General features: G+C 37.9%; 8 protein-coding genes across 16 annotated transcripts in view; 2 read left to right on the plus strand and 6 right to left on the minus strand.

Moving 5' to 3' along the window:
* The window catches only part of zfand5b (zinc finger, AN1-type domain 5b), a 9,700-nt gene extending 7,189 nt beyond the window's left edge, over window positions 1-2,511 (minus strand). The window contains exon 1 of the mRNA XM_039677195.2: window positions 2,356-2,511. The gene's annotated coding sequence lies outside the window, so the exon portion shown is untranslated. The remainder of the gene's footprint in view (window positions 1-2,355) is intronic.
* A 3,039-nt stretch (window positions 2,512-5,550) lies between these two features.
* On the minus strand, window positions 5,551-77,404 carry erbin (erbb2 interacting protein). Of its 2 annotated transcripts, XM_039675623.2 has the most exons (26): window positions 76,981-77,404; window positions 45,123-45,330; window positions 43,179-43,296; window positions 39,556-39,634; window positions 39,313-39,402; window positions 38,558-38,614; window positions 34,803-34,866; window positions 34,528-34,602; window positions 32,174-32,318; window positions 30,076-30,148; window positions 28,464-28,593; window positions 27,015-27,130; window positions 26,438-26,507; window positions 24,972-25,071; window positions 21,200-21,321; window positions 19,021-19,194; window positions 18,724-18,900; window positions 17,142-17,259; window positions 16,819-17,002; window positions 14,806-16,273; window positions 12,948-13,046; window positions 11,227-11,283; window positions 9,426-9,599; window positions 8,350-8,442; window positions 8,152-8,226; window positions 5,551-8,066 (listed from the first exon to the last, which is right to left on the minus strand). In XM_039675623.2, the coding sequence occupies exons 2-26, from the start codon at window positions 45,309-45,311 to the stop codon at window positions 7,959-7,961; spliced, it is 4,155 nt and encodes a 1,384-aa protein (XP_039531557.1). In that variant the 5' UTR covers window positions 45,312-45,330; window positions 76,981-77,404; the 3' UTR covers window positions 5,551-7,958. The 2 variants fall into 2 exon arrangements, with proteins under 2 accessions (XP_039531557.1, XP_039531558.1); XM_039675624.2 differs by lacking the exon at window positions 12,948-13,046.
* A 1,561-nt stretch (window positions 77,405-78,965) lies between these two features.
* nln (neurolysin (metallopeptidase M3 family)) lies at window positions 78,966-96,358 on the minus strand. Its single transcript, XM_039675611.2, has 13 exons — window positions 96,203-96,358; window positions 95,423-95,679; window positions 95,186-95,334; window positions 88,119-88,223; window positions 87,693-87,795; window positions 86,978-87,138; window positions 86,668-86,803; window positions 85,696-86,062; window positions 83,665-83,866; window positions 83,339-83,525; window positions 82,207-82,335; window positions 80,149-80,285; window positions 78,966-79,582 (listed from the first exon to the last, which is right to left on the minus strand). The coding sequence occupies exons 1-13, from the start codon at window positions 96,241-96,243 to the stop codon at window positions 79,427-79,429; spliced, it is 2,130 nt and encodes a 709-aa protein (XP_039531545.1). The 5' UTR covers window positions 96,244-96,358; the 3' UTR covers window positions 78,966-79,426.
* Window positions 96,359-98,026: 1,668 nt separating this feature from the next.
* sgtb (small glutamine rich tetratricopeptide repeat co-chaperone beta) lies at window positions 98,027-108,600 on the plus strand. Of its 2 annotated transcripts, XM_039676968.2 has the most exons (12): window positions 98,027-98,118; window positions 99,309-99,424; window positions 100,418-100,521; window positions 100,634-100,709; window positions 100,904-101,003; window positions 101,095-101,199; window positions 102,514-102,652; window positions 102,819-102,881; window positions 103,501-103,538; window positions 106,397-106,480; window positions 106,678-106,798; window positions 108,464-108,600. In XM_039676968.2, the coding sequence occupies exons 1-11, from the start codon at window positions 98,027-98,029 to the stop codon at window positions 106,787-106,789; spliced, it is 1,029 nt and encodes a 342-aa protein (XP_039532902.2). In that variant the 3' UTR covers window positions 106,790-106,798; window positions 108,464-108,600. The 2 variants fall into 2 exon arrangements, with proteins under 2 accessions (XP_039532902.2, XP_088982211.1); XM_089126085.1 differs by lacking the exon at window positions 106,397-106,480 and having other exon boundaries at window positions 98,036-98,118.
* Window positions 108,601-109,327: 727 nt separating this feature from the next.
* On the minus strand, window positions 109,328-120,895 carry trappc13 (trafficking protein particle complex subunit 13). 2 transcript variants are annotated; one of them, XM_039676965.2, is made up of 13 exons: window positions 120,743-120,895; window positions 119,221-119,289; window positions 118,003-118,102; window positions 116,970-117,054; window positions 116,754-116,881; window positions 115,029-115,101; window positions 114,715-114,759; window positions 114,331-114,348; window positions 111,593-111,726; window positions 111,168-111,366; window positions 110,939-111,039; window positions 110,715-110,862; window positions 109,328-109,641 (listed from the first exon to the last, which is right to left on the minus strand). In XM_039676965.2, exons 1-13 carry the CDS (start codon window positions 120,822-120,824, stop codon window positions 109,534-109,536), a joined length of 1,290 nt encoding a protein of 429 aa, XP_039532899.2. In that variant the 5' UTR covers window positions 120,825-120,895; the 3' UTR covers window positions 109,328-109,533. The 2 variants fall into 2 exon arrangements, with proteins under 2 accessions (XP_039532899.2, XP_039532900.2); XM_039676966.2 differs by lacking the exon at window positions 114,331-114,348.
* Window positions 120,896-122,891: 1,996 nt separating this feature from the next.
* pum3 (pumilio RNA-binding family member 3) lies at window positions 122,892-135,688 on the plus strand. 3 transcript variants are annotated; one of them, XM_039677732.2, is made up of 18 exons: window positions 122,892-123,041; window positions 123,249-123,331; window positions 123,501-123,680; window positions 123,796-123,934; window positions 124,521-124,596; window positions 124,679-124,772; window positions 124,868-124,934; window positions 125,560-125,734; window positions 129,820-129,923; window positions 130,489-130,567; window positions 130,646-130,744; window positions 130,840-130,893; window positions 131,805-131,885; window positions 132,349-132,491; window positions 132,624-132,846; window positions 134,404-134,491; window positions 134,692-134,782; window positions 135,441-135,688. In XM_039677732.2, exons 2-18 carry the CDS (start codon window positions 123,262-123,264, stop codon window positions 135,565-135,567), a joined length of 1,890 nt encoding a protein of 629 aa, XP_039533666.2. In that variant the 5' UTR covers window positions 122,892-123,041; window positions 123,249-123,261; the 3' UTR covers window positions 135,568-135,688. The 3 variants fall into 3 exon arrangements, with proteins under 3 accessions (XP_039533666.2, XP_039533667.2, XP_088982556.1); XM_039677733.2 differs by having other exon boundaries at window positions 122,898-122,964; XM_089126430.1 differs by having other exon boundaries at window positions 122,951-123,045.
* A 1,777-nt stretch (window positions 135,689-137,465) lies between these two features.
* On the minus strand, window positions 137,466-140,528 carry kcnv2a (potassium channel, subfamily V, member 2a). The gene is made up of 2 exons (XM_039676364.2): window positions 139,096-140,528; window positions 137,466-137,798 (listed from the first exon to the last, which is right to left on the minus strand). The coding sequence occupies exons 1-2, from the start codon at window positions 140,401-140,403 to the stop codon at window positions 137,556-137,558; spliced, it is 1,551 nt and encodes a 516-aa protein (XP_039532298.2). The 5' UTR covers window positions 140,404-140,528; the 3' UTR covers window positions 137,466-137,555.
* Window positions 140,529-142,945: 2,417 nt separating this feature from the next.
* Window positions 142,946-144,179, minus strand: part of vldlr (very low density lipoprotein receptor) — a 25,829-nt gene continuing 24,595 nt past the window's right edge. For all 4 annotated transcript variants that reach the window (XM_039676358.2, XM_039676357.2, XM_039676356.2 and 1 more), the window contains one exon: window positions 142,946-143,784. In XM_039676358.2, coding sequence (XP_039532292.1) covers window positions 143,749-143,784 — 36 coding nt within the window. In that variant the 3' untranslated portion in view covers window positions 142,946-143,748. The remainder of the gene's footprint in view (window positions 143,785-144,179) is intronic.

Consider the following 144,179-nt stretch of genomic DNA (forward strand, 5'->3'; position numbering starts at 1 on the left):
ATTAAAGTATTAATCAAAAGATATTTTGCCATACCACTTACATAAATTATGTAAATAAGCATCTTAGTGCTGCACAGAAGTTACTGACAAGTTGATGTGATGTTGCAACATAAGCAACGTACAAATAAAACTTACAGTACATAAAAAACTTAATGTGATGTACTGTGTGTTTTTAATGCGCTGCTTGAGATGTGCATCACCGATTCATTGTATTTGTCCTATTGTTTGTTATTTGCATGTTTTCTTATTTTTTTTTTTTTTAAAACAGACAAAATAATATCATGATAAAGATATCATGAATCTTCTTTTTAAGATTTATCATATCTCCGACCTCCGGTCCAGTGTCACATTGCACACACCAATCCATTTATATTAATAGTAAACTTTTCAAATAGTTGCAGCTGTATCAAATAATCCTCAATACCAGCTGCCCCGGCATCAACTAATGCGATGTCGGTCTCGTGAGCACCATACTAGCTTAGATGAAGTGCGTGCGTTGATGGGTAAATGCTGAACATTGTGTGAGATGTAAATATATCTGTAGGTGGAACAGCTGGAACATTCTGTTCAAGCAGAGGCCGATCACAGCAGCAAACCCAATCCCCATCCAAGCGGAAACATGTAGCACAGATGCTTTCAAACAATCAACCTGAAATCTGTTAGGAGTGGCATGTCTGCGATGGGCCCCGTGGTTTCAGAGGGCCTCTTGTCTGAAGTAAACAAGATTGCAGCATTTCACCTCCACGTTCTGGCGTCAGAGGTTTTCCCCTGAAAACCCACCACATGGCCCGCATCACGTGTGTGTGTGAGTGAGTCTGCTGCCCTTCGCACTCGCTCACATGGACCGCTGGATTAGTTTTCATCCGTCACAAGGGTGCAATGTGACATGTCCTGAACAGCCTCCACCAGTGTGTCCCGACTAAATATACCCCCCCCCCCCCCCCCCCCCATTGTCCTACCTGCCTCCATTACGTCACACACACATCTCTATTAGGAGCTGGTTTGCATAGCACCCTCCTCCCTACACATGGCCTCATATATTCTGATAAAGCCAAAAATGGCAAAGCCTTGGGGATGTTTTTTCTTCAGCCGATTCCCATGTTCAGCTATCCCTGTCTGGATGACAGCAACTACACAGCATACAGAGCAAAACAAAGACTTGAAAGATAAACCAAGTCAAATAGTTGAACAAAAGCATAACCATGAAGCTAAAGACACCATGAATGGAGAAAGACAGCAAAAAACAGATGCTCACGTGTCTCAATGCACCAAGATACGAAGCATTTAAATGACACGTACAGCTTATACCAAGTCTAATAGTGTACTTTACACTAGTCATATAGTCATATAGTATGCGTACTTTTATATATTATATAGAGAGATATATCAGAGTTTGAGGCCTCGTGAAATCCACTGAGTCATGCTAACACTAGCATCACGGCTAACACACACACACAGAGGCACATAAAGCGCAAAAAACACTCAACACAACAGCTGCTGCCCTCAAAATGTGTGCTGTGTTCAGTCTGAGGGGTTTGTGTTGATGAATGAGTGAAGATGGATGATAATGTAGCCGTTTATCTACTTTATCTCTGGGTCACGGTGAATTTGCTTTGTGTTCTCCTTTGTTTCAAACACTCTTCCTGTTTGAGCCAAACCATAAACCTCTATAATAATACAAAACAACAATTCACAACCAGAACGACCAATTCACATAAAATCAGTCAAAATATTGATTAACAAACGGCTGGGAAATTATTTTCCAAGACGTTTATTCATTCACTTAGCGATAAAGATAACACTAACTAGCTGGGCTTTAAGTTTCCTGTATAACATCTCGATCGACAAGCAAAACGACACCAAATAAAACCGAAAACACTATAATAGACAGTAAAATAGTCGATTAATGATAATACTACACAAACAGCCAATTAACTGCACGACAATAAACATTTGAAGAGAAATACATGCAAACGATGTATTTTTTAATCTCTGGTATCTTGAAGGCCAAAAACAGTTTAAACGCGAAGCAAACAACGCGTTATGAATAAAACACGCGTGTTTAAGCATAAATCTGCTGTTTTCGTATCATATTTCAGCTTTTAGGTCGAAAGGAACAACAGGCTAATTTTCCTAGCTAACATGCTATCATCAGCTAACAGCAATATTTGGTTAAACTCGCCAAGTTAATCATTTTAGACTAACCGCTAGCACATTAAATGACATTGCACAAACGAATAACTAAGACATTAGGCTTATTAGCTGGTTATTTCACCAAAACGAATCATATTTTCCTGTAGCGTTAGCATGAGCTTTTAAAATGTTGTAATGTGGGGGGGAAAGTGTTTTACTTGCCTTATATGAGTAAAACGAGAAGCTCCCGGAATAAAGAGACTATATATTAAACCCTTCGCGTTGGTCTGTGCCGCTAGTCCGCTGACGTGTGTGTTTCGGTGTAACGTTATGTGTGTTTTTCTGGCTGCTGTTTGTTGGTTTTCTTTAATAGTGTGAGTGACGTCACTGTGACTGACACCTCCATGGGGCGGGGCCAAATGCGCCAGTCACAACAAGTTTACTGTACAAAAACAACCTTCTGCTCTGAAGCAATAGCTCCAGTGCAGTGGCCAGGGGTTGCACTGCCCTGTCATCATTGTCAAATACTGGTGTTTGTTGTTCCTTACAGTTTGTGGGGGTTTGATGGTTTGAGACAAACACTGTTTTTCAAATGATTTCAAAAATGGAGTAACGTTACTGTGATAGTACAGGTAATACATTTTGCCACAATTTTAACCCAAACGCCAGTTTGCATATATTAGTCATCACTGTCATTCATATTAGGCTACTTGGCACTGGATGCAACATTATGTTTTTAGTAAAATGTGTTCAAAAGTTAAGGGCGTATCAAAAGGTCGGACTATCGAGATCCAAAACATTTTTAACACATTTTAAGCAGAGGCTTTATGTGGTCCATTGGAGAAGGTTATTTTTACACAAGCTTGTATCAGATGTCAGCGCACTGTGATCTGCTGACCCGCAGAACAGCCAGAGCCGAGCTCGCTCTGGAGGACACGTTGATCCAATCACAACACGTCTCCATCATGGCCAAGCAGACGCAAGATGAAGATACTGGGACACACAAATACCGGCTGCCTCAAAACATAGTGAGTTTCCTATAGACACGTTCAAAAACTTTTCTTCTTAAAAAACAAGCTTTATGTATGTGAAAATGTGTAGAAATGTATATAAAACCTATATGTAAACCTTAATGTATACAGTACATTGTATACTAAAATAATGATAAGATGAGAACCAGTTGGCTTGAAATTTTGTCAACAGGAAAACAATGAAACTGGATGTCTTCAACCCTGGGTCTGTTGTGAAAGCACTCTCGTATTTTGCCCCGGGTTATATAGAGCTGGAATATGATACGAGACCAACTCGCACTCCACGTGGAAGAACGGCGTCGCTTCTTTGAGTGATTTCAAAGAAAAGGAATGAAGCTAATAAAGGTGGTGAAGGATTGATTATATCCTTACGTTTGACGGCGATTGCATTTTCTTGAAGTGCAGCATCGTTGATGCATTTTCAGTAAACAATGTACTGAGTTATACCTGATAAAAGCTGATAATACCTGATAATTATAAGACTAAAGTAATATGATCAATATTACTTTAGTCTTCTAATTTTACTTCACATCAAAGATGATAGGTGTTAACAAAGATAGGTCTCATTTACAGTCTTTGTTAACACCTATCATCTTTGATTAAAGAATGAGATTATGGACTTAAATATTGTAAAACATGCCATTTTATTGTTAATGAATAATATAGTGGTGAGGTAAACATCACACCCGATAATGCATTCATACTTTGGCCCAAAATGACCGGATTCAATGAGATCATCTTTCTGAAAAAAAAATTCTGTCACCTTCCAATCATTTTTGACTTTCTAAATTCTGCAAAACACACACAATAATTTTAAATCCCCCTGAGGTGAAAAAGGTTTTTAATGTTGTTTATGTCTATGTGGTGTTTTTAATATGAACTTACGCATGGTTTGTCTTAAAGCATAAGTCAACAGCAGGGCCGTGCAGAGACCTCTGTAGGGGCAGGTGCTCAAAGTATAAAATGGGGCACATGGAAACAAGGCTTTATAGGGCTGTGCTCAAAATATCAATACAGTAATATATCAATACAGATGATTCTGCATCGATACAGCAGCAAATGCATGATGCAGTTTTGAAAAAGAACCAGAACAGAAAAGACAAATTTAAAGTTTAAAATTAAAAAAAATAATTGATGTGCTCTATATATAACTCTGGGATTAGAAACTGAAGCATCTTAAGTTGTTCCAACCTGATGGCTTTTTCTTCTCTGTTATACAGAATAATAAAGAACAGCTGTTATAGTGAACTGTGTAGGACAAAATCAACGTGGCCCATGTTTCGTGAAGTACAGTATAGTTTTATTTAATGGCATATCAGCATCTGTGGCTATTTTCATGGCAAAAACTGATTTACAAAAATACAAGAGTTACATTTTATACAATGAAAATAAAAAACAAAGCAAACAGAAACAGCAATTAATACTTTACAAGATTTTTAACATTAATGTGATGCCTGTTCTGGTAAATTCTTACTTAAGTCCTTAAGTGAGTTTGCTGCCTTTGCTGTTGATGTTGTTACTGCTGCTGCTGATACTGCTGGAGTTGATCTGAGACTGTAGACATTAAAATAAACAGAAATATAGGGTATTAGCTGAATAAACCATTTTTATGTGACCATGTCAAGATGTAAAGATTGCTGACAGTGTTTGGAACTGGCTCACTAGTTCACTGACCTGCTAAAGCTACAGATTCTACCCAGGCTGCTAAAGTATATAATACAATAATAGTATATAATAGTAACGTTACTAGGGCAGATGTTCACAGAGGCTTCTGCACACAAAACATAAGATACTAACTGGTAAGACTATGTGATAACTTACCAGAGTTGTGATAATCATTTTTATGTGAAAATATTTTTTTAATAAATACTGTAATAATAATAATAATAGTTTAAAATAAAAAAAATAGTTTTTAGTCAAATAACACCCCTCCACGCCCGTGAAACTTTTCTCCCTCAAACAGCAAGCTAACGTTACTTCTACAGCCTACACACAGCAATACAAACAACATATCTCTGCATGCTCTCTTCACGTCGTTCTAGTAAAATAATAATAATAAGTAAACAAACATCAAAATCACTTCGCTGAGAATAGAACACCACTTACCAGCAGCCGCAAGACTTGAAGATATCCTCTGGGAATGTGCGATTGCGCGTAGCCGCGCGAAATTATAAAATGCGCGTGCAGCGTGAGGAATCAGGTGAAAGGTCATCATGTGGGTCATTTTATTTAGGGCTAAATTATTATTCATTCATTTTACTACTAGTTAGATGGGGCAGGCATCCACAAAAGTGCCTTTAAATACAACCCCCCCCCCCCCCCCCCCCCCCGCACGTGCCTGGTCAACAGCATAACAGAACAAAAAAAAAGACAACAAACATACACCTTGAAAGAGCATTAGTTGATTTATTCTTTCCACAGGACACCATGGAAAGTAAATTTATTTACAAAATCTGGAATGTTGAATAAATGCATACCAATCATCTTAACAGTAGCTGCTTGCGGAGAAACCTTTGACGTAGCTATACATTAAAAGGGCTGCTTCTGTGATGCAAGTTATTGCTGGTTTTAAAAAACGTAATCACTAATGCCAAGAACAAATCATAAACCTTTTAAAAAAGTATTTACATGTTGATTAGTAATCTCTAAAGTCAAAGTAAAGTGGACTAAATAAATAAAATTAAAAGTGGGACAGTAAAAAGAACAACAGTTTTTTCTTAGTCACTGTTCGTTATTACGTTTTTACAATGTCTTCGCAGACAAAATAAAAAAAAGTGACAGTCGAGTGATCTACGCTAGGCTGATTCGTGACAAAACAGAAGTAACAGTGTCCACAAAACAATGTGTCGAGTGAAACATTCACAGCAAAGATGAGGGGCGCAGTTTTATCGACTAACGATGTTCTTTAAACTGTACGATTAATAATTTTTTACTCCAAAAAAGTAATCAAATGTAGCAAATTAATTTACAATCCATAGGCAATTTTGACCCAAAGCTTAACATGCTAAATTAAAATTATCGCTATTATAGCGAATCAATCGAGTTTCTGTAAAAAGGGCAACGTGCTCTTTCACATCAAATTGTGGATTTGTCACATTATCAGTATGTTAATTTGATTACTTGGATTCAATTAGCGCTCCAGTCTACTGAAGAATACAGCGAAGAACGATCAAAATGAGGAATTTCATGCAAATAATTCACGCAGTACTACAATCGACAGTGGGTCGTTCTCCTCCGATGCAGGCAGGGCAAAAAAAAAAAATCATGGCCTTTCAATGCAACTACAAATACAAACATTACGATTAACGTAGCTTTTCGAATCTCTTTGCTATTGAAGATTTTGATGTATCCACATACAATGCAATGATAATCTTCATGGGGTGTTTGGAAACAGCAGTGCAATCGCTAATGTGACGAGACATCCATTCGCACACTGTTCAGACTTTACGAACATTTTTTATTCGATTTTTTACAAAAAAATCTGAAACGCCATTTCCTATGTATTCGTTTTTAAAAGATTTACAATATAAAACGCGGTATCAATCGAGGAATACTAAATGGGTTCTTTATTTATATAAAAACGCAACTGACTGCATCTTGCGAATGGAATAAACGACTTTCTATTGCTCTTACGCCCACTGTGCCATACGCCAGCCTAATAAGGCCACTGAATATGCGGCGTGGATCTGTACGAGTATTGCTCTGGGTCGAACGCATTTTGTGACAGTTCAGGGTCTATGGCACTTGACATGTCGTTTTCTCGAAGCCCCCCATAGCAAACGTCCACGACTGCAACTAGTCAAACGTTAGAATGTTTTCGTAAGAGAATAAAATATCACATCTACAATCTTCTTCACAGAATAAAAAACGTTTTTGACGAACTCCAAATTGAACTAAGGAAAAAAATAAATGTTTGAGCGCGAATGCTTCGGATGACTTCGGTGGCATTGGAATCGGGTGGCTGTGTTGTAGAAGTCAGAGGAAAGAAGTTCACGTGCCAGCAGTTTCATGCCGCCCAGCCACAGAGTCCCAATATGCTTTGGTTAAGGTACTTAAACCACTTTCTGTTTCTGTCTATTAGCAAGGCTGCTCTCTTTCGAAATCCTTATGGAAGTACTTCATCGCGTTCCTGTCCATGTTTCACGTGCAGGGAGCATTTCAACACATCCTTCCAGGCGGCATCCGGGCTTCCACTTCTGTCCGGTGGAAGTTTGCAGGAAGAAACTCTTGTTTCACTGGAGGAGACTTCCAGAAGGAGAAAGCTGAGAAGAGTTTCTAGCATTGAGGTGGATGAAGCAAGTTTTCTTCACACGGGTAATCTGACCACGAGGCCAACAGATTTCACATCCAGTTCAGTTTAGCTCAGCCCAGTTCTACATTCATTACCACAGTTAGCACGTAGCATTGTCTTCCAACTTAATCTCACACAGGTCATAAAAGTGGTTTTAAAATCTTTAAAATGATAAAAAACAAACGAGTGAGATTTGATCGAGAGCCCTGCCCTCAAGCGGTCAGCTCATGTCCCATAAGAACTCAATCCAGGTGATGTCTTATAAAAAGAAAAACAAAAACTATCTTTACAAAAAGCACAGGGTTTCATATCAGTTGGACTGCACCAACAGGCTTTCCCACAGTGAAGGCGCATGCTCCCAGACTCTTCCACCTGATGCAGTGGTTTCGCCCCTATCCACCGATGGTCAAAGCTTGTCCCGTTTACATCAGCTCAGATTAACTACCTACAGCACTGGCTCCTCTCGGTACAAAAATAAGACAGTGCACATTCAGTTTCGTCAGTTATGCGGCCATCTCTCGAACGATGATCAAGTCGACGGTGCTGGGGAACGTCTTCAGGAGGGAAACGGCGTGTCCGTGATCGATGTTAACAAAGCTGTATCCGTTTGCCTGCAAAGTGGATGTTAATTGACGTTAGTGAATTACTAAGGTATGGATAAGACAAAATATGTGAAAAGTAGGTAGTAGAAATTACCTGGATGATCTTGTCCCCCGGTTGAAGGAGTTTTGAAGCCGGTCCCTCCGACTGAACCCTCGTCACGAAGATCCCCTGTTGGTCATTTATGATTTAAGAGTTCATAATTCATTGGAATCATACATTGAAATCAAAGCTCCAGAAATGGATGTGCACACCTATTTCTAAAGAAAAGGCAAGAGAAAGAGAAATACTGACGTAGTCGTCTGGGTGGAAGGGATTCCCGCGGCCACCCACTCCTCCTGATATACTGAAACCCAGCTCAGGGTTCTTCTCGATCTTCACATGGAGCTGAGAACGCAAGACAAACCACAACGCTTGAGTTCACATCACACTGATGCCTAAATATCAGTCTGGCTATTAGCTAGCATTATCCAATATCCCACACAGTGTAGGTGACATCAGCATTTTAAATTTTAATGATAGACCATAAAACCAAGAATGTTTATAAAAGCATAGACGGTTCATTTTGATTTTCTATTGGCACTCTGTCTACACCAGACGCGAGAGACGGGACGCGACAAAAGCAAATAGTGCCCGTTTATACCTGGTATTAAGATGTGTTTTGGTGGACTAAGTGGACGACGCTAAATACAAGTGTAATATACACTTGTAATACAAGGGTCTAAAACGTAGAGTTTGTGCACTTTAGAAATGCATTCGACCGGATTGCTTTCATAGTGTAGGCATCCAATGGGTCGAATGTGTCTGAAGAGCCACTAAAGACCGTTTACTCTTCGCATGCTGACCTAATGCATAAATATTATGGGAAGCGCTCTAGCCAGATGGGAGTTAAACTTCGTTGGCTGGAGACACAAGTTTGATTTGAAGATGAAAAACGTATTCCTGATTTCTAACACACACTCACAGTGTCCGGCTGTTCTTGAGCTGTCAGAGCAGACACTAAAGCTGCTGCTTCTCCATGTTTTTTCTGTCGTCTCTGGTCGCGTTCATGTGTAAATTGCACAAGCTTATTTCGTCCATTAAATTAAAAGATCTGAAAAAGCCCTTACATTTACCCCACAGACCCTCCCCTTGAAGAAATCAGGACAGAAGTTGACGGGAATGTCTCTCTTGTGATCCAATCGAGCAAAACTAATCTTAATACCAGGTGTAAGCAGAGCCTATAAACCCATTATAATCGGTGATGCTGTCTACACTGGTGCCACGACTGCTGCGTCCAGTGGAGACACGGTGTTAGGCAGATGGTCTATAGCTGTGTCAACATTTCAAATGCAGGGCACATATTGATATTTCTGTGAGACTGGTCCCACCTCCTGCTGCAGGGTCTCTTGTGGGACCCGTGGAGCACCCGGGGGCTGCTGGGACACCTTGAGCATCAGGTAGTCGATGAGCTGCTCTCGTGAGGGGTGGCGTGCCATCGGGGGTTGACCGCAGCTCATGGGAGGTCTCACAGGAGCACACATTTGGCCATTCATCAAAGGCACCTGAGAGACAAATGGACACACCAAACCATTAAAAGGTGCACATAGTATTTCTGCCAGTTAAATCACTACACACTGTCAACTAATGGCAATCTCTCTCCTCAAGGCTAAAACAAGTCAGTGCAGTGATCTTTGCTTTTAACTCTCAGGTTTTGGGGGCTGGACAGGACCAGACAGAAGCTACTTTCAGAGATACAGAAGATTTATGATCTTCTATGTTGAGATTTCTGTGATGAGGAACAGGCCACCTTAACAATTCTTTTGAAATTTCATTGACTAGACAGAAATCAGTGAAAACACACTAACTCTATTCAGTGATAACTTTTTTTTATAAAAAACAAACAACAAAAAAACCCCCTTGAAAATCGAGTTAAGGAAATTATTAGGCGTTTTCTATAGAAAAACAAAAAACAAAGGATGGCCCTTTAACCCTAAAACCATATTCTGGACAAATGTGGGCAAAATTTTAAGTTTTGATTAATTTTTAAAAAAATACTTCCTTTGATCTGAGCGGTACAAGACTTGGCTAAGTTTGCCTCCGGAACACACACATTTTTTTTTACTCAATTCTACAATGTTAAGTGGGTGAAAAAAACCTCCTTAATCTTGTTTTAGGTCAAAAATGGGCACCCATAGAAATGAATGGGAAAAACTGTCATTTAAAACGCATAATTTACATAGAAAATATGGTACTATTTGAAGTAAAAAAAAAAAAAAAAAAACCTATCGAAGACAGTGATATAACATTTATAATAAATAAAAATTAGGATCACACCCGAGTCCTCTGTGCCCACATTTGTCCACAATTACAGGATTAAGGGCTATAAAGTGAATACAGTTAGGGGGCTAAGTGTTTGTCTAAATGCCTACTTATATGATGTGATGCATTTCCCAGACACCAGGTGGCAGAAAGTTCCCAGAAATCATTTCAATGAACCATGAATCTGGTTAGAAGAACAAGAAATCCATGTAGACTGATGAAGCGTCACACTTTTAGACCTTTAATTCGAATCAATTCACCTCACTAAATGGTTTATTTCCCGAGAGACCAAGACTATCACAATAAAACGAATTGCATCTTTGTTTTCAAGGACACTTTCACACAATGTCCAAAAGTCAATCACCAAGCACAAACAAAACAAATTAAATGGTCTAAATATTTTCCAGGTGGTCAGAAATTCTACAACTAAATCACGCATCTTTTACATACATATAAATCTCAACTTCAGATCATTTTTAATAATAATTTTATCCTTCCATGTGTTTATTGCAGTCATTAGTGAGAACATCCACAGCTAGAAAGATCAGCTTTCGAACATGTCAGGCTTCTTTAAAGCAGTGCTTGTTAATTAGAGCTAATTAATCACTGCTGGAGTCAGGCGTGCCCACTGGGTCCATATCTCAATGCAGTTCATTAGCACATTACACACAACCACAGATGAGGACGTATAGGATTCAGTCATAAGGAGAAGTTTAAATGATATTCCTGAACATCACTGCATATTGTTCTTCATGAGCGCATAGAGCAAAATATCTGAACGTTATCGCATTTGATAAAGCAAGCAACATTTATACAATTCAAGTGTCCAAATACTTTTTGTGTCATTAATTTATTGTGTAAAGCACTTACTTTTCTTAGAGTGTCGATATGGTAGCCCGGTTGTCCATGAGGACTGAAGACATCGTCCTACAGAGAAACAGCACAAAATGTCTCAAACTTTGCAACGAGAAAAGGTTTACTGTATTTGACGATGCTTGTTTAACCATCATGGGATGTATTTTGAGTAATTTTAACTACAGTGAATGACTATAGTATTAAAACATACAGCTAAATAAGAACTAGGCTGGATGTCACTAGTGACTGGGAACTGCAGCCATTTCCCATGAATGTGGAATTCCCAGTAAATTTGATTCATAAGCCTGTGTTGCTTAAGCTCTTGTTATGCGTCACAGTATCCAGGGCTCAGTATCCAGTGTATATGGATCAGGTTCGTCCTCCTCTGAATCACTATCTGTAAGTATTATTAATAATGTTTGCTGTTATGTTTTCTGTAGCATGCACAATATAGTTATATTGTGTTGTGTACACTCCGCGCAGCTTCTAATCGGGGTAAAGTTAGTTTTGTTTTTGATATTCACCAGACATTCATTGAAAAATGGCAATTACCTCCTAAACGACTTAGCCAAATATGACTTCGCTCTATATAATAAGCACTGCCCCTCAAAAGCCCCCGCAATGTGAGTTTCGCCGGGAAAGCTTGCTCTTGACGTAGACGCGAGTAAGCGACAGTGCGGAAAGTGTATATATACACAACACTATATACAATTTTCAACATTTGACAAGCTATAATCCTGGTTATGGGCGTTCCGTTGCCGACAGTCTCTGCCTACGGTTTACCAATAACAACTGACTGGGTCATTTGACCAATCGCTGCAGATTCACGTCACTCAAAGGAGGTGTTTGGGAAAATGAATCGTTGAACGAATCATTTGGGAGTCGTTGAGCAAATCGGGTAAAAATAAATGCATATTATAAGACAAATAAAGTGTTTTAATCCTTGCATGCACGTTAAACTGTTTTTGGGAACTCCCAAAACAAAAATAGGAACATTTCAAATCCTATGATAGGGGCTCTTTAAAACCGACTTTATGGGGCTTTCAGCTAAACTGATCAAAACAACAGAGCTTTCTTGAGGTCAGATTGTGCTTTTAAGCACACAGAGAAATAAAGAGTGTTTGTTTCCAGGACTTTAGTGTATATGGTTTAGTGGTTAGGAATGTTCTTAATCTCGTATTACTTAGACAACCCAAAGAAACTGAGCATATTGTGCAAACCAGTCGACGCTGGATATAAGCTGAGAAAGGTGAACTTGGGGTGGGGGTCTTAAGCTCCATAAGGGGCATTCTCATCAATGCTTGCGGCTTAGAGACGTTTGTTGGCTACTCAAAAGCCAGCTTTTCCCCCCAGAAATGCGCAGAATTGTGTGGAAAAGAGCAGATTGGGCAATCTTCTTTTGTAACTCATGGAAGAAAGTTAGTCATACAGGTTTGGAACAACATGATGATTACAGAATCTCAATTTTTGGGTAATTTAACCTTTTAACTGACTTTCCAAACCCTATTCCTAGACGCCTCCCTTATCTGACCCATTTATTTCAGGTCTTCCTGTCTCAACTAACAAGGTGATAATTTAAAGCTGTGTTTGTTTTCATATGCTTCAGCAAGGTGGTTGGGAAACATTCAGGTTAAGTGTTTACAGAAACTGCAAGGTGATAAATGCCTCTAAAAAAAGTCACACAGCAAGCGGAGAGAATGACCCCTTGGGTAAGGTTACAGTGAGGCGGTACTTACGCTGGGCCCATGAGCTCCGATCTGCCACCGGTCTACAGCGCTACAGGCCAGAGAGCTCTGACTGCCAATGAGAGTGGCCAAAGACCGAGATAGAGAGCTCTGATGACATGACACATGCACACAAACACACATGCAATTAATGAGGACTTCAGTGAGCATGCATTGACCATGAGTACACTTTGAAACATGCATGGGTTAGAGTTGGTTAATGTGTTAATGTCCATACACAAACATGCAGAGAAATACTGGGTAATGAGCATTTTTATGAGAGAAAATAAACATATAGCATATGTATATAAATAGCACATGCACGCAGTTAATGCTGAATAATGATGCAGCGTGGAAATTCAGACTTGAGGTTCAGAAACTAGACTGAGCGTGCCCTGCAAAACTTGCTTCTATGCTGCCAGGGTGTTGCTATATGATTGCTAAGGTGGTCTAACGATGTGTCTAAGTATGAATACTTGCAACTAATTAGGTGAAAAAACAGATTGATTTCCGTTACTTTATCCACTACAGTAAAAGACCTGGGTGTTATACTAGACCGCAACTTGTCTTTCAAAAAAATATATTTCATATGTTACAAGAACAACCTTTTTCCACCTTAAAAACATTGCTAAGCTACGTAACATGCTATCCATTTCTGACAGAAAGATAGTTCAGGCATTCATGACCTCGAGACTAGGTTACTGTAATGCTTTATTAGCTGGTTGTCCTGCATCCTCAACAAACAAGCTACAATTAGTGCAAAATGCAGCTGCTAGAATTCTAGGTCAAGAAAATATGATCATATAACACCAATTTTTTCATCTCTACACTGGTTACCTATTAAGTTCCGTATCTGACCTATAAAGCCTTAAAGTGTGTATTTAATGGACATTCTATTGCCCTACAATCCATTATATTCTTTAAGATCAGTAAATTCGAGGCTTCTGGTCATTCCTAGGATATCTAAGTCCACTAAAGTAGGGAGGACGTTCTCACATTTAGCTCCTAAACTCTGGAATAGCCTTCCTGATTTTGTTCGAGGCTCAGACTCGCTGTCCCAGTTAAAAGACGCACCTCTTTAGCCAAGCATTCACATAATGCTTACCTTTTATACCACTGTTGAATCAGATTGAATGCAGTCATATTATAAACAGCAGCTTTGCTAATTATTTCCCATACTTTTCTGCAGTTATCCCAGGACGTTAGTCCTGAGGTAAATAGCGTTCGTTAGCTCCAGCTTGTATCCAGCCTCTAACGGAGACTTCAGATTAATACATGATTAAGTTAACTAACTGTTTTTTTATGTACATTTCTGAAATGCACTTTCTGTAAAGCTGCTTTGAAACAATGTGTATTGTGAAAAGCGCTATACAAATAAATTTGAATTAATTCATAGTGTTACTAAGTGACACTTTACTATTTCATGAGGCCACTGGGTTTATGGATTTATGAAGGACAGTGAAGTTCATTCCATATCAAATGTGGTACCCTATGCAATTTCAGATGCACATAGCTATGTTATTGCCTACACAATGGGCTAGCAATCCCTGCTCCAACCTACTAGCTATTTTCTAGCAAACCTAAACACCTTGATTAGTTGGTTCAGGTATGTTTGATTAGGGTTAGAGTTAAACTCTGCAGGACAGTGGTCCTCTGGGACTGGAATTGCACAAGACAGAACCTTCAAGTCCAATCGATTACAAAAGTAGCAGCACACTTCAACAAGACGTGCAATCTGAAGTATCATTCATGTCTGGAATATAACTGGTAATGGATGAAGCTTTTGGCTTTGAACAAACCGTTAATTCTAAGTATTAGCAACAGCTATGCTTGCCTTTGTATACACTATTAGTTTTCGTATCAAGCATACCTTCTCCATCTTCTTGGCCTCGATGTGTCTCATGACCTGATCCCTCCAGTCGGCTGGGACCCTGCCACCACCTCCAACCGGCCCGTCCAGTAGCGAGTGCTCGGACTTCACCCTCATGCTGGGCCTCTTACTGGGGCTGCCATGCTGGTAGTTGAAGTCGCTGACGGACATGGTCCTCTCTGGAAGCTCGTGCGGTGGGGGCCGGGCGCTCTGTGGCCGGGGAGCGTTGGGTCCGTCGATGCTGTAGGTGCGGGCTGACAAGGGTCTGTGGAGAGCCTGGCTCATCTGCAGGGGCCCACGGCCCACCGTGTGAATGTCCCGATACGTCATGTACTCTCCTTCCAATCCTGGCATGCGACGTGGGTCCGACATGCACATGGAGGTGCCAGAGGATCCACTGCCTTGCCTCTGCAAGGTCCCTCGCTGGCCAACAGAGGGCAGCATCCTTTCCTTGGCCCACATGTCCGGGGTCTTGGGCGGGCCGCGCTGTTGGGGCTGGGGGTAAGGAGGGGCGTTGTTGCGGTTTGAGTAGTTGGTGTTGGCAAGGGAGTGCTGTGGCGGTAAGTAGGTCTGTTCCGGGGGGACGGGGGTACGTTGGCTCCACAGGTTGTCTTTGGGGACTGTGCTGCTGGCATACTGGACGTTATACTGGGGCGGGGGGCCCGTTGGGTAGCGGGCGCTGCTAACCGGAGGTTTGGAGCTCAACAGCAAGTCGGAGGACGACGCCGAGGATCCAGGGTAAATCTGCAAAGTTTGATCATTGAGTAAGGATGCAGATTTGGAGCGGACAATGCTCTGGCCTTGAGCGGCAGGTACAGATGTTCTGGTTGCACATGCCACTTCATACGGGGGGATTTCTCCCTCGAAGGAGAACAGCTTCATCCCTCCAGCCTCCATGTTTGCGATGCTTTGAGATTTCACCACTGGGGCCGGTGGACATTTCCTCTCTGGTGACAGCTCCTCTGTGCTGCGAGAAAGACTCATATCACTTAATGCCGTTACACCTGTCGAGGCGGTCCTCGTAGACTCGTAGCGCAAATTAGCGGGAATTTGATCCGTTCGGCCATTGAAACTCTCCCCAGAATGGGTTTTCTGGAGTCGATTGCCGTTCTCAAGATTCTCGAGTGACAGCATGGCATTGTTGTAGCTTGACATGGACTCCTTGGCTGAGGGACTCTTGGTTCTTTCCAGGTCCTCATACGACACCATGTTGTCAGGTGGGAGTTTGGCCACGTTCATGTTGATCTGATCCCACTTGCTGTACTGCTCTGTCACACCATTTTTGATGCCCTTTTCAATGAGGGCAAGCCTCTCCTCCATGGAGAGACTGTAGTCGGCCATCTGGTCTGACTTGCTTTCGTAGCTTTGCTGGTTCTTCAGGATGGTCTGTAAGGACGTCTCAGAGCCGTTGCAGTTCTGGAGTAAAGGAGTCATCTGCTTCAGCTGGTTGAGGTTTTCATCCTCTTGTCTGCGTTTGAGGAAATCAAATCAAGTTAGGGAAAGACTCTAGCTCTGTTCCCAAACCTAGTGAGCTGCCTTTCTGTCTACTACCTAAATGGACAGCTGCCTTCTAAGTAGGAACACATATTGTGATTCTTTTCCCCAGATACTTGGTTGACATTGATCTAGTCTAGCTTTTTATAAATGAATATCATTTTTACAGTCCTCAACTAATGACAAAGCAAGTTTATGCATGCAACACTTTTATTTCTGCCTTCATTTAATACATCTTTCTAATGACAAACAATGTTTCGACCCCTTTTCAACTTTAGTTAATAATAAAAAAGAACTAATGACACAACTCAGATTTAAACTTGGGTTGAATCTTTTTGTTTGGAAAGTTCATGTAAACCTGTGACCAGATCATATATGTAAAAAAAAAAACAAAAAAACTGGTGACTTGAGAAGCCGGGGCATTACATTGTAGTAATTTTCCATTGAGAAATATTTAGTTAAACGCTGAGGTTCATTGTCATGTTTTTGACTCGGGGTGTATTCAATGTGTGTTCGTACCTGTTCTTGGGGATGAGAGGCATCTTCGACTCCCTCTCTGGGGTGCAGAGGGAGTTGTCCTGACTGCTGTCTGTGGTCAAGGACACTGAATCAGACATGCGTGACGGAGAAGAGCAGTTGCTGTTGTTCTGGTTACTGTTGGCCACCGTCTCATCCAGCAAAGAGTCAGCATCCTTCCCATCATCTACATCACCAGATAAAAAAAAAAACATCATATGCATTTGTAAGTTCAATTACACACCTTATTTTGAGGAACAATTACCCACGTTAATGGGAGAATCAATTGATATTAATGAAAGTGACGAGAGTAAGTATATCTTTACCTTTTTTGTCCTTGCTGAGGGCCACTACTTTGGGCTGGTTAATGGAGATTTCGATGAGTGGAGGTCTCATTTCGGCTATCTTCATTTCCTCCTCCTCTGATGACAGCTCCTCTGAGTCCTGACCACAACCACATCACACCAAATGCTTAAATTCAAATTTATACTCCAACTTTCTTCCTGCTTCTACAGTGATAAACGGACGCCATTTTCATATTCATTTGTTTAAATGATCCCTATGATAGAGCATCTATTGACAAATCTCACATAATACAATGAGCAAATGTATCCTGACAAGAACTTTACACCCATTCATAGTAAGAGAATAATTTACATTTATCTTTATGGATTTAACAGACGCTTTTATCCAAAGCGACTTAAAAAAGAGGAACAAAAGCAATTCGTCAAGGAGCCAACAATATTCGCAGTATACACTGCCAGGTTTATTTGACAACCAGATTTAGAAACAAGCTAGAGAAGAGGAGAAATGTGTGTGTGTGTGTGTGTGTATGTGTGTGAATTGGTTTAAAGGTGTGGGTTAGTTAAGTGCTTGTGGAAGAGGTGCGTCTTCAGCTGATTCTTGAAAGTTGTGAAGGTCTCAGCAGGACACGTGGATATATGAGCATGGCTAATGTGTGAACGTGCATGTAGCATACAGTGATAAGACAGATTTTGCAGTTTTATCTTTACAAGCCACATTTGCTGATCTACTATATTACCATCACTACAATTTGTTTAAATTTTAAAGGTCATGAATCACCTTTTCCTCATCCTAATGCCATATCAAATCCATGTAAGTTTCTTCCATGGACCACAAAAGGACTTAAGTAGTTTTAACAGTACATAATGAACATGTATGGAAACTATATATATTCATATATTTAAACATTTATTATTTAAAGCCTTATTAGCATCAATGGCTATATTCATGTCAAAATCAACAGTATTTAAATTTTTTAAAAATTATTATGATTACAATATCATTTCAATACATTGTTTACAATAGTTAAATTTTGTATTAAAATAAGCAATATACAAAAAACGTACATATATAACAATAACAACAATACTATACACACCATCTTTTAATTTAGTGCATGATAAAAATTCTAACATTATTCCAGGAGAAACCTTTTTAAAAATGTCCATTAAAATATTTTCTGTATAATATGATTTAAAGACTTTCTATTAAAATATCGTATATACAACCTGGTCAATATCTATTCTCAAAATAACGATAATTAACTCCTTGATTTAGTACTAGATTTATATAGTTTGAAGAAGAAAAAAAGCCTGCTATACATGTATTATAAAAGTAGTCCATATACACACATATGAATGACCTGATTGTAATGCTAACTTAAATCGAATGGCAACTTTTCGAATGGCCAGTTTTTCAGTGCACGAGTCACATGAACTACTTTTATGCTACTTTTAATGTTTGACAGCCTGGTACAGATTCACTCACCATCATAGAGGTGTGAAACTACACAAGAAAGAGTCAATGATTTAAAAAAACGAATAATAATTTGCTTCAATAACCATATTCATAACATTTCCAATTTTTGACACTTCGATATAATACCTCAAGGGTGTCATCATGGTTCATCATGGCTCTCGTGTTGTCTGAAGTCTTGAGAGGGATCCTTTCAACGCTGTGGTAGTCTATTGAATCTATTGGTTCGTAACTGTGATGACTGTTCATCATTGTTTTAGGCTCCATTTCAACAGCTTTGCCATTGGTGCAGGGGCTTTCAATCACCTGACACACAAGGAATTTAGGGTTATTCCAACATCGGCACCAAGATTAATTTTCAATGTAATAATTACGTGGACCCCTCCCACAGTAGGACATGCAACTGGTAGCGTTTTAAAATCAAACCTTCACTCCAACGTCCTGCACTCCGATATGGTTCCTCTCACTGGCCCTGGTCTCTTTTCTTGCCTCGTCACTGGACTCGTCCTCTTTGAGTCTGTGAGCCACGGACTGAGCTGTTTTCACCATGTTCTTCAGTTCATCTGGGTACGGTGTTGGGTAACGCTTCAGATTGCCCTCCTGTAAAGACAAAGACACAGCTAAGTTACTCGAGGAATCTATCAGAGCGAACTTCATAGGATCTGTAAAAAAAAAGATTAGATGGGGTCTAAAATCAGATTTATTATATAATAATTTAATTTCATATTATATATAATGATGCTTTATATTAAACATTTGTTTACAACATTGTAAGAGAAAACACAGGTCAGTTCTTACAGGTGTCGCTGAACCCGTGGCCAAACCACTGATTCCATTTAATTGGAGAAGGTGTTGGTGAGCTTTTTACAACACTTTCAGGGTCACACTGGCGCTCTGAGAGCTGATAGTGAAGCTACGTTAGACAGCTTGGGAGCCTGTATGTGTTCCTGGCACAGAGTATAAGCCAGACAGGCATATTGAGTCATCAGGGGTGCAAGACCGGGCGCGAGAGGGAGGGAACCAGATACCGAGTGTGTAATATCAGCGAGATGAGGGGTGGAAGGGAAAAATAAGGTTGACGTTGTACGCTCTAGGGCCCCTGAGACAGTGAAGACTTCCATTTCACTTTCTGACAGGACAGGAGTCATGTCAGGGTTAGAGTTTTAATGAGTTTCCACTGCAATGCAGCGAAGCGCAGGCTGTGACATGCTGACGAAACCAGGTGAGGCTGTTCCACTCAAACCGTTTTACCTCAAGCTGCCAAAACATCAAGAAATAATCAGACCAAAAATGACAATTCTGTCACCATTTACTCATTCCCATGTCGTTTCAAACCTGCACGACTGACTTCCTTCTGCTGCACACAAAAGAAGAGATTTGTTTGTTTGTTGCTATTGCCATTCCAGCATCTAGAGCTATTTTATGGCCAGATCAATGTAGTGAAAATAAATAGTAGTTATAAAAAAACAACTGACATCAACTCACATCATTATAACAAAAATGTATATATAAAGAAGATTTTTCATTTTAATGTTTGTAATTTAGTTATTTAGCGCATTTTTTTAAATTAATAATATTAACTTTTTTTCCTCAATAAATCAGTTGTATGTTTGGGCATGTTTGAGAGAATTCGGGTACGTTGGGTATGGGTGTGTTTGAGAGAATTCAACATGTTGAATTGGCTCTTTGAAAATGAAATCTATAGTTTGGCTAGATATGTAGAAAAGGCGTGGAAACTTAGGGAAAGGAATTTATATCCTGACCTAAATTGACGGGGTCTTGTTTTGTTTTGTTTGTTTATATTGGGAAAATGATGGTATAGTATCTTTTATGATGGTCATCCTCCTATGTACTTTGTATGATGGTCATCTTGTTTTTGTATTATGTTTGTTTTATGTCATTAGTGTCTTTTAAGCCTATTTGTGCTGGGCATGTAAGTGCAAGACACTTTAATAAATAAAAAAAATAAAATTAAAAATGTATTTAATAAAAATGGTCTGAATCAGTTTTTAGAATTATTTATATACTACTATATTTATAGTAATTTATTTTATATTATTTTAATTCATATTTTGAATTTACTATGTACTTATTCATTTTTAATATTATTTTTAAACATTTATTTTAGTTTTTCAATAAATATTAATTTTAGTTGCTAAGGTAATATTTCTAATATTCATTGAAGTTTTCCACCAAATATTTATGTTTTATAAACGTAAACTGTTAATAGTTCATAGTTTAAGTCTTCGTACTTTGTATGTGCTTTTGTACATTTTATTCTATTTAGGCTTCAGTTTCAGTTCTGACTGCAAGCAGGTTGCCACAGTACATTTTGAGAATCAATTGTCTTCTTTTTCTTTCCTTATCAAAATGTGCCAGGTAGCTCCACCCACACTGGTCCAAAATCCCACTCAACATAGCTGTATATTAAACATCAAACATGCTCCGATTAGCTCATTGTGAAAGCAGAAAAGTGATTTAAGTGTGCCTGGTTAGAACACAACAGAATAACAAGGGGATTAGATGGGTGACATGAAGCGAGAGAGAAGGGCGAGACATGCACAAAGCGAACAGAAGATGGACAGAGCAGGCGCTGGGAACTGACCCGCGGGGGCGTCTCTCGCTCATCCTTGTCCTCGTCACACTCGAAGGCCACTTGCGCTCGCTGCTTGCGCTGCTCCTCCCAAAGAGACGGGTTAAAGCTCTCGCTGTCCGAGTTGGGCACATCTGTGAAAGAGAGGCCAAGAAACCATTAACAAAAAATCAAAACATGCCATCAGTGCAGGATGGAAAGCTTAAGAATCTCAAAGCAAATCCTGTACTGAGTTTGTTTTGATTCAGTTTGTCTCTGACAGTTCAGTTATTCCTGATCCAGCAAGACCAAATCATTAAAATTGACTAATGCAGTGTCTCTCTGCTATGTGGATTAACAAACAGCAAAATTCTGAATGAAACAGCCTGAGCTTGGTGGGCGGCACGGACTCGGTTCACACACATCAACTCTCATTTGTGTTGTGTGCCCATTTAACAAGACATCTGGGTTGAGGAGAGCACTATGTCGTGTAGGCGCTCAGACTTCAGGCTGTTTCTAAAGCTCAATCACGCTTCCAAACTGAAGCGGACCCCGGAGAACGTCAGTCAGAGCCAGTGTGTTCGCGCTCTGAGGAGTTTAGAGTAGAGTTGCTAGGAAACAGGTTAAGACTCATTAATCTCTTTCCCCAGGAATCCAGAGTCTCAGAGAGGAAAAACAGTGACATGAGCAAGTTCTGGCTGCAGGTAGCAGCAGACATTTGATGCTCAGTCAGGTCTCTAAAACTATATGAAAGACTTCACAGACCTGACTGAGATTCAAATGTCTGCTGCTACCTGCATTTGCTTCTCGTCCATTCAGACCTTTTATAGCTCACACTCTAAAATGAATGCTTAATGTTTGTAAAAGGGGTTATAACAGTGGCCTTTTGTCACCAAGGGCTCTGGCGGAGCGTTAACCAGTCACACAACCTCTAGGTCTAGGACATCTCAGGTATCGCACATTGTACATGTCATTCTGTACTTGCATTGTCAAGTTCAAGGCGGCAGTCGAAAATAGTGAATCTATGCGCTATTCACACAAACATTCACTTCACGAATGAACAAAATGGCGTCCATGACATGTTGAGATGTCCATGACGACACGAAGCGGAGTAAAAAAAATATGTATTAGTGCAACTTTCATGAAGTAAAAATCACTAAAAGCCTTCCTTCAGCTAGAAAAAAACTAGTCCCTGACTGTGAACAGCAACAATGTTCCAATGTGTAATATAAATAGAGGTCATAGCCGTGCTTTATCATGAATAAAGTACAGCTATTGACCAATCAGAATCAAGGATTGGAACTAACCGTTTTATAATGCATATATATATACACACAGTACACACACACTACAGTTTAAACATTTGGAGTCAGTCAGATTTTTTGCCTCCAGTCATTAGAATGATTTCTGAAGGATTGTATGACACTGAAGAGTGGAGAAATGATGCTGAAAATTCAGCTTTGATCACAGGAATATATTTTAAAATTTATTCAAAAAGGAAAGTTATTTTAAATTGTAATAATACGATTCAAAAGTTTGGGATGTACAGAACCAAAAAAAAAAAAGTGAATATCATGGAAAAGTAATTTTTTCGTAATTTAATTCCAACTCAAATATATTCTAGATTCATTACATGCAAAATATTTCAAACTTTTTTTGTTTTAGTTTAGATGATTACAGCTAACAGCTCATGAAAATGAGTATCCATTTTTTTTCATGAAAAAAAGTCCTGAGAAGAAAAAAAAAAAGGTTAATTTATGCACTCCATACTTTAGCACGGATGCATCAGCGTGCACTGCTGAGGTGTTACTGAAGCCCAGGTTGCTGTGATAGCAGCCTTCAGCTCGTCTGTACTGTTGAGTCGGGTGTTTCTCATCTCTCTCTTGACAATTTGCCATTGATTCTCTACAGGGTTCAGGCCAGGTGAGTTGGGTGGCCAATCAAGCACAGTAATATCATAGCGAGCAAACAATTTAGTAGTAGTTTTGGCACTGTGGGCAGGTGCTAAATCCTGCTGGAAAAGGAAACCGGCATTTCCATAAAGCTTATCAGCAGACGGAAGCATGAAGTACTCTAAAACCTCCTGATAGTTGGCTCCGTTGAATTTGGACTTGATAAACGCCAACGCCAGCAGATATGGCACCCCAAATCATCACTCACTGTGGAAACTATTCAGCTTCAGTCCACTCCTTGTGAAGCTCTCGCAAGATCTTGAATCGGCTTTGCTTGACAATCTTCTCAAGGCGGTGGTCATCCCTGTTGCTTGTGCAACTTTTCCTACCACACTTCTTCCTTCCAGTCAACTTTTCATGAATATACTTCGATACAGTGCTCTGTGAACAGCCAGCCCTTTCAGCGATGACCTTCTGTGGCTTACACTCCTTGTGGAGGGTGTCAACAGCTGCTTTTAAGAATGTCGAGGAAGATCAGATATTTATTTTAATTTTATCATTAATTTGTGTTTACATCGCTCAATAGAGCGCTTAACCAGCTACAGAGAAACTGGTACCCAGGCAACAGACAAGTGACCAATCCTGAGTTGCGTTGTCATGAATACTCCCAGCACTGTTAGTCATCCGTGCTGAGAACGGGTTGTGATCGTGCCGTACTGTGCCATACCAAGATTAAGTGGAAACAAAACTAGAACTGTTTCGTACCAGGCCCGACGGTGAAAAAAGCAGCTAAGGATCATCTTCTGAACAACTGTCGAGTCAGCGGTTTTCCCAATGATTGTGGTTGCATGTACAAGAACTAGATATACCTGTTATTTATACTGTATGCTTAAGAAATTTTACATTCGACAAAACTCAGGTAGCAAAACATATATAATTTTTTTAATTATTAGGTGTTCAAGCACGAAGTGCTGAAAACCTATTGTATTTGCTAGAAAGAAAAAAAAATCCCCTAAAACGCATCGTGCAGCCCAAACCGTAAGGGCTGGAGCTGTGAAACTCTGTCAGATGGTAGGGCCTCGAATTGTGGAGAAGCTATCAGAGTATGACCCCGATTGGCCCATAGGTGGCGCTACAGCAACCAAAAGTACTAAATTGCTCATAACTCCTAGACCGTTTGACTTAGATCGGATCATAGGTGGCGCTATAATCGCCAAAAAGGTCTTAAAACCATGCATTTCCAATGTTAAATTGACTGTATTGATTGTAAATGGTGTTTTACATCTATTATGTCCGTGGATAAATGCATGTTAAATAAAATTGAATGCCTTTCGATGCTTTTGTGCTTAAAGGCCTGAACTGCTTGAACACCGATAAATGCTGCTTGCAGCTTTAATTATTATTATTTTTTTAGGGGTTAAACGACTTTTTTGTGATGTCGACATTTATGTGATGAAAGTCGAGTGGATGTCGACTAGTCCCTGATGAGGTCATTGATGAACAAACAAGCCCGAATCTTGTTCTGAGACTGAAATCTGCACAGATTTGGCATACAACACAGTGCTCCAACATAACATATTATTTTTATCAGTTCTTTTGGGTCGTTAAATTTGTCAACGATTTCTGTTCTGTTTAACTCATATATGGATAAAATAGCACAGTAAAGATTACATTTATATGAATGCATTAGTGTGAGAGAGAGCGATTGTGTGTCAATTGCACCTGGCAGCTTCTCTCTACTAATAGTGCAGCTGCGGGTTTTAGTTACTTAGAAGTATAATTATATAATCCATATACACACTTACTGTAATATTTATACAATGCATATACAATACACAAGGCATACATTCAGTCAAGAAAACTCTTGTGACAGGAGGGTGACAGCTGCAGGTTATGCATGACTAGATACTCACAGTCCTCGCTTCGGGTCTGTTGAGGGAACATGTAGTTAGTCAGTACGGTCTTTTGTGTCTCTGGATCCTCCTCTTTCTGCAGGGGAATGAGAGGCTTTGACTGGAAAAAGAGAAAAATTAAAACAAAAGGTTAGTAAAATTCGGTTGGATGCCTTGGAAAATCACGAGTCTTGCCTGCTCTCATTACAATTCAAGCCATGCAGCACTGGCTTTAAACTCAGCTCATCTTTAATCACATGCAGCTTTATAAAACCCCACATCAAAATCAATAAAAGAACAGCGTGCCACCTTCGTCCCAGCGCAATCTTCATTAGCTGTCGATATTCCAGCTGAGCTGTATGGCTGAAACCCTTGCAGAGAGGTTGATTCACAGAGGATCTTGGCAGTCTCATGCCATATGGGCCACACTGATAAGATGCGCTACCAGTGTTTTAATACTTCATATAGCATAATTCACTTTCCTATTACAACAATCTCTGTCTCAGCTTCCAATTCTTTAGGCATTCAACTGACCCAGTGTTGGTGAGCATTAAAGAAAGTCATACAGGCTTAGAATTGACTTAGAATTTTTGGATGAACTATTCCTTTAATTTATATCATATATTAAGATAAACTATGTGCTATGTTGAACTTCAGAGGTAGGAAGACGGCATGAGTGGGAGTGGAGGTGATTGTTATATTGAATAACCATTAGTCACAGGCTTGATGGCCACTTGTGACAATCACTCAGATCACCCACACACACACTCTGAGCTCCTCCGACGGGAACATAGAATCACCAACAGCACAGACCCTGCTAAAAGACAAGCTTTTCAAGACTATTCTGGGAAGTGACTGTGAAAGAGATTATAGTAATTTATGTAAATGTATTAAACGGCTCTGAAATAATCAAATGCAATCAAATATTTATGTATACAGAGCAAGAAAGCTAAAATATACTCCTTTCCCAGGCAATATACTATGTTGTCTTACAAAAATGCGATTTTCTCAGCTTTTTGCTCCAAATGTTGCTTTTTTAATGAAACGTTCCCATATTCAAGTGTTGATAAAGAAAGAATGCATGAAGCTAGGGTTTATGTTTGTTTAAAATCAGAGGCTCTGTTCTTTTTATTTATTTATATATTGATATATTGTGTGTTCAGATATTCATTCAGCAAAATATTCTGGGCATTAAACTTTTGTGAAAATGATCAAAAACGCTTGCGGTGACTGACAACTTAAAAAAACCCCCCTGGTGTTAAAGTTAAAATGATTTGAAAACAAGCTTTGTAATATTAACATTAACATTTTCAGTTTACATCCTGATCCCCTTTTCTAGCGATGCGATAGCTCATATCTAATATCACACGGAAACAGTTTCACAATATGGCAGAAATTCTCAAAGTGAGCATCGATAGCGGTCAGTTGATCATTATTGCAACAAACAACCCTCTGCTGACTGTTTTGTATATCTGAGCTTTGCCCACCTGGTTTTCAGAAAGCCACATTGCGGTCATCTGGTTGAGTTTAGTGAAGCTGTACGGAAGGTTCCTCAACCTGTGAAGAAAGAAAAACAAAACAAAAACTAGATTACTGCACAATGCATAAGAAATAAGTTAGTATGCTGATGAAACAAAAAAATGGGACATCATTCATTGGCACAACAGTAAATTGAAAAAGGCCCGACTGGTAAAATATGCATCAAGGCTGATAAATATAGCAGAGAGAGAAGAATTTCCAGCCTGTTGAATCCCAGCCAAATATGTCTACATAGATCTCTTAGAGAAATGTTGAAGCAATGGCTCTCACAGACACCAGCTGCGTGCTGAGGTTGGAAATGTTCCTCATTGAGAGATTTTGTACATGAGGAGTCTCAACTGCCCATCAATTTGGTTTGACATCACTTACAAAGAAAAATTCTTATCCCAGGGTCAAAACATTATTAAATGTAATAATATGCCAACTTAAAAACTGCTAGTCATTTTGGATATAAGCTAAATGATGCAGAAACCAGCAGGTGACTTTTTGCATATTGTGTGATGTGATGCATATTGGGTGACGTACTTGTTGTCGCTGAGATTGATGACCTTGAGTTTCTGCATGTCGCCCATCTCCTCCGGCAGACACTCCAGCTTGTTGGAGTGCAGGAAGAGAACAGTGATGTTCTTCAAGCTGCCCATCTGTCAGAAGCACAAGCATACACATGAAGGGTTAACTGAGTCACTCAAGCAAGCGATGTCTGCCGTGGCTCACAGAGGACGCTTTGATCAGAATGCAGGATCAATGCGGTAGAGACCTCTTCAAATACTCAGTTACAGGAAGCCAGCATATTCGCTTAACTGATAACAGCAGTGAGAGTTTGTTTGTTCGGTTGGTTCATTCAAACAAACCGATTCACTATCATTAATAAATATCATTAAATGTTGTTTCTCCACAAATATCTTTTGAAAGATTTTCATTGGCAAAATAAATGTTTAGTTAAATTACTCTTACCACTAGTTGCATTAAAAAGTGTGTTAAATGTTGCATGGTTATGATTCCAGCATATTTTCACTGACAAAGTTCTTGGCGAATTAGTTGAATTCATTAATAAGAATCTGTTTACACTTTAAAAAATTATGATCAATAATGTATGACAACATATTTTTACATGGATTTACCTCTTCAAAATAAGTCAAGCAATTTTCAACTTGTAAGTTATACAAGATTTAACAAATTTTTAAGTCAGTTTAATGCAATTTAAGTTTAAATGACTTGCACAACCAGGGTGATTGTACTTTATAGGGGTCATCGGATGCTAAATTCACTTTTACATGGTTTTTGCATATAAACGTGTCTTTGCAGTGTGTGGACACAACCACCCTAACCCAACAATGAAAAAAAACATTCACTCCTTTTTTTAATCCCCAAAAAATCCTAAACACTCTTAATAATCAAGCCATTTGGATTTTCTGAGCAATATGATGTGATATTTCTCATGCTCGGACCCACGACCGCAACTGTCCCGTATTAGTATATTTTAGTGATGCACCGATGTGAAAATAAACTATATTAATATTGCTGTTATGGCCGATACGATATTTACCGATGTCGATATCTCTGTATAGAAAACACATAGCGAGGAGCAAGTTGAGCCCTAAACTGTTTTTGAGGAGGTAAAAGGGTGTTGTTTACACAGCCATTGAGGAATTTTAACCAAAGTATGTTACAATATTTGCATAAAGACCCTACATAATCATAACAACTTACGGGAAATGGGCATCCGATGACCCCTTTTTACAGTGCAGAAGAACAATATGTTTTATAAAATTTGACATTATTAACTGACAAAAACAAATCAAAGCCACTGCAACCAATTGTAAAGTTATCGATATTAAAACTAATAATTAGTTCATTCAAAACTAAGTCCCATACTGCACTATTTTTCATTTCACTATAAAAAATATATCATATTATGGAAGTGAAATGGAATTTCGTGTTGTCTTGAATAAAGTATGCCAGGACTGGACTGACCTCTGGAGGCATCTGTGCGAGCAGGTTGTGGTCGGCAGCAAACGTACGCAGATTTACACACTGACCGATGGAGGACGGCAGCGCCTCGATCTCATTGAAGCTACAGTCCAGCTCATCCAGGGTCGTGAGTCTACAGAAAAAAGACCCACATATAATCAAGCTCAACAGTTCCCTATAAAAAGAAATATTGTGTCATCTTTTAATACAGCAAGGAATATCAGACTCTACTGGCCTCTGTTCAGATGGTTCACAAACTTCTCTGATCAACGACCTTGAATCTTTTTGTTCATTAAAAGTCTGACGTCAAACATTGCATTTTTTTGGCATGACTACCATGCAGGTGTGCTGAATAAATCACAAAACCATAGAAAACACGGCTGAATAAGTGGATTTTGAAGCTCATTTTCATTTCAGCAAAAAGGGTTTTCGCTGTGAAACAAACAGTTGAACGTTTCTCCAACCCTGTAAGAAGTGTTGAGGAGAAACTAACTAAAAGGTTTGAATGACTAAACCAGTGGATCTCAATCCTGGTCCTGAAGTAGCCCAGAGAAGGCAATGAATCAGCTGTATGTGGTCAAGAGACTGTTAATTCTGTACTAAATAAATATTTTTATGACCCCCTTAATAGAAATTATTGAAAGAACTGGTTGAAAGTGTAAGCATGGCAAAAATGATGCCAAAATGCAGCATTAAAAAAAGTGTGTGAGAGGCAGAGGAAGAGACATTGATAATCACATACAACTGATCATAACTTTACATTAACCAATCCCATTAGAAATCATATTTAAGAGCAATTTTTGTGAAGTTTCTTCACGAATCTAAAATTATCTCTGAGATTATAGGCTTTCATATTCTAAAAAAAATACAAAAAGTACTAAAAAAAAAAAACATACTGTAAAACCTCCCCATTTCAAAAACGAAATCAAATAAAACAAAGTCCACAAAACTACCAGTTCAGAGGAAATGTACGTTACATCAGTATGATGGGAAAAGACCGCTGAGACTAATGGACAGTTAATCGTGCTTAATCAGTATGCTTTACAATCAGGCTGGGATTAAAAAGAGAATCCTTGCAATCACGTACTCATAATCCCTCTTGGCATATTTTCTTAACCCCGGACTAGGAAATCTAATCTGACATAAGGGATAACCAGCATGTTTGGAAACAAGCTCAAAATAAGAGGTGGCGAGAATGAGGTACAACATTTGGCTCCTTTTTTGATGGATAACAGTCTGTTTCTCACACACACACACACACACACACACTAAAGCAATCCCGCTCTGAGAGCCCATATGTGTACTTCCTTCAATCACAGACCCGTTACAATGCATTCTGTCTGTTTCATTCAGTGGCTTATGGGTCTGATCATTTATAAGGCTCACTTTCAAACAAAATATCATTTTTATTATTTCCTTGACTATAATATAACACGGGCAAGAGTGCAACCCACCATGAGATATTTTACTATATTTAAACCCTTTCTGCAGATTTCCCCCACCATCAGCACAGAAAACATGAAACAAAGCTCAGAGTTTACTCGTGTTAAGGAGAACTGGGACATGGTTTAAGCGCAGTTCATCAGGTTGCTGTGTATAAATGGCGCTCACTTACCCGCCTACAGTGTCAGGCAGGTACATGAGCTGGTTATCATCCACCTTCAGAGTGGTTAGTCTTTTCAGTGAGCCTGTGGGACGGACAGAGAGAGAGAGAGAGAGAGAGAGATTGTATTGTATTGCAATTGGCAATTTATACATCTAGACAGAAATTGGCCATTGCATATCCACTTCATTTTAGACAATGAGATCATCAATCTTGCCTATTTTAAAGAAAACAGTTATTAGAAGAAATTTAATCAGACTGAACACTCAAATATTCAGCACTTTCCTCCATATGGTACAAAAGCGTCCGAAACCCTTTTCTCACAAAATATGGTCAGTAAAAGGGGGCATTTAGCTGTCAGAAAATTGACCGTCAAAGAATTGTAAAATATTTATTATGTGTGATGTCTTAGTACAGGTTCAAAAGCTTGATTTGTGCAACTATCATATAATGATAAAAATCTATCCAGTGTTTCTGTTTTAATCTCCTCATCTCCTCATAGCCGCTCGTTTTTGTGATGTCACACGGTCGGACGCCCCTCCCATGATTGTTGATTGACAGCAGTGTTTCAACACAGACCCGCTCTGAGCGAGCTGTCATCATAGTCCGCCATTGTTGATAAGCTGGAGCAGAATGGCGTCTAAGCAATTGTGGTGTTCTGTTCTTGGGTGTAATAACGAACACAGTCATTTTGATGTTCCTAAATCTGAACCGCTGAAGACACAGTCGCTGAGTTTTGTTTTCAATGGGAATATTCCCCACAAGCAACGTCAATGTTTTCATGTTTGCGCGATTCGCGAATCATTTCTCACCAGACTGCTTTATAAACGAGGACCAGTATGAAGCTGGTTTTGCAAAGAAGCTGCTCCTGAAAAAATCATCTGTACCAACTATTCATGTCCCTGCTGCACCTCCAGAAGAAGTGAGCGTGAAATTGTATATTTTATATTAATCTTTGCAAATCACTTGCACTCTCCATGATGAATGCGGCTAAGGTTTACACTCAGGGTAGAGTTACATTATGGCATGTTTTCTACACGACGTTCTCAATATAATTCATAATACCACGTTTATAATAAACAACGCATTATGGTTATTGTGTTATTACAAACTGAGTACATTTACATCAGTAAACACATAGCATTCGTACATCTCACGAAGTTACTTTACCCTGTCAGTACATACAAAAATAGATCAAAGTGACATTGTTAACCAACCATTTAGAAACGTCCTGTTCAAGCCTTAATTGTCGAACTTCTTTGCGGCCGCCATCTTGCTCCGGGTCCGACTCCGGTTCAAACTTATACGATTGAGGCTCCCGCTGCCATTCTTTCTCCAAAACATACCCCATATCAACGGTTGTCAAGGCAACAAGCCACATGCATCTTGTCAAAATGCCCACAGAACGGAGGGGTGGAGTGACTGAAGCTCATTATCATTTAAAGGCATATGCACTGAAACGGCGTGCTGAAAACAGAGCTGTTTTAGACCAGGTAAAATTTGTGTTTTCTTACAATACTAATGAGAATTTTTAATTAAAGTATATTACAAACATTTAATTTAGACCCTAAAGAATGAAATTAACTTGTATGAAAATGGCCCCTTTAAAACTAGCTAAGTCCAATGCTAAACTTGGTCTATGGGAGATAATAGTTAAATCTAACCTTTTTTTTCTTTGAGCCTTTAAGTCTGTACCAGATTGTTGAAAAGTGCCATTTAATTAAAAGCCCTTGCACTGTAAGACAAGACCTTGTCTTTTTGTTTATGTCGAGCACCTCTATCCAGCACTAAAGCAGATTTCATTAAGTGTTAAGATGGGAGGTATTACTTCCCAGCGAGCCTCAGGGGCGGTGTGACTTGGCCACTTCAACATGCCGCTCATTAGTAGCTGTCCGACTAGGTCATTCATTAGGTAATGAGATTGCATTACTGTTCTACCCATAATCCTCCAATTCACTTACACATCTAACCTGTTCATTTATTACAAAGCAGATTAGAGTTAAGGCTGTTAAAGGACATGCTTCACATCCTGAACTGATTTTGACTCGTTTGTGACACCGCAAAAACTAATTATTGAGTTCATTTCTGCACTTTAGCATGTGGATCTTACCTATAGACCCTGGCAGCTGCGTCAATGCGTTGTTGGACAGCAGCAGATCCTGCAGGTTTTCACAGCCGGATATCTGCTCGTCAACCATCTCCAAATTGTTTTTGGACACGTCCAGGTAGCAGAGTTGCTTCAGTGCCCCGATCATCTGCACACACACACACACATAAAACACCTCTCTTCATTACTGAAATAAATGACCACTCAATTACACAAACTTTTCTCAGAAGTCAAAGGCAACAGCCACTCTGCGAGAAGAGCTCCAAAAAAATGTTGAGGCAAAAATTCATTGACCTCAAATCTCAATTTTTATCAAATATGGTGGGTGAAATCAGATTAATAGCCTATGTGTATCTCACTATATAGAGAGTAGATGGTTCCCGAGAAGGAAAAGAGGACAGTGAGGAAGCAAAAACTGATTATTTGAAGAGTTTAAGGAATACAGCTGAGAAAGAGGTCAAGATAGATGACTGACGCCAAGCGTGAACTGGTTAAATCCATTTCTCAAGCATGAGGGCAGATTGTGGGCCTGTCCTCCTGCTCCCAAACACACTTCATCTTTCTGTAGCTCCTTTCCAAAAAACACAAGTGTGAAAGCACTCAGAAATCCATCTAACCTAGAATAAAATTGTCACCAACAATGCTGTTACCACAAATTGTGTCTGTCCAGATAAGGGTAACAGAGCTAGGGCTCTGTTTTCTAGCGCAGGTCCAGAAGAAAAATAATGCTTTTAGGCCATTGTATTGATAGCAAACCTAGAGAGACAAGTCAGTTTTGATTTGATGATGACTTAAAGTGAGCATCAACAGAGCATGAATTATATGGCACAGGACACAGGAATCTTGAACTTCAGATGCACTTGGGTGACGACCGATTAGAAGCGAACTGCCTAAACTGCAATCAGCGCCTGTATATGACTTTGTGCCAAACCCTGCTGTTGATTAATCACCGCGACCATGAGCTGCTCTCCTGGGTGTGGCCTAAGAAGCTTAATCAAAAGCACTAATAACCAGAGAGAAAATTAATTCTGCAAAAAGAGAAACATATGGTGGTTCAGCCTTGCACAAGGTCAGTAAGCTGGTCTCTCGGGTCAGAGAGGGAGAGAGGTCAGGGTGCCGCCCTCATATCCGGACCAATTTTAGGTCAGACTTGTTCAAAAGGATGTCCAGAAAACTCCTGCAAAACTCATCAGACTAATGCGAATCCTGCCAGCGAGGCCCTCAGTTTGGTCTCAGCGGCAAGCTAATGCCTAAACCACGACCCATTTAAAAGGATCTGGCAGTCTGAAGAGTGAAGATAGTTTTCCTGAAGGAATGTTTGAAGGAGATTTTCACCAGCTTGTCTCAACTCTACCCAATGCACCTGCGACAAACACCAGTTATGCAGGAGACATGAACATTCACATTTCACGTTAAATATGAATTCAACTATTTACATAGGAATGATTAAACGAATGATTTACATAGGAATGATTTGCTTTTGTTTCATGAATAGTGCCGAAAAGAGCAATTTAGCGCTTTACATAAAACATGAACGAAACGTTTTTTTTTCTGTGTAAACGAAAGGTTTACACAGAAAATTGAAAGTTATGTTCTGATCTATTATTCTCTCTAACAGTTATATTTTTCAATGAATCATTAGCTGCGTTTACATGGACCCTTATAATCGGATTGACGGCTCAATCGTACTACAAAACCTTCAGGTAAACACCAAAATCGATCCGATTGAGCTTGGTCCGACTGAAGTTTCGATCGGATTGAAAGGGGTGGTGGTTATGTGGAATATTCGTGCAGTGCGCATGTCAAAAAATCAATTCCGATTTGAATCTTGTGACATATAAACGCGCACATTAACCTGATCACTTAATTTATCATTCATGTAAACACCTTGATTGCATTCATCAATTGTATTGATTTCATTCCGATTGTGTCCATGTAAACGTAGCTTAATGACATTACAAATTAAAGCTATTACAGGTGTTTTTCACTGCATAGTTTTCAATTAAAAAAATCTTACAGTTTTTATCAATTTTAGGAAAAACATTTGGTAATCTGAGGTGGGGTGCCAGATTTTTTACAGGTTTAAATGGGGGAAAGTTTGAGAACCACTGGTTTAACAAATGATTTTCCACACAAAACATGATCAACAATTTACGCTAGAATACATTTTACACATGATTTACACAAAAATGTAACCCTTTTAGCATTATGCACATTCAACTCATGAATGTTTCATGAATGAGGCCAAATCAGTTTATATTTAAATAAAAACAAACATTTTGTTTTATATGTCAAGGTGAACATGGTAAAAAGACAAAGAAAAAGGCAAGAAAACACCAAATGAATGCAAGACTCACCCCTGGTAAAAACGTCAGCTTATTTCCATCCACCCACAGCTCTCTGATTCCTGTAAGCTGCTCCAATACTTCAGGCTAGACAGAAAGAACAAAAAACTCAATATCTCATTCTCAGCAAGAGGAAATCTGCCACTAATTCCAATGCCATTAAAGGAGAAAAATGCATATTAGGTGCAATCTAAAAGAGAGAAGCACTCAATGAGCGCATCTGCATCTGCCACCTGGCTGCACTGAGAGCTGGAAGGGAACCTGACACACAGGCAGGTGCTACTCACCACTTCAGTGAACTCGTTACTCCCCAGATCCAAGCGCTCCAGCTGTGTGAGCTTATGCATGCTCCTGCAGACACACACACACACAGACAGTATTACTTACATTATTAACCATGGATTAAGCACACTTGGTCCATAAACATATCTGAGCGATTATCAGTTTTGCAGGACTGGCTGAACTGTAGATGGAGAGCATGAAGAAACACTTCAGATAGGCTGGTAACAACCACAACTCTTCTTTTTAAAGACTCCCCGCAGAACATAAATGACAAAGACATTTAGTGAACAGGTAGTTAGTGCTAATCAATTTTTCATTAGCAGTTTCAGAACAGAGACTTCAATCCCCAGTTTCACATAAAATCAGAAGCAATATAAACTGAATCAAAATAACACTCAAACATATTCTCCATGATCCTACCTAGAGAATTTAAAGGCTTAGTTCACCCAAAAACGAAAATGTTGTCATTAATGACTCATCCTCATGTCGTCCCAAGCCCGTAAGACCTCCGTTCATCTTCAAAACACAAGTTAAGATATTTTAGATATAGTCCGAGAGCCTTCTGTCCCTCCATTGAAAATGAATGTGTGACATCAGTGGGTTAGTTAGAATGTTTTGAAGCATCGAAAATAAATTTTGGTCTACAAATAACACAAACTACGACTTTGTTAACTAACCCACTGATGTCACATGGACTACTTTGATGATGTCTTTATTTCCTTTCTGGGCAAGGACAGTATATACCGTACATATATTTTCAATGGAGGGACAGAAAGCTCTGACCAAAATCTAAAATATCTTAAACTGTGTTTCGAAAATGAACAGAGGTCTTATGGACTTGGGACGACATGAGGGTGAGTCATTATTAATGACATCATTTTTGGATAAACTAAGCCTTTAAGGATGTTCCACAGTCATAAATGACAATATATTTCAAGGCATGTATGTATTTTCCCTCTACTGTAACAAACTACATGCATTATTTATCTAAATAAAAATCTTTTTTTTCATTTACAGATTTTCCACAAATCTAGGTAATCATAAGTCCCCAAAAAAAGTCAATAAAAAGTGTCTTTTTTGCCACTTATATTGATAGAGATAGTAGAGACAGAGAACGGAAATGGGAACAGGATTTGGAAATGACATCAGCCGAACGAATTTCTTTAACATTTAGCATGATAAGGTCAATATATCATTTCACTTCAGGAAAAAAGGCTTTCAGTCACATGACAGTGATGAGGAAGTGAATGCTCTGGTAAAAATGAAATACAGTATATTACTTTCTTATTGGAAGCACACTTGTTAACTTTATTTCTCTTTACAAAATCAAAACTATTATCTCTATGTTCTTTAAGATATTTTGTTATCACCTTGAATGCTTTACATATCATTTGGGTATCAGGGAATGATGAAAATCTGCCATTAGACTTCGAATGCCAATCTTTACAACACATTTCTCCAGGTTCGTTCTCCTGTTCTAAACTTCCCATGCGATATGAATATCTGCATCCAACCCTAAAATAACATCAAATACTAGGGTAGGTGTGCTTTAGGGCAGGGTGTAAACCTCTGCTGACGTGGACAACAGATCAACAGCCCACAGGCATATTGTAACCGTGGAAAAAGTTAAACAACATAAAACTCAAAATGATTTATGGCACAAGGAATTGTATAATAAATGGTTATAAACTGAAGGCAGACTTGTAGGAAATTCTGTGTTGAAAGACACACTGGTAGTTGGCCGACTGTAAGAGGAATTCATTCATCCGGGGTTTGGAGGCGTGCAACCAGTCAATCAGCCAAAAAAACTCACTGACCCCCCAGAATGCTGAGCAATCCACAGCTCATTAGAACACACACACTGCTTAAACAACAGAGCCATAAAGATATCAGGTCAAAGTGTAATAATGGCAAGTAGTAGTATAATTTATTGTCCTCGAAAGGAAACTTGTTTTGGACTACATGTTGCTGCATATACATACAAATATAAAATATAAAAATATTAAAACAAAACATTTTGTCTTTCAAATGAGTAAGAGATGCATGTGCAGGACAGCTTTACGTCTGTCTTTGATTATTTGATTACTAGTGTCTTCCTGGTACACTTCCTGATCCAAAACAGTCCATGCATTTTAACTCTAGTGATTTGTAACTTGTTTGGTTTGAAAGTGACTTCTTTGTGACTTGTGCTTCATACATCACTACACTATTGACAATAGACCTTTTTTGCCGGCAAAATTTCACCAAAATTTTGCTAGTGTGACTGCGAGAGAATGAAAATCATAGATTTGATCACTTAGAAAAGTATTAGCACACCTTTTCCACAATGAGCAGCTTCAGTTAAGGGATCATTCATAATTGTGATGCTTTTCTTAGTAAACACAAGGAAACATGACTCATGAGTGATAACCATTCTTTCTCTCATTTTATATTTGATTAGTAAAGCATGACATTTCTCTTTTGCCAAACAAAGGTCAACAGTTCGCTTTCAAATCAGAAACAATTAGGGCTGTCGGTTTAACACGTCAGTTGGTTTTGGAAAAAATAGTGTGTAAAACTGAATGCCTTTAATGCACCCACCCCACCCCAGATCTAAATAGTTCATCTTACATTTCAGAAAGTTGACTGGTGAAAAACATGGACCAAAAAACAAAACAAAACATGATGGAGCCTATAAAACACAGATATAATATATGCCCATATAATTCAAGATATAAAAGGCAAAAATGCCCTGTATGAGCTTTAGTCTCATATTTATATCATATGATATAGTTCAGCAATATCACACGAGTGCGTGTCCCGAATTTTGTCCCGAATAGGACATGTACATGTACAAATGTGATATAGATCTTTTACAACAGTTCAACTAATAAGTTAATATTGTGTTATATTTTAAATAAAATAACATCTTAATTTGTTTATGAAAATATTACATATAAAGCCACAGGATAATGATTGTGCATCTCAGAGAAACATAGCAGTGTTTCTGAATGAGCGAACCAATCGGGTCAACCAATGATTCAATGATCCATTAATAAAGAAAGCCATTTACTTTACTTTCTGACTGGATCAGGGATTTGAACAATTCAAATAAATGAATGAATGATTGAATGAATGACTCACTCATTCAGACATTTACTGTCGGTTTTAGTTTCTTATTCAGAGTATTAATTCATTTTTTTTCATATTACATTAATACAAAAAAAAAAAAAAAAAAATTGCAACATTGTGTAATTAATAAGATTAAAAAGGTTAATTGCTTGACAGCCTTATTTAAAAAAACAAAAACAAAACTATTTAACAGCTGATTTATGTTGCTGTAGGTTTTGTGGTTTGTTCATGTGCTCCAACATGGAGACGTTCTGCTCAAGTGGCTTTTGTTTAAAACATTGAGTGCGATAATGAGTTGTTTTAAACTTTGCGGACTAACGGTAACCCAACAAACACACTCGAGGCCTGTGTGTTTCAGGACGGAGGAGTCGGAGGCACAGAGATCGTCTCTGTGGCTCTCACACACAAATCCAAAAACAAACGAGCCCTCATATGATGCAATATCGGTTCCTGAGCCAGAAATGATTATAAAACCTGTCACAGCATGTCACTTCAGAGCCACTTATGTAAGACTGAACAATATGATGCCGCAGAGACCGAGAAAGAGAGATGTTTGCCTGCATTTATACTGCGATCATCAGGAGTGCAGTAGCACGGATCATCATTTTAATATTTTACTAATTCAAATGAATCCCAGAGCCGCACTTACTTTGGCAACATCTTTAACTGGTTCTCCCGCAGTTCCAGAATCTGCAGTTTGGTTAGTCTGAGGAAACAAGAGAAAGACAGAAAAATACATAAATATAAGTTTATACTATACATCGCAGACACAATACTACAGTGTTTTGTGACTGCTCAGTGTAAAATCAAACAACCTGAGATTTCAAATGTAAAATAAAAGTGTAAAAATCCCCTCGGTCACAAACTTTTGTAAGCACTTCCCAATTTTATGTCCCTATGCTGACTAACTACATACTCCAAATATACTGTGGTCTTTTAGTAAGTAACTCGACTGTTTCCCTCGAGTGACCTTCGACAGGAACTGAGATACATGTAGCATGTGCCATTTGAGGTCTATTTCAGGCTGTGTGTGCATGATTATATGTCAAAAACACCACTGCACGATTGTTCACTGGAACTGCACTGCATTTTCATAGGAAAGCACCATTTCTGAGCCGCTATCTATGATTCAAGCTCCAGGAAATGTTAGAATGTGCTGTCTGAGGAAATTTCGCATGTGTCATTTTAATAGATTTACAACTTGGATAAATCAAGCTGGATGATGCAAGTGTGCTTGGTAAACCTTTTCAGTGTTTTGTAGAACAGTTTTGTCCATTTTATGTTTTATTGTAATACATACTTTGGCCTATCTTGAATCTAGATGCTATTTGATCTAAATCAGGAGACTTGATTGTCTTGGTCTTTGTAGGATTGTTCGTGAGTGTGAATCTGTGTGTTTCTGACCTGCCGAAGCTGGCCGGTAGAAACTCTAGGAAGGCATCGTTCAGGTAGAGCTGGGTCAGGCTGAGGAGCTGCGTGAAGCCTTCTGGGAGTCTGTGGAGACACAAGAGTGCTTTCATTACATTACCACACACACACACACACACACACACACACACACACACACACACACACACACACACACACACACACACACACACACACACACACACACACACACACCATCTCTACTAGCTATATACCCACTTTGATATAGGGTTCACACTCGCTTCGATGATGGTCAGGACTTTACAGTTCTTGATATTTTCAGGGAATTCCTGGATGCCTGAAATTTAAAACAAACAAAAGAATGAACTTGATTAATAATTGCTGGTTTTATGTTGTTTGTGCCTAGGGTATAAATGTCTTCAAATTAACAATTTGTATTCGGTTCAGTTACAGCATCTTGAATGACTGCATTTCCGTGTCGATGTGGACAGAACACTGTCCTAAAATAGTCTGATGGTGCTTTCTGAATCTACAGCATCACAGCAGTCAATCGAGCATTAGCCATCAGGATTAAACGCATCAAGAGAAAAGACTGAACAAACATTATCCAATGCACTGCTATTGCTGGTTGCATGAAAGAACAAACACATGAAGGAAAAAGAGTTCAGAATGGACTTTTAAATGGCACATTAATAACGGAAACTTATATATATATATATATATATATATATATATATACACACAGTGTATATATATACAGTGTATATAGGTATATAAATATATATATATATATACAGTGTGTATATATATATACTGTATATATATATATATATATATATATATATACACACACACACATACATATATACACACACATATATATACTGTATAATTACATTTCATTATATTTTAATTCTATTTCACTGATTTCAACCATTATATCTTTGAGTCCAGATGGAATTTGACCTACACTACCAGTAAAAAGTTTGGAATTAATATTTTTATACATATATTCTTTTTCTTTTTTTCTTCTTTTTTTTAAAGAAGTCTCTTCTGGATTTATTAGATCAGACGTTTTTTTTTTTCTATGTGAATATATGCTAAAATATATGTTAAAATGTAATTTATTCAAAGCTGAGTTTTCAGCATCATTACTCCAGTCTTTGGTGTCACATGATCCTTCAGAAATCATTCAGATGATTACATGCTCAAGAAATATTTCTGATTATACAGTTGAGCCGCTTCATATTTTTGCGGAAACCATGATCAAAAAAAAAGAAGAAAAAATATTTACTTTTATTCATCAAGGATGCAGTAAATTGATCAAAAGTGACATTAAATACATTTCAAATAAATGTTGTTATTTTGAACTCTGTTCAAAGAAATGTACCAGGGTCCACAAAATTATTAAGCAACACATTTTTTTTAAATATTGATTTTATTAGAACCATTATTAATAACTGAGCACCAATAAAAATTCAGCATCAAATCATTATATTATAATAATTTCTGAAGGATCATGTGACACTGAAGACTGGAGTAATGATGCTGAAAATTCAACTTTGATCACAGCCTGGATAATTTACATTTAAACATATAGTCACATTGAAACCAGTTATTTTAAATTGTAGTAATATTTCTCAATATTACTTTTATTGATCAAATTTGATCAAATAAATGCAGCCTTGTTGAGCATAATATAAAAGCTATTTGTTGACCAGTATTGTAAAATAAGTTTACAATGATTACTGGTAGTCATCCTTATACAATAATTGTTTCAGGGTTATGGACTAGAAGAATTATTTGGAATCAGAATTTGAAAATGCCAAAATAAACAGCTGCAATTCAAACAAAACCCCATCCCTATTTGTGCCCCACTTAAAAATACATAATATGTTAAGTAAGCATTTCTCAACTAGACTTTTCTCTAAATTGGCTACCGAAGAAAATGCTGTTTTTAGAAACAACTCGAGCTTGTGCAGCACTAGAACTAGACTGCACACTTCCTGTCCTACCAACCACAGGAGATGGAGTGTGATATTAGAGTTATGTTGAGATATCCTGTGAGCAGAGAAACCACAGGTGGCTCTGCATTTATCCAGACACACACACACACACACACACACACCAGTGAGCTCTCAGATCTGCACCAGGTGACCCTGCGCTCGCTCTGGTTTACTGTACAGCACTTCTGATGCGTCATTACACAGAGCGGCAATGCTAATAATAAACACGTCCTGCTTTACATTTTCTGGAAATGCAGTAAATGTAAGAAATTTGATTAAATTGCCTCAAATCTACTAGTAGCATCCTTTGCAAATTAAGGATGTGCAAAACTAAACATATTCAATATAGTCAGCTAATTGGTCTAAAGGAAACCCTGTAAAACTAGGCTGGTTTCAGTGCAAGATGCGACTATAGCTCAAGACTTCAGTCTGAATGTGTGTGTGTGTGTGTGTGTGTGGCTGTAGTGCTGCTACTTTAAAGGGGAAATACAGCAAACAATCTAACAGCTAAAGCACAGCAAAAAATCATGCTAATAAAGCACCAGTGGTAAAAGTAAAAAAATTCACCATAACCTACTCAAAATGGTTCGGATGTGACCACAAATTTTTTTTTTTTAAATGATTTGACTGAGACTTCCTGTGCAGGTCTGAGATCGTCACCGTCTGTCGTTCCTTTATCAGATTCTGCAGCGCACCAGCTGACAGATGAAGTGATGTGTAAACAGAGACTCAGTGATTTCAGTATGTGTTTCTAGTCTTGCGGTCTTTGCTTATGTTTAAGAATGGAATAAATTGTTTCTACAGATTGCCATCAGTTTACAGGATATCAAAGCTAGCGGGTATTTAACTTTCCAAAGCAGAGCAAGAATAAACAGTGTAATAGTGTAAACAGCGGCTCTGTTCCAATTCCTACAGAGATGTGGTCCACATAGGCAGATACCTTACAAGGGGCGTTTAAAAAGGATGAAGGGAGATTGATTGACAGGCGAAAAATTGTGAATCCACAATTTTTGTCCGACAAAACAGTTAGGACAGTTAGTATATTAACATCGGAGGATTTGAACTTGAAAAACGGAGAGTACTGACGTCTTTCCACGGTTAAAACAACAGTCCTCTGATGTTCATTCATGTTTATTTGATAAATTAACTAGAAGGAAGAGATGATTGGTTCACGACTGATTGGATTCACGATGATAGCTTTAACGAAGCGCTACGGTGATCTGTCAGGCACATTAAAGAGCCACAAAATGGTATTTTTGTTTAAATTTCTTAAAAAAAAATACCAAATTAGAAAGTTAAGACTTTGTTTCATATCAAAAGTAACCTGGTCTGTCCTGTCTGTTAGTGTCCTCTCTGCTCTGCGATGTATTTTTCACTGCGTGAGAACATGGTGTGGCGTGAGAGTGGCATAGCTTGTCGGACATGGCAACAGTAACTAACGGGGGTGGGTGTGAATTATGTGATAGGTAAAACAAAACAAAAAATCTATAAAACACATTGCTTACACAAACACCACATGTTTGATGAACATGAAATGCTTTCAGCATTTTTACAGCACTGAATAAGATATATTCACAACTGGCTCTTGTCTGGAATTATCTGTCTGTTAACCATATCTCACAATTCTAAACCAATGAACGACACATGAAAACAAAATGTTAATTTACAAGGATCCGCCTGGTATTAATGGTGAATTCTGTGTTGCAGCGTAAACTGAAATGCGAAACGTGGTGCTTGAAGAGATGAGTTGAATTACAATGGATGAGGGCTCAGCGAGTCTGTACAGATATCAATATGCCTCTGATTCTGCTCAGAAGCGTAACTGGACCCCGAAAATGAGAGAGAAAGAAGGGGTAAATCAGCCGTTTTGCTTACTGTTCTTGCTGACGTCGAGCTCCCTGAGATTGGTGAGGTTTGCGATGGCCGGGGGCAACACCGTTAGGTCATTGTCCGGTAGACTCAATCGGTAGAGCAAACTGCAGTTGAAAAGTTGCTGTAAAGGATTAGACATGGAGAGACAGAAGTTTGAGAAACATTCATGGCAAACTTCATATTATATTCCAGCTTTTTGCAGAGGAGGTGGATTCATTTAAAATTGATTTTTTGGCTGAATTAGTTCTGCATAGGTGAAACAGTCACAGCAAAGTCAGGTTTAAAACTTGATCAGTTCTCAACGGGACTTCATGTAATCTAATCCATCCGGTCTAAGGAAAACAACACGTCTGCAACACAAGGCTATTCCTGATGAAGGACAAGAAAGACGTGGATAAACAAAAAAAAAATCCAGCCCAGTGGAAACTGTTTATATGATAAGAAGAGAAAATCTAATCGCTCTGAGACATCCTGCCAGTTACTATCTCGCAATTCAGACTTTCAGAGAATACTGAGTTTATAACACAATTGTTCATTTCTCGCAGTTCTGAGTTTATATCTGACAATATATATATTACATTTCTAAATTTTTCTCAGAATTGCGAGTTTGTAACAATTTGTTTAAAATCACAGATTTTAAAGAATTTCAGATCAAAAATGTGAAAATGTCAATATATTTGTATAGAATACAATCAAAAGGCAAAAAAAATTGCACATATAAAAGTAACACGAGTTAGGTAATCAATTACTTTTCATGTGAATTGTAAAGTAAAAGATCACTTTTAAATTTACAACAAAATATCTGATTTTCTTTATCAAATAAGTGACGCAAGTTACTTTGTTTTCCTGTTTATTGACTAAGAGCTCTCCTGTCCACATGTTAAGAGAAATCGTGAGTAAGCACAGATGCGTTGAGTGTGTGCGCTGTGTGTGAACATGATGCTTATTGTAGCTGAACTAAATGTGAGCTTTTACCATAAAACTTTAAATTATATCCCGGATTTTATTTTCCCAAATCGTCGAACTAGACCGGCTTGTATTTGAGATGTTGTTCTCTAAATCTCTAAAGATCTCCAAATGCCCCATGAAACTACGGTCTTCTGACCTTTGAAACTACGGTCTTCTGACCTTTTACTATCGTGTCAACTGATTTTGATTAATATGAGAGTGTGCGCGTGTGGCCGGGCCAGGGCGCTCTCTCTCTCTCTGCTCGTTATGCGCCCTGTCATTCTTCATTCATCACTCACTGATCAAAAAATTTTATTAAATTAAATACAACCTGAAACTATAAAAAAAAAAAAAAAAAACCAGACCCGGCCCCTATTTGACACGGACCTTTATTTGCCCAAACCTGCAGCCACACCAGACGTGTGAAAGAGACAGGTGCCTATTTGGGACTTGGCTATTATTTGAAGTTTTACGGTATTCATTTACTCAAAAACAGATTCTGAGTTTATATCTCACAATATATATATATTACATTTTTGAAATTTTTCTCAGAATTGCAAGTTTGTAACATGCCAATTTCATAACATTTGGACGAATTGATGGTTGCTGAAAAATTTTAATCACAGATTTTTTTTTACGGTACGATTTTTCGTACCGTAATTTTTTTTTTCCGTATGAAAAAAACGTACCGTACATTTTTTTTTTACGGTACGAATCGTACCGTTTTTTTAATGACTTTTTTATGATCCAATTCAACCATTAGGATAAGCAAAAATGACTTTTGACATGAGATTCAGTTTTTGTTTTTATTGCTAACTAAGTAAAATAACTTTTTTTCGGGAGTAACACAATATAATAATGCATTACTTTTAAAATCAACTTTACCCAATACTGCTGCCAACTAACAAAAAAAAGATCGTCAAGTTTCACCGCCTAAGCACTAAACACTTTTTGGAGACATGCAGTGCAAGCGTGTCAATTGTGCGAGCGCACTCGTACTTTGGGCAGCTCGTCAATCTGGTTGGCGTCAAGGTAGAGCTCCTCCAGGGTCTTCTCGAAGCTGAAGATCTCTTTGGGCACCTGCTCCAGGCTGCAGTGAGAGTAGTCCAGCGAGGTGACGGTCTCCTCCTCGCCCCGCAGGCAGCGGCACGGCACCAGCCGCACAAACAGACTCCGCTTGCTGCTCATCCTCACGACAGCTCAGGCACTACACAAGAAGAGGAGAACAAGATCAGCATCTCATCAACGTTAATTATTCAAGGAAATGAACACTGGGATACGCGATAGTGCTGCCAAAACAGCTTGGTTTACAGCTTAGTTAGTTACACACTGAGCAAGGAATCAGCTTTTTACGATTCATAATTGATTTCAAATAGATATTGTTTAAGTCACTGCAAATGAATTTTTTTAATAATTTTTTTTTTTACAACACGTTTCTTTTTAGGCGGTTTTACATGTTTTCGTTTGGCAAAATGTCCTTTCAATTAAATTAAATAAAAATTTTAAATTAATTAAAATTCATTTTTCTACAAAATTTCATTGACTGTAATGTTACATTTAAAGCTCAAAACAAATATCTACATGATTTTGTGTTTGATATATCAACAAACCTTTCAGTGTGTGAAACATGTCTGCTTGTGTGTTGTTGCATCAACATTCGGGACAACGGGAGCAACACGTTTTGATCACAGCTGAATTTTACATTTTCTTTGTTTCTTAAACATTGCTATTGTATTACTAGAAATTACACTAAAATCTCTAAATTATCATCATGATACATTTTTTGACCCATTTTTGGCAGTTTGCTGTTTTTGATTTTGTAATTGAACAAATGAATGTTTCCAACAGTAATTTTGTTGGCGATATTAACACACTTTCAGGCATAAACATACTGCGAATAAAGCCGACAATTACTCAATCTACAATAGCGCTGGGAGGAGCACATTAACATTCATTAAAACCTTTATATCTGTTGGCCTGAAAAACAGCATCATTATACAATGTCCATTCATTCTGCTTGAAATGGAAATGTCCTCGATATGGCATCAAACGGGCAGCCCAAGGTTTGCTCCTGAATTGAGTGATTTTCATGAGGTGCCGCTCTATTTATCCAAACCCAGTGGCAACAACAATTGCCTGTTGTACCCACAAGTATACTCTGGTGTTGTTTGTGTGTGGGCCATCATCGAGAGCCCTTCAATCTGCATTTAAATAAGGCGACACAGCAAATGCTAATGCTAGTATGAGTGATTGAAGTCGGCTGACAGAAATCAGCTGAAAACTATCAAAAACATTTGTCGTCATAAAGCCAGGGCCACTGAAACTCAGCTCTACACCTTTCACAGGACATCAGTTCCCCTTGACTTTAAAGTCAAGACTTTGTTGGTCAACAATGTATTGAACTTCATGAATCTGACACAAGATATCAGACAAGAAAAATGCAGTATTGAACTTGAACAAATTGAACAAAGAGCATACGTGCTAGCCAGACTGAATAAAAAAAAGTCACCTAAGCAATGCCTAAAAGTCTTTGGCTACTGGTTAGTGGTTAACATTATGCAATAGGCCACATCACATCAGCGTCACAGGAAAGCTGATTCACAGAAAACAGTTACTACACTTAAAGGCAAGATTACAAAGAACAATATTTCTTTCTAGGAAAAACATCCATTAAAAAAAGTAAATCAATACATATGTTTTGATTTTCGTAGCCCAATATTGATTCAAAAACAGAAAACAGAAAGTAGCCTAAACAATTACTATCTGTTCTCAATATATCAGTTACTGTACAGCTGAATATAAAAATAACCTGTATCCATCATAAAACAGCAGCTAATCAATAGAATCAGCTCATCCCCAGCAATCCTTTGATAAAAAGCCCAGATCTTTGACCGCTAAGCTAGGCTACACTGCGCCAGACAATAGAAGCAGTTAGTTCGGTCATTAGATATTAAACACACCTGATACAGTAATACACTAGTCAAGGTCAGGCATACATGGGTAATGTTTGATGAAAATGACAGGACAATACTACTGGATAATAAATGAAGAGATTGGTGATCATATTGTGTGAACCATTTAGGGAAAGTAAAAACACAGGCCTCGAGCCTCCTCTTGGAGCAGGTCCAGGTGCACCATTGTGTATCCACACACACAGTGTCGTGATTACATGGAGTCCTGCGGTATTGTGACAGGGTGTCTAGAGTGTCTGCTTTTAGACATGGATTTCAGCACACAAAAGAGACGCAAGCCTTCTCAGCCTCTGGCTGCATTGTAGCACGTCAAAGGGAGAGGTGAAAAAGAGAGGAAGATTTCCGTTTCCAACCAGTTGTTACGTGTGCCGTTTCGTGGCCATGTGATGAATCTGATGATGAAGAGCAGCGGGATTACATCACAGACACAGGAATGTGGCTGTATCAATGAGATCCTTGTGGAGGAGTGTGGAGAATGTGACCTTTCTCCTCCTCCTCCTCCGAAGGGCACAGCGCAATTCTTCATCACGTGCGCAGAAGTGTTTGGACCGACGGCATCCAAACAATCACTCTTTCAATGAAAGTCACTGTGGTACTCGACCAGTCAAACTCCATACACACACCACCTGCTTCACTATATTTCACATGCTTCAGGGAAAGGCTTAAATGCGTTTTGTAGCCAAATACTATCTATATTTTGCTCAAATATAGATTTATTTATATCATGTTTAAAGAAGTAAAGTAAAGCTAATTAAACATCTTCTAAAAATATAGTTTAAAACTTATGTGCACTCTTGGTATTCAAGTTGGCTTTGAAAAACTACGACTTACTTGCATGCTATTTTAGTGCCTGAACTAACCCTGCCTTGTCACAAAAAGGTCAAACTCTCTTATATTCTAAGAAAACGTCATAAACCATAACAAATATTTGTGAGTCTGCGGAGTCACGACCTCTCTGTGATGTTTCCTGTTTGTTTCTTTGTACCTTACTTTACATATGGAAACTGCTCCTGATGAACAGAATAAAGATCATACAGTCTACATGCAAATCCTTCCCAGCAAACACAATGCGTGCCAGTTATATAATAGGAAGTTTGGGGAAATTTCATGATTTACTGATTGACATCATAACATCATAACATAACGGCATTTCCGAGCTCAATATCGCCTTACTGTTGGCAAAGAAATAAAGGAACAGAACACCAGGAACTTTCTGCAAGAAATCACCTTATGGTTCACCCAAAAATAGTCAAACAGCACTTTCTGGAAGCAATGTTAAGAGTGGAAATGTGTAAGACTAGTGAAAGCCTTGGTAAGGCTTCGTAAAGACATAACAGCCACAGCCGTTCAACTTTCACTCTGTGTGGCTGTTGTAGAAAGTTTGTGCGGAGAGTGATAGCGAATAAGAACACGCTGCTGTCCAGAGGCCTCCTCTTATCAGTCATAATAAACACGCGGCGGGTGACGTCCACTTGCGGAGGGAAATGCTGATGCCATCAGTGTATGGCGAGAACACGACCAGTCATCCACACAGTGTGTGTGAGCGCTGCAGGGAAGTGGAAGGCCGAGGACACGAGCTGTGCCGAAGAGCTGAGAGATCATCCAGCATCCAGTTCAGACGGAGTAACTGTACAACCGCTACTGCACATTTCTTTCATTCTCTTTTCAAGCGAGGCATTTACTCTCCTGGGGTTAAAACACAGGCATGCATAATTTAGCAATTTGTAGTGCGTGGGAAAATATGATTTTCCTTCCTATTGGTGCTGATATCATCAAGTGACGCATACTATGCAATACATCCCTCGGAGAGGATGAGAACGTCTCTAAGGAGCAATGCAGCTCACCAAGCCACTGGTAATGAAGAGCACATGGCCTCTACACGACGCAAAACACACTGAAGGAGGGGCCTGAGCCAAATCTAGAGACCAGAGATCCGGGGCCAACTAGCAACTATTAAGGATGGCTCGATACCACAATTTTGGCTTTGGTACGATCCCAGAACCTAATACCTCGGTATCGATACCACAACTGAAAAGACTCTTGACACTCTCCACTACCAAATGTGCAAAGAAAAAGTAGCAAAAAATAAATAAATTCAGTCAAGGAACATATTGTAGGCAAAATTTTGATTATGTAAAAAAACAAAACAGCGTTATATTACGACTTATCTGCACAAAAGGACGTGAATGCACAATCGAACTTGTGCTGGTCATAATGTGAAGCTAATCCCTGTTTTGGACACGCTATTCCCACAACATCGCGTTGAAACGGCAACTTAACCCAGAGAATTCACAACGTTTTATTACAATAGTGTTCTCATTGTAATGACGTTTGTATGACAGTCCCAGTTATAGTTATAAAAGTGCATTGCTGTTTGAGCTGCGCACATGCTATAAAGATGATCACAGGTAGGCTACATGAAGCGCGCGTCGTTCATTAACTCAACCAAACGCATCCTAATCCTATATTAGATTAATCATATAGGCCTATATACACACAATAAACATATTACAACTTACAATGGAACAGAATGCTGCGAATGCTCAAGAGAACTTGACTGTGCTTGTCATGAAGGCTAACTCCACAGACGCGCTCTTTCCGCCACAACGCGCTCACGCGCTGAAACACTGGCGAACAAGAATTCACAACTTTCTTTTGCAGGCTGTGTTTTTATTATAATGTTATGAAGCCTATGTGACAGATTTGTGCTGCACAACATGTTGCACTGAAGTGTATCTTCCTTTTTGAAGTGAATCCAATCATTCAGAGCCATCATGGCGAACAGTGCGCGTCTCTCAACTGAAGTAAATAATCTATTATTCATCGGCTTTGATATATCGGCCCAATTTTCTTATCGGATCGATAACGATAACATCAAAAAAGACCATTTATCGGCCGATATCGATATGTGGTCGATATATCGTGCATCCCTACTTTGCTGTGCTACACTTTGTTAGGCAAACAATAAAAGGAATTGTTAGGCTAATTGTCAGCTGATTACATTTTAAAAGATTAAATCATTAATGTTTTATGGCTTTCTTTGATTACCGTTTTCTTTGATTACCTTTTTTTAATCAATTTGTATCAAATCATATCTTATATATAAACATCAAAACAGACAGAATTTTTTGAGAAAACAAGAAATGTTGAGATGTTTCAAATTATTGTAAAAATTATAATAAATTACTAGGCTAATTCAATTATCATTATGAATTCAATTGATTAGACATGCTTTATGATTGAGAAATTTTAATTAAACCTTCAAAACGTAATCTAAAACAATTGAAAAAACAAACAAACAGGAAAAGATAAAAACGGATCTTACAGGAGATATTATTGTCAGAGGCCATATTTAACAATATAGTCAGTGAGTAAGTTGTACCCGATCATGGGTCTTTCTCTATCAGCGCAGCTCAAGAACAGCCTAGCAACGGTACAATAACAGGTTAAAAACCACTCAGAAATGCAAGTGCACAGCAGCACCCCGGCAACCAACCACAACACACTCCAGCATAGTGATGGGAAGTTTTACAACCACCAAAACTGTAAAAATCTAGTTAGAAACTATTCTTCTCACTTATCGTAACTGTGCATGTTGGCGCATCCAAATTTGTGTGTGTGTGTGTGTGTACACGAGGGGGCAGGGAAGGGGCAAAAGAGATTTGCCTACTGGCACAACCGTCACATCAAACAGACCTCCCACAATCTGTCCTCCCTCTTTTGTGCCAGAACACACGGCTCTCTTTATCCAGAAAACGGCAGCCCATCGGGAAGCCTTTAACCCTTTGGGTCACCGCCATTGCCATGGTTACAGTGGGAGTATGGTGGGGAGAAACAGTGGACCATGTGACAGGCACTGCAGCACTGCCAAACAATGACAGCGCCTCAAGGTTACCGGGATCGTGTGGCATAAAAACAGGTCAGAAATGTTCCAGAGAAAACACCTGTGGGGTAAAAATCACACCTAGAGAAGCGTGGAAGAGGAAACCCTTCACATGCATGCTTGGCACTGTAAAGGCCAGCTCACTGTTCTGGCTTATAATTAAAAAAACAAAGTGACTTAAGAAGCTTACAGGAAATGGTGAATGGGATTCTTTAATCCTGCTTTAAATTGAATATTGATTGATTATTGAATAGTTGAATGCAAAAGAACGGGAAAACGGTGTGAAAAGTGCAAGGCTCTAAAATTGGTGCTTTCAGAAGCTAATATGTAGTTTCACGTGGGTTACCCTGTCAGGCTCATATTTATAGAAAACAGAAATTACTAAAACAAGTTACTGTAAACATATAGTGAAACTGTGTTGCCATATACAGTCACAAAACATTGGTATTGACAATCGCCATCATATTTATAAAAAAATAAATTAATAAAAAAATGAAAACCTACGTTTTAATGACAAATTCAATTTGTACCACTGTAGTTCGAGGTCACAAAAATATCCATGTTATAGTTAAAATTGACTCATGACAGCCAATGTCAAAACCAACCACATGACAGTTTAATGTGATGTTAACCCATAAAGCTAAGTGGTTTCTATGCCATGCTTATTGCATAATTATGACAGGTTGTGTTGTCTTAATAATGTCAAGGTGTCAAAGACATCTCAAACAATGTCATAATTGAGTGAATGACACTCAATGACAGTGGTCATAAACATGCATAAAACATCCTTCATATTCATGACGTGTCATGTCATGAAAATGAAGGTGTCTTGTCAAGTAAAGTGTTAGCTATTTAGGTATAGTACTACACATAACAGTATCGTAAATAATCCAGCAGTGGCTGACACTCGTCATAAAATGGTAAGAAGTCTGTGTGCAGCTGTACTACTCCTGCACACAATCAAGAGCAAGGAGAGAAGTGTCAGTGTGGGAGTTTTCAGGATTGTGTAAAATAGATGCGGTTCTGCAGGAAGTTCTAATCAAAAGCAAGGTCTTTTCGTACATTTTTGGTTCCCTACACTCAAATTTTAAGTGATTAACTGGCTAAAAAAAAATTAACACAAATTTGACAAAGTTAAAGATGAAATCGACTGATAACACTATTATAATATTTTTACATTTTAAGATTTCCCAATAATATTGCTATTGTCACTTCTTTTAGCCATGATAATTGTGAACATTTGATATGGCGGCAGCCCTATTTCCCCAGTGTCATGTAAGTGACAGGTCAAGTGTGATATGCAAAAGATTTTGAGGGAATAATGGCTTCAATTTTGGTCTTTTCCTCAAACAAAATTGTATGACTTTGTATACTGAATAAACATTTTCTGTAGAAACAAATTTTACTTTTTAATTTTGCAAGTAAATATCAATGAATTACCAAGAAATGGCAAGTAACACTGAAATAAGTGTGAAATAGGGGTAGAATGTATCTTTTAAAAACTATATATTTCTTCGAATACAACAGCTATGAAGAAATGCACCAGGAACTATCAGCCTGTAGTTCGGAACGACATAATCGTGTGAGTTTTTGGTTGAACTTCTCCTTCAAGCCACGACCCATCAGAGATTTCAGCAAGGCTCTGATTTAGAAGATCAAGGCAAATGATTCGCCATGAATCAGTGGCTCTTGTGGGAACTCGCTGACCCATTTCCCGCAGCTTTGTGGACCAGCTCTGATGACCAATTAAACAATAGTCACATTTTAAATACAACAGGGCTTTGCTGGCCTCCACCCTCCCCCAGTCTGCGGTTATCGAGACTCTCTGCTCACAACAGGAAGAGCTCATCTGCAGCGTCTCTGATGCAAAGCACTGTTGCCATCTCTGAGCCTGCGTAATGCTAACCAGAGCACCAGCGTCACCAAGAAACGGCCCCCGCTAATATGCGCTGCGCTAGCCAGTTTGCGGGTGCTGACGTATACACCTCTCAGTTTCTGATGGGGAGAAGGAAACATTTTCAGATCCTGTCGCACAGCTCTATGAACCAACGAGCGACATGTAGCGTGTCAGATCCAGATAAAATGTACGATTTCTGACAACGCTGAAGATATTTATAGGCGAGCTGGATTTGGGTAACACTTCAGAACGGAGCGGTTTGATTCAAACCGAGCTCGCCGGAGGAATGTTGGGGCGATGCATCTGAAAAATAGGCCACGTTTGGAGGGAACAGAAAAGGCCAGGGAGAAAATGAGAGAGAGAAACACAGAAAACATCAAGCAAAACCCAGAGAATATGCAGCCTGGAGGGAAGAACTTGAAATAGCAGGGTGGCTGTGCGTGAGCTGATGATCTGAAGTTTAGTTACAGCTCTCTGGGAAATCTATATCACTTGGCACAAGTAACAAGTAGGGCAAGTTCTGCTTGAATACTGTAATACTGCAGGAAAGATTATTTGACTCAATACGAGGAAGTCAACATGGAAAAACATGGTTTCAAACAAAAGCATTAATAGCTAGACTTCGTGAGGAAAAAAAGCTAAAATGACATTATGGAGTTGAAAATATAACCTTCAAAACAGAAACATGTCAGAACGTTTGAATAGATGTCAATCAGGTCAATGCAGAAGTAACAAAAGCCACCCGTGTTTTCTAACCATGCGTTTCCTGATATTCAAATCTAGTGATTTAAAGAGACAGTTCACCCAAAAATGAAAGTTGTTTACTCACTCTCAAGTTATTCCAAATCTGATTTCCATAGTGGAAAAAAAAAAAAAATACTATAAAAATCAATAGAGCATTCCTTTGTGTTCAACAGAACAAAGACATTCACTCAGATTTGGAAAAACTTGAGGGCGAGTAAACAATGACAGAACTTTCATTTGTTGGGTGAACTATCCTTTTAAATATCTCAAGAATATCACCTTTTTTGTTCAACGGATTTATAATTTTTCTTTATTTTTTGTCTGAACTATTCCTTTAAAAAAGCATTTAGTAAGTTGCTTTGTAATGCAGGACCAGTGCTGTAATCATGTTGTACTGATCTGGCCTGTTCTTGGGCCAGCTCAAACATGTGTTTGGGCGTAAGCAGGGGTCAGGTGTCCGGTTCGCCGTTGAGGTGTGTGTGTGTGTCCAGCTCAGAGGTGAAAGGTTGTGTGTGAGCAGCAGGAAGGCTGGGTGTGCGTTTCATTCGGTCTCTCGTTGACAAGCCCATCTCCCCGACACCGCAGGGGTTCAGGACACTCTCAATAATTCAGCACAAGAGATCGCTTTAGAGACACGAACTTGCAGGTAGGAAGCCGCCACTCTGGGAAGATCTCTGATGGATGCAATGTGGATTCCTTAGTACAAACATTTACTTGGGAAAGGGTGAAGCCAGGAAATAAAAGAGGTGAAAAAACACTGGTATCGGTGACAAAAGCAGCATAACTGGTTTGTCCAGTTCTGTTTTGGTTTTGGTTCTCACCGTTCTGCACAATGCGCAGTGGTCTTGCAGCAGTAAGGCAAACAAAACTGCTATTGTCCTGGCGGATCTGTTCCGAACGAAGGGCGGGTAATCTGATCGTGCTCCATGTGCTGTGCCTGTACCGCATCAGCTTCAATGCAAACTTGTTGTGTATAGAGACCGTGAGAGGGACCTTTGCATTTGTCAGTTCACTTTCTGCATTTGAAAGCAAAAACTGCATTGGCAGAGAGCGATATATAGTGCTGATAGACATTTTTGGCATGTATTTTGACATTGTAGTCAGAATCCAAAGTCTGTCTTCTTCTGCCAGCAATGCATGACTTAATTATTTTCAAAGGTTATTTCTGAGACAAGTGCAGAAAAGTAGCTACAGTGATTTTACCATGCATTTAGTTACACTCTTAAAAATAAAGATCCCAAAAAGGGGTTAGAACCATAGAACCATCTTTCTGGATTCCCCAAAGAAGCTTTCAGTTAACGCTGGGACTAATGATTATTTTTTCGATTAAATCAAATAATCAAACTAATTTTTTTTTTCCCAGTACATGTATGGTTTATTTTCTGAATAGTTGTTTTACCAATAAATAACAATAACTAATGTGAACTTTGACCTAATGATACTATTTATGACAAAAGATAAGGTTTATGCAGAGTAGGTCTAATTAGAAAAGCTGTTAACTATGGCTGTGAATTCAGCCACTTTTGGGGATTTACAGCAGCAATTGCTTACAAGTGTGAATCCTGAAATGATTTGTTCAGGCAGGAGATTAAAGTAGCAGCTTGAATATGATCATTCAGCTGTAAGATCAAACAGCTGAAGTCACAACCACATACTAACCAACCCTAGAGGCAACCATGGCGAAAGAGTCAAACATGGTGTCCATAAAACCATGAAGTTTTTAAACGATTGACAGTGCATTATTAAATAAATAAGTACAATCGAGATGCGAGTTCATCCCTAAGATATTTCAACTAACCGACAACAGTAATACATGTTTTGTTAGCAGTTGCAAAGAGTAAGTTTGAGATGCGGGTCTCGCATCCACGACAGCTTGTAAAAAGTGCATGCTGTGTGAACACAGCTGTATATTAAGCACACAATATTGGACTGGCAAACGTATTAGTGCGGTGTAAAAATCCACAATAATAGTCCAAATACGAGTTGAGGTATGCCATTTCTATGCCATTTCAGTTTTACAGAGCGTGCAGAACACCATTTTATTTGGTTTCATTAAAAAAATTCCAGAGTGTGAGTCGCCATCATTGAGGATGGGCTTAAACAGCACAACGTATCTACACAAATCGACTAATTTAATTTCCATAATCGACGTTCCAGCATGACTTTCAATGAAGAGTTCTTAAAAGAACCATTTTTTTCTTTGTTTGAAGAACATCTAAAAAATCTATAGAACCTTTTTGTGGAATCAATGGAAGGATTCCATGGATGTTAAAGGTTCTTCATGAAACCACAGATGCCAATAAAGAACCTTGATTTTTAAGAGCGTAGATATAACAGCAACATTAAATTTAAATATTAACAGCCATCAAAAGCAGCTCTTCTGCTGAGTAAAATAAAATAAAGTCCATTAGCCTAACTGTACTTTATTTACATTTACCAAACAACAAATGATATATGATATCAAATAAATTAAGATGTTGAACTCTCTCTCATAACAAAAATATACGAGAGAATGCTTTATATTGGGAATGTAAGGGCAAGGCTAAATGCAGTTAGGCACAATGGAGTATAAACCTCATAGTTCTTTCTGTGACTGGCCAGTGCAGGACACTCAGGGGTGAGTCAAAAGACAGAAATATGAGCTTGAGAAGACAGCAAATCACCACAAACCCCCCTCTGTCTCAATCCCTAAATGTTATATGGCTTTTCAATTACATCCACAGCACACCATCCACCCAGACACATCGAAGAGAAGGATGCAAATAGATCAGCATTTCATTCATACCAATTAAACACACTGAACCAAAGAGTGAAGTCAAATGGACTTTCTCAAATCAACAGCTCAACTGTATAATTGCCCAATATTCTTCAAACCTTCAAAATATTTAGCCCCATCCTCACAATGCCGTAAGGGAGAACATCCCCTTCCTGTGAATAAAAACTGCTGTTGAACACCTTTGCCAGAACTGCAGAGGGAAAGCAGCATGAGCTCATTAAAAAGTCCTGAGCTTGCATTTAGTGGCAGATATCTGACCATTATTCCACACGACCTTATCAATTATGAGTGAGCTGCTGTTTTTAGACGTGCAACCCTCTCACCTCGCTCTGAAACACACTCGGGCAGGGAAACAGAGCCAGAGGAAGCCAGCATTAAACCGGCGTCAGCTGCTGAGCTTTTAATTAAATATGAGATTAGCTGAAAATGTGGAAAAACACTGAAAAGCAAATGCCTCTGGGTCCCGTTCATACGGCATCAGGAGTTTCATGTTTCAGTGGCAGTGTGAAGATCCATTAAACGGGAAGTCAAGGAGCTTGTTATGATGCCCCAATGGAGTTGAAGACCCCAGAGTATGTGAAGTAAAAAACAACAACACACGTGTCACTCAGATTTGATTTGCTCACAGTTGTGCCAATACATGGTGATTGGCAAATGTTTCTTTCACACTGATTTCAGAGTTTCACATGTACCACAGAGATGCACACAAATAACAGACTCTAAGGTCAATACTATTCCTAAGTTAGTCAATAGGCTTAAAAAAAAAATAATACTAATACAGAAATACTGTTTTTACCAACCTTTACTCAACCTCAAACATTTGTGTACAAACGCACACATGTCAGATTGTCTATTAGATGTATATTTTCTGGTGAATAAGAGTGAGTGAGTAATGTCAGCATGTGTGTGGGTGCTTCAGCTACTAAATACTGCCAGAGTTTCAATGTTGAGCCATTCAGCTTACGTGTTTTTATAGAAGAGCTAGCGTGAGCTGTGGGCGTTGATTTGACCTCTGTGCATATAAAAGCGTACGGTCCTTCCCATATTCACTCTCAGTGTGTAATAGTTTGTGTGAGACTTCCTTGACGCTTCAGAAAAAAGCATGCACTACTACTGCACCCTATTCAGTGTTAAAAGGACAGTTCAAAACATCATACAGGCTTGGAATGACACAAGGGTGAGTAAGAGATGACAAATTTCATTTTTAGGGTGAACTTCCCCTTTAAAAAAAACTATAAACTTCCAATGCATGGTCACTGAGCATCACACATCACATCCTCTTAACGAAGAGCAAACGTCAGTGTAGCAGCAAAATCTGCCATCAAACTTCTCATGCTGTATCTTCATGTGCAGCTCTGATGGAGGCAGAGATGAAGAGAGAAAAACATTCAACTTCCTCTTGTGCAATAACTACGGCAGACACATTCAGGTCAGCACATCATCCTCATGCAAACTAACCACTGCTGTACCTGAAGATTATCTAGCAGATTATTTCGTATCTATTCACATTCGTTTTATTGCACAATCCAGATGAATTCAAAAGAACATTTTATGACAACACCGAAGCAGAGAGCAACGAAACAGCAGCTCTAAAGTCAAAAATGTTATAAAAACACAAAATCTTTAATTTCATTGCAAACTGACTATTGTATAAAATAACTAGGCCTGGATTTTTACATTTTCTTAAGAAATCGCTAAACTCAGCGATGTTGTGGGTGGTTACCACGGCTTTGCCAAGGTTTTGGGGGTGTTTGGTTACGGTCCGAGGTCAAAAGAGGCCCAAGTCTCTATGATAGCCTGCCTATAAGATTTCTGCCTCGTTTAACACTGGAGAGACCGAGATAACGAAGTCGTCCCTCATAAATCTGTATTTAAATGTGCTCATTAGTACAGTCATCAGGCCTCATTTCCACAGCACATCTTTTAAGTGTGTGCGATCAGTTCTATTCACTGCACTCAAGTGACCCTCAGCAATGGAGATGAAAACGCTTATTTCATGTATTTGTAAAAAAATAGAAGTGCCCCATTACACTCACACTGCCAAATACACACAGGCCTTGTAATGCAGTGTATGCAAACATTTGGGAAGTGGGAAGTTTTGTTTTTCACATCATCTCCAGTTAATACCATGAACAAGTCAACAAAAACAGACTTGGAAAGTACAAATCCTATATTGTCTGCGGTTTCCAAACCCCTCTGGGTTAAAAAAATAAATAAAAAAGTACCAAGTAAAAATAATACTATCATAATATTTTTACATTAAAAAACATTTATAAAATAAATCTTAATCATTAACTAAAAATGTATAGAATTAAAACAAATCATTTCAAAATTAAAAAAAACTAATAAAAAAAATATCACCTAAAAATAATTAAATCATAAAAACATTAAAATAAAAAAGCACATACATATTTATATGCATGTATATACACACACCCACCTAAAGGATTTTTAGGAACACCATACGAATATTGTGTTGGACCCCCTTTCGCCTTAATTCTACGTGACATTTATTTAATAAGGCGCTAAAAGCATTCTTTAGAAATGTTGGCCCATATTGATAGGATAGCATCTTGCAGTTGATGGAGATTTGTGGGATCCAGGGCACGAAGCTCCCGTTCCACCACATCCCAAAGATGCTCTATTGGGTTGAGATCTGGTGACTGTGGGGGCCATTTTAGTACAGTGAACTCATTGTCATATCCAAGAAACCAATTTGAAATGATTCAAGCTTTGTGACATGGTGGATTATCCTGCTGGAAGTAGCCATCAGAGGATGTGTACATGCTGGCCATAAAGGGATGGACATGGTCAGAAACAATGCTCAGGTAGGCTGTGGCATTTAAACGATGCCCAATTGGCACTAAGGGGCCTACAGTGTGCCAAGAAAACATCCCCCACACCATTACACCACCACCACCAGCCTGCACAGTGGTAACAAGGCATGATGGCAATATTTTTCCAGTCTTCAACTGTCCAATTTTGGTGAGCTCTTGCAAATTGTAACCTCTTTTTCCTATTTGTAGTGGAGATGAGTGGTACCCGGTGGGGTCTTCTGCTGTTGTAGCCCATCCGCCTCAAGGTTGTGTGTGTTGTGGCTTCACAAATGCTTTGACTGAAATAACCACTCGTTACAACCGAGGTATGCAGCAAAGTTGCTCTTCTATCAGCTTGAATCAGTTGGCCCATTTTCCTCTGACCTCTAGCATCAACAAGGCATTTTCGGCCACAGGACTGCCGCATACTGGATGTTTTTCCCTTTTCACACCATTCTTTGTAAACCCAAGAATTGGTTGTGCGGGAAAATCCCAGTAACTGAACAGATTGTGAAATACTCAAAACGGCCATGCCACGCTCAAAATCGCATAAATCACCTTTCTGTCCCATTCTGACATTCAGTTTAGAGTTCAGGAGATTGTCTTGACCAGGACCACACCCCTAAATGCACTGAAGCAACTGCCATGTGATTGGTTAAATAGATAATTATAATTATCTATTAATAATAATAATCCTTAGGGTGATCTCATCTAGACTGCAGGAATGATAACGGAAGTGAGAGCGAGTCCTCCTGTAGGAGGAGACTCAAAGGAAACTCAGGATGGGAGGATGAGAACGGCCTTGAAGTGATGAACGAAACAGACAACACACCCTCTATCATCTAAACTGAGGTTAAGACGACCTCTGCCCCAAAGGCAGGATGATCCCCCAAACACCTCGCCTGCTAATATAGACCGTTATTTACTAACACACATGCAACTTGACAGTCGTCTTTAGCTCTTTTGGTGTTCAAGCGCAGTTTTTTGGCCGACGAGAGGCGACAGGAGGCATTTGACACCACTAGCTCTTTGGCATTGGCTTGGTGTGTCACAGGCTTTAGTCAAAGGCCAGACAAATCTCAGGGAGATAAAACTGTAACTTATCAAACTATACTATTTTTAGTAGTTTTAAAGAGCCCACTCTTCTGAAAAAGTAGTTAGTTACACTAAAATCAAACAAAATTGCTATTTTGCTATTTTAAGGGGACAATTTATAAACACACATAAAATCGTAATATAATTAAACTAGATTTATAAATGTACATAATCCATTCATTTATAAAAATTGTTTTACAAAAAGATTACACATTTAAAACGGTTATAAAACTATTCATTGCAGTCTTATTTATGTAATTTACTGGAACATACAGTGATGAATAACAGATGTCTAGGACTCGGATCTGTGAATTTGCAAATCTGTCTCTTTTTGATTCAGTTCATTCACATTAAAATTGACTGTGCCTATCATGAGAGAATATTTTAGGAGAAAGCATTAACTCAGTTGCTCAACTGCAAATCTGTGTATGGACAATGTGACCCAAAAGTAGTGATATATAGCCTAGCACTTTTGTCACGCTACACTACTTGCTGGAAAAAGAAGAGTGTTACCGGAAGAAAGCAGGTTTGGTTACCCCTCAACACTGAGATCTGCATACTGAGAGGACGTCGAAACAGACTGATTAGCCGGAGGAAAACCAGAAGTGCAAACTGGCTTCATTAAGGAACGTCTCTGGCCCTGGACACCATAAACACGTTCATAAACACGTTCATACCACAGGCAGCGCTGCTTTCAGTCATTTACTCAGACCTTCAGGGCCAACTCTTTCCCATACAAAACTGCAGTGACAACACAACGGGCAACACCATTCGATAGCACGGTGAGTAATGCACATAGCCCATATATGTTCAGCACCCTTACTCTGCATTTCACCTATACCTTTGGAAAGGAAAATAAAGTAGTGTAAACTAAACTTTATATGCTAAAGAAAAGTGACAATCGTTTTTCTGGGTGGTTGCTAGGGTGTTACTGAAGATATTGAGTGTTTTAGACCCTTTTTAAGCTGTGAGAGATGAGTTACGCTACCATTCAAAAGTCTGGGGTCAGTACAATTTTTCTTTGAAAGAAATTAATACTTTTATTTCACAAGAACAAAAGTGACATTAAACATTTAAGATTTATATTTCATATAAATGCCGTTTCAGTTTCTTTGGTCTGTGCATTCGGTCCGTCTTTAAATAACAGCAGGAATATTAGGCTACTGTCACTTTGTTAATAAAATAAAAGTACTGCTTTAACAAAGATGATCCTAATATTTTATTTCTACAGTGAACAAATATTGTTATTTTACAGGCAGCTTGCAGGACAAGTGTGCCGTTGTTGTAAAGACCTGACTATTATTTGAAAGAGTTGAGTATTTTGCTATAACTTAGCTGCAGTTTTGTGCTGTAATGAAATCGGCATATGTTCATGCATTCAGTCCCTTTTAGAGGATCTAATCTGAGCCGCCCACACTAGCAGGAATGAGGAGGTTGACATCATCAGCTCCCACTTCATCCCAAGATAAAACAGGCCCTCCTCCCTCTTTCAGCAACAATCTCAACATGAAAACATGGGCATTACCAGTATGCGTTTTAAATTTTAAATGTGCGTTTCCCCCAAATGCCAAAGAAAAGTTAATTATATTAGTAACACTTAACAATAAGACCATCGGTCATTGAAAAAAACACCAATAATGCCAATGATGTGAACAATGTGTCAGCAATCTATAACTCCATGCATGACCTACTATAGGAAAATGGCAGACTGAAGTAAAGAAGTAAACACAGGCTGGCACAGTGATCTTAGCTATGGCGTTCCCTTGCCTTTGAAAAGCGCAGTGTTTGCCAAATTCGTCCGCAGAGGGAGTTTCTGAGCCCGCTGACTGCATGCGGGGAACATGTCTACCATCTGCCCGGATCTGCAGACCTACAGCAGGAGTCTGGAAGACCAACACATGGACAAAATGGTGGTGTGGTACACTCAGAAAAGCAAGAAGTCAATGCCAGGAAAAGATTTTGGAAAAGAGCAAAGAAACATATTGCAGTACTAGCGGCTGCATCCAAGCTCTCAAACAATCCCATGAGACATCAGCTACAGAAATGCTTGTTGAACTTGTTTGTTGTGTTCATTAAACAACAAATGAATTGAAACATTCTCTGGTAGATCTCAAACAGGTATAGCTATTAGCTGCATTAATGTTGTGTCTTACATTCCTAGAGCATCCAATAACGGATGGCCACACTACTACTGCAATAAGCTAATGAGAACTCACAGACATCCCTCAGAGCATATGAGGCTTCACAAAAAAGCATTTTTTTTAACCACAAAGCTTTTTCAAAAAAAACGTTGTGCTTCACTCATGTCATAAAATAGTACGCACATACCAAATGTGTTTTGGCGTCTGTACGTCATCAGAGAGTTATTATATTTTGCTTAAAATTATGAGGTCAAAAAAACAAAAAAAACAAACGTGCATTGATGAATCGTTCACAATAATATCAATAACAGAGAAAAGAAAGCGTGAATTTTCATTTCATGCTGACTTTTTAACAATATAACTCTAAAAGAGCTAAAATCAACTGTTAAATCGACCTGGACAATATGATCACCAGTTCACATTTTTAATAACTCAACTTAAACCAGCATATCTGAATCCCACACATCCCTCATGCTGGGAACACGTCACGTTACACCGCGGCTCGTATTCACATCATGACTCAAGCCACATCTTGACGAGAAGTAAGGCATGTTGTTGCATTACTTATAGCTTGTCCACAGACATCATCATTGATCAAAAATACTTGAGGGTACCGAAGTTAACTGAAGTGGTGACATATTTGTGATGTCTGAGGTCCAGAGAAGTGGTTTCAATGAGCACTGAGAGGGCAGGAGTTCAAGGCAGCCCTGCGGCTCTGGGCCTGGGAACGACCGCTCGACTGGAGACAGCGTCTCTGCGCTTTGGCTTCATTTCTGCTTTGAAATGTCTCGTGTCTCCATCAGAGGATAACGATACGCCTCGAACTGATAGTGCTCTGGGGACACGTACTGCCGTTGTGGCCAAGCACTTGTTTTCCAAGAGTCTATTGGACGGGTCATGAGAAACGTTGGCTGAATGGACAGACGAGTTCTGGAATTAGGGAAAAAAAAAATTTCAAGGAAAAGTCTGATGTTTCTAAATGAGTTCTAGGGCCCTATCTTAACAATCTGAAACACAAGTATCAAGCGCAAGTGGGCGGTCTTGTCTTGCTATTCTTGCAAGTCTTGCTATTTTACCGGCAGGATAAATGACTCTTGCGCCCCGACAACTTTAAAAGGGGTTGGTTTTAAGTAGCCTCATTATTCATAGGTGTGGTTTGGGCGTAACGTGAAATAAACCAATCAGAGCGTCATCCAACATACCCTTACAGGTCCGCATGTTGCATGGAGGATTGTTATTATAATGGCGGGTTTCCCAGGCGCAGTTCACAGCCGAGGAGACCGACGTTCTTGTCAGGGCAGCAAAACCCACCCAAATCAGCGTCGGTTAAACATTATGTGTCTTGCCACTACTGGGCAAACAGGTCTGATCCGTCAGTACTACAAAGTAGCCTGAAAAAATTGGGTAAATGTGTATTGAGGCCTGAATTTTTTTACATCTTCATGGAAACCACAATGATTTCCCTCCTTGTAATAGTGTATGATTTGCAAATATAAGAACTGCTGCATTTGTGTTGATGAGATCAAAGTGTATGCGCTACACTATGGCCAAGCATGCGCGCTTAATATAGCATTATGAACAACGCGCAACTGACTTCAGACTAGGTTTTTTCTGGTCATTGGCGCAATTGTTTTCTGGAACTGCAAAATAGCACCAGGGAATGTTTGCGCCGAAACACGCCTCCTTTTTGCGCTGACCCGCCCAGGGAGCACAAGTTAATTTCCTAGTTTACCGACGTGCGTCTGTGGAGGGAAAAGCCCGCTTTGCGCGGGTGCAAAATAGAAATGAGACATGCGTCAGCCTACAAAGTTATTTGCGCCGGGTGCAAGATAGAGCCCATAGTGTGGCCGCAAAGCAGAACTGTAGATGTGCCATTTCGCTCACGCTGGAAATACAGCCTGTCGCTGGAGATGCCAACGCTGACCGAAGAAAAAAAAAAATCTACCAACAGGCTAATTTTTCACCAGTGCAATCTGAACCTGTGATGGACACAACTGTACAAGACAGACAGTGATTACGCTTCATTTGCAAATATGCATTGATCCAAAGCTGATCAATGGCACTGCAGTGATTTTCACTGAACTGAAGACTTAGTGATTATTCACAATTATATCAATATTTTCTTAAACTTATTCTTTACTAAACGAACCACACAATTTTAAATTTGGACACGTTTCTTTCAAGTCAAAAATATTTTCTTCATCCCTAAAACATTCTTTGCCTTTCTTCTTATCCATCTTTGATCTACCGAACTAGATCACATATCAATTGAAAATTTCAGAATTGCGTCACAAATAAGAAATGCATTGGCTGTTTTAAAGCCATATAAAAAATAAAAATCATAAAATTGGTCATGGCAAACTTCTAACAAACTAAATAAATCTATTTTTTTTTTTTTTACCAACGATCAACATGTTCTTGCACTCAGTCCATTAGACCCAATGGTCACAGGTGCAAAAATGTAATCCACTGAAGCATTTCAAAGTTGATTTTTTAGTTTAAATATCTTCATATTGTCTTTAGACACACAACTGAAATATTTGTAATTATACAGCCATTCCATTCATGCACGTTATGTGTGAAGTAAAGTCGACCACTCATCGAATTTTCATTGGTATGTTTAAAGCGCCATATACAGAGCAGCATACGAACCCTCACAGCTGACAGCTCAGCTACTGTGCGTGTGTGGAACAGGAAATGACATTACTAAAATTAGTCACTATGTAAATTCTGAATTAAACAACACAATTTGGCCTGAGTGAAACTTCAAAAGGGAAACAAAAGAGTCTTGTGCACCGTTCTGCATGACATATGCATCATCGAAGCGTCTCCCTGGTGCTCGAGGAACCGCAGCTGTGGAGGAGGAAGGGCTGAAGCTGCAGCGATTGGTCTGTCTGACAGTCACTTACTTCTGCTCTAGTTCCTCCCGGGTCCTTTTATCGGCCTCTTGTGTCAAAGATTTACTGTCTCTGTACACACACATACTCCTGCATGGGATGATTACCGTTTCTCCTCTTTGAGAAGCGACTGTGTACCAATAGCTGATCTTGTCTATTGTGTGAACGCAGAAAAGTGGCTTTCCCGTTTCAACTGATTTTGACACTGTCTTTACCCAAAGATCTTATTGCATGAAACAGACTTTTTTTTTAAATTTAACTAATAAATGAAAAAAAAAAAAAAAAAAAAGAGCATCACGTCACTATACATCCGCCTTTCAACCGGAACCTAGTAAACCCCAACGTGTGTTTTCACACGGCATGCTGGAATAAACGTCAGCATAAACCACAAAACTCTTTCATTACAGAGGCGAATGCTCATTGTGCACAATCTTAAATCCGTGTTTACGGTCATAAAAGTGAGATCGTCACATTAGCATTTATTTGCTTGTGTTGTATGGCGATCCAAGGGCTGATAAACAGAACTGGAGTCGGATGCTGAAACAGTCGTGCGGTAGGGAAAAGGAAGGCAGATGCTGAGGTATGTGGGTCACAGAAGCACTGTGTCGTATCAACGGAGCAAAGCTGTCGGCACAGATGTGAGATTTGCCGGACAGACTCAAATGTCAAATGTTACACAAACTGACGACGCCCGGTAAATTCTACGGGCCTCCCGCAAAATAAACATCAATTGCAGCAGGTCTGAAAGCAGAACGAGCTTATATTTGCTTGTAAAAATTGCTTCCATACAGTGGCTTTTCACCAAACGATAACGATAAAACACTGAAACATGACTAGCTAAAAAGGAGGACATTTGGCAGCTTTATGATCTAAAAATAACTGTTTACAAGCAAGCGCTAGTTCACTCAAATTTAAATTGCCATCATTTCCTCACCTTCACATCAACAAAAGAGGTTTCACAGAATGTCCCAGCTGCTCTTTTTTATTCAATGAAAGTACATGCAGTCAAGCTCCAAAAATGAACAAACACAAACACTATTTCAAATCTTCTGTATTTTGCCATAAAATTTAAAAATTAAAATGTAATTTTATTCTGTTCCTGACACAAAACCTTATCATTACCTACTGAAAATCTTCCTCTCGAAATCTCACTTGAACTCAACTGATCTCAACATTGATAATAATCAAAAATGTTTCTTGAGCATCAAATCATCAAATTTGAATGATTTCTGAAGGATCATTTATTTATGATCACAATTTAAGCCTAGATTTTGGCCTATTTGTCACACACAGCTCTCGTATGACTTCAGAAGACATGAAAAATATTAAGGAGCTCGTGTAATCAATGAGTTCTTGTTCGTTTTGTCATTTTTTAAAGTTAAGTAGCATCTGTTCCCAATTTTAATGAATGGAAAAGGAGGAAATTGTGTACAAGAAAACATCATATGGAACTGAAAGAACAAGAGTGAGAAAATTACAATTTTCTTTTTTGAATTAACCATTTAAAAAGACATCAGAGAGTCGATGGGAAAGATATGTTAGCGGTTTATATTGCTCCAATTAGACTCATATGCAGCACTTGCACATCATTATTCATTTCCACAGCTGACCAAACCTCCTCAGTGCCCAATGACAAATGTACACACTGAGGTGCAAACAGAAATCTCGCTTGTGACTCCAAACAATATTGATGAATACAAATTACACATCTGACCTAAACATTACACATCTGGCTTTTTCTTTCTGCCCTCTTCTGATTTGATAATGATATGTTTTGTGTGAAACTGTTTCTAAGCACCAGCCAAAACAACATCTGCCTGAAATCTGTGCATGCACCACACACACACACACACACACACACACACACACACACACACACACACACACACACACACACACACACACACACACACACACACACACACACACACACACACACACACACACACACACACACACACACACACACACACACACACACACACACACACACACACACACACACCTCCAGATCAGGACATCTAAAATCCACTGAAAGTAATTCACACATCACTTCCAGGCAAAACCTTTCCCTACAAAGTGCGAGCTAACTATTGGCCAGAAACATACTACATGAATGCTAACGCAAATGTTTGGCCAACACATCGCAAGCAGTCACAGTGTAAGAGAATAGTAGGCCATGACTTCAAATGATACAAGTAACATCCTCCGACCAGAGAGCTCTGCTCTACAGGTAAGCAAAGCAGCATCATGTCTTACAGGCATAATGCACTGACAGCAGACACAGCATGTTCTGGAAGCAAACAGCATGTAGTTGTATCACACACTCAATACTCAATCTTTCAGGCTGTCTGATCATCTTGTTTGTTTGTTCACCCAGCACAGTTGTACATGACAATGCCCTGAAGAGATGGAGCGATGAAAATCAGTTTACCTGCCCAATTTTGCTTTGCATATCACATTTCTTGATTTTTAGCAGGATTCATTTCTCAGTAAAGCCCTTTTTAAGTAATTAAAGCAGTGATTTCAAAAGCTGGCAACTTTAAAATATAAACTAAAATAAAATAAATCCAAAAATAAAAACTTAATCAGACTATTAATAATTAGTAAATGGATAGTACATCTAGTAACAGTACTATATTAATTTTAATATTACTGGCATGTTTTAGAGGGATTCAATGTTTACAACAATCACCACCTGTTATCTTCAGCGCCTAAAACAGATTTCATTTTCATTATCTGAAACCTGTATATCCAGTCTTACTGCAACACATGATAGAAGTGCTTCTCAGAAGTAACCATTGCAGCAAAATGACACCATGTCCACAGCGTTAATCATAACAAACCCTCGGTGAAAACTATTTGCGATGTTTACCCAACAGCCTGATGGCAACTTGTTACATGAGAGGTCTGTGTCATTTAGGACGCAAATGGGATGCGCAATATCCAGAGCAGAGCAATCACATGATGACGCTCAGAGTGGGAACAAAGTCTAAATGTGCCGGAGGGGAATGAGCAGAAACACTCCCGCATTCTCCTGGATTTAATGGAAACATTCCATAGCACTGACACGTACTGTTTCGCTGTCTCTCTCACACACACACACACACACAATGGAGCGTATCTAGAACGTATCAGTCTAAATATTTTCTCTGTAAAAGCACACATTTTTGAAGAGGAAAAGATGGGTTACGTGGAACACAATAAATCTCTAATTGTGCAGTTTGGTGTGAAGAGAATGAGTTTGACTCAAGCGCGTTATTTTCCATTTTAATCTTTGTCATTTCATCAGGGTCTGAATCTATTGAGCTCAACAATACTAAAGCAATGGAAAAAGCAGGAGAAGATTTTTTTTTGTTTTCAGTCCACAATTTTTTTTAATGATTTGATTGAACCGATTCACAAAGCTTTTGCAAATTACTTGACCAAGACGACTTAGACCAGACGCACCGCGACAAAAGCAAACAGAACCCATTATAACGAGTGATGCTGTCTACAGTAGACCCAACTCGGTGTGATACGACAAAACCTTGACAGTAAACTGATGCCCATTTCTATTTCTAACGTGTACTTCAACGCTACTTTGACGTTACTTCTGACACAAAGAACAAATGGATTTGCAATGGTTGCGCCTCAAGCTGTTGCAGCATGGTGAACCATACTATAGCATAGTGCTATCGTGAAGCTACGATTCAAATAAACAATCCTAGTGGGTTCAATAATTATTTACACGCGTGTGGGTTTTGTTAGTCTCAGAGTGGCTCCGTTCATAGTAAATGTTGCTCCACATAAACTTTTATTATATCTTATTTGTACACCAATAAAGGAGAATACATCAATATATTTTGAGCAAACTGTTCGTCACAATTTCAAAATAAAGGTTTACCCCTTGCTCCGAGTTTGCATGTTTCAATGTCCACATGTTCTTGTTCAAGATATTATGGCGGCTGTAGCATTTCTATAATAAAGAAGTGGCAAAATATTAAAGAATAAGTGAATATTTAAAATAAATGCTGTTTGGCCTGATCTGAAATAATGGTGTTGCCTGTAAAATAATGCATCAGTGTTGATGCAATGAGCCTGGCTCTTTGGTTCGGTTTGGGCCTTAGATGCATTAGACACAAACCTTTGGGCGTTAGATGCATTCACACCTTCATTATAATATTTTAAATAAGAGCATTTCAGGTTCTGCTTTATACTGACTTGTTTCAAAAGAAGCTCTTGTCTATCAGAAGCAAACCGTTACTTTAACAGGAAAGGCACTTTTGTTCAGAATGAAAAAAATCAGACTGCCGCTTACTGTGCAGTCGCCTATGAAAAATATGCAAAAAAACGTGCATTATGAAACTATTACCACACAACCCTTTCACAGAGAGCACTGATCGCAGAAAACTGCCATATCATTTCTAGTGTCTTCTGTGTGAACGCAAACACGTCCTGGGATTTATCGAACACCTAACACACATGCACAAGAAATGAATTAAACTGTTTTTCTAAATGAAGTTACATTCAGGTTTTATATTAAACTGAACACAACCTTTACACGTTGCACAAGATCTCTTCCTTGAATACAAAACCATCTGAGGTGCACATTTTGTTACTCTTTATTTAGACGAGAGAATTCTTCTGTTTGCATTTCTAAAATACACCTGCACTGGAACTCCTGACTAAGCATCCAGTAGACGAAGTGGCTTGAAGAAATCACAACCCATAATAAAAGAGCACAATAGGTACAAAAACAGCTCAGGCCTGTTACATAAGTGCATCTGTGTGACTTATATTCATTAGTTGAAATGCTTAAAACAATCTGGTGTAACCAACAGACAAACCCTCAGCAGAATCTTTCCTGATTAAAGTTCACACTTGCCGGATCCGTTTCAATCTGTTTGTTGCTGGATGCAGAAAATAGGGATTAGCCATGAGGGAGATGAGCCGAGCAAGTGGCAATAATCTCCCTCAAGCCATCTTATCCTCACTGTTAGACTTTTCTGTAATTATTTACTTTAAATCACCTATTATTATACTGCTAGTTCTCTTTACAGTAAATAACCGATTTACATTGCATAAAGGGAATTTTCTGTGACGTCAAACACAACATAGTGAGACTACTCTTCTTTTTTCTCTCTCTCTTCTTTCAAATTGAGGTATATGGATAAAGATCACTGTAGTATTGTGTAAGCATTTGTATGTATATCAAACCAGATCCAGCACTTATTGTAATTCTAGTATTTTAGCATAATTGCAATGTATTTGAAGTACATAAAATAGCACTTTATTGTATATGTGTAATTTGTCTGAAAACAGTGGTGTCTTTTGTAATATGTTACTGAATTCTAAGGTGTTCTTTAAACTGCATCTTATTTAAACTTAAATGTGAGCTTTGTTATGTGTTGTTTGTGATGACCTGATGGGGGACTGCAGATGGAAAGTAGCCCTGGGGCTAATTCTGGCATATTTACATTGCTGAAAAGCTAAGATGTCTATCAATATGCATTGTCCCTTTTAAATAAATAAATAAACTGTATTTTTTTAAATTTGCAGAATACTACTGTATTTGACATAACGGTCTCTCTGACTGGCACCATATTCCATTGCGCTTTTTGTTTCCTAATTTTTGCCTTACATTGTGTGTCTAAGTTATAACAGTCAGAGGTTTTCTATATTGGACACATTGAAGCCACCGGACCATTAATGCAAAATGCAAACCTGTTTGTCACTTGTCAGAAAGCGCGCGAGCACTTGGACACGGAGTACCGTACATCAGAAATATAACCCCGCATAACTGTCTGGGATTTGATGTGTCGCGCCGAAACATCCAGTCTAACGTTAGATCACTGGGTTCTGACTGTCTTTTGTTGGACTGCGCCCTTCGCGTCTGGCCCGGGGAAGAGACAGAATTCACTTCACTGAGAGGGAGACCAAAAAGCAAGGTAAAAAACATTCTGTGTGTGTTGACAGGTTTGTGCACCCTAGTTTAACATTATACTCCTCAAAATGGCAGTAACGAACTTTACCATGCTAAACTGCTAACGTTTCAGTTTACAGACTTTGTTAGGTTATAGAATTGAATTGTTAAATTATTGAATTGTTAAAAAATATGCCAAGAAGCAATGCTTAGTTTACATTAACATTAAATTAACTATTGAGAAATTCTGTTTTGGTTGTAGCCAATGTTAGCCTACTTTTGAGAAAATAACATTGTATGTTGGCTAACAATGGCTTTTTAGGGTTAGCAACCACCTTTCTAGTTTTAGCATCAATTTGCAAACTATAACATATTATATATTTATTTTTTTTAATGGAATTTGATATTTACTGCAATTTTTGTATGTGTTTATAAAGGCAATTGCAACAAAGCGCCAATTCCCGCCAGTCACATCTAGCAAAATTCCTGAGGTAAGCCTAAACTGTAATTGAAATCTTTTTATATATATTTTGACATAAGTTTGCTAAAATGATTAGCATTATGCGATAGCCTATAAGTGCTTTGGAGCCACTGTTGCAGGTAGCATACAATATCTAACAAAATCTCTATAAAATTGGCTAACTTTATTTCAAATAGGCTAAGTGCAGTAAAAAAAACCTCACAAATTCATTCATACCATATCTAGCATTTTAACATCTCAAGTTTGTATATACATTATTTTGATATTTTATTAGGCAGAAGACTCTACCATTGTAGTCCCCCCTGAGCAGGAAGGTCCTTGCATCAGCGCACAGGTGGATAAACTACTGGAAGGAGAACGATCATCACTCAGTGATTTCTTGCATGTGTCTTACTGTGTATTTGTCTCAAACAGGAAGCCCTTCACAGCAGACAAGCTGAAATGGGCTAAAACATCAATTTCAGTCTCTCTCTCTACAGATCTCAGCAGTTTTGGACAGACTTTTTTACGATATGTTAGTATTAAAATTGAATCTGGTTTAATTGGTTGAGACCTGCTGTACTATACCTGCCTCTTCAGGAGGGCATGATCTAATTGACGTAGCATGTAGTATTGCTGCTGCTTACAGACTGCAAGCTGCCCAGAGACCTTCGTATGGGAAAGATGTCAGTTGGGCTGATGTGGCTTGTGGTCTCTTGAGGAGAGGAGGACGATTGTGACTAGACCGCCAATGGGCTATATGCACGCATAAGTTCCGCATTTGACGCAAGGATGCTCGTCCATTTCCGGTTGTGGAGATTTAAGCGGAGGAGAACCGAGGAAAACGGGATTATGGCAGAGTCTTCAAAATTTACTGTCCTCCCGTCATTGAAACGAAACGTACATACGTTTAGATGTAATTTTATATATAGTTATTTTTACTTAATATAATTTTAAAAAGAAGCATAAACACAACGAGGGGTGTCTGTTTTATCTGTTTTTGTGACTAACGTTTCGTTAGTATAACCATGGAGTATAAAATTCAATATAAATTCTCGGTATTGCATTGGACTCTACGATCGGCGGAAGTTATCGAGCAACCCTAATGCTTCACCGGAAATACCGCCGTGCATAGAGCCCATTGTTTGAAGGATGGGGCACTAGTTGAATCAGCTCCTTTTTATAAGACAATCCTAAAATCATAGAATATCTTAAGAATTGTTCGCGAACAGGGAATTGTAAGTGACTCTTCTTTACAGTCCTGCAATACCTGTGAAAATCTTGAATTCTCCTTCACTGCAGGCTGCTTTGGTGAAAGCTCAGATTATAAAAGTATCTCATCTTTGGAGTAAGAGTGATTGGTTGTCTTCTCAGGATATTGCCGCAAAGCTTGGCATTAAATCACTCCGTGTAGCAGAAAAAAAAAAGAAATTTTATCTGTAATTCTATCAAAGTTTACATAGTGGTTGAAAGAGGAGGAAAAACAACAGCAATGTATTAAAATAAGATGGTTGAATTTCCAAATCTAAGAGTAAGGGCAGCTGTGGAGACATGGCCGTGGATGAAGGAAAGTTAATGAGTTTTAAAACTACAGAACTTAATTTGTTCTGTGATGCTGGAAAGCGAGCACTGTATCATACTTGTGTAAAAGTGAGGCATTTTGAATCATTACAATTAGTTTCAGACTCTAAATGGCAAGAAATAGAGGGATTTGATATATCCCTAAAGGTAGCTGGAGGTTGTTATACAAACGTCCTATTGACAAGAGAACTGGAGACTTCCAATGGCGGACAATACATGGAGTAATAACTACCAATAGACAATAGGGCACATATCGATCCTACTGTAGGAAAGTAAAACGTTGCGCTTTTCTAAGCGTGTAAAGTGGATAACTATAATTGTATGGCGGAATAGCACAGCAAGTGCTTGTGAGTACTTCGACTCGATATCTATTGACTCGGCGTAGTAATATCCTCATTCCGGAGAGGGAGAGGATTTTTCACGAGTGATGATATTACTGTCGAAGTGTTCCCAAGCACTTGCTGTGGTATTCCGCCATACATTATAGTTATTATAGCCTGACCTGACCGATAAAGGATTTTGAAGGCCGATACCGATACAAATATTTTTCGGTTTTAAAATCCGATATATATCGGCCAATATTTTATTTATTTATTTTTCTAAACTGGACATGATAGTCACAAATTTTGTCATGGTTATTTGAGTTAACAGAACTGGGGATGCTCTTTTAATTGTTATTCAAGCAATGTATCGTGACCAACTCAACGAGTGTTGCCAACAGGAACGGTGTAAAGTGCCCTCTGGTGGACAAATTATACAACTCCGACACTCATGACATGCTTCAAGTGTGTTTCGTTCGTTTTTATTTTATTTTTGAAATATTCATTTATCGGCCATTATAACTGCCGATACCGATAGTTTGGAAAATGCCTAATATCGGCCGATAATATCGGTCTGGCTCTAATAGTTATCCACTTTACACGCTTAGAAAAGCGCAACGTTTTATTTTGTGTCACCATTCTTGGCCGAATTACACTACTCATGTAAATGTATTTAAATAGTGAAAACGTGTTTGGTCGCTTCTCTGCTTGGATCCTAATGAATGAACTGGGCTAAGCTAAGTGCTATCAAAGTGTCTTGTGTGCCAGAGCGATTAAGTCCACGCACTGAGACGAGATAAGTATGCATCAACTCATCTTAGCCAAGGGAATAACAGTTTAATGTGAAAAAACACTGGAGTATCTCTTTAACAGCTGAAGTGCGCTTTGTAAGAAAATTTCATCAAGCAAGAATAAATGTGTCCACACATTTACAGCATGTCAACAACGGCCTCAAAACTCGGCATGAAACTGAAGTAACTTGCACCAGTCTTTTCTTCCCTATAGAGAATAGGATCGTGACGTCAACGGATCCCAGTAACACAAGGCATTGTGGGATTTTAGGACACGGAGGTTGCGTGAGAAACATCAAATCAAGTCAAATCTGCAGTATATTTTTTGTAGACATGTACTTTTGATCTATTTACTAGTTCTTTATTTATATTTATGTGTACGGTTAAGCACCAATATACCAAGGTAAACTCCTCGTATGTGAAAACCTGGAAATAAACCGGATTCTGATTTATTACAGAAACTAATCATTGTAGAAACAACAAAAACAACAGCGTTTCACCTGGAAATTACATTTAATAAAAGTAAACAACTTAAAGGGTAACTAAACCCCTGGTCAGAGCCTGACTCCACCCACTGGCAATATTTGAAAAATGCTGGAAAAGTGGGCAGACCCCAGCGGAGGGGGGCGTGCACCTGAGACGCATCTCTTTGTATGGAACTTGCCTACGTCACCAACAACCGCTGTGTCGCGCATCACCGCAAACATCCAATAGGAAAATTCAACTGCAGTAGCCACCGTTCAACCTGAAGAGGGCAGCACTAAGACGTTTTTACACCATATATTGTAGAAATAAAACACTTTACAAACAAATGCCATAAAAGTTACTCGAATCAATGACTGGTATTAATAAAGATCCATTCTTACAGATCATTAACTAAAAAAAGTTGGTTAAGTGTTTAGTTACTCTTTAACTAAAATGTTTCCCAAGTAAAAAAGAAATATACGACACAGAGTTTAACTTGCAGTGTTGTTGTTGACAGAGAGGTGTGTCTGGTTCAAATTGTATGCGCTCACACCACAAACAAGGTAAGAAAACACGTCAGGAAATGTTGTTTGCGGTAGCTTGTTCAGATCAGTCGACCACTCTGTGTTTGTACGGATCGAGCCCGTTAATTGCTCCTTTGCTTCCTTGTTCAGCTTATCTCGGTAGATAACCTTGTGCTCGATCTTCTCAAGATCCATGTGTATTTGTTTACCTTAGTTACGCCAACCGTGTCATAAAAGATGGCCGACTCTACCCAGAGTGCACTGCGCCATGACGTAGTTTCCCATTCTCTATTGTCACATATATAAGAGTGAAACTGATTTTGGAACAAGACAAAATGTAGGGCGGGACTTGATTTTGTCAGTGGGGAATTGGTGGATGGTTGAGATTTGCTATTGGTGGATCTCATGTGAGTGACAGGTTATTGTCCCGCCCTCGCGCCAGTGAAGACATCACCAGAGATGTCAAAGAGGAAGGGGAAGAAATTTTGATTATGATTATAAGGGTACATTTATAAAAAAAAATAATGAGATAAATAATTTAGAATAAATACGGCAATATTTTATCAACTGATTTCACTGTGACTAATTGTTTCTATTTCTCTATTAATTTGTACAAGGAAACTTGATACATCGATGAAAAATGAAAACTAGTATGAGAGAGAAACATTCAAGTAATGACATTTCCCTCTGGGTCCATTCTGGTCGCATTTCTCACAATCCCATGACAGAGGATGAAATGCACCCATTCATTCCTTTATCATGAGTTTAAATGGGGCCTAAAACGAGAGTTGAACCCACATCAGAACGATCAGACGTTGCGATCATTGCGGAACTCGAATATCAGGACTGACTCAGATCATTACACTCTCAAAGCCTTTAACACCACTGACAAACTAATCTGATCACTTAGTGAAAGTATCTGCTCACAGTTATCAACCAGGTATCAACAGAAACCCTGCTTTTGCCTACAGAACCTGTTCAGAGCAGGAAGTGATTGTGAAACAAAGGCATGAAACGTTAATCTATCTGCGTGATGGCACAATGACGGTATATCACTCATTAAACACAATAAACGAGAGATTGCAGCAGATATGCCTCGTAAACCACACTGTCCTTTCGACAGGAGACGGAATAGAAAACAGGATGTGTGTGACTGAGACTGTGGTTAATGTAACGTTACTGCACCTGAACATTTAATGTTCATTATGTGTCAATATTGTTAAAATAAGACGTTTTATGCCCATACGAAAACATTAAGCCAATTAAAATGTGATGTTTTGTGACACATACATGGTAAAGCTGCCTAAACACAGTAACATTACACATACTCATGTCTCGTCAGTCATAATACTTAATTCGCTATCTTACATTGCGAAAACCCGCTCGTTTATGAATATTATGTACACAACAAAAACAAAGCCTGAGTCATGTAATGCTACAGAAAAACACTGGGTTTTACACGCAGGGCGAACTAGAAAACAAGTAACGTTAGCGACCCTCGCCGTTCTTAGCATTATCAGGCTAACAGTGAGGAAGACAGAAAACACTGAGGCGAGACGCTGAAGGACAAATAAAATGTCTGGTACTCACCTTAAACTGGACCTTTTCGTTATTTTTCCTTTCATTTACGAGGGGTAGAAATCGTTCAGCTAATCCATGAAGGTTAGTTCACGACTGGAGACACGGAAAAACATTACAAACCCCCAGGAAACCCAGCGCTTGATGCAGGAAAGCCGAAGAAAGCTGCTGCTAGCTGCGCGAGCTCTGCTAATGCATTCTTCACCTCAGCGCGCGACGCGGAAAGTTGCCCACAGCTGCCTGGAAGTTTTCTTGCTGATACAAAAGAACACGGTTCGACGAGACGATAAAATTACAAAAAAGTGTCCTTATGATAAAAAGAGCGACCAAAAGGGTCGCCGGGATAATTGGTTTACATTGGGGAGCGGAGAAGCAGTCATTGAAGTGATGGAGCAGTGAAGCAGCGCTGGATAATCTGCACTCTGCACTACAGTTGTGCTAATGGGGATGTTCGATTCACTAGCGAATCGGTTCTTCTGAACTGGCCTTTTCAATGATTCGATCGATCCGATTCTGTATATCATTTGACTAGAAAAACCAGAAGCTGTGTGTGGTCAGTGTGGACTTCCCTATTCTCACCTCATGAAATAGAACGATTATTAAGATGTATTATTAAAACGTTTGTTAAAATCATAGACACAATGAAATTGTAAAATTAATTTTACTACAAAAGAGAACCCTTAAATTGTCGCGTGGGAAAAGTGTGTGATACATTGAACGAATCAGTGAATCAAATAGAAAACGGGTTTGTTGTGGGGTTAAAACAAATCGTTCGAACCAACCGACTAACTAAAATGAATTAAAACTTATTTAAATGGTTATTTAAATTCTTAGACACGGTGAAATCTTATTTTACTACAAAAGCGAACACGTAAATTGTCGCGTGCGTGAGTATTTCTGGGGAAAGTGTGTGATACATTCAACGAATCAGTGGATTACATGGAAACAAGCTTTTTGGAATGAATCGTTCGAACGAATCGACTCGCTAAAATGAATAGCACATCTCAGCGCCGATGCCAAGCGCCGATGCGAACCCCATCAACACAGAGCAACAGCTGATAGGCGTACAGTTTAATCCAATGGACAATTTGAGAACCTGGTAACGAATTATTTTCTCCCAATTGAAGGCAGCGGAAGGATGTGCCTCGATCACGTTTGGCTGCGTGGGTTGTGCTGCGTTATAATGTTACAACGGTAAACTGTTCGTCATGAAAATCGAGATTTGGTTTTTAGCATGGCTTTAACTCTACGAGAGGCATTGATAAACATGTCTGTCTTACAAAGTGCTCGTAATTTTCTTTTAGAAAATGGCAATAGACCAGATAGTTAGTGGTATTTAGTCTCTATATGTTATAGACCATTTTGCAAAATGTAAACAACACTGGTCCAGAAACACTTCCTGTTTCAGTTTGTAACTGTTTTCTTTATTTCACATGTAAAGAAAAAAATCTTTTGATTCAGTTGTATATGTTCTGTTGGTTGTATTTTATCCCAGCTTTTATGTAGTGTTAAAAACTGAAACAGGAAGTGCTTATCTGGACCAGTTTTGTTTAATCTTGCAAAATGGTCCATACATGTAACAGTGATAAAATATTTAAGAACGAATCAACTTAAATGCCTAAAACTTTTATTCAACACTGGCTCGTTTAGAGTGCCATCGGTTGGTGTTTGTCTCCCTCTAGTGTTCACAGGTGTCACTGACACTTTAAATCTTCAATGACAAAGGTTTCTTTGTGGATACGGAAAAAAAAAACGAGGCATATACAGTAGGTCTGGTTTATAGACCATTTCACAAGATGTAAACAACACTGGTTCAGAAGCACTTCCTGTTTCAGTTTTTTAACACTACATAAAAGCTGGGATAAAATACAACCAACAAAACATTTAAAACTGAATCAAAAAGTTAAACAACATCTTTTAAGATGTTTTCTTTACATGTGAAATAAAGAAAACAGTTACAAACTGAAACAGGAAGTGTTTCTGGACCAGTGTTGTTTACATCTTGTGAAATGGTCTATAATAACGTGTGCAGCACCATATTACGGTATTTACATACTTATATAATGTTATGATGCTTATATTGCAAATACATTATTCATTATGGAAATACTGATAATTATATTTTGCACTTTACACACTGTCATTTCACTTAAAAGTTCAGCAAAATGAGCCCTTATCTCTTTGACGTAAGCTTTGAAGTTAACCTAATATTTTATTTATTATTTCCCTACTAAATATAATTTCTACTAAATAAAATATTTAGTTTCCATAAAAGTTTATAGCTACCTTCATTCAAATGTGTATGATTATTAATGAAACAAAACATCAGCAACTTAAAATGTATACCTAACATTTTATTCTGTATATCACTACAATTAGAATGAAAACTAAGGATGCATGTGTCATTGGATCTCTATATATTCAGAAAAGTTGCTTTCCTGTATTTCACAGTCCGATGTCAATGCGAGTTTTGTTCTGTAATTGTTTGGGCGAGTCCTTTACACTGAAAAAACGCATCCTGGCACGGTTCACGACCCAGGAACATTTTCAGCATGTCCATGCCATCCACGGAACCTCCTGTTTCCAGGACCACGCGCCTGTATTCCCGGCCCACCTGCATGTCAAAACACACACATACACACACAGTTATCAAACTGAAACATAAAACATCTGGTGTTTGGAATTTCACAAGTCTAATCTAATCTAAATTATGACAATGAACCAAGCCTTGTCTGTAAAACTGCTGAAACAACACATATTGTGAAAGCGCTCTACAAATAATCTTCCTCTGAATGCAACACACACTCATCCTTCAACAATACTATGACTCCCTATGACACAACACTCACTCATTTACACAACAATTGTATGATCTATTCTCAGCTAGTACTATTCCTGAGGTACCTATTATTAGAAATGATATTTATCTCAGACAATCCCTCTATAAAGCAGTTTGCGATGAACTCACATGTGCGTCACTCTTGATAAGAGTCATGCCCTACATGGAAATATGAATGTGGAAATGCTGGCACATCAGTCACGTGGTAACTATCAACTGCTATGATGACTCAGTTCCCTATTAAAATGTGCTGTGCCATGATGAGACAATCTAAACATCAGTCACATGTTAATTCCTAATTCACTCTGACCAATGGAAAGCTAGAATAACAAGAGTGAAACCTTTGGATTCAAGATGCCCTCTTTTTTGAAGCGACTGAAGAAGATGTCCATGGAGTAGACTTCGCTCCACAGGTAGCTGTAGTACTGGCCGTCGTATCCTCCGGCGAGATGACTGAAGCTAGCCGTCATGTTTGTGCCTGCAGGGAAAGAAATATGAAAATCAATGCTTAAAGGTGCAACGTGTAATATTTCTGAGGATCTATTGACAGAAATGCAATTTAAGATCCATAACTGTGCTTAGTTGTGTATACAGACATTACCTAATGAACTGTTATGTTTTATCACCTAAGAATGAGACATTTATTTCTATATAACCACGGGCACCCCCTTGACATATTGTGACGTCATGTTTCTATCGTAGCCGAACGCGAACAAACAGCCCTAGAGGGTGTTTCGTCTAGAGCTAGCCATAGACACCGTGAGTAGTGACTTTTCCCTTGTCAGTGGTGTAAAATATGTAGTTGGATTGTTTCATTTAACTTAGTTCTTCTCACTCGCTGTGTTATGGCTTTGACAATCAGCTGATTAGTACTATTGACGGTGAAACAGTAACGTTGCATTAACCCTTTACCTGTCACCCCCCCCCCCCCTTTGATAATTGTCATTAAAATGCACTACACAAACTTAAATGGTTGTAATTCAAGAATGCTTTGGAATATAGACCTGAAGTGAAAGCACTTCAAAAAATTCAAGTATGAAAAAGTTATGGAAGTTAATATAATTTAATATAAAATAAATATTTTACAAAATATTTTTTTACTATAAAATTACTATAAAATGAAAGATATATATCTAACCAAGTTGTGTTCCAAATTTAAAGTCGATATCACAAAAATTGAAGTTCCCATGAGATTTTGTTTAGGCGTTATACCAAAAATAGCCACCGGGTGCCATTGAATTCCATTGAATTTAATTGTATGCATTCTGCCATAACAAATTAATAAATTTTTATCCAAATATTACTTCTGTCACTAAATATGGAACCTTGAGACTCAGACCTTTCTGACAATATGTTTTGTCAAGATTAGAACGCATGTTTCCTTTTAAAACCATGAGACACCAGAGTAAAAAAGGGTCTAGAGACGTTTGCTGAGTAGTATAAATAAATCAATCTAACCCTTTCACACGTACGTTTAAAGTATTATAGCTGACGCCCAGTGCAAGTTTAAAGCGACTGTTATTTTAGAATGTATCACCTTATTATTACTTTAAAGATTTATAATGGTCATGCTTGCTGACCTATAACGCGTGATAGTGCTAGTCAGAGAATTGCATCTGTCGGATTTACAGCACGTAAATTAATTCACTTCTCATGAAATACATGAAAGGAAGTGGCCAGTGAAGTGGGAGAACAGAGTAAACTTTATAGTTCCTAACACAATGTGTATCTGATGTGAATAATAAACACGTCATCAATTTATATAGTCTGTGTGATGCAGTATGACGTTCTAATCACACCGGTGTGATCGTATGGAAGGTTTATATATGAAGAGTTCAGATGCAAAAGCCTCTAAATGCCATTTGAAATTTTCTTCTTTAATGATGATTTTTATCAAACTTGTATATTTAAGTTCAGTAATTTCACTTAAATGGCAATGATAATGACCTATTAATTGTTATTTAAGTGAAATTACTGAACTTAAATATACAAGTTTGATAAAAATCATCATTAAAGAAGAAAATTTCAAATGGCATTTAGAGGCTTTTGCATCTGAACTCTTCATATTTTGTTTAAAAGAAACTGGACTCAACACTGGGCAACAGGGTCATCACCATGTTTTCAGCCATATCATGTGAAAGACACTGCAGAAGATACGAGACGTGGCAAACGCAACAGTAAAACACATTTTTAGCACAAGTGTATGTAGAAAAAAAGTGTAAAAGCAGCGCCCATAAGCAAATGAGCTCTGTTGTGGTTAGCTAAGTGCTCTGCTTGTGAAATCATGAGTGTTCATGTCAAGCTGCTAAATACTAAATAGTCGTTGATGTGTTAATGTGCTCATTAGATGAGGTGTCATAAGCGTGATGGGACTCATTGCCTGCACATGTGTTTATGACCTGGTGTGGCTGGGATTCCCAGGATGTCTTTGCTGTGCTTGGCAAACTCGGCTGCAGTGTCCACTCTGTCTTTAGTGTGGAGCGTTTGGTCAGCTTTACTGAGAACAATCTGCCTGAGGTTCATCAGACCTGTAGAGAGAGACCAGTTTATATGAAAAAAAAAATGAAAAAAAACCTGACATACATATATATATATACGTATATATATATATACTGTATATAAAAAAGTTGTGTGTTTACCCCTTTACCACAAATATGTATATAATATATATTTAAAGTAACAGGAAAACTGTCAGATTAGTATAATGTTTCATCAGTAAACTGTTAATAGTGTAATTTGTATTAAATACAGTGTCAATTACAGTGTCAATTAAAGTTACAATTACTACTGGAACACAAGGATGACCTAATATGTAAAAAAGCAATAAATATTTGATAATATGACCAATAACTAAGACACAAGAGTACTTTGGTGTTAGTCTGAGCACAAAAGACATTGTTAAAATAGTTCAAGTGACTACAGTGGCTCAACCTTAAATGCACACAAAAAGTATTCTCGTCGCTTGATAAACTTGAGGTTGAGCCTCTGTAGTCACTTAGACTAATTTAACGATGTCTTTATTAAATCTTCTGGGCCGGCAGATGAAATAACCGAGCAGCTTATGAAGGAGTGAGACAGCTCTCAGATTTCATCAGAAATACCTTTAATTGTGTTCTGAAGTTGAACGGCAGTCTTACGGGGTTGGAACAACATGAGGGCAGTAATTTCTGACAGAATTTTCATTTTTGGGTAAACTATCCCTTTAAGAAAACATATTTTAGTAAAGAAAATTAATCCTATTTTTAAGACCACTGCAATATTTTTGTAACATTTTAGTGACATCTAAGCTAATTTCTATTCTCCCCGACTGTTCATTATTTTAATACGAAAATATAGTTTTGTTATATAAAATAGAACATTTTTTTTTCATATTTGTTAGATAATTTTAGGCGCCTATATATATATATATATATATATATATATATGTTACTTCCCTCTGAACAATCTTACCTCAAAATAAGTTCAAACATATGTTTTTGAACACACAGATGTTGATTATATAGATGTAGTGAATGTGGGGTCAAATCTGACCTGTGTTGGCCACTCTAGATGCTATGAGTTTATCCAGCAGCTCGTCTGGGATCGGGCTGCCATCTTTGTAGTGGCGGGACATCCTCCTGAGTGGTTCTTTCTCCCAAACCCAGTTCTCCAGCATTTGAGACGGCACCTCCACAAAATCAGTCTCCACCTGCGTCCCACTGAACTCTGCATAGCGCGTCTGGAACATGCAGGTTGACACAGAAAAGTACATTTGGTACCATCCCACCAGTTATACTACTTATTGATTTGAGATTTGCATTCAGTGTAGTCTCAGGCATTCAGACCCTCGACCTTTATGTTTGAAAATACTGACGTACCCGGGAGCAGAGCTCATGCATGACATGTCCAAACTCATGGAAGAAGGTCTCCACCTCATGGTGCTGCAGTAATGAAGGCCAGTTGCTTGTGGGTTTTGTGAAGTTGGACACCATGGCTGCTACAGGCATCCTACGAGTCCCATCGGGCCAAAGGCATCCTGGCTGGAGCCCAAAGCATGCAGCATGGCCATACTTACCCTCCCTGAAGAGTAAACAGAACAATAAATCTGGAGGTCATTACATTTTGGCCAATAAGCCAGTTCCTTAGAGAAGCACATGACGTATTCATCAGATTTCATCTGCATGCTCTTAAGAGACTCAGAACTGCACTGGGGTGGTTTAAGTTAACAAACCTCTTTTAGTTTTGATCAGAGTGAATTCCCAGGCTGGTTTCAGTGTTATATTTTTGTATTATGTATTAGTATTATTATTGCAGGTTTCAACAGGCTAAACATTAGACTTTATGTAAGACCATTATGAATGCAATTTAAGACTTATTTCTTGTCCTTTCACATCCAAAAATGTATCTATTTCACATTCAACATGAACAATCAACTGAATATGACTACACATAACTGTGTTTAACCAATAAATTGATGGGCTAAAATAAAATATCAAATAAAACATAAAAAAAAAAAAAAATTGATGACTTTGTTGACCCATTATCCAAATTTATTTTAGCCCTGCACTTCATTCTGAAGGACTCATCTCTATCCCCTAACCCTCCAGAGTGAGAACTGTGGACAGATGAAGGGTGTAGGCCGAGGGAACTTAGCTCTAGGAAATATTAATAATCAATAATAACTTGTTAAGAAAAAATATGAGCTATAATCAGTTTGTCCAACAAACTATTTTGATTATGAATTTATTCTAAGAAAAGGGTATCTTCCATGGCCACAGAAGAATAATTATTTTGTAGCATGTACAACGCTTATGTAGTGTGTAGCAAGATCAAGATTGTAAAAGGGACTTTATTTGCAAGCAGTGAATCAGATCCAAATACATAAAGTGCACCAGTTTTATTAACTAAATCATCAACATGAATAAACTAAACAAACATACATAAATACATGTGTGGGAAAAAGGAGTGGTAAAAAAATCACAAGGTTTAAGGTACAAGACTTTAGGAAAATATGAAGTACAGATGTGCCGTGTCACAATAAATTATTATTTTTATTTTTTTAGTAGCCTTTATCCTTGCCTTGTTTTTGAATTAATAAATCAAATAGTGACCAAAGATTTTCTCAATCTTTTCCAGTGGCCAAATAGTATTTTTACCTTATTTATATTTTTAATGGAAACAGATAGACATGGTTGTGCATTATTTGCATAGAACTATTTTCTCAGACAATCTGCTAATATCATGATTAGTAATTATCTCTAGTTAAATCGTTAAAACACAGTATGCCAGAAGGAAAGGGTTCAAAAGCATTGCATCCACAACAAATATATACATTTCTATTTATTGAATATAATTTTTTTTGTTACTTCTCAGTAATGATTTCATGTAGTTTAAATGTTTAACTCCATTAATAAAAATGGCATATTTAATCTAAATGTTTATATCAGAAGTAAAACATAGTTTAAATCACTCTTTCATTTATTTAAACTGTTATTGAGAACATGCACTGTATTTATTAGGACTCATGAAGATTCATGGTTTTACAATTAATAATTTTCAATTAATGGCGAAAGGAATGTTTGGAAATGTTAACTGATATTTCCTACTGACACACAACAGCAAAAGAGATGACCTTGATATCATCTACATGATATCATTTCCTGTTTTATATTTTTTTGTCATGTTGGTTGCACCACTTGACTTTGCTGGACCAGCAAACAGAAGCTGTTCTGTTAACTAGCAGAACCAATTTGATTGAGCTGGTCAATGAACAAATCGTTTCTGCTGAAGCTTGTTGACCAAGGAAAATGTACTATTTTAAATGTACTAAATTAGCCAATTAGACAATCCAAAACATAACACATGCTGGCAGAAGAAAACACTCTTAGTCAATGTCTAGAATGGATTACCTGGGATGCAAGTCCAAGTAAAACTGTCCAATTTCATCTCCAGTCACAGAGTCCAGTACTGAGTACAGTTTGACGCTATCATGCCATACATGGGCGTCCTCCACCGGCTGGAACTCCAGACCCAGCAGATCTTGATAGATGTTCAGCAGGCCCTCTGTCACCACCTCCAGAGGGAAGTACTCGATCAGTTTGTCCTTATCCACTGCAAACTTCACTTGCTCCACTTGATTCATGTAGTAGGGCATATCCCATGCATGCAGCTGTCCATCAAAGGCCAAGCCTCGCCTCTCACAATCAGCGTGTTTGAGTGACAGCAGGTCGCGCCGCTCCTGCTCGCCCACTGGTCTCAATCTCGCATACAACTCATCTATTAAGCACCAAAAACAGTTTCAGAGCTTAAACACTGAGCACCTGCCAAAACCGCTCTGACACCCCTGAATGTGCCCTGTGGAATTTATCTGGCACCAAAACATTAGCAGCAGACACGTTAAGTCCTGCACATTGAGTGATCTGACCACGGATGGGACGTTTTGTACCAGAACATCCCACTAATGCTTAATTTGGATTAAGATTTGGGGTATCTGGAGGCCAGGGCCACACTTGGAACTATGTGTACTGGGTGACAGGATACATTATCCTGTGGAAGATGTCCCAGCCATTTCACCAACATCCCACACATTGACAACTGACTAAAGCCCAGGGGCCTCATGTATAAAACTTCAGCAGAAAATCGGCTGAATGGATTCGAGAATGGTAAAACCCAACTGTTTAACTCAGGGGAGTTGTAAAATGTTTATAGTAATTTTCAGTTCTTACTATGGTAAGTACATGTAACATGTAACAAGGACACTGTAAAATAAAAAAGGGTCACCAAACTGTCTGTCACTCCAGAATTAACCTAGGTGCTGCTGGTCCTGGTGCAAGAAATGAACTGGACAAAAAAAAAAAAAAGACAAAAAGAAGAAAACATACCAAGAAATCGTGCCACATTCTCTGAATTTTTGGCCATGGTCATTTCCAGCATGTAATCGGCATGACTGCTGAAGCCCAGAAGTTTGGCTAGCCTTGCCCGCAACTCAATCAGCTGTTCAAGAATAGCAGTGTTCACCTGTAAACAATGAACATTAATAGTGCATAACTGGGATATGGCTTTATTTGACTTGCCAAGGGCTGGGAAACAGTTTAAAATACCCTGATTTTCCACCTGAAACAACAAGTTGTTCATTTCAGTTGAGCTAAGCCTCCAAAGCCTAACTGAACCCAAAGTATGAGTTGAACCTACATCCTTGCACCTGCTGTGAAAGGCCATCTCCATCTTCCTCCTGGTTTCGGAAACATGACATCTCTTCATCAGGGGGAAGTAGTGGGGATACGCAAGGGTGACTATATACCGCCCATCTTCTGTTTTCTCCAGGCCATTCTTGTAGCTTTCAGCAAGACCCACTTGAAAATGAAAGGAGGAAAAGTGTGTCCAAGATGAGTTCACTAAAGGGGCTTTCGTACGGGGTAGTTATAGGAACAGAACGGTCCCGCAGAACCAAATGTTCCCCTAAGGGTAATTTCCCTGGTTGCATTCGCACCGGCGGTAGGAACTCTGAAGTGAGCAAGCCGGCAGACAGCGACGTCATTTAAGCACCGCATTCAACAACTCTTTAGCTTAAAGGTTGAGAAGTGCCTGGGCTTCAGCATCACTCCATCTATCTCTGTTCCTGGGGTTAGTTTGTGGAGTAACCAAGTATAAGTAAACTGTGTTTGTTTACAGCTTTTTAAAAATGGCGGGTGCCAGTGTTTCCTATGGCATGCGTTCGGCCAATCAACATACACTTAGTTACAGCCTACTCTAAAGTAAGAGCTAATTTAGTTTCCCCCAAAAGGCGTTCCTATAACCAAAATCGTTCCCAGTTCCGGCAGTGCGAATACACCAAAAAGCGAGTACATCCCTCAATATTTACAAGAACTCCTTAAAACAATGTTATACCACTGATAAACATACTTACCGAGCTCTTCTTGCGAGAACAACAGCACTGTATTTTCTTCATTCAAATTTTGGTTGAAATTTATGGAGAGTTCACTTATTTTCTTAGAGATTGACTTGATTTCCTGAGGGAAAAAAATACTGTTTACTTTATGTTTACTTGTTATATTAATTTAATAGATCATAAATTATAATTTTTACATGTATAAAACACTTCTATAAATTATTTTACATTTATTACTTAATATTAATCAGAATTATTTAAAAATAGCATTCATCATCAAATCTTTTTCACACATATACATGTTTATTTTTTTCAATGCTAAATTTTCTTTTGGCATTAATAGCTAGATTAGCAGCTGTTTTCTAAACAAAATCTTCCTGTGACAATTTTGCTATGAATTCATCCTCACAGGCAAGTTTATAGTAAACACCAAACAAAACCTACTTCTTGTATATCCTTAGACAAGTGCAATCCATTCCGTTTGCCTAATTTTATGAGTCGTCCCAGGAATCTCTCCGACTCAGGCAATAAACCACTGGATTGTTTTTCCTATAAAGATAAAGAGGGAAATGCTGAGACACGCACCGTGAATAGCTGAAGTTATGTCTACGGCCACAGTTTTGACAGCAGGCCAAACTAACATGTGCCTGACACCGTACTAGTTTCACATGCTTTCCTGTCAATGGACTCTTTCACCAGGTCAGCAAGGTCTCCATACTGGCCTTTAGTAGAAATAGCGGGATCACTTTATTACAGCCCAATTAAAAAGGCAGTAAATGCCCTGGAGAGAGGACAGACTCGTCAAATAAGCGTTATTGGAGTAGAAAGGCGTGAAAATAGTCTCCAGCTCACTCCAACGAGAGATTTCCACTCAAATAATAATTTTAATTAGAGAAATCCGCAACATGAAACTGCCAAATGCCTCATTTTATGAGTCACCTCAATGAAACTGGACCCAGTTTCCAGTTGCCAGACATCTTTTTACTACCCAGAGATTAAGTTCTCCATTGCTGAGTGATGACAGAGGTCATATTGTTTACCTCCAGTCATAAAACAAACAACACATATTCACTCATTCAAGAAAACAGACCAATAAACTGTAATAAGCAGGTGTGAAGTCAATGGCATGTGATCTGATAAAGACAAAAAGTTCAAAAATTACAGAATTATAAACTATTCTTATTACGGAGTTGGGAAGATGGTTGCCCTTTTCCAAATGCAAATTATAAGCGTCTCAATCACACAGCATACTGTGAATAGAAACTGAACCCCTGAAACATGCAGCCCGTATATTTATATAATGACATCACAACTCTTTGATGATCACACTTACAGTAGCTATATATCACATTCCTACAAATATGCATCGTTAAAATTCAGTCACAGGGCAACATTTTCATGCCCATTTTTACTGCATTTGGTGCTTTGAACCCTGGTAATATGATAATAGTAATAGTGTCCTGAAATGACGTTTATTTAATAATTGTTTAAGGCCATTTTGTGATTTCAATCGTCATCACCACCATCAATCATTTATTTTCTCGGATTTACACAATACACTTGCGTCATATTTTTCAGGTCGGAAAATACGGAAATCCATATAAATATGGAAAAATCACATCCCTGAGGTGTTTACAATATTAATAAATAGGGTTTAACATTTAAATACTGATGTAAATGAACTTAATAAAGAAAACTACTAATCAGTTTGTTCAAAACCCATAAGACTTTTTTCCCGCTTTGAAGCACAAATTAAAATATTGTGATGAAATCTGACAGATTTCTGACTCTGTATTAAAAGTCTATTACACCAAAATGCCTCAAAAAGTTCATAAAGACCTTGTAAAAGTGATCCATCTGGGTCGAGTGGTTTAAACCTAAACTGCATTCGAAATCGCATATTTTTCAGTAAGTTACGAAATTTGTCTTGAAGCTTCGCAACCATAAAAAAAGGGTATGTCCTATATGCATCCTATATATAAATGTGTGTAGTAGTTAAAAATGAAATCTAGATGTACAACATCCACCCTGTTGTAGCTGTCATTTGACCAACAGCATCAGTTGTGTCGTTACACTGGGATTCACAAATCCTCTCCCATGGCCTCATGGGATAGTAAAGTGTCCATCAGAAGCACACTTGAAGTAGGACATCACCTTCTGTTTTATCAATACTATAAATTTGGACATGCTACTCGTCTCACATACTGTTTTTTGTCTACTATATAGTAGGTAAGTGGGCATATTCGAACGCAGGGCAAGTCTTATGACCCAATTGCTGTGCATGTATGATAAACAGATTTAATTTAGGCTTTTATCACATATAAACATTGCTCAACAATATACATAGAGCATTCAGATTTAGTAAATGGAGGCTCGAATGTTCTTGCTTAACATGCAAGCAGCAAGGAAGCAAATATAATTCCGATTTTCCACTACACAGTACAGTACCAGCTCGACTCGGCTTGGCTTTGTTTGGTTTTCCACTATGTAAAAGTTGTACCTGTTCCTGCTTTCGGGTACTTTTTTTCGCATCACCTCCGGCGAGGTTCTGAGCAAGTTAAGGTGAGCTGAGCCGATACTAAAATGTGATGTTAAAACAATGCCGACTGCTGATTGGTCAAAGAGAATCACCACCATTCACTGCGTCATCATTGCCCACGACAGATGGAGTATCCAGAATAACCTCCGCCATTTTTAAATAGTTTGGCCAGAGATAGTTACTAAACTTACAACTATTATTATGACAACTCGGAAGAATACGCCGTGGTCAAACGAGGAGGTGCAGACTTCAGTAAGGATCCAGTAAGAACTTGATAGGGCAACAAGGAACGAAAGGCGACGCTATGACGACCGAGTACTCTTTATGCCGAAACTGTCTGCAATGAAAAACGGAGCGAAAAGCGAGTCGAGTCAAGCTGGTACTGGTAATGGAAAAGCGCCAATAGTCTCACTAAGTCTGGTTTGAGCTGCTACATTTTTGATGGATTGTATTTTCAATGGAGGTACAGAAATATTTTCAAGTTACCGCTACACACCAATACTTAAAAAAAACCTGGTCTGGATCCTGACAACCCCAACAACTTCCGCCCCATCTCAAATGTACCTTTTCTGTCTAAAATCTTGGAGTGCTCGGTCGCCTCTCAACTAAAACATCACCTCCTCTCAAATCAGCTCTAAACCTTTCAGTCAGGATTCTGCACTCATCACTCAACTGAAACTACACTACTTAAAGTAACAAATGACCTCCTGTTCGCTTCTGACTTTGGTTCCCTCTCCATTCTCTTCCTGATTGACCTCTCTGCGGCCTTCGACACCATTAACCATCCCATCCTTCTACAACGCCTGCAACATCTTGGCATCTCTGGCTCGGCTCTCTCCAGGTTCACCTCCTACCTTACCAACAGATCTCAATTCATATCCATCAACAACTGTACATCGCACACCATACCTGTTAAACACGGAGTCCCTCAGGGCTCGGTGCTAGGTCCCCTTCTGTTTATCCTGTACATGCTTCGCCTGGGACTTATCATTCATAATCATGGACTAAAATTTCAGTTATGCAGACGACACGCAACTATACCTCAGCACCACATCCATCACTCCTGCCACAGTATTAACTATCACAAGCTGCCTCTCTGCAATAAAATCCTGGATGAACGCCAATTTTCTTAAACTTAATAGCAATAAATCAGAAATTATCGTCATTGATCCAAGATCCCTCCTCCCTTCCAGCCAAGACTTCACTCTCTTCGTCGACGGCCATACAGTTACCACTTCTCCCCAGATCCGGAATCTTGGTTTAATTTTTGACCCCACACTCATATTTAGGCTAGCCTGGCTGCGCCCTCCTACGCACTTCCGCTCAATTTCATTTTACTTCAGTACTACGTCTGGGATCGCTCCCTATCCTTAGGTTTCCAGAAATCAATTTTTTGTAGGACCAATCAGCGAATAGAGGGAGTGGCTGAGAAAGATGACGTTGATGTAAGCGCGTCAGTTTGAGTTCAGTAATGGCAGCGGAGAAAGACGTGAGAAAAGCTATTCGGTCCGTTGTTGAAAAAGAAACTGCCGAATATACAGAATTTAAAGCCGGATTGTTATCGTCTCACCTCTTGTTGCACAACGGAGGACCAAGTGAAGGAGGCAGAAAGTTTGGAAGTTTGTGCTGGGCAGCTCGTGCACGATGACATTTTGGACGGACGGTTTAGCCTGGTGTTCGGAAGCCCCGAGTCCTGGCTGCTAAACTATGGTTGAAGATCCGCTCAGGAGTCATGTCAGTCGCTCATATTCCCAACTGTAAATTTACTGATTCTTGTGATGAATAGAACATTTTGAGCCCCTTTGTGCACTCGTGCAGGAGGTTTGTGTGTCAGTTTTACATGTTGTAAATCATACAAATTCGTTGTGATTTTTAAAAAATAATTGTCATAAATAAAAATGTGAAAAACCATACTTTGAAGATATTTGATTTTCAGTTTTAGATGGCAATGGTTGATTTGTTTTACTAAAAAAAAAACTAAATGCCACATAAAAATGTACAAACACATACTTTGAAGACCATAATTAAGGTAATTAAGAAACAATAAGACGTAATATGAAAAAATTGTTGTTTATTACACATCTGCAGATAGAGACAAGACTGATCATTCACTGTAGCTGCTACAGCATTTGCGGCAGATCAGAAAACGACCACAGCGGCGTATTTGTAATGATTAGACACAGCTTCCACCGTTAATGAATATATCACTGTCCTTCGTGTCAAATATACATTTCGAATTAATAATTGTTCCTAGATTAACAAAACCTGCGGCGCTCGTTGACTGAAATCCTATTGTAAACATAATCCTCTGATCATTCGGACTTTTTTTTCCAGCCATTTCGGCGCGTGACATACGTCACTCACGACACCCTGTTAGTGATTGGCTATGGCAGATCGTGAGTGACTTTGGGCAGATCCAATAGATTTGAACTTTAATAGTGAACCCGCCTACAAGGAAGGAAACGTTTCTCAATGGAGCGGTTCCAGACTCTATGTGGAAATGAAATGAACTAGAGTCTGGTTGAACCAGGCTATATTTAGGCCACATATCCGTCACATCACCAAAACTACCTTTTTCCACCTACGTAATATGCTTGTCTATGACCCCACCCTCTCCACATCTGCTGCGGAAACTCTCATCTATGAATTCATTACATCAAAAAACTCGACTACTGCAATAGTCTCCTATCTGGTCTCTTATCCTCTGATCTAAAAAAATTGCAATTTGTCCAAAATTCTGCTGCCCGTTTCCTTATCCATACTCGCTCCAGAGACCACATCATCACCCCCCTCCTTCAGCAGCTTCATTGGCTCCCTGTAAAACAGCGGATCCTTTACAAAGTTCTGCTCATCACTTACAAAACTTATTGAGGAATAGATTGACACCACCATATCTCACAGATCTCCAACAGCATTACCGTCCCTTCCCGACGCCTCCGCTATGCCAACTTGGGCCTTCTTAAACCCATTACTAAATCAACACACCGGACTTTGGGGGACCGAGCATTCACCATCACTGCCCCTCTGAAACTCCCTCCCCATCCACATCAGAAACTCTGACCACCAACAAAAAACTGCTCAAAACCCACCTGTTCCAGCTTGCCTACAATTTATAATAGCACTTTCATTATGTTTGTTTGTCTCATTTGTAAAGCGTCTTTGAGTTCCTTGGAAAAGCGCAATATAAGACCTATGTATTATTATTATATTTTAATAATTCATAATAATAATTCCTTACATTTATATAGCGCTTTTCTCTGCACTCAAAGCTCTTTACATGGATGGGGGAATCTCCTCAACCACCACCAATGTGGAGCATCACCTGGATGATGCGACGGCTGCCATATTGCGCCAGAACGCCCACCACACACCAGCTTACTGGTGGAGAGGAGTGTATAGGGATGATTAGGAGGCCATGATGGACAGAGGCCACTGGGCAAATTTGGCCAGGATGCCGGGGTTACACCCCTACTCTTACGAGATTGGGATTTTTTGTGACCACAGAGAGTCAGAACCTCGGTTTAACGTCTCATCCAAAGGACAAAGCTCTTTGACAGTACAGTGTCCCCGTCACCATACTAGGGCGTAAGGACCCACACAGACCACAGGGTGAGCGCCCCCTGCTGGCCTCACTAACACCTCTTCCCAGCAGCCACCTGTTTTTCCCAGGAGGTCTCCCATCCAGGTACTGACCAGGCTCAACCCTGCTTAGCTTCAGTGGGGCTTTTAGGTTTCATTAGCTTTGTTTCAATCCAAAGTTGTGAATTTAAATTATGCACAAAAGTGGAATAAGCATAAAACATTTGTGAATAAAGCACTGTTTCCAGTCAGTGAGCAGAAAATCGTCACTTCCTGATAAACAGGCACTAAATGTCACTAAGGCGAATGGAAGTTGCTGTAGTAGGAGATGCCACTGCACTTTATAGCCTATAATAATTTTCGTATGCTATATAATACATTAATTAAGCATTTCAGACGCTGTGCAACGAGATCGGCCAGCTAGTTGGTAGTTATGCCATCCCATGTTTTTTTTTTTTTTTTTTTTTTAATGCACATTGAGAATTTTATTCAGAAATGTGTTTGCATTGTAGTTCATGTATTCTTATTGGATAAAACATTTATCCGACTCAATTGAACAATTTAAGTTTTTTATGCACGTTTCTATAATTTATGCTCATCTTGGCATTTCGAACCAGTGTTTTTCATCCCAAAAGATCCATAAAAATAGTTGGATGGAAACATAGCTATTAATTGTGTTTTGAAGGTGAATGAAAGATCTAAGGTTTGGACAGACATGAGGGCAAGTAAATAACAGACAGAATGACAGTAATGACAGAATTTTGGGGTGAACTATCACTTTAAGAATCAGTTTGCATACTGTAACATTCTCATTTGACAGATATTTTTGTATACTAAACAGTGGAGAAGAACACGTTTGTATGGAGTGCTAGTGGTTAGTGCACAAGTTTAGCTGTGGCAATGTTTATTGCGTGCTCTGAGACACAATTTTGAAAATTATCATAGGCTATAATAATTGCCTATACAAATTCGGGTAACACTTTACAATAAGGTTCAACAGTGATCAATACAGTTGTTACTATATTAGTTAATCTTTGTTAATGTTAGTTAATAAAAATTATCCAGCTGTTCATTGTTTATTCATGTTAGTTCACAGTGAATTAACTGATGTTAACTAATACAACCTTTGATTTTAATAATGTATTAGTAAATGTTGAAATTTATATGACCTAAGATTAATAAATGCTGAAGAAGTATTGTTCATTCTTAGTTTACGTTAACTAGGGTAGTAAAATAATGTTAACTAATGAACCTTATTGTAAAGTGTTACCAAAATTGGATTCTCCGTCTTTCCACTGCACCGTTAATCAAATGAAATGAAATAGCAGAATTATTCAGAATAACTCTACACTGGAAAGCACAGCACTGTTAGTAGTGTGTGTGGTTGTGTTACCTGCAGGACTATAAGTCTCTGAAACACATCCGCCCTCATGCTCATTTCAACATCGAAATCAGACAGGCGTTTCTCAGCCTCGGTGCTCGCCAATCGGACCTCTTTACAAGGAGACACATACTGGGGGAAGTCCAACATATGACGTGAAGCTGAAACACAGTACGGAAAAGTGAATATGACAGCAGATTAAATAACTTTTACATTAATACAATATGGATGTTATCATTTGCCACTCACCGGCATAATCTGCTTTAGCATCTGCAATGACTTGGAGAGTATTCTCGAAGCACACCTTCCCGATGTCAACGGAGCCCACGGAGTCGAAGGCTCGCTGTATCCGCTGGATCAGCATCTGAGTCCGATGTCGGATCTCTTCTGGGGTCAGATCCCATCGCAGGTTGTTGTTCTTGACAACTGTGCTGGAGCAGCTGTGGCCGAATATGACTGATCCATTCTGTAGTGTCATCTTGAGCTTTGAGCTGGATACACTGACTCTGCATTATATTAAAGAAAGAGCCAGTATTAATACACTTTCTTTCTTTCCTTCTGTACTAAAGAAAGAGCCAGTGACCGAATATTGCAAGGGCTCTACTATGCAGCTTCTTGGAACTTTAGAAAAAGAAAAGAAAGCATCACTATTCATAAAACAGAGAAGAGAATATAGAAGAGAAACTGTGTGCTGTGCAGGGTCGCAAGCTGTGAATGTTTTCCGTACTAACGATGGACACTTTCACATGTCTGTCAAAATAAGGAATGCGAACTTGATCTGCTTGTGACACACTTATACTACTTCACATATGCCAGTTCAGTGCCCCGTTTCCGAGAGAAGCTAATGAGATAACCTGACTATAACCAGATATCCACCAAAATAAGGCTTTGTAAGGTAATTTCGTGTATTTATAGCTTGTCTATTTGGCCCCAGTCACATTCAAGCATTCGGTTATTGTTAGTAGCAATGTCAACCCAGTCAAACAACAACACAGCATAACGTGTGTTAAACAACAGAATTCACATTACCTTTTTACCGCTCGGGCCACTGAAATGCCGAAGATAAACATGGCAATTGCATCCGTGCAAGGCGTAACGTGCAAAAACAGAATGCAACTCCTACAGTCACTCTCTCGATCGTAATTGCGTAACCCGGCAAGGCATTCTGATTGGCTACAAGGGAGACGTTGAGCGCAGAGCCATGTATTCTGGTTGAGCGCTAGTAAACTGGCGAACAAAGATCATAGGGGATACACACAAAAAATAGGATAAAAAAATTAGAGGTAGAGCAAGGCAATAAAGTACATTTTCAAGCAAGATATAGTTAGAGATGGTCAAGTAAAATAAATCCTAAAACATTTAAAGCAATGAAATTAAACATACGACACATGAATGGGAATAAATAACATGAAACTTAAAAAAAGTCATCTTCAGGAAATTAGGAGGTAACATAATTTTACCCTTTATTTTAGGAGGTAAATTTTTTTTTTTTTTAAACAACAGAGCAGTTTTAGCAGCTTTCTTGTTCTTGTTTCTTGTATAAAAACTTTAAATCGACACAGAAAAAAATCTTAGAAAAAGTTTAGAATTAGTAACTTAACATTTATGGAGATGAAACTGCCCACATAGAATTAGCAGTGAAGATGTACATACATTAACAACAATTTCGAAAGAAGTGATCCCTTTATTATATAAAAATAATTTAACAAATTATTATTAAACATTAAAAATATGTTAACTGCATTTATGTGAAATTCCTTTTCCAAATGGTTTGAATTTTTTTAATCCCTGTATCCAAAATAGACACTGTTTTGTAAGTGAAAAAAAGTAGGCTAATTAATTACTAGCTAGTAGACACTAATTATTACATTATTACATCACATTGCTAGGGCGGGACATATCAAGCAGCCCCTCCCCTTAAAAACAGCCAATAGCATTTAGTTTAAATCACAGCTCAGCCAGAGCCGTTGAGCTTAAAGCCACAGTTTCCTCCTAATCTCCTCCATGTTGCTTTAAAAATAACATTCAGTGCAGAATTCAAATGGTTCCGATACGTTTTCTGGTCTGCGGCGACTCGATCATATGATCCGCTCTGTGTATCGTGTCTCTGGGCCGGAGCTGTGGCAGTGATCTGTTCCCATGTGACAATAACGTAAAACCAGACTTCATTCGCCCCAGTGGAAAGCATATTTACACTGTCTGAATCGTTTCCTATCCCCTATATAGTGTCCCCCCCTTCCACCATAGAAAACAGTAATTGTGTGAACAAGTGACCAATTTCAGTCCTGATTCAGCATCTATTTATAATGTAGGGGGCGGAGCTTCAGATTCTAGAGAGCATTTGATTGGACAGAAAATCTGATGAGAAGCTGAAGTGCAGAGAGTGATGTCATCAAAATCACTGATCTATTTTGGTTTTGAATGCAAATATCTTCTACATATGGATGTTGTCATTGTTTTGGAACACACTAGTTTATAGATAACAGTAAGACGAACATATTCAATACTAAAAAACAAAAAAACTTAATCCCCCCTTGGCCAAAAGGGGGCCCCCAATCGAGTCGAAAAAATTAAACAAGTGACATAAATTAATGAATTAATTTTGTGTTTCCTGTAAGATACAGGAAAATATCATGTAAATTGACCATTTGTATTCTGCAAATAAGTGCATGCAGACTTATATAAAGATATATTATGTATCCTCCACTTCTGTTTGATATTTTTTGAAAATTAATAAATAAAAAAAGGTAGAATTAAAAAAAATATATCAATCATTTTACGCGTTTTGAGTAGTAGGGTTCATGAACTCTTCATTGTAGTCCTTGAACAATGGTATTTCCGACTTGACCGCGCATGCGCTGTGCTGCGCATCATCATCATCAGTCTCACGCGAGTGTTCATGACGCTGTGGCTAGAACGAGCGCTGCTGCGGGCACTTTCTCCAGGTAGGTGGGCGGGGGCGCGCACAACATCCACAAGACTATAATGTTATTGATAATGTGCGCTGCTATTAGATGAAATGAGTCTAGAAGAGTATCAGAGACTTGCGTTTGCGAAGGTTTCTCTTTCTGTCCGTTAATTAAACTGCGAATGTCCTCAGCCATTGCCAAACCTCCTGCAATCTCATGTAAACCAGTGTAAACATAGACCATCTGTGATTCACAGGCTTCTGCTCATCTATCTTACAATAGCTTTATTCTTAAATATACAGCAGGCTAAATGATATTTCATGTTGTGGGGTGAATTTTGATGCCTTTGTCATTATTACATCATAACTGCATCATGTGTTTGGCTTTTGTTATCTAGGGACATGCATAACAGACTCAATAGCCTATTACAGTTGCACGAAACTATTCTATGTAGGCTAGTATACAATATGGGGCCAGAACAGTTTATATTTCACATCACAGCCATGTGGCTTTGATGAGCAGAAGCTGATGATGTTCATTCTGAGCGAAGACTTATGTAATTAATTAACCCCTGCAGCAACATGCCACGTAATTGGTTGGGCGTCGTTTGAAATAAGATTCCGAATATCGATTTCCCAGATTTGATTCCAGTAAAGTAAAAACATTTAGTCAAGCATTTATATTTAACATATTTGTTTAGCAAAATGTTTTGTTGCAACTGATTTCCATCAACAAAAATCTGCAACCTATGTTTTTAACAAAAATAGCACAGCAAAAACAAATGCAATAAATAAAATACAACTGGTTCAGGTACAGAAATTTGAATCAAATGTAAAATAGCTGCATAGTTTTTGTTTTATAAATAAAATATAGATTAATCCTTTTTATAGTTACAAAAGTTATTCAGTCAAGATCAGTGAGTGATTTTCTTTTTCTTTTGTTCTTCGAATAACGTTAATAACAAAGACGGTAGCAGAAATATTAGGCTACTGTGACTTTAAAACCTAATGCAGGAAACTAATACATTGTGTAAACTATACTATGTGTCTAAATAGGGTTAGAAGAATCAGCTGATATCACTTGCAAAATGTACACATGATTCAATATTTTGTCAGTACAGTCTCTTGTTAAATCATTATCCCTCTTTCAGCTGACCCATTCATGCCGCCCTTCCTCTAACGTCTGAATCTACTGAAAAGGACCTTTTTCAACAAATCTTTCCTCAGGTTTTTCACAGACAAAATGGCAGTGGAAAAGCGCTTGGCATATTCTATCGTGCAGTTCCTCAGAGATCAGACACACTGTGGCTCGCTGAATTCAGATGAACAGGAAAGCCTGGAAGGTAGGTCACCCTCATGTTTAAAACATTTAAAGTCACAGGCCTTTTCTACTCTTGGACTGGCTGTTCAGATTCAGGACTCTCTGAAAGTCACCACAGCAAACTATTTTACTTTTCTGTTTAATTACATTATTATTACTATTAGTGATACATCGGCGGCCTGATGTATCAGATTGATTGGCAAAAATGTGGCCATTTTGTTATTTGTAAAATAAGAAGTGTGTTTAATTGTATTGAATGGGTAACACTTTACAATAAGTTTCATTAGTTAACTACCTTAGTTAAAATGAACTAAGAATGAACAATACTTCTACAGCATTCATTAATCTTAGTTAATATTAATTTCAACATTATTCAAATCAAAGGTTGTAGTTGTTCACATTAGTTAATGCACTGTGAAGTAACATGAACAGTCAATGAACAGCTGTAACATTAACAAAAAATAATAAAATAAACAAAAACTTTAAAAAGTAACAAACAAAAAACTAATACAGTAACAAATGTATTGCTCATTGTTAGTTTGTGTTATTAACTGTTAATGTGTAGATTAACTAAGGTTAACTAACGAACCTTATTGTAAAGAGTTCCCATTGAAGGTACACTTTTAACTATTCTCTTTGCCTTTACTATCTTGTATTCTTTATCCATGCTATCTTTTCTTTGTACTTTTGTCAGTTAAATAAAGGTTATAGAGAATTAACAAACCACAGATTCTTACTGCATTTTACAAATTGTCCCAACTTCTCTAGAAATTGAGTTGTACATATACTATATCCATATTTAAATATTATTTCAATAAATGATGAAGACATGGTAAAACATTTAAGATATTCATAAAACAATTAAAAAACATTAAAATAAAATAAGAAATCTTCATAAATGGCCACCATTGCTGAAGATGTAATATGTAATTAATATATAGAGTTAATGTTTTTTTAAAAAAAAAAAAAAAATTTGAAAATATGAATGCATAATTATTTTTGTTATCTATTTAAGTTGCCGTACAGTGTCTCGAGACCACTTTCAAGATCAGCTCCAGTGACTGCCATCTCGCCGCTCCTCAGCCACTGAGAGAGATATTCCTCAACTCTCTCCTCAAAGTAACTACATTTCATACATATCAGCCTGTCATGATTTATTACTGTTGTTATGCAACAAGCAAGATTTTAGACACATTTTCCTACAGTTTCTTGTCTAAACTGTTTTTTACAGAATGATATTGTAACGTTACCTGAGACGTTTCCATCTCCTGAGGACATTGAGAGAGCCGAGCAGCTTAAAAATGAGGGCATGTCAACCTTTCCTACTGTATTTAGACTCAAAACACTGTCAGAATCATATCAGATGATGCATAATCTATAACATAATTGTTCTGTCATCACATTGTTCCATTGAGATGATGCAAATAAAAACATGATCAATAATGAATGCATCAATCATTTCCAAATCCAATGCTCAAATGCTTTTGTGTTTCTTTATTAGGGAATAACCACATGAAAGAGGAGAATTATAGCAGTGCTGTGGACTGTTATACAAAAGCCATTGAGTTGGACCAAAGAAATGCAGTCTATTACTGTAACAGGTGAACGTTTGATATCACACTGAGAATGCATCGCTCATAAAGGCGGATGTGTCGAAGTTTGGTGTTGACTGATGGGATTGTTCTCTCTCAGGGCTGCGGCACATAGTAAACTTGGAAACTACACAGAGGCTACGGGAGACTGTGAACGAGCGATTGCCATCGACCCTTCGTACAGTAAAGCTTATGGCAGAATGGGGTGAGATTGTTTAATTATTGTGGTGTAACCGTCAATGTTGTTATTGTAGCTGAAACTAAAATTAAACTATAAAAAATAGTTTTCTTTCATTGAAATAAGGCTAAAAATAAAATAAATTTAAAGCAAGTATTATATATAATTTATAAATTATTAACATAAGTTAACTACATTAGTTAACATGAACTAACAAAGAAAAATAATACTTAATAATCATGTATTAATCTTAATCATTTCAATTTCAAAATTTACTAATATACATTATTAAAATCAAAATCTGTTAATATAATGGCATGGACCTGAGCTGATAAGAACTAGCATTAGCATTTTCAAAGTTTCATGAGTATTATATGAATCAGTCTCATGAGTATTAAATTAATCAGTTTCATGAGAATCAAATGAATCAGTCTCATGAGCATTAAATGAATCAGTTTCATGAGAATTAAACAAATCAGTCTCATGAGTATTACATGAATCAGTTTTATGAGTATTAAATTAATCAGTCTCATGAGCATTAAATGAATCGGTCTCATAAGCATTAAATGAATCGGTTTCATGAGCATTAAATTAATCGGTCTCATCGTGAGCATTAAATTAATTGGTCTCATAAGCATTAAATTAATCGTTCTCATAAGCATTAAATGAATCGGTTTCATGAGCATTAAATGAATCAGTCTCATAAGCATTAAATGAATCGGTTTAATGAGCATTAAATGAATCGGTCTCATAAGCATTAAATGAATCGGTTTCATGAGCATTAAATGAATCAGTCTCATAAGCATTAAATGAATCAGTCTCATCATGAGCATTAAATTAATTGGTCTCATAAGCATTAAATTAATTTGTGTCATGAGCATTAAATGAATCGGTTTCATGAGTATTAAATTAATCAGTTTCATGAAAATCAAATAAATAGGTCTCATGAGCATTAATGAATCCGTTTCATGCGAATTAAACAAATCAGTCTCATGACAATTACATGAATCAGTTTTATGAGCATTAAATGAATCAGTTTCATGAGCATTAAATGAATCGGTTTCATGAGCATTAAATGATAGATAATGATTAAATTATTGTAAATATAGATATATTGGAGAAGGTGATTCCTTAAGAGTACTGAAAATCTTAAATGAAATCAGATGAATCAGATACCAGAATAAATGCATTCCTTTTGATTCACGGCCCTGCTGAGTTAAACAGATTTTAAAAGTGAATCTAAAATATTTTAAAAGTAACCAACCAGTGTGTTACAGTTATTAATGTACACAATTACAGTACTTGCATCTTTTATCTACTTTGATCTTTTTGTGATTCTAGATTGGCACTAACTTCTATGAGCAAGTATCCAGAAGCGATATCTTATTTTAATAAAGCTCTGGTGTTAGATCCTGAAAACGACACCTACAAATCCAACCTAAAGATCGCAGAGCAGAAACAAAAAGAAGCATCCAGTCCTGTGAGTAGAAGACGCTGCTGTCATGTGTAGTTTGATCCACCTTATGAAGAACTTCAGTCTATCTTAGTTTTTAATGAATGTATATTGAGTATTCCAGTTTAGTAATTAAATATGAGAACTAGCCTATAATAACTCCTAACATTAGATTTTACATGTGTTCTCACAGACGGCCACAGGACTGGGGTTTGACATGGCCAGCCTCATCAATAATCCTGCTTTCATTAGCATGGTATGTGCAAGTGTGTGGTTACGCATTTCTCTTTTAATAGTATTTATGAAATGGGTCATAAATCGACCCTGCGACCCCTTTCATCTGTCAGGAATGCAGCCCATGCCAGAGTTAAAGGGCCAGTTGGGTGAATCAGACTGAGGGTGAGCTTGGGGTTTCTAGCACACTGCAGCAGTCTAGAAAGAAATTGGGACAATTTCATAAAAAGAGCAGACTTTTGAGACCTAAATGCACAAAATCTAATGCAGGGTGTGACTGCATTTGTGTAGAGGAAGGAAGACTTCAAGAAAGATGGATTTGACATCCTCTAGGCATTGATTATGCTACTTAAAGACCCTATGGCTATGTTTGGAGTTGCACATTACCATACAGTGCTACTCTGTAGAATGTAGTGCAGAGCGTTTTATCAGACAAATGCTTCATAAATAATGTTAATACATTTTCAAGGAAGTGCAAGGCTAAAATTGTTTATCGTTTAAACGTTTGTAGTCGGTCAGTCTTTTAGGCCACCAAGGCTGTATTTATTGGATATAAAACAGTAATCTTACAATGTCACTGTCATGTATTCTTTAAGTGTGAGGTTTGTATCCACTCAAACACTCTCTCTTTTGCATTATAGGCTGCCAGTGTGATGCAAAACCAGCAGGTGCAACAACTGTGAGTTCAAATAAATCAACTCTGTCTTCCATATTGAACCTTTCAATTCATTTGAAGGGTTAGTTCACCACCCTTATGTCGGCCAAACCTGTATGACTTTTGTTCATCTTTGGAAGACAATGGAATATATTTTTTATATTCGGTCATCATTTTTGTCCATCCATTGAAAGTCTACACAGTCAACATTTTCAAGCTTTAGAACATAAATGAAGAATGAATTGAGCAGTTTCTCAATTCTTGAACAGATTTATTTTAGCCTTTTATTCACATACACACAGGCTCCTTTAGAAATCGTTTTAATGTAGTTGAAAACCAGTGTGCTGCTTATTAGATTTCTTTAAACCATGATACATTTTTTTCCAGGCGTCTTTGACAAATAGAAAGTTCAAAATATTTTCACTTCTTTGTCAATTTTTGAACAGTAGTGTTCATCTGCTCAGATTGGGAAATTTGTTCCGAGCAGTACAATCACTTCATATGATGAACAGATATGTTTTAGGCTTTTATTAAAGGGTTAGTTCACCCAAAAATGAAAATTCTGTCAGTATTTACTCACCCTCATGTTGTTCCAACCCCGTAAGACCTTCGTTCATCTTCGGAACACAAATTAAGATATTTAAGATATTAAGATCGCTCCTGCATACAGTCCATAGGCTTCTTGAGGGACTGGCTCTTGCTGTCCCCGAAAAGTCATTAAAGACATCGTTAAAATAGTCCAAGTGACTACAGGGGCTCAATCTTAAGTTTATCAAACGACACTTTTGTGCGCAAAAAAACAACAAAAATAACGACTTTATTTCAACTATCACTTCCTTCTCCATGAGCCTGTAAGTCAGTTAACGTAGTGTGATTGCGTAGAGCTACGTCACACGTAGGCTCACTATTGGCCGACGCTGGTCATGTGTGTGTGATGCGTGTGACGTACAATAACAGAAGCTTACGCTATTAAACTAGTAACCTGACTCGCGCAGAGGGAGAAATAAACGAATAGTTGAAATAAAGTCGTTATTTTTGTTGTTTTTTTGCGCACAAAAGTGTTCTCGTCGTTTGATAAACTTAAGATTGAGCCACTGTAGTCACTTGGACTATTTTAACGATGTCTTTAATGACTTTTCGAGGACATCAAGAGCCAGTCCCTCAAGAAGCCTATGGACTAGTATGCAGGAGCGATCTTAATATCTTAAATGTCTTAATTTGTGTTCCGAAGATGAACGAAGGTCTTACGCGGTTGGAACAACATGAGGGTGAGTAAATACTGACAGAATTTTCATTTTTGGGTGAACTAACCCTTTAAGGCTTCTTATCTTAGTTGATCAATGCACGTATATCAAATATGATAAACAAAACTCAACCGTACATTCTTGACATATGAGAACCAATGAGGTTTGTTCTGCGCTACAATCGCACACAAACAAAAGTTTTTTGGATGAACTATCCCTTCAAACAGCCAATGCCAGAGTTAGGTAAATAAATATTCAATACATATTTAAAATAAAAGTATAAAACGCAGCAAATAAACATATATAAAAAAGTGCTTGACTTATTTAAAAGAATGTATATATATATATATATATATATATACATACATATATATATATATATATGAAGAGTTCAGATGCAAAAGCCTCTAAGTGCCATTTGAAATTTTCTTCTTTAATGAGGATTTTTATCAAACTTGTATATTTAAGTTCAGTAATTTCACTTAAATGGCAATGATAATTACCTATTAATTGTTATTTAAGTGAAATTACTGAACTTAAATATACAAGTTTGATAAAAATCATCATTAAAGAAGAAAATTTCAAATGGCATTTAGAGGCTTTTGCATCTGAACTCTTCATATATATATATATTATTTTTTAAATAAGTCAAGCACGTTTATATATATGTTTATTTTATATATATATTAGGGCTGTCAAACGATTAATCGCATCCAAAATAAAAGTTTGTCTTTACATAATATATGTGGGTACACTGTGTATATTTATATATAATATAAATTATATATAAATCTATAAACAGTATATACATGAAAATATTTCTTAAATATATACAAGCATGTGTGTGTATTTATATATATATATATATATATATATATATAATTATACACAGTGCACCCACATATATTATGTAAAGACAAACTTTTATTTTGGATGCGATTAATCATTTGACAGCCCTAATATGTATACAGTACGTGTATATATATATATATATATATATATATATATATATATATAGACATATGAAGAGTTCAGATGCAAAAGCCTCTAAATGCCATTTGAAATTTTCTTCTAGAATGATCATTTTTATCAAGCTTGTATATTTAAGTTCAGTGATTTCACTTAAATGGCAATGATAATTACCTATTAATTGTTATTTAAGTGAAATTACTGAACTTAAATATACAAGTTTGATAAAAATCATCATTAAAGAAGAAAATTTCAAATGGCATTTAGAGGCTTTTGCACCTGAACTCTTCATATACATGAAATTCTTTTTTTTTCTAAAAGGCACAAATGCAATCTTTTCACGCAAAAATAACTCTGCAGCCTAACATCTGATAAACCTCCATCTGACCTTTCCTCAATACGAAGTGTGCCTACATTATAATATAAAATATTTATTGAACAATAATAGCGACTATAAACTTTGCATTCAAAAGATATTATTAAATATGTTGTAAGTAGTATTTCATTTGGACACCTCATATCTGTAATTTGAGTTTAAAAAAAAAGTCCTGGAATTTCTTTCTACTGTACGAACCCTGTAATACTGCAACAGAGACATTTTAAGATACCCACGCTATATTTAAAAAAAGTCATGACCTGGTGTGTTTGTGATTAACTGTCCACAACCAGCATGTCGGGCATGATGTCCAACGCAGTGGGCGGACCTGCGGCCGGAGTGGGTGGATTAACTGACATATCCAGTCTCATTGAAGCGTGAGCATCTTCTCTTTGACATTTGATTGACGTGACATGTGTTCCACGAAAGGTTTAAGAATTATGTGATGCATTCAGAGGTGATGTGTGTATAATTTACGGCTGCACCAAAGGGCACAGAGCAGAATTACAACCGTAGATGTTTTGATGTGGCTCATAGACTCTGACCTGGTGTTGTTTGCTGCCGTTTCTCTCAGTGGACAGCAGTTCGCCCAGCAGATCCAGCAGCAGAACCCAGAGCTGATCGAACAGCTGAGGAACCACATACGGAGTCGCTCCTTCAGCGGCAGTGCGGAGGAACACTCCTGATCCCAGCAGGTCTGAGACCTCACACTCGTCCTGTTTAAACTACACAATTACAAGCAGTTCTGATGTGTGGAAACACACTCATTAGAGTTGGAGCATTGAGCTGTGGTGCTCAAATTTAAATACAGCTTGTGACATTTCCAACCTAGGCTCAATGGGAAAAAACATTTTCCAAAACATCGGTTCACTACTGTTTACGTTGAACATTTGTCGGTTCTCGTCTACTTCGCTTAGGCTTTAAGATTGTTACATTGGTGGCGATACGTGGGAGAAAAGACGAACGCGTTGTCAAGAGTCCTCGCTGCGTTTTAAACGAAAGAGATCTGTCATTAAGAGGAAAAAAACAAAACGATTATACTGGTGACTTCATAATGGTAATTATTCTCAATGCAGAAGTTGTTCGTAATGCATGTAAACACAAATATATAAATCAGATTGCAAAGTTTAGGGTTCGTACAAACAGAACTTTCAGCCAGCACCTTGTTTCCTGTCCTCCATTATTGGACAAACTGATTAATCCAGGTGTGTCTGACCTGAATAGTCACAACAATAATCAGGCACACCTGAATTAATCAAGTTTGTCCAATAATGGCAGACAGGAAACAAGGCGCTGGCTTAAGTTCAGGAAGTAGTGCAGCTGTGCTTTTTTTTAAATTTATTTAAAAAATATATATATTTCTCAACACTGAGCTGTGGTGCTCCGTTTGAAACTTGTACTGAAATGAAAACTAGTGGCAGTAAAAGAGCAAGAACTTATTCCCTTTCACATAAATTAGGATTAAATGGGCAGATTATCGATTATTAAAGACTTATTTTCACATGGTTCCTTGCGCAAAAGATTGCTATGACCTCAAAACACTTTTACCATGGAGCTTTTGTAAACTAATACATTTTGACATTTGCATCACATAATCGGCTCCATATGTATTTCCAAAAATAGTAAACTTTCCCGATAGCTCTCCTGATACAGCAATGCGCTTGTGATGTGAAACGCTCGATATTATATTTCCCAACTGCCGCGATACGTGCAACAACCAGATTCACAGTCGTTTGTTTCAGGTATAACTGACTCACTTTTACATTTCACTTTAAAAGTGTCGTGAAAAGTGCAAAAAAAGCAACGTGATACACATTTTAGAAATGGCTTTTTCCCAGTGAGCCTGTGTTGGACATTTTCCCAGTGCTCTTCTCACTGTCTGTAACTAGTAGGGATTTTCCTATAACATTTAAAGGGACACCATGCAGGAATCCCGTTTTTGTCAAACAGCGACCCCTAGAGTTGCTGTGGAGTAAATACCACTCACGCTCAACGTGTTACATAGTATACAATAGTACATTGTGTTTAATTTGTCGTTTAATGAGATCTAATATATGTTGTTAGTTGTGAGAATTTTCACTTGATTAAATACACAGGTCCAATAATTATCCCCACGAACTTTAATGGTCCAGTGGCAGAACGTTTGTCAAGCGTATCAGAGGTTCTGGGTTCTAATCGGTACTAGTTGTATAGTTTATTTTCCTTTTTTTTTAGTCTCTCAGTCTCTGAACTCTGAAGCTGCAAAAAGCGGCATAGTGTCCCTTTAAACTGCTGTAAATATACTCCATGTACTGGACTTTTCTGTTCACGCACTCGTGGATCCTGCAGAATAATGAAAACTATAAACATGGTCTATACAGGATCAAGAATCAGAGGATGGCGGGCGGAAAAAGAGACGTGAGTGCAATCGTTAAATTCATTCTTCTACTGGAGTCGAACCCGAGATGGAGGGAATGGCACTTTATACGGAGACGTGGGGGGGGAGAGGAGAAAACACATCTAAAATCACCTTAAACACAGAACATTCTCTTAGGTTTCTTTGTGTGTGTCTGTGTAGATAATGTTTCAGTCCTCTTTATGAATGTAGCTGGTAATAGGACACATCAGAGTTGACTTTATTTTACTAAACGAATGATTGATCATATGCTTATGCCTATTAACAAAATGTGGGGCCATGTTATCAACATCCATGTTATCAACATCCAAGGCATTGTAAATAGCTCACAGCTAATATGACATGTTTGGAATGACATGCGGATGAATAAATGGCGACGGTTGTCATTTTAGGGTGAACTAACCCTTTAACGCATTCTTATTATTTTGTACAACATATTCTGTTCGTTTTAGGAACAAGAGACATTTGTTTGTGGTAACCACTATATCAGCTGCTTCACCGGATCTGTTCGTTTAATCATTTTATTCACTGGTAATGACAACAAAATGTTGCTAAATAAGCATTTTCATAATCAATTTTTGCAATTTTTTTTTGCAACATTGCAATTTTCTTTTGCATGCTCCATAATCTGATATTTACAGTCAGATGAGTGATTGAAGCCTATGTAATATGCTAATAAAACACAGAGCGGTATAATGTTTTGTCTAAAAACAATGTTAATAAATGTGTCTTGAAATCATTCTGTCGATATTGGCGTCTTTTATATCGGCAAACCATTATGATATTTGTTCATCACCCACCAGAACAACACACTTTTGTATAGCAAACCTTATAAATGTGTTAAGTCAGTGCATAAGCTGATTTTTAATTTACATTTTATTTACATTGACAGTTAAAATCATTATTAAGGGCTTTAAAAATGACATTTTAAAACAACAACCTTAAAGGTAAAGAGCAAAAGGTGTTATATTAATAGATGCAGAACAGATGGGAAGTTGGTCCATTGACACAGACAGTGCAAAATGCCACAAGGGTTCAACTCTCTGGACTCGTGTAAGGGCACACCACACAGACCTGTGCGATGTCATCATATTCGTACGTTCTTTTCAGGAAAGTATCCGTTAGCCTCAGTCCTGATATGCTCTAAAACAAAAACAAAAATTACAAAAATGTTTCATGGACCCTGTATCATAATTCATTTCATTTTTGCTTCATTTCCGTTTTTTTTTTTTTCATTTAATTTTTTTTACGAAACTTGTCATTTTGGTTCTGCAGACAGAAAATCTAACAGAAAGCTCTTTTTTTTGAGTTATCAAATGTCAAATTTGGAGCACAACTTGTTTAGACATTTGAATTTGATTTTCTTAAAGTGATTTAGAAAATATCTATTTCGTATCAAAATTAAAAATAGTATTTTTGTCCATTTTTCATAGCAATACACGTAAAATTCTGTTGTTGTTTTTTTTTTTATTTCACTTTTTTAAACGTTTTTCACTTTAAGTGTCGTCTTTGAAAATAAATCCAACATAATTCTGCGCTCAAAAGGCCATTGCACACAGAGTCCGAAATTTTCATATGCGTTTTTTCGTATTCGTGATTCGGTGGCTCTGAATTTTCAAAACAGTATTCAAACTGCTTGCTATGGATGTGCAAAAACGCAGAAAATCGAACCCGATTCGATTTTTTTCATGACGGACGAAAGTTTCGGAGGCAGTGTGATTTACATAATGTGAGGTCGTATTTATTTTTTAACGTGCGGAAATTTCGCACGCGAATTTCGGACTCAGTGTGGAATGGCCTGAAAACATTCAAGATATACGAGTTTTAGTTCGAAATGTAATTTTCAGGTCTATGCTCAAAAATTTAATAATGGATTGTAACTACAGCACAAATATTATTTTATATTAAAAAAATCCCCTACAAATACAAAATATAAAAAAAAAAACATTATCAAACTAATATATAGTACATTCATTTCATTGCCAAAAAAAAATCTGTCATTTTTGACCGACATGCGAAGAGCACCAGAGGGTTGAGACAGTAATCTGTAAATTACTATTATGATTGGCCCCTTGCTTCTACATGCCAAATAATTAAATAATCGCTAAACTGAATTTGAATTCAAGTAGAAAACTCTGCCGGACACCGCAAAGTCGAAAATCAAAAGAAAGTAAAAGCCCATTGAAACTTCAATAACGGGCTCTGCTGGAGTGTACCTGTAAGCCCTGAACGGACGACAGGAGCCTGAGAGGAATGGACAGCGAGGCGCTGGGGCTGAGTTTACCCAACTGTCTGCCGGAAACCCCACACCAGTGGACGGAGCGCGTGTTGCACATCTCCAGAAGCAGATCCATGGTCCTCTCACTGACAACAGGAACACCAGCGGTTAAACCCCACAGAGTTGATCTGTAACCTGACAGGCTCTCAGCCGTGCTCTGACCTGCAGTTGGTGATTTTACAGGTGATGTCGAAGGGCTCCTCTAGGTTGACCGTGTCCGGGATGAACTCGAGGGAAAGCCTAACATCACCGTAACCAGGAGCCTAGAAGAGAAGGCCTGAATGAGCTGCGTTCTGTGTAACATACGGACAATGTCTTACTGATTTGTGTTGTAGTCCATTGGATTAACTAAAGCGACTGAGCGATTCTTTTGCTTTCTAATCTGATGTACCATTCTCTGTAGCTGGCTGGTCTGTAGACGTCCTCGCTCCCCGAGGTTGGTTTTCCACACAATGTCTAGTTTGCCGATTACCGTCACCCCCTTGATGACCCCGGCCTTCTCCGCAAACTCTGGCTTGGGCTTCAAACAGTACAAATACTGCCTCGTGTCCAAGGGCTGCAGATACGACATCTTCCCAAACGTCGACACGCTGCAGAAATCCAAGAAAAAGTTGCGTATAGGTTCAATAATGTCTAGCTGTACCATTTACAGCTGTTTGTCATTTCAATAGGAAGTGAACACGGGATTTTGGTCGCATGAATTCCCCATGTTGACCAACAGAAAGCTGCTCGGTTTGAAAGCAACTTCTGTGCTTTATACTGGGAGTTTGACTGGCACATGCACAGAAGGAACTCAACAGTGACAGCGAGTCTTACCTCTCATCCGCAGAGGACACGGCGTTGAGCTCGGTCACGTTGTACATCATAGAAGGTTCCAGAGACACTTTCTCCATGAACATCGGGGACGTGGTGATGTTCTGGATCTGTGCCTCTAGGAACACCTCATCTGTCTGTAAGGTCAAAGGTCAAACACATCAAACCTAGGGTGCGTTTACCAAACCCAACTATGGTCGTAAGTTACCAATAGAGTTCAATGGAAACTGCGATCATAGTTGGCCTTTACTCAGCCCAGTCAGATTTCATGCAGTATTGTACTGTATGGATAATAATTAATATTTTTTACACTTTATCCTGGAGGGATACTTTATTTGAAGGGCTTTACATGAAGACTTGCATACGAATGAATTACAATTCAGTAATAAACAGGAACTCTTCGGTTCTGAATGGCACTGAATTGAATCATCGTTGTTTAAAGGTCTATGATTGAGGCCCATCAAATCAAGTTCTTCAGACAAGTTTAAGTGGAATTCACTGAACTCTTTCAGAGAGGCATATCAAGCTGCTGTTTGGCCATTAGTGTTATTTAGAGTTGGGGGTTAGTTCATGCCTGTGGATCAACAGCACCGTTTGACAGAAGTGTTGTTATTGATACAGCATGAAGCGAAGAACCCATACCAAGCCGGATTCACTCAATAGCCCAGAAATCACACAGTTTGGCAAATATACATTTGAAATTAGACATTATCATGTCACTCGACAAAGTCTTTTAACTCATCACATCATTATTATTGATACTAATGTGATATTAAACTGTTAACATGTTTTTTGGGGGGGAATTTCAAAACACAAGTGATTTAAACCTGTCAGAGAAAACATCCACTGGTATAAGAGATCATTAACCAAGCGTCAGGAAAGTGTGAGTGTTGATGCAGTGCGGCGCTGGTGAGAGGAGGGAGCGGTGGAGCAAAAGTACTGAGATGAAACAAGGCAAGGAAAACAGAAAAAAAATATTTAGCCCAACTAATTTTTGGTTTACATATTTCTTTATTATTATTTTTAGATTATGTGGATTGCCAATTTTAACAAATTATAACTTTTTTTTGTTAATTTTTTTTGGAACATTTAAGGACATTTTCTATTTTCAAATATCACTGATTTAATTTATAACAACAAACACTGTAAAAATAAATGTTTCTGCATTAATCCATCCATCTATATACATCTTTCAATCTCCATCTATATCCATCAATCAATCAAACAATCTCCATCTATATCCATCAATCAATCAAACAATCTCCATCTATATCCATCTATCAATCAATCAATTTCCATCTATATCCATCTATCAATCAATTTCCATCTATATCCATCTATCAATCAATCTATATACATCTATATACATCTATCAATCAAACAATCTCCATCTATGTCCATCTATCAATCAATCAATCAATCTCCATCTATATCCATCTATCAATCAAACTATCTCCATCTATATCCATCCACAATCAATCAATATACATTTATATCTCTCTATTCATCAATCCATTTATCTATATCCATCCATCAATCAATCAATCCATCCATATTCATCCATCCATCAATCCATCTATATCCATCCACCTACCATCGGCCCATCCATGTCCAATATCCATCAATCCATCTATTCATCAATCCATCTATATCCATCCACCTATAATATCTATCTACCCACCATCGTCCCATCCATGTCCATTATCCATCCATTTATCCATCCATCCATCCATCCCAATCTATGTCTACCATCCATCTATCCATCCATCCATCCATCCACATCCATCCATATCAATCTATGTCTACCATCGATCCATCTATATACATTATCCATTCATATACATCTATATCCATTATACATCCATCCATCATCAATCCATCTATATCCATTATCCATCCATCCATGCCCATTATCCATCCATCTATCCATATATATATACAGTACATACATTGATCTATCCATCCATTCATCTATCTGTTAATCTATCCATCCATACATAGATATATCCATCTATCTGTCCATACATCCATCTAACTGTCAACCTATCCATACAAACATACATAGATCTATCCTTCCATTCATCCATCTATCTGTCAATCTAACATACATAGATCTATGCATCCATCCATTCGTACATAGATCTATCCATCCATCCATCCATCTCTTAATCTATCCTAACATACATACATACATAGATCTACCCATCTATCCATCCATCTATAATCTAACCATACATACATAGACCTATGCATCCATCCATCCATCCATCCATCCATCCATCCATCAATCTATCCATACATCTATACATTTATCGATCTATCCGTCCATCTGCTCTACCTTTCGAAACAATTTTCCATTTTGGCTAATGCTTGGTTTCTCAGGTTATGCTCAGTAATAACCAATAGCCAAAAAGCTATCCCTGCCTTCTTTAGGCCACTGCTGTGAGTAACGTAGCCTTTCTAAAATCTTGCCAACATATAATACAGTAACTTTTTCATTGTCATTCAATGATTTTTGGCAAAAAATGGCAAAACATTATGAATTAGAAAAATAACTTTTACTATAGCACAGGTCTGGATTTCTCAACATAATCTCATATTTCCATCTCAGTACTGTCCTGTTATCTGAACATCAAAATACTTTTCATATGTTTTCCCCTTGCTTGTTTCAAAGGCTCAGAAGAAGAAAAGAAAGAGGTTATGCTGAAAATAAAGTTGCAATGAGAAAGAATAACAATTACCACGGAACTGAGGTCACTCTAATGGAGGAATAAAACACAAAAATAAACATTAGAGAAGTGAAGGTTACATGCACCAGAAAATGACAATGTCAGTTTTCTTCTTGAGGCAGCAAAAATGTGAACAAAACAGTGAATTATGAATGAAACACACACACACTACTTATATCAAAGTGAAAAAAATGAAAATGTATAAAATGGGATCTTAAAAAGCATAGCCTCACTATAAATTATTTCAAAAGCTGCGAGGCAGTGCAGAGAGGAAGATAAACAGTATGACCATGGAAACCACTATAGACTATAAGCGAGTCATTTGCTTTCGGATATATTATCTAAATATTAGGGGTAAAAAACACAAAGAGCTCAAACTGGTAAATGTAAACTTACCTCAGCATTGTAGAATTTGGTCTTTACATCTAGAGGCTTGAGAACCTGGTTCAAAATAGAGTTAAAACTGAAGTTTGAGCTGCAGCTTGATTCGACTTCAACAGAATCCATGTCAAATTGAATTTATCACACAAATCGAGACTGCTTCCAATGACCCAGCTTCAGTTCTTCAACTCTGCCGACTGTTTTCAGGATATGTAAAGCAGCACGAGTTCAAATGTCAAACTCTAGTGTAAATTAAAAGTCTCGGCTCTGTGCAAAATGGTTTGCGTAGAACTGACATCCAGTCACAAAGCAGGAAGAAATGAGCTCACCTGAAATTTGAAGAACTTTCTAAAGTACAGCTTCTCTCCAGTCTGAGTGGTGTAACTGACAGCACAAACCAAGCTGGAAGCAGACGATCAGACACGCATTATGATGAGGACAACAGCGTGCTGTATACATCTCTTATTCTTGATGGATTTGATCTATTTATGGTAGCAACAGTGAACATTTGCAACCAATTTGAAGTAATTTGAGTCATTTAAAGCACATCAAACTCAAAAATGTTGGGGTGGGACTTGAATTTACCCATTTAATTGTATTGTTAATTGTTAATTGTATTGTGAAAAATGGGTGTGGCCAAAACTGAGTGGGAATTCAGTATTTTTTTAAGTGTTATCAAATCAATAATCATGATTAAATTGCATCTAAAAAAAGTTGGTGTTTATATAATGTGTGTGAGTGTGTGTGTGTATATATATATATATATATATATATATATATACACATACACACACACACACACACACACTCACACCTAAAGGATTATTAGGAACACCATACTAATACTATGTTTGACCCCCTTTCAACTTCAAGGCAAGGTGCTGAAAGCATTCTTTAGAAATGTTGGCCCATATTGATAGGATAGCATCTTGCAGTTGATGGAGATTTGTGGGATCCAGGGCATGAAGCTCCCGTTCCACCACAACCCAAAGATGCTCTAGTGGGTTGAGATCTGGAGACTGTGGGGGACATTTTGGTACAGTAAACTCATTCATGTTCAAGAAACCAATTTGAAATTATTCAAGTTTTATGATATGGTGCATTATCCTGCTGGAAGTAGCAATCAGAGGATGGGTAAATGGTGGCCATAAAGGGATGGACATGGTCAGAAACAATGCTCAGGTAGGCTGTGGCATTTAAACAACGCCCAATTGGCACTAAGGGGCCTAAAGTGTGCAAAGAAAACATCCCTCACACCATTACACCACCACCACCAGCCTGCACAGTGGTAACAAGGCATGATGTGTCTATGTTCTCATTCTGTTTACGCCAAATTCTGACTCTACCATCTGAATGTCTCAACAGAAATCGAGACTCAAACCAGGCAACATTTTTCCAGTCTTCAACTGTACAATTTTGGTGAGCTCTTGCAAATTGTAGCCTCTTTTCCCTATTTGTAGTGGAGATGAGTGGTACCCAGTGGGGTCTTCTGCTGTTGTAGCCCATCCGCCTCAAGGTTGTGTGTGTTGTGGCTTCACAAATGCTTTGCTGCATACCTCGGTTGTAACGAGTGGTTATTTCAGTCTAAGTTGCTCTTCTATCAGCTTGAATCAGTCGGCCCATTCTCTTCTGACCTTTAGCATAGACAAGGCATTTTCGCCCACAGGATTGCCGCATACTGGATGTTTTTCCCTTTTCACACCATTCTTTGTAAACCCTAGAAATGGTTGTGCGTGAAAATCCCAGTAACTGAACAGATCTTGACCAGGACCACACCCCTAAATGCATTGAAGCAAATGCCATGTGATTGGTTGATTAGATAATTGCATTAATGAGAAATTGAACAGGAGTTCCTAATAACCCTTTAGGTGAGTGTATACACACAGTACAGACATGTACATGTATATGTGCGCGTATGTACACACATGTTAACAAAATTAGATTGTGGAGGACTATTCCATTCAATTCATTTTTTGATTGTTTGATATGATTATATTAACGCTACCCAGCAGTAAATGACCAGGAGTGTGTGGAGTCTGTCAGAAGCTACGCACATGTGTGTCCCAATCTCCTTGACCTCGTGATGGATGACATCATCGATGCAGGACTCTGGCTTGAGCTCTGAAACGGCAGAGTTTGAAGCAGAAAGATTTAACCTCTGGGAGCTCGTCTGCAGGTCTGCCTGCGAACAGAGACAACCGTGGGATAGTAGCGTGACGACAAAACCGACACAACTACATCATGCTTTGTTCCTTCAAGTGAGCCGGTACCTTTACGAGGATGTCTTTGACCACTTGACTGCTGTCGTTGTGCACGCTGATGTAACTGGAGAAGGTCTCGCCTAGGAAAATATTTCTGTAGGGAAATAGTGAGAATGCATTTTTCACATCACTGGAACGGTTTGGGAATCAAATGGGCATGTGGCACTTTCCATTTATAGGACACAGAAAAGAAACGCAGATTCTTGATCTTTCACCTCAGGAGGACAAACAAAATCCAAGATTCATTTTCTAATCTGTTTATAATGTTACAAAAATACATGCCTATATGGATTTTTTTTAAACAAAAATAATTTTCCTAACAAAAAAATAATAATAATCATTTTGCTTAGAAATTTCTAAATTTCCAGTGATTTAGAATGGGATTATAGATATTTGATGAGTTTAAAACTAGGTTATGAAGAGATGGGTTGTTAGGTGAAAATAATAAAGTGGCTGGCGAGTGTGTGTGTGTGTATATATATATATATATATATATATATATATATATATATATATATATATATATATATATTAGGGCTGTGCAAAAATTAAAAATAAAAGTCTCTGTTTACATAATATATTTGTGTGTGCTGTATATAATTATTTTGTAAATAAATACCTATGCATGCATGTATATATTTAAGAATTATTTGCACTTAAATTCTATATATATATATAAATACATAATCTATATTAAATAAATTTAAATATTTTATATATGAATAACACATTTTCTTAAATATATACATGCATGTGTGTGTATTTATATATACAAAATAATTATATACAGCACACACAAATATATTATGTAACACAGACTTTTATTTTGGATGCGATTAATCGCAATTAATTTTTGCACAGCCCAAATATATATATATCAACAATGATATATTTATATATATATATATACGCACATATATGTGATTTTTGCTTCTAAATCTTTTAAAAAGCAAAGCGATACCAGAGTGTACCGTGTTTGTGGAAAGTGCCATGAACTCATTAATAAATCATACAATTTTAGGTCATTAAATCTATACATTACCCAAAATTCTGAGGTAGCGTGAGCATTTCCCCAAGGATTAGTGTTTCTGCCCCCTTTACGGTAGACGGATCGTCTTTCATGAGTCGTATAAACAAATCACCTGCAGACATGTGATATGCAGAGCTGTAAACCCTCTTGACTGACAGTCTAGACCCCATAGACATCTAAATCAACACAGCTTTTTATTTGTGCCTTATTTATGTATAGTCAAGACTTTTCAGAAGGCCACACATGCTGGTCACAGGCCATGGTTTGCCAACATGCATGCATGGCAAAATATAACAATGATATACGAGTCATCAAATTATGAATAATAATAACCAAACAAAACTATCTGCAAGCCATGATTCGGCTGACTATTTATACAAATTAGAAGCATAACGTGAGGTGGTGTCTGATGAACTCCAATCATTTCCTCTTCAATATTACAATCTCATTCATGCAGTTTTATAGGGGAACATATTTCAGCCACTATTATTTATAGAAGTGCTACTCAGAAGTGTCATCGTGACATGCGTTCCTGGAGCAGGGCCGCTGCCGATCGTGTTTCAGAGCTGGGTACCTGCAGAAGCATTATACCAGGCCTCTCGCAGAGGCGGAGCTGCTGATAATAGCTCTCAGAGAAACAGTACTCTGGACTCAGCAGTGGTTTCATGGTTTCATTACAACAACAAATGTTTCTGTGTATTTACTGTGTTTTCCACAGGCTTTAGTGAGACCGTGGTGGTGGACCTTGGTCCCTCTACGGGGCAAATTTTGTACATTTTAAAGTTAAATTCATCAATCTGGTGCACTTTAAGAGTTCAAAATGAAGAGCTGTTCAGTGTTCAAATTGAACCAAGAAAGAAGTTGATGAATTGATGTGCAGCTGAACTTTAAAGGGACTCAAACCTCTTTATAGATATAATTTAGTGTTTTAGACTATATGGCATTCCCGCTGATACACTTAGAATATAATTAAAATACACTTTTGTCCTAATTTCTACAACTGCAAGAGATAAACCCTTGAGCTTTTATTTTGATGGAAACTGCAGTCGAGGTGGGTAGTGGGTACCTCTGCTTTAGACAATTAATAATAATTAATTTATGAATTATGAAATTAATTTCTTTCCCAATGAACCAGTAACTGATTCCACAAAATGTGTGTATTCATCAAAAGTTTCCTGATGATTATTGATGAAATCACGGTTCATCATCACAAGTGTCATTGGACTGTACCTGGAAGATCTCGGTCCTCACACGTCACCGGCATGTTTGTGAAAAGCGTAGGTTTGGTCAGCCGCATCACTGCAGGGAGAAACAAAACATGAAATCGATATTTCAGTATCAAAAAACACATGATAACTCTTGGAGGCTATAGTTGCTTTTATTTAAGGTTGACCAGAGTAACAGACAGTAACAACTTTTGTGTAGACACGAATGTACCATGCTGTTCACCGTGTTGTTTCTTGTGTAATTTAAATGCTCAGTTGATCCAAAGACCAACATAGCCATAAAGTGATATTTACAATATAATAACATATATAGTTAGTTAGATATCTTATTCCACGTACACCCTGAATTCACATCCCCGCCATACAAAATGCCAAAGAACCAAATGATGATCAATTAATATTTCACTTGATTAGCATTGTGAAATTATTTAATGATCACAACTAAGTATATTTAACCTGTATTTATCTAATTGTAACACAGTAATGGAGAATCATTCAGTGGTCTCAAAATTCTCTAATTATTTTCTTAGAATTGCAAGTTTATATCTCACATGATATAATTTTAACACCCAACTGCGACTTTCTATCACACAATTTTGAGGAAAAGAAAGGTATAAATTATGAGATGTAAACTAACTTGCAATTGCAAGAAAAAAAAAAGAATTGATAGATAAAAAAAATTAAGTTTTAAATGTTTTATTCCATGGTGGAACAAGCTTCCATATCAGTAAATTAGACCCAAAAAATTGGAAGTATTTTTTACTTCATCAGTATGGTATGAAACTTGGGGACTTTTGTGGCACACACAATTAGAAAAGGCTAAATAATCACACTTTTAATCTTAAAAAAAAAAAAGCAAAACATGAAAATACTGAAAAATGTCTTCTTTTGCAAACCGAAATAAAAAGATAATCAGGTTGACTAATTATTTACTGAGTTTAGTTAAACTTTCCCTGCCAGACATACCAAAAGAACAAACTTGAAAATGACTGTGGGGAATAAATTCTTTTAAGTTATTGTTCTTAATTCGTTTTGTCAGTCTGACAAGTAACGTATAGTAAATATATTATGAGACATATAGGGTTATTTGACATGAAACCCTGAAGAGATCATGTAGAAAACTAATAAAGCATCACTTCGGAGAGCTTTATTATGTCAACTAGACTCAAAAACGTAACTAGAACCAATGAAAGCCAGAAATGTGTGTCTCTGATGGTGCCACAAAACAGCAGATTGCACATGTTTACAACAGCAGCAGAAAACTGCTAGACACAGACACATATTCTTACAGTATGTGACTCTTACACTCGTAAACATGTACCAGGGCTCAAATCTAGTGAGCAGAAGTAGGTTTGAAACTCAACCCATCCTGTGCTCAGCAGAAGTGGTTAGCATGTAGCTAACGCTACCAGGGCGATCGCTTCAGCTACAGATGAATGAATTAATATAAGTAAGCACGCAACATTGTTCAGACATTCAGCTGCTCTTTCGCTACTAGAGTAAGAAAAGGTTAAACCCCGCAATACCTTTTAATGCGAGCAGATGCTCTTGTTTTGCCTGGTTGACATCCATCCTATCTGCTGCACTGGACTGACCTTTCACCTGCATATCAGCTGCCGACGGCGACTGCAGAGGGACAAACCGCGTTTCAGCAACAGCAGAACGCGACCACTGGCGCCTGTAAATACAGCAAATCCACATAGACACGTGTGATAAATGCACAACATGTAATACTGCAGTTCAACACCTCTTTACTGTTACCACGTTACTATACACTTCATATAGGATGTAAAGTGCTGTATCATTAACTAAGTGGCTAATAATAAATCCATGTTTTTTTTTTGTTGGTTGTCTATCGTTACTCTCACTCCCCCACCGTATATTTTATAGTTCAGCGATACATTGACTGGCATTTAAATTAATAATAATAATAATAATAATATCATATTATTAATAATAATAACACTTCAGATATGCACAACTCTACCAGTAGATGACTCTCGTGCTCCAGAGAGCGATTGTGTTTTTGCTGCAGCATCTTTTTCTCTCTCTCCATAATAATAATTTCTCTATGATTTTATAAATGCACATTAATTCAATGTTTGTTTGTTTTTTATTAGACAGGTGCAGGCTGTTAATAATAAATAAAGATATTAATGATGTAACTATGTTAACTATGTAACTTTTGGCTCAGCATGTTGTTCAAAACCTGCACGTTTTTTTTTTTTTTTTAATTCCTGTAGAACAAAAAAGAAGATATTTTAAAAAAAAATTAACTGGACGGTAGCCATTGACTATATCCTGTACTGAAAGTCAATGGCTACCTAACTGTCTGATTAGCAACATTCTTCAAAATACCCTTTTTTTAGATCAACATAAAAAAGGATATTCATGCAGATTTGGAACAACTTATGGTGAATAAATGATTACACATTGGGGTGCTAGATTTTTGCGTGAACACTGCGGAAGAAGACTGTAGCCGGAGCTACTTCTCACTGTTTATCATAGGACTGTTTATGTCTATGACGAGTCACACAGGTACTGTGCTACTCCGCAAATTAATCAGTGTGAATCTATTCTTCGGTAACACTTTATAATAACTACTACACGCTAATAATCATTAGTTAAGCATGAGTAACCGGTTAATTCATGATTGATAAAGCATACACATTAATAAGCAGTTTATAAATGCAGCTATAAATGCTTTCTTCTTGATTTAAAAGCATGTCTATAATTTGTTTAATAAAATTTTGTATTTTCATCTGTTATTATTGATCAATTTATCATTTCTAAATAAGGAATTGCATTATTTTATAAACCAGTTATTTAAGAGTTTTCAGTGGTTCATAAGATCACTTAGAACGTGTAAGTAAATGATTAATAAACTATTTAAATTATTAAACTATTTATGTACATTATATGGAGCTCATCTAAAGTGAGGACTATTAATCTCTTGTAAAGCATTTATAAAGGAGATTTAAAGGCTGTTAAATACTTCTATGTTCTGTATCACTGTGTTGTGTTTGTTACATTTGACTGTTTAGAAGATTGATGCGCCTTTAAATCTCCTTTATAAATGCTTTACAAGGCATGAATAGTCCTCACTTTAGATCAGCTCACAAACTTAACTGACCACTAAATGCCTTATAACTACCTGTATTTACCACATTTACTTACACTTGCTATTGATCTTATGAATGACCGACAACTCGTAAAGAACTGGTTTGTAAATAATGCTATACTTCATTTATAAATTATCATTGATCATTAACAAAGTATGAGAATACAATTACTAAACGTATTATCGATATGCTCAAGAAAATCAAGAAAAAAAGCATTTAGCTGTATTTATAAACTGCTTATTAATGTCTAGTAATGCTTTAAATGATGAAATAACTGTTTACGCATGCTTAAGAAATGATTAATAGCGTGCAATTATTATAAAGTGTTACCTATTCTTCTGAAAGCCAACTCAAAAAAATCACTTATTCGAGAATCAGACATCCTTTTGCTATTTTACCATTTTACCATATTGAAAAAATATTAAAATATTTTATAACAACTAAAATATAAAAATATTCTATACTATATTTTTAAATAAATGATTGAACGATGTTTTAAACAAATATACCAGTGACTTTTAAGTTGTCTTGTTACGCTCATAAGCTGCGACAGACTGTCGCAAACGGGCTCCCAGTTCTTTACGTTGGAAATCAGATGCCGTAAAGTGATTTGTCTGTACACATGGGTCAGTAGGAAAACGTGTCTCGTCGTTTTGTCAAAGAACAACGAAATTGCCTCTCAATTAGGACGAGAACTGTTCCAGTATGTAAATATATATGTAACATTTAGTAGACTACTTGCCTGTCATTATTTTTAGGTTATTGCATAAGCCTACTTGCCACTGTTTGATTCTTTACAGGGTGTCGGTCAGACACAGATTATCTGTTGTATCGTGATTAAAATACATACATTTCAGTTCTAGAATAAAACACAATTGTAAAACCAGTAATCTGACGATTTAATCAACAGTTTCCAGTCCAGGATGGAGGCTAAACCAAAAAAGAAGTCATTCACACCCAGAGACGGAAAGAAAACATCGTTCAAGCCGAAAGGTACTTCTACATTATTATTAGTGGTGTTTGCTATAGTCAAAGCACCATATTTTATTATACCATTTTCTATTATTCTTTGTTTTTATATATTTTTGCAGTGTTGTTGTAAGGAATGCAGCTTATGCTCAGACATGTACGATGCATTAATATCAATGTTTTCCTTCATTAGGTAAAACTGGAGGAAAACCACAAGGCAAACGGCCATTCAAACCTTACAACACAGACAAAGCCAAGAGTTTTAAAAAAACAGGGGCAGATGGAGGACCAAAGACATTCAAAGGAAAACCAACAGGTGGAAAGTTCGCAAAGAAGAGGAAATACCCTGGAGATGGAAGCAAACCGGAGGAAGGTACAAATGGAGAAATGTGTCCTGGATTGACTTACCTGGGAACCGCTGTATTAGTGTGTTGTGAATTTATGTGATTTTTGGTGTAAATGAATCAACTAAATGATGTCTTTCCAAGGCTCTGAAGGGAAAAAACCTAAATGGGATGAGTTCAAACAGAAAAAGAAAGATTTGAAACAGAATCGCCAACAGAACGAGAAAAAGGACAGTTACCAGATTGTGAATCGAGCCAAACAAGTGTGGGAAATTGTAAGACGGTAAGTGCTTATGGTTATTACATGCAAGGATTTTGTTGTCAATGGTTTTTTTTCTTCAGTCATGGGCTTTTAATAAAATAAATAATATAAAAGTAATGACAACCTGTCATAAAACACACACACACACACTCATTTTAAATGTCTACTAAAAATGTCAAATATTATGCATCACAGTAGTGTCTTTTTCAACAGTCATTTCCATCTGATCTCAAACCAGTTCATTCTGTGATGAATCAATGATTGTGTTTATCCTAAAACATGCAATTAATGCAGGGTAAAAATATTCTTCGAAAAATAATATTTATCATCTCAAGCATGCTTTGTTTGCACTGGGAATTTCCTGGAACTCTTGAAAACATGTATGGACAAAATCGATGTAAATGGTTTTGACAGTAAATATTGAAATAGCCTGTGTATAGATTGTCTTTAGTTGTAAAGTATTATATTATGCATATTATTCCAAGAAACCTTTCATTTCAAGAATGTGACCTTCTTAAAAACAAAAGAAGCTAATTTTAATAAATCTCAAAAACCTGGTAAAAAGGCTGAAGAAACACTCTTATCTGTGTGTTTTGTGGAAGTACAGGAAAGACTGTGACAAGCAAAAGAGGGAAAAACTGATGAAAGAACTACAGGATCTTGTGAAGGGAAAAATCAAAACCGTAAGTAAAGACTCTTCTTTGCGCTGAATTACAATTTTTTTTTTTAAACTGAAACATTCTTTTGTGGTTGTCTTTTTGCTAGATTGCGTTTGCTCATGATTCCACGCGAGTGCTTCAGTGTTTTATTCAGTTCGGCAGTGACAACCAGAGGCAAGAGGTCTTTGAGGAACTCAAAGGTCGGTCTTCTCGTCAGTTTAGCGATCTAGATTCGTTTATGTGAAGTGATCGTCTCTCATCACGCTTCTCTACACTGATATCCTTCACTTTCTAGAGCACATTGTGGAGTTGAGTAAATCGAAATATGCCAGAAACATTGTGAAGAAGTTTCTAATGTATGGGTAAGTCGCATCCATTTCTCATAAATCTCTTTAATGGTTGGGTTCAGAGAAAGTAAATTATAATGCAGTTACTTAAAAAAAAAAACATGCACACTTTACTTGAAGGGGTGTGCATAAGACTGACATGACACCTTCATAATCATGACATGTGTATGAAGGAGGCCTCGTGACAGCCAATGTCAAAACCAACCACATGACAGTTAAACGTGATATCCCATAAAGCTAAGTGGTTTCTTAAGTTTGATAATGAATCTGCTATGTCATGCTTATGACATATTTATTACAATTTATGTTGTCTTGGTAATGTAAAGTTTTCATTACCAAGACACTGACAGGTTATGATGTATTGGTTTGTCAAGTTGTCATAACAAACACATCTCAAACAATGTCTTATTTGCATAAAAAATGTCATAATTAAGCGAATGACACTCATGCATAAAACCTTGTGAGTCATGTCATGAATAGGAAGGTGACATGTCAGCCTTATGCACACACCTTCCAAGTAAAGTGTTACCAAAACATTGTATGAATGAATTGTGTATGTTGTATGAATCTATGTTCAGCATGATGTTTTAATGATGCATTCAAACAAGTATGGTTTGATAATGAGCTCTTTCTTGTGTAGGAGTAAGCAGCAGGTGGGGGAAGTGATGCTGGCTTTTAAGGGGAAGGTCAGACAGATGCTCAGGCACTCTGAGGCGTCTTCAGTGGTCGAGTACGCTTACAACGATAAGGCCATCGTCTCCCAGAGACTCATGCTCACTGAGGAACTCTACGGAAACGTATTCCAAGTCTGCAAGGTACGTGTGCTCCCAGCTGCCTGATAAGATGCCTTGAAGCTTAATGTAAACTAGGGATGCACCGATACCACTTTTTTGGAAAACGAGTACGAGTACTTGCATTTCAGTACTCGCCGATACCGATACCAAGTACTTAATAAAAAAACAAAAAAAAACATGATTTAAATATTTTTATATAGGGGTTTTTAGGTCCTTGATTAAATTACTTGGGTAACACTTTATTTCGATAGTCCACTTTACTAACTATAAGTAACTTTTCAATTACATGTCAACTAACTGTCATTAGAGTATTAGTAGACTAGAGTATTAGTACGATCAGCTTAATATCTGATAACACTTTATTTATTTGGTCCCCCAACAGACATTCAACTGACTATAAGTAACTTGGCGACTACAAGTAAACTTATTCTCCTAATCCAAAGCCATTCACTTTGAAATTGTTCCACACCAGTGATGCACGGGTTGATCCAAAATGAGCGGGTGCCTGCGCCGCGGTCACCCGCGGTTACCCGCAGTTACGGGTCATCCAAAAATATTTTTAATGATATTCGGGTCGCGGTCGGTCAGGTCGTTTGGAAAAAAATGCCAATTAAACCTTTGTATTTATATAGTACTAGATAGAATTTTCTATGAAATATATAGGCCTAATTTATTTATTGGCTGAATAACTGGCACGAAGATGACACACAAGCTCAGTCTAAACAGTTCTCAGTTCTGTACTGGTGTGATCCGAGAACCGCTGTACCTCTGCGTTCGTTACTATACGCGGATGCGCAGTATCAGCAGTATCAACAACATGTCTCAGTTCAGTGAACTGTTAGAGTTACTGGAGTAAAATATAATTCGGGATATTGGTTTATTTCAACTCGGAGGGACTGTCAGGCATGTCTGAAAGTGAGTAACTGTAGTAACTTGTAGTAACTTGTGGATCAGCACTGACGCAAGACGTGAACTGATGCGAATGATTCAGTTCGATTTAGCGTACTGGTTCGACCGGTTCATTAAAAAGAACCGATTCGTTCACGAACCGGCCATGTCTATGATCACTAGTCTGCAGAGAGATGCAGGCGGCAAGAGAAAAGGTGAAGACTGGGGAGTGGAAGCTCCGCAAATACACAAATAGAAAGAGTAAGTGTGGGAGACATTTGGGTCAATGACGTATAAGGATTTTCCACAGGCCAATTTTAAAATACTAAAAATAATAATATCTGTTGCAATTGTTCAACCATTAAGGATGTTGTGTACACCTAAATTCATTTTAAAAATTGAATTTAAGTGATTTTAGTGTTTTTTCATCTAGATGAATTGTCCCTAGCCTTAAAAAATGTCATGTGGTGCGACCGTGATTTATCTTAAAATTTATTAATTTCCTTGACATGCTTAAACATTATTTTACAAGTTCTTAGTAAGTAAAGTGTTTAGAAACCAAGTATTTGCAATTCTTTTGAGTTTTTGTAAATAATGATCTCATTTTTTGTTCTATAATTTTTGAGTTGCCTTCTTAATTCTAGTTAACAGACTTACTTTTCCTATAAATCACATAAAACTGATAGAAATGTTTTAAAAATCTAATTTTCTGAAGCATACTATATCTGTGATTCATATTTCAGCCACAGAAATAAAATATATATTTTTTTTAATTTAATACAGTGATTGCTTTTATTGGTCGCACCACATGACAAGTGGTCGCTCCAAATGACATGAAGACCTTATATAGTTAAAAATATATTTAAAGAGATCAATGAACAATACATTTTATACATAAAAATGATTTAAACCAGATTTTATACAAATTTCAAAGAATTTTCTTGAACATTAAAATTTAATCAACTTTTTTTTTATAAAAATCACATCACAAACACAAGTGCACCATTGAATTTAACTTGACTTAGAATTTCTTTCTAACAAATAATAATGTTATATATATATTAAATAAAGATGTTTTATATTTTGTAAATGTCCTAACAGAAATGTATAAACATTTATTTTTGTGAGTGAATATAGCAATATTGCAAACATAAATGGACAACCTTAAAGGCGATTTTCTCAATGTTTCGATTTTGTAGCACCCTCAGATTCTAGATTTTCAGTTTTATCGGCCAAATATTGTTTTATCTAAACAAATCATACATCAATAGAAAGCTTATTTATTCAGCATTCATATGATGTATAAATCTCAATTTAAAAAAATTGTGTGATGGATGTGACCCATAGGACATTGACCCATTGAGTGGTTTTATGGTCTAGGGTTACATGTTAGAATGATTTCTGAAGGATCATGTGACACTGAAGACTGGAGTAATGATGCTGAGAATTCAGCTTTGATCACAGGATTAAATTAAAGTTTACTATATATTCACATATAAACCAGATATTTTAAACTGTAATAATATTTCACTCTTCTTCTCTACTCCGCTCTTGCTGCAGGGTAAGAATTTTTTCGCTTGGCAGGCAGTGGCATCTGGTAAAATAGATTAAAATAGTTTTATATAAATAAATAGGCAAAAATAAATACACTACAAATAAATGCAGTATTACTAAACTGAAATTACATGCTCTATTTTTTTTTTGCATTTTTCTCATATTGTACAAAGAGTGAATATAAACTGTCTGAAATATATTTAAAAAAATCCCAAATTGCATAAAAATCTTTTCCAAATGATACTAAAGTAAAGTACTTTTTTAAAATAAACCGTCGATTGAATATAAAAGCATAAAACTGCCAATCTAGGACATATATCTATCATTGAAAACAGTCTGCAGTGGTCGCACCACATGATATTTGGTCGCACCACATGACATTTTCAAATTCATTCATAATTTACAGGCACAGAAATGGCCACCAAAACAAAACAAGCTAGCCTGCCAAAAAAGGTCACTATGAAATTTATAATAAAAATATATATTTGTAGAAATAACTTTATTATTACATTTTTTTGAGGTCACACCACATGACATCCAAATTTGGCAACTACATACCAACCATTACAAAGGTTTATTTTTTTTCCAATTTGAGAGAATTAAAAACCTGCTTGCTGCTTCCATGGGTCCTTGGTAAATTGGTTTATGATGTAACTTCCTGTGTTTGAATAGTTTTCAACATATAAGTCCCAAAATGGTAGTTCTTTGATGGTCGCACCACATGATATTTCATAAAATAGACATCATCGGACAAAGTTTGTTTGTATATTATGATGGGAATATAAATGCAAATGCTTAGAATTTTTTTAAAGGATCACAAAACATTTTGGAAATCATGCCAAATAGTCCAGTATATAAATTTGAATTAATTCAGAGTAATTTCAAAGATGTTTTCAAAACAGAAGTTATGGCCGGACGGTCGCACCACATGATGTTTTGACACTTTAAATAACAAAATAATAACAAATAAGTAAAAGGTTTTTGAAAAGTTAAAGTGAGTACATACATGAGAGAGGTACTACAAATATGCAGTATCTTTATAGGCATTTAAACCCATTTTTGCCCGAAAAAATGCAGTCGGACAGAAAATTTAGGCGTCACGTCATTGACCCATTTACCGAAATAATGAAAGATGATGACCAAAGTGCTGCCTTTGTTATATGTAGGCTACGTCTTCTTGCGATGCTGTGTTGTTACACGTTTATGGCCCAATGACGCTACGATGAGCATGTACTAGCAGTACTTTTAAAAAATACGGTCAGGAAGAGGGTCGGGTACAATATTTTCTTACTTTTTTTGCGGTCCGAGTAGCGGGCGGGTAGTTGAAAACGTTGGTAGTGTGCGGGTTGTTTATACATTGACCCGCGCATCACTGTTCCACACGGCTGACATGTCTCCCCATCTCCCCGCTCTGAGCTGCAGCCGGAGCCTGGGGGTGGGCACTCGGCGCCTGTGATTAACCCATTTCTCAGAACATGGTATCGGTCCCCGGTATCGGGGGACTTTTAACGAGTACGAGTACTTTAGAAAATGTGGTATCGAGGCCGATACCAGATACCGGTATCGGTATCGGTGCATCCCTAATGTAAACCGAAAGATAAGTGTGTATGTTGTCCATAAAATTGGTGATAACATTTGCTTTTTTTTTTTTTTTTTTTTGCCAGTCCCCAGTTTGTCCTACATTAGAGAAGGTTTTGGAAGCAAATCCAGAGAAGATGGAGAGCATCATGGATGAAATGAAGCAGATCCTCACACCAATGGCACAGAAGTGAGTTATTCTTAAAGCTGACATGTAGGGATGGGAATCTTTAGGCACCTCACGATTCAATTACGATGCTAAAGCGATTATTGATGTGTGTGTGTGACTACTTGATCCTTTTAAATCAAAGTATTTATAATGACCCATAAATACATTTCCTTCTAATATCTTTTGTTAATAAAACAAATGGAAGTGATTTGGCAAGTCAACTGTATTGTTACATTTGCCAGCATATCCCAACATTGCAACGAACCAACAGGGAAAAAAGTGCCTTAGCAGCATACTTGCAGTCAATGAATAGAAACTTCAGCATATTCTGAATCTCTAATATAAAATATTAGACTTCTAACCAACATCCTCGTGTTATGTGAGGATTTGTGTTATGTTTCCTACAGCATATTGATGTGAACACTAAACAATACAGAAAGCAGCTCCCATACAAAAATACAAAATAGGCCACAGTGAAATTAGCATACATTAGCTTTTAACGAAGAGGGTGTCGGTCAGATTTCACGCTCGGCCATCGTGCGTTTCTGTTTATGTCCGTAATTAATGCGTTATGTTCCCTCTACAGGGAGGCCGTCATTAAACATTCATTGGTCCACAAAGTTTTTCTGGACTTCTTTGAGCACGCTCCGGCCAAACAGAGAACGGTGAGTGTTGTGCCCAGTCTGACTGTTGATGTCACCGTGTGCTGCCTGTGCTGATGTCTGTTGTGGGCTGTCCTTTAGGAGATGATCGAGTCCATCAGAGAAGCGGTCGTGTACATGGCACACACTCACGATGGAGCCAGAGTGACCATGCACTGTTTATGGCACGGCACACCTAAGGTTAGCATTTCTGTAGACTCTCCACATTACACTCTTCATGATCGCTGGTCTTTGCTTTTAGCTTGACATGGTTTTGTCTCTGCTCTTTCTTTCAGGACCGCAAAGTTATAGTAAAAACAATGAAATCATACATTACAAAGTTTGCTATGGTAAGATGCCTTTCTAATCTGTGCAATCTATGAGTGAGTGAACCTCACAGAAAACATTAAAATCCATTTTGGATTTTAATGAAACGCTTAAAACACTCCATTGATGATTTTGAACACTGATTTTGATGTTTGTTTTGGGTGATCCATTATAAGATTTCTAGCAGAGGCCGTTCGTTTTGGATTTTTTTATCTGTTGGTATTTGCTAGAATCTATGATACCGTGTATCTTAACAAGAAGTCCAGAACCTCCTGCAATATAAATATGCCTAATGCGCAGTGTATTTAACCAAGGACATGGGGTGCACATCCGAAATATATATATATATATATATTTTTTTTTTTTTTACTCATTGTGATGGATGATTAAGGGGATTTGGCCTTTGTTTTTCCTCATATTTTCAATGCTGTTCAAGACGCCATAGCTGAATTGGATCATGCCATGTTTCTAGTCACCCTGGTGTGCTTAAAAATAATGTAAATGTGTATCTTATATTATGAATTTCTGGGGTGCCAAATTAAGTGTGATGTGCCAATGTGTATTAGAGAAAAAAAAAATAGATTTCCCCTCACTATCACCATTTGTTTTACTTCAATGAAAGGTTAGATTTTTGTGATTTGTTTTTGTTTTAAATCAAATATTACAAGGATTAACCATGCAGATTTATTTTCACACACATTTATATAATAAAATAGTGTGTGTTTTTTGTATTTTTAAATTTGTGGAATTTATGATTGTGTTTTATTTTATTGCATTATTTTATTATTTTATTATATTTATTTTTATTTTTATTTCTGTTTTCATTTCATTTTTTTGGGACACATTAACCAGCCTCAAATAATTTGTTATTTTAACAATTTGTTATTCCATTAAATGTTTCACGGAAGAAAAAATGTGTTTTTTTTATTTTCAGGGTGAATATGCTCATCTGGTCTTATTGGCTGCATTCGATTGCATTGACGACACCAAGCTGGTTAAACAAATTATTATCTCAGTAAGTGCTCTTTAGTTAAATATAGAGTGCCGAAGTTATCACGTCACTTTGTTGGCCAAAACGCGGAAGTGAGTTAGCATTTTAGCACTCCAGGTTCCCTCGCTCTAAAGTCTATGGGATTTTTGAATGGGTTTTTTGCTAAATTGCCTGAAATAAGGTCATTGGTGAACAAAGCCTCTAAATATTGATCTATGACATAAAACACAGTTATAACCTAGTTATAAGGGTCACAACTCTGTGTTGGACAGATCTTATTTTTTGCGATTTTCCAAAAGTCTATAGGGAAAATGCATAGCTTTTCGATCGAGGGAGCTCATGCGCCGCTAACTTCCGAGTTTTCCGACAGAGACATCACTTCGGCACTCTATTTCTCTATTATTGGCTGTTTTTCTGTTGTTGTTTTTTTTTCTCTTACATTTGGATGATTTAATATTTCTTACATCATGTCTTCTTTTGCTCTCAGGAAATGGTTAGTTCCTTATCTGACATAATCAGCAATAAATATGGTAAAAAAGTGCTGCTTTACTTCCTGAGCCCAAGAGACCCCGCACACCTCTTACCCGAGATCATTCAGGTGCTTGAGAAAGGTGACGGCAATGCACACAGGTATGGCGTATGAGGAAATGTCCACTTTTCTATGAATGTGCATGCCATTTGGATCAACCCGGTCCTATGGACAGTACAGATGGATGAAGAAACGCTCCACTCAAATCTCGCCTGTTGTGTTTGGTTCTCCAGTAAGAAGGATGTAGCGATCAGGAGGAAGGAGCTGCTGGAGGCCGTGTCCCCTCCTCTCCTGGAGCACCTGTGTGAGAACGCTCAGGCTATGGTGATGGATAAAGCCAGCTGTGTGGTTGTGAGTGACATCCTGGGGGCCGCCATTGGAGATCTCAGGCCGGCCATGGAGGCGGTGGCGGCTCTGGCGGCCGGGCCGCTCGTACCAGGTGGAGAGGATGGCCAGGTAACTCATCTAAATGTTTCAGCCTCAGATATTTGCAGTGCTGTCAGTAATAACAGGCAAATGCTCTATTGTTGGCATTGAAGTTTATTGAGATTTCTTTGTAGAAGTATTTTTTTTAAATGACTGATTTGAAAGTCATGTCTTGAAGCATTGGAATTTTTAAAAACTGATCACCCAACAATTGGGAAGATTTTAATCAAATTGTTATCTCTCGAATGAAAGAATTTTTGTATTATTTTCTGCTGGGCCATTCGGGAATCTCGGGTAATGAGCAAGCAGACAGTGCTGTTAAAGAAGCATTATCTACAGAACCAGTTAAATGCTCTATACCTTTCACAGATCTGAGACCAACATTAAATACAACAAAAAACAATGGCATTTTTTTTTTGGATCAGTGCTTGAACAACATAGCCTGGTCCTACCAGACTCTCGTACACAGTTCATTTGTACAGAATCTGGCCACTCTCCATTGACAAGCGTTAACTTCCTTGAAGGCGGGTACTCTGTTGAAGTCTAAAACTATTAAATCTGCCATAACCAATTACTAATGTAAGTGATGTATGACGCCTCAAACTAGCGCATCGTTGTCGGCCACTCCCTCTGTTCGCTGATTGGACCGGTAAAAAATTGATCGGAGGAAACCCAAGAATATAAAGCAAACCAAGACCTAGTACTGAAGGAAAATGAAAATTGAGCGAAGGTATGTAGTTAAAAAAAAAAATATATATATATATATATATTCTCAATTTAAATAATCAAGGGATCAAGTCAATTACATAAGATGCCGGATAGGATCCTCAAGACTCGCATATAATGTTTTACTATCAGGAGCAAAAATAACAAAAGAACCACATATCCTCGGAGCACATAACATAAGATCATCATATTATAAGAATATCCTGTAAGTTTCAGAACTGAAAACGTCCTTGTTAGTCCAATAAAAGCTTTTATTGACACCAGGCTCAGCAAACGACTCGTTTTTCAAAGTGGGGAACTATGACGTCAAAGAGGATAAAACACTACCCCCGCAAAAGAAGATCAACGCCTACATCAACAGTAGGTTTAGCATAGATGACAAACTTGATCAAGCTACCGAGCAAAAAATATGCACTGACAAGTGAAACTCATTATAATATGCAAAACTGTTATCCACTCACAGCAGTGGGCGTTTACTTCCAAGTCTTCAATGCGAGACGCCCATAAAAAACAAGTGTTTTCTAGCTAGGCTCAAAACTAGGGTAGAAAATAGCCTATTACTTCATTAATTCATTTTAATGTTTTTTAATGTAAAAAACAAGCGAACGACTTAAGTTGACCTCAGACAACAATATAAAAAAATTTAAAAAGCCAGTTCATGACCCCTCTAAGGTTTTAAAAAAATAAAAATCTTTAGTTTTATTTGTTAAATAATGGTGCTAATAATTTTAGCAATGGGGTTGACTTATGAATTTGTACATTGTTTGTCTTAAAACATATTTTAAAAAAACACACACAACAGACATTATAAAAAAACATTAAAAGCTTTAAGGTAATGTTTGATATGTGTGTTTCCTGAAGCTGCATATGGCAGAACACCCCGCTGGTCACCTGGTGTTGAAATGGTTGATCGAGCAAGATGCCAAGATGAAGGAGGCAGCGAGAGAGGGCAAGTACAAACTGTCAAACCCTGACACACACACTTTGAGATAAAAAGCTTGCTGGGAATTTTCATGATACTTTAGGGTTTCCTTTTCTATTTTAAAAACTCACTTTGGCCTGTGTAAGCCTACTAATAAAAATAAAGTGAGCAGTTTTACATGAAAACACAAGTTTTACTGTCCTCTCCTGCCTTATTTTGGTCCACAGAGCGTTTTTCCAGGATTCTTCTGGAGAAGGTGGAGTTGGAGGACCTCAAGACATGGGCTTCGGTCAACCGTGGTGCCATTGTTCTTTGCAGGTACGTTTTTTTGGCTGGCACAACTGAACAAATGCACTCCTTTTTGTGTACTCTCTTTCGAATTGGTGGGCGTAAAGAATAGCGCAGCAGCCCTTGTTGTTCGAGCGTTAAATACGCTGAATATACTCCCAGAAGAACATGTCTGTATTCATTCATGTTTAAAGCCTCAAAGTGCTTATCTTATGACATCACAAGCTCACTATCGCAGCAAATTTGCTGCTTTTCCATCATACTGTCGATTATTAGCTGGAGGAATTGCCCACAGTGAGCTTTGGGTTAAGCACATCTTCCACAGTCCTGCTTCATTATGCCATGCTGTTGTCTGTATGCTAATAAAGAGCTAAACTGTGGCTCCCAGCTGCAAACCCTTGAGTTACACCCCGCAAAGGATTATGGGTTTTTTCCACTCCCCGTCTCAGCCTCAGTCTTTGTGCATGACCTCTTATAATCTCCCTAAGACTTTAAGCAGCGAGAGATTTGTTTCTTTATATTCTCAGCCTAGACTGTTTGTTTATTCTGATGTCACCTCTTTTTTCCACCAATCAAATGTCACAAATGTGAAGCCCACCCTGCATACAGAGAAGCACTTAATCTATGAATGGATCTTTGCATTGATTCAAGTTTCCGCTGCTTTATTTGGTTTCGTTTGTTTCTACAGCCTTCTTCAGAGCGCAGATGAAAGTGTTGCTGAAGAAGTGAGAGCTATGCTGAAATCCATCCTTCCTAAACTACAGAAGATCCAGAACTGTAAAGGAGTTGAGGTTCTGCTGGAAAAACTGGCGTAAAGGAGGTTGATGTCCCAATTTCCCAAATCTATGTTATTTAGTTTGTTCTTTCTTCTGGATTTTTTAATTGTGAATTTATATGCAAATGTATGTAAATACAAAATACACAAGAATACCCGGACCTGTTTTCGAGTTATTTATTTATGTCTAATCTTGTGAAACAAATTAAGGACACGTTCAAGTCATATATTGTGTGCCCCCATATATAAAAAATATATTTATACATCATAATTATATTTATTGTAGTAATCTGAAAATATGCTGTTTTAAAATATTTTGTCAAGACAAGGGGATTATTTCACCTTCCAATGTCATGAGGAAATGTTATAGGCATGAAAATCACAATGGTCATATAAATTTGCTTTTATTTTATTAAGTAAAATTCCTTCTTTTAATTTTTTGGGGTGAAATATGACTCTTGAAATATGAAATCTGTTATATATATATATATATATATATAAAAACATCTGTATGAATATATATATATATATATATATATATATATATATATATATATATGTAGCTTTGAGGATGCAGACACGCAGGCTTGAAAATTAATTTTGTTTCCCAGCTATACCATCTGTCCTTGGGACTTCAATGATCCCCAAGGATTAATCTTTCAAGGATTATCAATGCTTGCATGAGCATACTTTTCAGATTTAATTACATTCTAGTTGTCGGCATTCTTATAGATGTCACAATGGCCACCCTTTAGGGATAGTTCACTTTGAAATTAATTTTTGATATGTTTTAGCTTACCTCAAGGGCATCCAAGATGTAGGTGTCTTTGTTTCCACAGTATTTTCAATTTTGACATTTTTTTTTGTCAAACCGTTGTTGCCTGACAGTTCTATAATGCAGTTTTAGGGGGGGTCCACCTCAAAGAGCATGCACAGAGAAGTCAAAATTAAACATGATTTAATGACTCGTGAATGCAAGTACACACTGATGACCTAAGACACGAAACGAGCGGTTTGTGTGAGAAAACGAACAGTATTTATACAGTTTTTACCTCTTGTTAAGAGCCGTTGAACCGAACTGAACCGTCTCCAGACGTTACGCCGGAAGTGACCTCTACGTCACGCATTGTTTACACTGAGATTTCGTAAGTTTTACCTTTCACTAAACATATTCAGATATATCGAAACTGCCTTCCATTGCCTTCCAAAAAATTTCAAAATTGAAAATACTGTGGAAACAAAGACACCTACATCTTGGATGCCCTTGAGGTAAGCTAAAACATATCAATATTTCAAAGTGAACTATCCCTTTAAGTCAACAAGTTTTTTGTAAGTCACATACAGTGCCAAGCTGTTGTAATGAGGATGTCAGCTCTGACTTCATTTTAACAGGTTAACCTATTTAAGTTGGCTTTGAGTCATAAAATAGCCCTGCCAATATGGCAGTTAACCTTATAAGAGATCTTTTTCCAATCTGCCCAGCTTAGAGTGCTTCCAGAGGAAACCAGTTGATATAAATCATAAATCGGCTTTTCTTGATAGACTCTAAATGCCTATGCAAGATTGTAAAAAGGACTGATGGTGAGCTTGTGCTTGGCCAGATGTTAAAACCTTCAACTGATTATTTGAAGCAGTGTTTGTCTACACTGGATTATTTGTCTTAACATTGCCTTTAGCCCATAAAAAAATACATTTTTATGACTTTTTTTTTTGTACAATTACTTATGGCACAGTAAAAATGTTTTTAACAGTTGATATCTGACAAATAAATTGGTTTTCCAAGAAGAGGTTTTATTAAACTCTGTTATAACCTGCAAGAGCTCTCTAAATGCAGTGATTAGTACAAAAGTTGTTCAATATAAATGTATCCCAGCAGCACAAACAACATGGTTTCTATACAGTTAGTAAGTTGTTTGAAGACAGTTACTTCGATGTTCTGGTTGTTTTTATTTTGTTATTGTCCATGAGTTAAAAATCAATCCATGGAAAAAAAAAAAAGAAAAAAAGAGTAGGTCAGTGCATCACACCCTAAAAACAATCTGCGAACGACTTTGCAGCCCTTTTCACAAACCTCACTTTCCCACGATTCTTTATAGTGGAGGTGTATTCATAGGCTTTCAGCTTTGCATAGTAGTCTGAGAATTTATTAAACAGGATGGAGATTGGCATGCCGTTGAGAATTATTCCAAACGAGATACACGCAAATGCAAAAATCCTGCCTAAAGCGGTCTCTGGAAACATGTCGCCATAGCCCACAGTGGAGATGCTCACCTGTGGTATAAATGGACAAGGAATACTTCAGTGTGCAGTAAAATGACAAATGATCTTTTTAGATTAAAAATAAAATCAGTCACAAATTCTCAAAACGCCAGAAATGTCATTAGAGTTAAGAAGAGCAATTGTAAAGTATGCAGAGCGAGGAAGCAACATTGATGTCAGGCAAATTTGTTCCACTAGGGCAACACAATTGAGATGAAGCATTTAAAGGAGTAGTTCACTTTTAAAAAACTTTTTCTGATAATTTACTCACCCCCATGTCACCCAAGACGTTCATGTCTTTCTTTCTAAAGTCGAAAAAAAAAATTAAGGTTTTTGATAAAAAACATTTTTCTCCATATAATACACTTTATTTGGAACCAAACGGTTCAAGGTCCAAAAGACAGTTTCAGTCCTAACTGCAAACTGTTCAAAGGGCTTTAAACAATTTCAGACGATGAATAAGGGTCTTATCAAGTGAAATAATCGCTCATTTAAAAAAAAAAAAATAAAGTTTAGGGTTTATAAGCCCAAATGCTCGCCTTGCTCGGTTCTGTGATGCTCTGTTCGTGACTCTCCTATTCGCACTCGTTCATCAAATTGAATGAATCTTTTCCAGAGTCAACTCGTTCATTTCCTTTGTTGAATGAACCAAATGACACGAAAAAAGATTCGTTCATTTTGATAAACGAGTTTGAACAGGAGAGTCACGAACGCGCATCACAGAACAGAGCAAGGTGACTTTGAGCTTATAAAACTTAAACTTTGCTATTTTTTTTAATAAGCGATCATTTTACTTGATAAGAACCATATTCATTGTCTGGAATCGTTTAAACAGTTTGCGGTTTGAACTGAAACTGTCTTTTGGACCTTGAACCGTTTGGACCCTATTGAAGTCCATTATATGGAGAAAAATCCTGGAACGTTTTCCTCAAAAACCTTAATTTCTTTTCAACTGAAGAAAGAATGACATGGGGGTGAGTAAATTATCAGCAAAAGTTTTCTTTAAAAGTGAACCACCCCTTTGATAGCATTATAGCAGAAAGAAACCAGTAAGTGTTGCTCTGTCAGTATTATACACAAAAAAAGTACTATGATATTACCATGTTTTTTTTGGACGTGTACCATGTATATACCATCCTAATGTTCGAAGTATGTTGGTGCACTATGTGCATCCCATTGTATATGGATAATGTCAGGACCATGATATATCAAAGTATCTTTGCATTATCACCTAACCCCATCCCTTTACCATGGTACAACCACAGTACTTTTTCTACCTGGCATAAACCAGAAAAAAACATGTACTTACAGCTGCCCACCACCATGCATGTGGAATACTGGTGAAGTTTGTGTGATGCACATCATGCTCTACGGTATAAACCATGGCAGAGAAGGTGAAAATTCCCATCGCAATGAAGAGGAAAAGACAGCCCACTTGTTGGTAACATTGCCGGAGCGTGAACCCGAAGGCTCGAAGTCCAGTAGAGTGACGCGCCAGTTTTAGGATTCGAAATATTCTCATGAGTCGCATGATGCGGAGAACTTGCCCCACTTTACCAACCCGTCCTACAGTCTCAATATCGCTACCATGTCTCGCATAGTCACCATCCTCGAAACTCTCTAGGATCATCTGAATATATAATGGAAGAATTGCAATCAGATCCACAGCATTCAGCACGCTCTTTGTAAAGTGTGTGAGGTCCGGTGTGGACACAAGCCGGAGAATATATTCCATGGTAAAAAATGCAATGCAGAGCATCTCAACATACTCACAGTAGGTCTTCCCACTCAGGTGGCCGGTGCTCATCTTCTGCATTTCCTCTACCGTATTGAGCGTCATAGCCACAAGTGATACCAGCACGAAGAAACTGGATGCTAATGCCATGAGCTTGGCTGTGACCGATGAGAAGGGCTTCTCCATCAAGTTCCAAATGAGGAAACGAGTATGACCGAAAGCCATATCCTGGAACAGGTCCTCGTGTTCCTCAGTTTCCACCTCTGCCTCAAGTTCTCGTTGCACCTTCAGCTGTTCGTTGAGTTCATCTTGCCGTTCCTCAAATGAAATGCGGCAGCAGCGATGGGTGTTCTTGATACGAACGCCCCAGTAGTTGATCTCCTCCAAGAAATTGCGTGGGCACAATTCATCCTTAATCCAGAGAACTCCAGTCCTATAGAAGTTGAAAATGCTGTGGAAGACGTCTGGATCCCTGTCAAAGAAAAACTCCTTGTTTTGGACAGTATAATCATCACAGAGGTCGAGTTTCCTGTTGTGGTCCGTATACGTTGCAAGGCGGCCGATCCTTGTTTTGGGATATTTTGCTGCTACCCTGTAAGAGATCTGGTAGACCTTGCCCCCTACGTTGATGTTGAGCATGTAGTTCTTCTGAGTGGACAGTTTACTAGGGGTGGACAGCAGTCTTTCCTCTTCATCGTCTTCATACTCTGCATAGATGTCATAAATATCCCTACTTAATTCCTGCATCGAATTCCATGGTTTCACCCAGTTTTGCTTTCCGAAAGGAAGCGTGGAGTCCTCTGGATCCTTGGGAGCAGGGGTTGTGACTCCAAGTTTATAGTTGGGGAAAAGGCTTTGCCTCCTGCCTTTAAGCTTGATCATGGTGCCAGCGTCCTCTCAGCTTGGCAGATGCAGAGGTTACTGGAGGTGTAGAGGCATTAGATGGCTCTAATACCTCTGTGCTGCTTCCCGCAGTTGCTCAGGGGTCTGACTCAGACTAATGTTGCTGACAGAGAGGATATGAGTGCTTAAAGGTTTAAATACTATGATCCTCTTCCAGACTTTCTATACCAACCGTGATGTCTTTCGTTTGCCGTACATTCACAGATCTCCAACCGAATGTGAGGATATTGCACTGCGTTGCTTATAAACTACACCAATAGAGGTTATCTTTTGACATACCCTGCACCAGGCAGAGCTCTGGAATATGGATGAGGATCATTTTGCAAGGGATGGACCAAGTATCAGAACATATTTTAACCATCTCCTCCTTTGGAATCATTGAAGTGTTCACATCTGACTGAAACTTCCATAAATTCCCAAATCTTAAAGTAACTACAAAATCAAAATGACAATATTCAAATAAATAAATAAGAATAGTCTGTTTAATATAAATAATTGATCTGTGCACGTCATTTTTTAATTCCTGTGTCCTCATAATAATAACAATTACGATAATACGTTTCATTTATATAGCGCCTTTCCAGGGCTCAAGGACGCTTTACAATGAACAAGCAACAATAATGGCAATGGACAATGGCAACAAATGAAACAACAGTAGTTGTTTCCCGCCCTGGTAATCTTTGATCAAAATAACCTCTAGCAGAGACATCTCTTTTCTTCTCTGATGACGTGTTTACCGGCATAATGGCGGGGCAACATGTCACTCACACGAGATTGCAGCAATCGCAGACACCAATCCAATCAATTCCAGATGATCAAAATCCAACAGCTTGCTTGTCCGAGACGCTGTTCACTCTGAACTACAGTTAATGTGATTTCACCAAGTACAACATGGTCGTTCCAATCAACCAATCAGATTTGAGGGACAAGTTTACAGTTTGTGTCAAGTTTAGGCTTACAACCAACCAGGGTCATGTGCTTCTGCATCCACCAATCATATCTGTTTTTTAGGGATAACTTATGGGTAAGGTTACCCAGATAGTAAACGGACATTGAATCAACGTGGAAACATGATATCGAAACAACGTTGATCTGACATTGTTTTGCTCATCAAATTAACGTTGAACCAACGTCAGACGAGTCATTCTTCAAAACGAATGGAAAATCAACTTGAAATCAACGTTGTTTCAACGTTAGGAAAGCAAACCAATTACCAATTTTCATTTAGCTTTGAAGAATGCCGCGTCTGACGTTGGTTCAACGTTAATTCGATAAGCAAAACAATGCCAGATCAACGTTGTTTCGATGTCATGAGAGACGTCGTTTCCACGTTGATTCAATGTCAGTTTGCTGTCTGGGTAGGTTTAACACATATTTTGTTAATGTTGTTCCAGGATCAACAAAATATGTTGCCCCAGGAACTTGTCTTACTTGGGAAAATCCTGGTGACCCAGAACTACTATAAACCTGATTTCACCAAGTGCATCAACATCTTTGTTCATCCTGGAACAACATTCCAATCAACCAGTCAGATTTGATCAACCCTTCATTTCTCTAATTTTAGGGATAATGTATGGGTCGGGTTGGAACTATGTGTTCGGACAGGAATGTTCCAGGATCAACAAAATATGTTGGCAAAGTCACGGTGACCCAGAAATATGACACAATTGAAGACTATCGCAACTTCCATTTCATACAGTCTTTAACGTCATCAAGCCTTCCCGAGAAGTTCCTACTGAAGAGTTCAAGTGGTGCAACAACAAAAGTGGTTTTGGTCGGTATAATATGACGTTTTCTTCTCTCTCATTTCCCACCAAAAGACAGGAAACTAATTTTAGTGCTGGTGTGACAAAATAAAAGCAAATATACACTTTAAATCAAGCACACACTATTTTTTCTTTTTGCAATTACTGTTTGTCACACTGTATAAAATGATCCCAGTGAGATCTTGGGTAAAAGTGCAACATCAACGTCTTTTGACTCCACAACACAACCCGGTCCCAACAACCCGGACACTTTTGGAGACTTCTATGGAGCTAAATGTTTATCACAAAGGCAGTTAATTACTGTAGTGAAAATAAAATTAAGCATTTAAAGACTACAGAGTGCCTTAGATGAGAAATCTTTTACAAATGTGAAGTAGCTCTTAGACAGCAAAATTGCAATGTGAACCCAGCTGTAATTGAGGTTATATCCACACATTTCATTATGCTTGTGCTGCCACTGCAAATATAAAGTTATAAATATCAGTTTACATCATGTTCCTTTAATTGAAACCACCATAAAAAATAAGGACTTTAAGTAGAAAGTAGTAATTATCACAATGATGGTAAAAGTGCATAAATGCTATCATTCTGCATTATTACATAACATTAGGTGCAGGCGACCAGAATTTGAGTCTGGATCAGATTCTGGCCTGTCTAACCTAATCTAGTCTCAAACAATACAAATTCTACTCAATTTTCACATTCAATCGCATGGTTCATTTTCAGTTTGACCAATAAAGAAACTTACTTTAAACTTTAATTTTATTTTACGTTTGCAAAGGTTTCCTTTTCACAATACAGAGCATTTTGTTCCCCTGTACACTGCTATAAAAGGTCACAGGAACAGCACACAAACATACAAAATAGTTTAACAAACTTCATTTTTTAAATACATTTTCCTCTACCCCAGTACAGTGCCCAACCATAGCAAAATTGTCTCAGTCAAATGTATACAATCTTATTTACAGTGGAACATTTGATCAAAGTGCTTGAAGAATCCTGATGATGTTTTCCAGAGAGGGATATATACAATGTTTTACAAATGTTGTAACAGCACTTTTCCCTATAAGCTTTTTTAACCCAGAAAGACACAAGAAGCTTCTTAATAATGTGTCTCTGGGAAATAATGTTCATTTGGAAAAGGGAAAGAAAGAAACTTACATCTTAAAGACATTGCCATCTAAAATATGCATTTTCATTTAAATATTTCAGGCATCCACACACACTACTGACCATCTATTCTTGATTCTGGCTCTCCAGCTATGCCTTCATCCTTGAAAGTAGGAAAGTAAGGCTGTTGAATCATATTACGCCTGTTTATGGTGTGAGTGAAGGTAAAAACTCAAACCCTTGGAATTCCTTGATGCTTTGAACACACAAGCGTGAGCAGGATGCAAATACTTTCTGGTACCGCAAATCACATCCTCCCATTGGGTGAAAAAAAAAACTTGGAAATGCACTTCAGAAGGCAGGTGGTTGTGAAACCGTTGAAACGGCAGCAGTTGCCATTGGTGCCAAGTGGCTAGTAAATAAACTGGACCATTGTAGGGGTTTTGGGTTATGACAAGTCATCTTCTGTGTTTACCACTGAAATCTGCAGGAAATGGACAAGAAAATTAGGGGGCTGAAGTTCTTGATGCATTATAGCTTGTTAGGAAGACATGATGCTTTAAGAAAAATGAAACCGATTTCTGGCATAAAATGTACAACATGACATCATGACTTTTGCGTAAACATACACACCACTTTCGAGTCAAGTGGCGTGTTATCTCTACGCATTTTGAGCCATCCGCGTGTACATCTACGCCATTAACGTCCGCGTCATTCCGCGTGTCTGTACACGCCGTCAAATGTACGAGCGAAATGAAGCAAAATGTACATCTACATCTGGGGAGCGATCTTTTTTTTTTCCTAGGATGGTGAAGGAACAGTCATAAATGCCATTAACCCCAGTGACGGTTAAGTTTAGGGACGGGGTTGAGGTAAGTC

This window comes from Pimephales promelas, chromosome 23, assembly GCF_988280905.1.
Source record: "Pimephales promelas chromosome 23, fPimPro1.hap1.1, whole genome shotgun sequence".
NCBI lineage: Eukaryota > Metazoa > Chordata > Actinopteri > Cypriniformes > Leuciscidae > Pimephales > Pimephales promelas.

Coding starts and splice junctions, on each gene's coding strand:
- erbin (XM_039675623.2), bottom strand. CDS start 45,311: ATGAGCAGCAAGCGGAGTCTGTTTGTGCGGCTGGTGCCGTGCCGCTGC. Junction 28,594..30,075: donor CTGCCTGACACTGTAGGCGG/GTAAGTGAGCGC, acceptor TTTTTTCTGTAG/ACTCACGACCCTGGATGAGC. Junction 21,322..24,971: donor ACAGACCCGAAGCGAGGACT/GTGAGTATCTAG, acceptor TCTCTTTCACAG/ATGTGCCCAACTCGGACAGC.
- nln (XM_039675611.2), bottom strand. CDS start 96,243: ATGTTTATCTTCGGCATTTCAGTGGCCCGAGCGGTAAAAAG. Junction 95,335..95,422: donor TGCTAAAGCAGATTATGCCG/GTGAGTGGCAAA, acceptor ACTGTGTTTCAG/CTTCACGTCATATGTTGGAC. Junction 83,526..83,664: donor TGCATGAGCTCTGCTCCCGG/GTACGTCAGTAT, acceptor TGCATGTTCCAG/ACGCGCTATGCAGAGTTCAG.
- sgtb (XM_039676968.2), top strand. CDS start 98,027: ATGCGCTGTGCTGCGCATCATCATCATCAGTCTCACGCGAGTGTTCAT. Junction 98,119..99,308: donor GCTGCGGGCACTTTCTCCAG/GTAGGTGGGCGG, acceptor ATCTTTCCTCAG/GTTTTTCACAGACAAAATGG. Junction 102,653..102,818: donor AAAAAGAAGCATCCAGTCCT/GTGAGTAGAAGA, acceptor GTGTTCTCACAG/ACGGCCACAGGACTGGGGTT.
- trappc13 (XM_039676965.2), bottom strand. CDS start 120,824: ATGCAGGTGAAAGGTCAGTCCAGTGCAGCAGATAGGATGGATGTCAAC. Junction 115,102..116,753: donor AAGGAGATTGGGACACACAT/GTGCGTAGCTTC, acceptor GTCTGCTTCCAG/CTTGGTTTGTGCTGTCAGTT. Junction 114,760..115,028: donor GAAAGTTCTTCAAATTTCAG/GTGAGCTCATTT, acceptor ATTTTGAACCAG/GTTCTCAAGCCTCTAGATGT.
- pum3 (XM_039677732.2), top strand. CDS start 123,262: ATGGAGGCTAAACCAAAAAAGAAGTCATTCACACCCAGAGACGGAAAG. Junction 123,332..123,500: donor AACATCGTTCAAGCCGAAAG/GTACTTCTACAT, acceptor TTCCTTCATTAG/GTAAAACTGGAGGAAAACCA. Junction 123,681..123,795: donor TGGAAGCAAACCGGAGGAAG/GTACAAATGGAG, acceptor TGTCTTTCCAAG/GCTCTGAAGGGAAAAAACCT.
- kcnv2a (XM_039676364.2), bottom strand. CDS start 140,403: ATGATCAAGCTTAAAGGCAGGAGGCAAAGCCTTTTCCCCAACTATAAA. Junction 137,799..139,095: donor ATGCATGGTGGTGGGCAGCT/GTAAGTACATGT, acceptor TTTATACCACAG/GTGAGCATCTCCACTGTGGG.